This window comes from Puma concolor, chromosome A2 (assembly GCF_028749965.1).
Source record: "Puma concolor isolate L17-30 chromosome A2, mPumCon1.1.hap2, whole genome shotgun sequence".
Lineage (NCBI taxonomy): Eukaryota > Metazoa > Chordata > Mammalia > Carnivora > Felidae > Puma > Puma concolor.
In genome coordinates this window covers 113,465,122-113,582,905 of record NC_141668.1, presented here as the reverse complement: position 1 = coordinate 113,582,905, position 117,784 = coordinate 113,465,122, and the positions used below count along the sequence as shown (strand labels likewise).

The following is a 117,784-nucleotide window of genomic DNA, read 5'->3' as shown; positions in this document are numbered from 1 at the left end:
GGGCTCCCGCTGCCCACACCCCATTGTGACCCAGCCCCCGGGCTCCCGCTGCCCACACCCCATTGTGACCCAGCCCCCGGACTCCCACTGCCCATACCCCATTGTGACCCACCCCCCGGACTCCCGCTGCCCACACGCCATTATGACAAATAATGACAAATCTACTTCATCTCAACCCCGGCAACATGTATGCTGGCAATCATCCTCCACGCTTGCCTGCCCAGATCCATCTAAAGGGTCTCATGGCGAGGTTTCATTAAACGGCAAGAAATGGCGTTTTCCTGGCAACAGCTAGCCCCTCAAGGTCCTGGAACCTTGAGTCCTAGAGTAAGTCTCCAAGGATTCTGGCTCTCTCCCTAACCCCCTCCCAACCTGAGGGTATCTAATGAGCTACCCGTCACGACGCCAGTGCAGCTCTCCCTGTCCATGGGACCTGTCCCCGTGCTTTAATAAAATCACCTTTTTGCACCAAAGACTTCTTCATGAATTCTTGCTTGGCCATCGGCTCCAGACCCACGAACCCCCCATCACTCCAAAACTTCACCACCTCCACCTTGTGCTTCCTACAACTCCAAATCCAGCAGGTCACTATCCCACCGACACTCCTCCAGCCTGTGAAGCTGTTCTGGATCTGGTCCCACCCGTCGCCCTGGCCAATCTCCTGTGCCATGTCCCCGGGCTTCCTGGAGCTCAGCATCGTTCCCTGCACTTAAAATGCAGGGACGGGGCTCCTGGGTGGACCTCAGTGGCTCAAGCGTCCCACTCTTGGTCTTGCTCAGGTCACCATCTGTTTTGTGAGCTGATAGCACAGAGTAGACTTGGGACTCTCTCTCTGTCCCTCCCCCACTCGCACTGTCCCTTCTGTTTCAAAACAAACATTTAAGTCCCTTTAAAGTTAAACAACAAAATAAAATAAAGGCACGGACACGTGGCTCTCTTATGGCTCTCATTTATTTGCATTTTTTTTGGGTTCTATTTTATTGTTCTTTCTGAATAAATTTTTGAATTTATCAAGAAGTTTGAGAACCTGATTTTTTGGCTCTAGGGACATCCTCCCTGGCTGCGTGTATTCACTGCTGGTGTTGGAGTTTGTGGCTGGTGAGTTGTATCTGGGCCGGCTAATCGTGGTCCCTTCGGAGGTCAGACTACTCCGTTCTGAAGACAGTCCTGTGGTGGGACGGGTTGGGATGGAGCCCCACCAACAGAATCTTTTTCGTGTCCCGATCGTGGGGTGGTTAGTTGTCAACGTGTACCACATGTTTTCATTCTCCAGGGACATGAAAATCAAAGCACTGTGTTCCCTGTTTTCGATATTTCGTTCTGATTCCCAGAACACTTCCCCCTCAAACGGCTCAAACCCGGTGGCCAAGCAGTACCAAACCACCCCCAGGTCCCAAGGGTCTGCGGGAGGGGTGTCCTCCCTTTGCTTCAGGAAGAGTCGCGGGGCAGAATAAGGGGGGCTGTCCCAGAAAGTGTGGAGTTTGTAGCCAGCAAACTGGATGCTCAGTCCACCTCCCGTGTGTTTTACCTTCAGCTTCTTGTCAAAAAGCAGTGTCTCCAGCTTCTGATACTCGCCGATCATACCTTGTTGGTGGCAGTACTCCACAATCGATAACAGCTGGCAGAATTTGTCTGGAACCTCCGTCACTTGGCCACGGTGCGTAAAATGGTCACACAGGTTGTCTCTGCTTACACATTTTGAAAGGAGGACTAACGTTTCCTTGGTGTTGATCACCTCGAGTGACTTGACAATACTTGGGTGACTTGAGGTCTTCATATTCTGGGCTTCACGACAAAGTCCCTGGAGGCCAGCGGGGTCCTTCTGGGTTTTCCTGATGAACTTCGCATCAGTCCGCTTCCCGATTAGGATGTGCGGGACCAGCTTCATCGTGGGGACGCTGCCCTCACTGGTGGTCTCGGGGATCTCGAAAATACAGATGTCCTCCTCACCAGCGGTAATGGCCTTACGCCCCTGAAGGGTGGTGACCTACTAACTATACTAACGCTAAATAATGCTAATTACACGGACTATGCTAACCAACAATACCAACCTACAAAATTTGCCAATACTAACAATACTATGCTTATGAACTATACTAACAATATGAACTGTACTAACAATATGAACTATACTAACTGTACTAAAACGCTAACACAAAAAAAAAAACAAATGAAAAACACACACGCGCACACACACTCACACACACACACACACACACACACACACAAAGAAAATGAAGGGAGGAAACGAAGAAAAATTGAGAAAAAGAAAAACTAAAAAGGAGAAAAAAAGAAAAAAGTAAAAACAGAAAAAGGCAAAAAAAATTGGGAGAGAAAAGGAGTAGAGAAAAAAGAAAAATGAAAATAAAAAAATAAAGAAACAAAATGAAAAAAAGAGAAGTCGAAATCAAACTAGCTAGGGTCAAAGGCCGACAGGTCACCAAAGCTTCCTGGGCTGTAAAGACCAAACACCCAGCCGAGCCAGGGTCTTATATAGACAGGTCTTGCCATGACTTCACAATGGGGCTTTGTGAGGGCACAGCAAGAAATGGGCCAATGCAATCATGGCTGGGGATGTCTGAGACCACAGTGGTTTTCCTCACTTTTTATTCCCAAAACCCCTTTACTCAATAAAAAAAAAAGACCCCCAATGGGCTTTTTGTTTGTTTGTGTGGGCTTTTCAAGATTGATATTTACTTTGTTAGAAATCAAAATCTATAAGATGGTTCAGTGGCCTTTCACTTCAAGTTTAGAAAACTGTAATTTTGGCTTGTATAGACCTCGTAATGTCTACACTTAAAATACCCAGTTCCTGGTCTCAAAATGGTGCTACAACATATAAGGAAATGTTGTGTTGTGTAAAACACGATAAGGCTCATTACTAACATCTATAAAGCTCAGAGGAAGATTGCTTTTCATCATATTTTCACTGATAAGGTTGTGAGGAGATTTCTCATCAGAAACCTTGGAGGCTAGAAGGCATGGGTTCATGTGTTTAAAGCATTGAAGGAAAAAAGCTGTCAAGCAAGAATCCTACATTTGGGAAAACTGTCCTTCAAAAATGAGGAAGAAATGAAGACATTCCCAGATCAACCAAAGCTGAAAGCCTTGCCCTGATGACTGGACCGGCCCTGCAGTGAAGGGGGTCCTTCAGGTTGAAATGAAAGGGCACTGAACAAGTAACTCGAAGCCTTCTGAAGAGATAATCTCCGGTAAAAGTAAACAGACAGACAATTTTGAACGCTAGTACTGTTATGACTTTGGTCTGTAGCTCTACTTTTTGTTCTCTAGGTTAAGAGACTGATATATTTAAAAACCTAATTATTCATCTATGCTTTTGGACACAAGATGCATAAAGATGTAATTTTGTGACATTAACAACTGACAGAAGGTGGGGTCAGGGCTGTAAAGTAGCTGAGTTTTCATGTGTTATTGAGGTTAAGCTGGAATAAATTGACACTACAATGTTGTAACTTTAGGATGTTAAAAGCAATCCCATGGTAACCACACACAACCACACACACACACACACACACACACACACACGTCACAGAACATACACAAAAGGAAATGAGAAGGGAATTAAAATGTTTCACTACAAAACAAAATCAACTAAATGCAAAAGAAGATAGTCATGCAGAAAATTTGAGACAGAAAGCAATTAAGGCATATAGGAAACAAAGAGCAAACCACAGAAGGAATTCCTTCCTTATCAGTAATGACTTTAAATGTAAGCAGATTAAACAGATTAGTGAAATGGATAAAAACATAGGATCCAACGATCTGTTACCTACAAGGGACTCAGATCCAAAGACACAAAAAAGTTGAACATGAAAGGAAGGAAAAAGGGGCGCCTGGGTGGCGCAGTCGGTTGGGCGTCCGACTTCAGCCAGGTCACGATCTCGCGGTCCGTGAGTTCGAGCCCCGCGTCCGGCTCTGGGCTGATGGCTCGGAGCCTGGGGCCTGTTTCCGATTCTGTGTCTCCCTCTCTCTCTGCCCTTTGCCCGTTCATGCTCTGTCTCTCTCTGTCCCAAAAATAAATAAACGTTGGAAAAAAAAAATTAAAAAAAAAAAAAAAAGAAAGGAAGGAAAAAGATAATCCATGCAAATAGTAGCCAAAAGAAGGGGTGGAGTGGCTGTAATAATACCAGACAAAACAGACGTTAAATCAGAAAATGTTACAAGAGACAAATAAGGACATTTTATATGAATTAAGAGGTTCAGTACAGCAAGAAGAAAAAATGAGAAACATTTACACACGTAATGAGAGGCCATTATCGACAGAACTGAAGGGAAAAATAGTTCTTTTTTTTTTTTTTTACAGATTTTTTTTTTATTTATATATGAAATTTATTGTCAAATTGGTTTCCATACAACACCCAGTGCTCATCCCAAAAGGTGCCCTCCTCAATACCCATCACCCACCCTCTCCTCCCTCCCACCCCCCATCAACCCTTAGTTTGTTCTCAGTTCTCAACAGTCTCTTATGCTTTGGCTCTCTCCCACTCTAACCTCTTTTTTTTTTTTTTTCCTTCCCCTCCCCCATGGGTTCCTGTTAAGTTTCTCAGGATCCACATAAGAGTGAAACCATATGGTATCTGTCTTTCTCTGTATGGCTTATTTCACTTAGCATCACACTCTCCAGTTCCATCCACGTTGCTACAAAAGGCCATATTTCATTTTTTCTCATTGCCACGTAGTATTCCATTGTGTATATAAACCACAATTTCTTTATCCATTCATCAGTTGATGGACATTTAGGCTCTTTCCATAATTTGGCTATTGTTGAGAGTGCTGCTATGAACATTGGGGTACAAGTGCCCCTATGCATCAGTACTCCTGTGTCCCTTGGATAAATTCCTAGCAGTGCTATTGCTGGGTCATAGGGTAGGTCTATTTTTAAATTTCTGAGGAAACTCCACACTGCTTTCCAGAGCGGCTGCACCAATTTGCATTCCCACCAACAGTGCAAGAGGGTTCCCGTTTCTCCACATCCTCTCCAGCATCTATAGTCTCCTGATTTGTTCATTTTGGCCACTCTGACTGGCGTGAGGTGATACCTGAGTGTGGTTTTGATTTGTATTTCCCTGATAAGGAGCGACGCTGAACATCTTTTCATGTGCCTGTTGGCCATCCGGATGTCTTCTTTAGAGAAGTGTCTATTCATGTTTTCTGCCCATTTCTTCACTGGGTTATTTGCTTTTCGGGTGTGGAGTTTGGTGAGCTCTTTATAGATTTTGGATACTAGCCCTTTGTCCGAAATGTCATTTGCAAATATCTTTTCCCATTCCGTTGGTTGCCTTTTAGTTTTGTTGGTTGTTTCCTTTGCTGTGCAGAAGCTTTTTATCTTCATAAGGTCCCAGTAATTCACTTTTGCTTTTAATTCCCTTGCCTTTGGGGATGTGTCGAGTAAGAGATTGCTACGGCTGAGGTCAGAGAGGTCTTTTCCTGCTTTCTCCTCTAAGGTTTTGATGGTTTCCTGTCTCACATTCAGGTCCTTTATCCATTTTGAGTTTATTTTTGTGAATGGTGTGAGAAAGTGGTCTAGTTTCAACCTTCTGCATGTTGCTGTCCAGTTCTCCCAGCACCATTTGTTAAAGAGACTGTCTTTTTTCCATTGGATGTTCTTTCCTGCTTTGTCAAAGATTAGTTGGCCATACGTTTGTGGGTCTAGTTCTGGGGTTTCTATTCTATTCCCTTGGTCTATGTGTCTGTTTTTGTGCCAGGAAAAATAGTTCTATAACAATCGTTGGAGCCTTCCATATCCCACTGTCAATAATGGACAGGACAACCAGACAGAAGGTAAGTAAGGACACAGAGGATTTGAAGAACACCATAGCCCAGCCAGATCTAACAGACGGGCACGGGACCCCACCCAACAATAACGGCACGCGGGACCTTCTCTGAGACAGTCTTTGCATTAGGTCACGAGTTAAGTCTCAGCAGATTTTACAAGATAGATATCATACAAAGTATCTTTTCCAACCACAAGAAGATGAAGTCAGAAATCGGTAACAGAAGGAAGAGTGGAAAATTTAAAAAGCTGTGAAAACTGAAAACACACTCTCAAAGAACCAATGTGTCGAAGAAGAAATCACAGTGGAATGCGAAAATACGTAGAGGTGAAGGGAAATGAAACACGGCGCGTCAAAACTCCTGGAAAACAACAAAGCAGTGGCGAGGGGGAAATTTATAGCTGTAAACGCTCGCAGTAAACATCAAGACAGATCTTAAATCAACACCATAGACGCGCAACTTAAGAAACTAGAAAAAGCCAAAGGTAGCAAAGGGAAGGAAATAATAAAGATTAGAGCGGAGATAAATGAAACAGAGGCTAGAAAAACGAAAGAGAAAATCAATGGACCCAAGAGCTGGTCCTTTGAAAACACCAAACTGCCAGCAGGATTGCCGATGGAGGCAGAGAAGACTCAATGACTGCATTGCCACTGACTCCTTACAGACGTAGAAAGGGTTAGAGTGCTATCGGCAAGTGTATTCCAGCTAATTGGAGAATCCAGATACAATGGACCAATTTCTAGACCTAGAAAACCTACCAAGACTAAATCACAAAGAAAGAGAAAATCGGAAGAGATGCGTACATAACTAGGGAGGAGACTGAGGCTGTAATCGAAGATCACTTGACCAAAAAGCCCCGGATCTGACAGCCTCACCCGTGAATTCTACCAAACATTGGAAGAATTGACACCAATCTTCTCAAACTCTTCCAAAAAATTCAGGAGAAAGAACACTTCCTAACTAATTCTATCAGGCCGGCATTGCTTTGATGCACCCTAAATATCTCTGGGCCACCTTCCAGAGAGTCACCAGAGGAGTTTTCTAAAATATCCAGCCAGATGAGTTATTTTCTCAGTGACAAAAGAGACCTTTCTCTTGTCTGTGGAAAGAGAGGACCGGTAGTGTCTCCAGAATCAGGCTGAACATCTATGGACCTCTTCTGAGAGCCTCCGTCCACAACGGATGGGCCACACCGCAGACTGGACACAGCTGAAGCGGGGCAGGGGGTGGGGTGGGGGAGGGGAAAATCCACGGAGGTAACCTGGGCTTCAGTTGGTCTGTCAGCTGCTTTGACTGCTTTGGGCATCTTTGAATACAACAAGCCATGTCCTCGTTGGACCCTGGGAAAGGACAATCTCTCTGCACATCCAGCCCTATGGGCTGGAGTCTCCCAAACGAGGCCATCGTTTGTTTTTGGCAACTCTGCTCCACCACAATATTCATCAGACTCCTGAGAAAGACGACCGATGAAGGGATCCATAAATGGTAAGACCATCTCGCACTTAGCTGTGTTTTGTAAAAGGGAGATATTAGGAAACTGGGCCTTTAAGGTTTTGCTTGCACCCTGTTTGTGGAATGGTACGTGTGTCCATGTATGTTGTAAATGTGAGACAGTTTCTCTACCTCCGGGTGGTGGTTGTGAAAATTAATTTGTAAAAGTGCTCTACTTAGCTGGTTTGAAGGCAAGTGCTCGTAAGAACTGGGTGTTCTAGGGGCGCCTGGGTGGCTCGGTCGGTTAAGCGTCTGACTTCAGCTCAGGTCATGATCTTGTGGTCTGTGGGTTCGAGCCCCACGTAGGGCTCTGTGCTGAGGGCTCAGAGCCTGGAGCCTGCTTGAGATTCTGTGTCTCCCTCTCTCTCTAATCCTCCCCCATTCACGCTCTGTCTCTGTCTGTCTCTCTCTCTCTCTCTCTCTCAAAAGTAAATAAACATTAAAAAAATTAAAAGAAAAAAAAGAACTGGGCGTTCTAAAACTCAGAAAGATAGAAACTAACCCCAGGTGTCTTTCAAGTTCAAGTGATCTTGGAAAATATTTGGTACGAAAGCTAATGTAACATTGTTTGTCTAGTTAAAATGGACATAAGTCTTTAGAATTGCCAACGTTAAATATGATAGTTTCACTCTGCTTGTGTTTACTGTAAGTCAAACCAGCTGTTGGCGTTGTGACTGTCACAAAATGTGATGGAAAAGAAAGACGTTAGAGCCCTGTCCAATGGCTTCTGAAGCTTTACAGGCAAGCGAAGGACAGACAGACAGATGTAAATAATTTTAACAAATGTAATTAAGGCTACTTGAAAAAATAAGGGAAAAAATTCTGTATTTAGTGAAAGTGAGACTGGTTATTCAAAGAGGGAAAACTTGGGGTACCTGGGTGGCTCAGTCTGTTGAGCATCCCGCTCCTGACCTCTGCGCAAGTCATAATCCCAGAGTTGTGGGATTGAGCCCCGTGTCAGGCTCCAAGTGGAGCCTGCTTGAGATTCTCTCTCTGTGTGTCTCTCTGTGTCTCTCTCTCCCCCCCTCCCCCGCTTGTGCTCTCTCTCTCTCTCTCTCAAACAAAATTTAAAAAAAAACAAAGAGGGGAAAACGTAGGACAAAATCTGAAGGAATGCGAAAGGGAAAATTGCAGAAGGTTTGCGAGAAGGGAATCTTTCGAAAGAAATGCTATGCATGGTCGGGGCCGAGATTCTGGAGTTTCGCATGTAAGAAACAAGTTTATGAGGGCAGCGATCGACCCCCGGGGAAGAGAAGGGGGAGGCAGAGAACGATGTCAGGCAGAAGTTGAGCAGTGACACTTCAACGGAAGCCTTAGCCGACTCTCTGAGCAGTCCCGACAGTTGGACTGCCCTTCGGAAGCATCCAAACTTAGGTGAAAGGGGCTGGCTCTTCGTAAGCGTCTTTGGATGTGACCAGCTGGGCAGCGGGCAATGCCCTTGGCAAGGCCGCTGCCTACAGTCACGGCGATCCCTGATGACATCTGAGCGTCGAAGGCTGTAGGCAGCATTGCTATGGCTGGGAGACCTGGGTTCCTGCCGGAGATTCTGGTCAGCACGTCCCAACACCCGTCACAAGAACTCAGACCCATGCAGTGCCCTGGATGTCCTTGTCCAAATAAGTATGTATCAACGTGGGAGGTGAGACGGAGGAAGAAAGAAGGGACTGCATATCTTTTTAAAAATTCATCTTGTTGCAACGAATGAGTTTTAATATCAAAGTACAGTGGTATAAGACTGGAATTTGGGTTTTCTCGCTGTTCATGTGACAGAGGCTTCTTAGATGATGGGTCTAAATTATCAACAGAGGTTTTTCCTTATCTTTAATCTGCCTAGAAAAACAAAGTTTCTATGTCTTGTCTTCGTTAGGTCTTTGCTTACTTAAGAAAGTTGAACCTGCTCAGTGTTAAAGGAGCTAAGGTTTGCTCACAGCTCCATTTACCTTGCTGTCTGCATTTACCTTGAGAATCTCTTCTTGCCATCCTGGCTAAATAAGTATCCTGTTTTGTAATGATCTGTAATCCTATTTAGGCACGTGTTTTGAAAGCTTCTGGTATTTCACCAACTTCCAAAAACCCAGCTTGTGAATGGAAGTCTTTTTGACGAATTAGGCTTATTCCCTGGTGTGTCAAATGACATGGGAGGCATCATCAGATAAGCGATGAGGAACCTTCTTAGGCTTTGTTGTATGGGTGATTGCTCTAAGTGTCCTAGAGATTTTATAAGATTCCTATGGTTTTGATATGTCCTGGTATAGCGTCATCGCTTGTAATACTAACTACTGAAGTATCGTGTGTCACAGAATCTCCTTGCCAGCTGCACTGCATTGACAAATACAGCTCTCTGATCCCTTCAGGATCATAAAGCTAAGCTTAGTAAGAATTCCCAGAACTAATGGGGAGACTGCTTTCAAACAGACACTTGTGTAAACATTGCTGGTCCTCTAATGTTTGCTCTTCTAAATTTAAGTCTGCCTATGACATTTGGTAGACGTTTGGTAAATAGTTTCTTCATAAACAGATAGGAAACATTTATCCCTTTCTCCCTACCTGGTACCACCAGAATTCAAAACTCTCAGGGAGTATTCTCGTATTTTCACGGCAGTGTATTTATTTGCAGAAGTTCGATACGAGTCCGTTCTCCTTGCAACAGGACACCACTGGAAACATTGGTCGTGTTGCCAAGGCTTTGACTGGAATGTCATAGTTGAGGGAGCTATGCCTAGACTCCGCTACAATCAGAGAGCTTTAAGGAGCTAATTAAGGTTGACTTTGCCCAGCCAATGAAGCCCCTTGGAAAACTTGCCTCGTACCTTGCTTACAAAGATTCCAGCAGCCCTACCAGGTGAATGAGGAAGGTCGTCACTTCCTGGCAGGTGCAGGAACCTCAGGGTATTTGGGGGATCTCGAGAAGAGAGGGAGCCACCCACACCTATAGGTATGGCAGGCAAAGGATGATGGCCAGTATTTGGCTTGGCTTCTTCAGCCTGACAAGGCTGTTAAAAGTTCAATCTGACATTCCTTACGAAAAGTTCCAGCGAAGCAGATTGAAAAAACCAAACACCTATATGACCAATCACCGTTGTGATGGCGCTTGTGTACACAGGCCCAGCTTCAACTGGACAATTTCACAAACAAATGTGTCCTAATCTGGCTATCTTTGGTGGAGATGAGGGTGGTTTCAGAGAGAGAGATTGTTCCAGTAACACACCTGTGAAAATGTAAGATCATAGTTCCGATGAACCGTCTTGGAGGGTTCGTTGGTTGTCTATACACCTGGGCTGGGTCCTGAATTCTTCTGGTTTCCTTGAATATCTGACCCTGACTCTCCAAACGAAGGTTTCCAGTTTTCTCCCACTGTGTTGACTGGAAGCACTGAGAACGAACACTGCTTTTCCCTGAAGCCCCGCAAACCGAAGCCAGACCACCCGAGGTACACGTGAGAGAAAAGTGGCCCGGTGATCTAAGGGCCACTCAGAAAGATCACCAGAGACACACGGATAGCTGAACAAGCTGATCGCAGCCATCCCGACTGGACAAGCTGCCATCGGAGCATCCAGACGTGGACGTGTTCACGGATGGGGACAGTGTCACGGGTCAAAGACAAGGAAGAGCTGGGTGCAGTGGTGACCCATCAGCTGTCGTCCGCTGCGGAAGACGTCACAAAGTGGACCGACTGCCCAAGGGAACCATGCTGGCAGCCCGTCAAAGACTCCAAGACCCTCTGGAAGAGCTTCCGTGCCAAAGATAGACTTAACTACATATCAACCCCAACGTCCCTTGGAGGACCAAAGAGGAGTTAAGTAAGGAGTGGGGGTTTGGACACCGTGCTGGCATTGACACCGGCTGGAAATAGAATGAATCCTTACCCTAGAGCATCTGATGAAAGAAATAATTAGCCACATTCCTCGAAGCACCCGTTATGGGAAAGATGCCACTCTCCAGTGGATCCAGAAGTATAGTGCGGGCTCCGATTTCAGCGAAATGCTACAAAAGGCAACGCTTGTGCTAAAAACACTCCTAAGACTGGGTGCCCACAAGTTCTCAAGGGTGTACAACGGAGACGCCCCAAACCTGGGGAAGACCGGCACGCAGCCTTTCCCAGAATGCAAAGAACAATGGGAAATTCTCGGGGTTTGCTTGTATCTGCAGACACCTCTATCAACGGGGTTGAGGTTCCTCCCTGCTGTTCAGAGAAGGCCTCGGGAGTGGTCAAAATGCTTTGAAGCGAGATCATTTCTAGGTTTGGAGTGCCGCTAATAATTCAGAGTGACAATGGAGTGACAACCACAGCGTCCAAGGCCTTGGGCATTCGGTGGAAATCACACGCTTCCTGGAGACACCGAGAGAGTGGAAAAAGGGAAAAAAATGAACTTTGGCAAAGCTCTGCCAAGAAACCCACTTCACTTGGGAACAACCCGTGCCATCTGCCCTGCTTTGGGAAAGAGTGGTCCCTAGAAGAGGGCTTGGTTTAAGCCCCTGTGGAATGTTACATGGAAGACTTTCTATGTTCTTTTCGTGACCTAGGAGTTGCTGGCGGGGCTCCCGCCAGCGATTTGGATACTATCAGGTACATCCAGGGCCTGAGTTTGCTTCCGGCAGGCTGATGTACCTCACAGATGTGTCTTCACGCTGCCTGAATCCCTTGGTGACATCCAAAGGTGTCACTAAAGACCTGAAGAGCGGGAGCCCAGAGGACCGGCTCCAGCCTCACTGGACAGGTCAGACCCTGCGAGGTGCCGTTGACCCCCCACTCCCCCGAGACTACAGGGAATTGAGCCGTGGATTCACACTTGAATGACAAGAATCCACAGGTTCCCTACACCTGTCAGCAGGGAGGAGGTCGAAAGGGACCCGGCTCAGACCAGTGAGCCTCTGCCGGACCTGAACCTCCGACGCGGGGGAACTGGTCCAAGGGAATCAAGCCATGAGGACAACATGCTGCCTGTTGTTCTCCAGTACCCCTAAAACCCCAGACACCACATGGTACAGGAACCATCGACCAAAGTACAAAAATCCCGGAAATGCAGGACATTCCTCTCCACCCCAGAGTTTCCACTTGTCTAACCCCAGTCTTCACCCCACCTCGGCAGGAAGTAACGGCCGCGGCCGGGTCGAGGTCCCAGTACCCACAAGAATGAGGACGGATCAAAAGACCCTGGGGACTGAAAAGGGTAACCAAAGGGTTAGCAGCCGCAACTTTGTACCCTGACCTTTTTCCTTCGCCACTAAGTACCCCTGACTCTCCTCCTCTAGGGAGGTGGATGTGAGGCTCGCCCTCCTGCCTCTGGAATAAACTCTTGCTTTGCTTTATACCCCGTGTCTCAGTGACGGTCTTTATGCGCATCAGGCAGATGAACTTGGGTCCACTACATACGGCAGGCACTCAGTAAAGACCGCTGAACCCACGTGGACTCTGACGCTTGGAGACTTCAGTGTCTGGTCTGTGGTGACACAGGTAGGACGAGGAGAAGGGGTTGATTTCAGAGCTGCAGTACCTCTACCCCCATCCACAGTGCTAACAAGTTTCTGCTCTCCTCCCAAGGCCACCTGCTCAGCCCTCGACACAGCACCTCCGTGGCCCCAGCCCCCGTCCCTGCTTTGCAGCCAGCTCCCCATTCCGACCTGGAGGTGACAGACAGCTCAGCCCTGTTTACCCAGCTCCACCAACATCCCAGCCTCACCTGCCAACTTAGGCAATTTTCATCCCACCTCGCACACAAAATAAATCGCACGCTCCCACTTTGGGTTTGGGGGGAGAAAAGGCCCAGTCGGTTAATTACAAAGGCTGCCTCGCCTTGGCACGGGGTGGTGGGAGAGGTTCACAGGAAAACGGATTAATTTGGGCTCATTGCTTTCCCTTCCACGTCCTCGTTCCAATTAAGACAACACTTGTAACCAAGCCCACCTTCTCCAGAAGCAGCCCCCACACTCCCCAAACAAGCAGTCCTCAGGTTTCACTGGCTGGCTGCTCAGGGTCCCGAGAAGCTTGCTGGGACCTTTGGAAAATGCCAGTCAGGGTTTTAGGATTCTTGTGCCAGGGGTGGGGGGTGGGGGGTGGGGGGTAGGGGGGATCTACGGGAACTGCTTGGTTCGGTGTTTCTGAGCTCACACTGGTGAGCTGGGCACAGCCGAATACTGGACGCTGGCCTGCTTGGACAGAGGCTGGGTGTCCAGGCTGCCTGCTGGAATCACGCGGGAAGGCGGCAACATTCAGAGTCTCGGGCCCCGCCCCCCGACCCTACCGAGTCAGACACGTCAAGGACAGGGCCTGGAAATCTGTACCTTCCACAGGCACCAAGGACAGGACCTGGAAAGGCTTTGGGTGGGAAGTCTCAGATCTGCATTTGAAAGCCGTGTTGTCTAGGGAAGCTGGTCAGCATTTCTCTACCCCAGTCTCCCAGAGCTCAAACACTGGGGCGCACCATAACCCTCGTGAACGGGTGGGGTTGGTTGTACAGGTGCGGTGAGGCCCCGACCCACGGCGGACACTCATTACGTGGTACTGATTCCTATCAGTCAACATGACTGAGTTCGTTTCAAGGGGTTGATGAGAAGCAAATGGTGATGCTTTGGTGCTGCGGAAAGTCCTTGTGCCTTAACTACAGCATCAGCACTGGCCCCGGGCCCTCCACGCAGCTAATCATTCCTTCAGACTCCAAACTCTGCATCACTCTTCTTGTCCCACCTCCCCCCGCCACCCCCACCCCGAACCCCCTGAAACCAGTAAATCATTATCATTAGAAGGTCCAAAGTTGGGAGCCTCCACAGGCTCCTTCGGAATGGAGTGAAAACCAGACGCACACCCCCCGGGAACAAGGGAGCCAAGTCCTAGGTCTGCAACATGGTCAAAACCGAGTCGTTTCGTTTGTGGAAAATGAATACATCTGAGTTTGCACCTGTCTCGCCCGGGGGAAAAGCAGCGCGCGCGCCATCGCAAACGGGCGTCTCCCGGCAAAACCCGTTCCCTGCTGCTCGGGGAGGCTCAGACTGCCAGAAAGGCTGCGGCCTTCAAAACCTGTTTCATGCGGTTTGTCCATTTTTGGGGTGTTTCAGCTGTCCCATTCTGTTGGAAGCCTGGTTTTGAACATCAAATGGGTTGTGTTTCTCCAGCAAATTTCAAGGAACGCCAGGGGATCCTGGAACTGGATCCCACATTACAAGCAGATGCTCCCTTCACACCTGAATCTCCTCCCCATGACCCCAGAAAGTGTGGGTCGCCCCTCTGCTTTCTGAATACAAAAACGGGGAGGGGGTTGGAGCTCGTTCTAGAGATGAGAAAATGACACGTGTTTCTCTTGATGTCAACATTGCCGTGGCCAATGAATTGCAGTGCAGGGGTAACACTCGGAATGTCTAACCAGATGGGCCCTTTAGCACCTGTTGTGACCAGAGGGCTGTGGCAATGGAGGAAAGGCTGGGAGAGCCGTCCTAGCTGGCCAGCAGCCTTGCAACGGCCTCCCACTCTGTCCCGGCTGTTGCAAGCACGGATTCAGAACACGTACCCAGATGATGGAGCTGGAATTTGCGGGAAGCTAACTTCCTGTCAGTGTGCAATGTCTCAGGCAGCGATGAGCCCCCATCCCTGGGAAGGTGCAAGCAGGGGCTGATCCTCTAGCAGGGACGTAACAGGAATGCTGAACTACACGGTGCGCTCTGCCTCTTCCACGTGGTACAGCTCTCACGACCACGTGCTGGGAGTGAGAATCCCACTTCATGGACTCACAGACCCTTCTCCCTTCTGGAGTGCATTTCCACACAAATGCCGTGCACAGACCTGCGGCACCTCCCTGCATCGTCCCCGTGGTCCTGGGTGGCTACCATCCACCATCCACGCCAGGCCTGGCACACGCTGCCTCACTGCGGGGACTGGGCCACGCCTCACTCAGTCCGTGACATAACTGGCCGCTTCTGAGAAGGCGCTGTACCTGTACCGAGTCACGAGGGTTAGCAAACTAGTTCAAGGTAATTTATGACTCCGGGATGCTCGGGTTTCTAAATACAACAGACCACTACACACTGCAAAAGCTCCAAGCTCTCTCCCCAAGGGAGACTGCCCGGCCCAGCCCGGGGCAATGGTGCTGACGCCAGGTGGGCAGGACGAGCTGGCACACTCGCAGGCCTGGCTGGCTTAACTCACTATGAGCCCCAGGGAGGCACTCCTGGAGGCCTCGTGAAGACCGCTCCCCCCCCACCCCCCCCAACCCCCCGCCGCCATTCTTCCCTCCCTTGTCTCTGGTATGCATGAGAAGGTGATGAAGATTTTTCTCCTGCGCTGTGATGGCACCGAAACCACAGTGCATTCGGGGGTGCTACATCCTAGTTGGCTTCTTTCTCTTTTTTAATGCTAATAATATTGGTTTTGGGTACAGTGGATCTCAGGCAAGGGAAACTCCAGTAAACGAAAGCTGACTATAGCCAAACATGGCTGATGTCTCTTTTTTCCTCAGGGTTGGCAGGCCCTGCCTGCCTTTCCATCTGCCCAGTGCTGGCCTTGAACACCCGGAGTGGCTTCTCTGCACGCTCTCCTGTGGGCTGCCTTCCTGCCTTGGTGCTGGCGCCCAGAGCTTGAGACCCATTTCTGTCTGCAAGAGGACTGTGGTCTCTGCCCTTGCTCCGCTGAGCTCTGGCTGCCGCCTGCATCCAGCATCCGTTCCCAGCACCCCCCGTCCCGGCTCCAGGCCGAGCTCATCTGGGGCCTGCTACCAGGTACAGTGACCCTCCCCTTCCCTTGCAGACATCAACTGTGAGTCAGCACTGAATGCAGGTCCCCAGTATACGCATACCTTGCCAGCCTCACCCTCAGTGGACACTCCCAGCTAGGAGTTGGGATTCGGGGTGAGTGAGACACAGCCCCGTCCTCAGGCCTTGGCCTTTCTGACTCAGGAGGCTGACACACACATGCACCAATGAGGGACACAAGTACACTGTCTTCGGTGATGGGGGGAGGGGGGTGAGCCTGGGAGAGCCCAGAAGAAGCCTGGAGGGCTTCCTGGAAGAGGTGGTGCCAAAGGTGTGCGATGTTCCATATGATCTCCGCAGTCCTTGGGTCTAAGCATCCCAGAGAAAGACACCTCCATGGGGACTGTTGAGTCTATCGCTACCGGCTAGGTGGCATTTGGTGACAAAGTAACAAATGGTCTGAGCTTCCTCTGCTTAGTCCTGGATTGTTGGGGGTCTGGTTTCTTCAGGGTGACAGAGACACAGCCATGGCTGACTGTTCTGGGGCCCTGGCTCCTGCCTTGCTCCTCTCTCCAGAACACGGGACACTGCGGTTGACCCCTAAACAGCTCTGTTCCTCCACCCCCCTGTCTCCGTACCCTTTGCACTATGATGGGGCAGCTCTTCCCGTCAGGGGTGGGGTCTAGATCCCCCCGCTTTGAATCTGCGCTGGCTCCGTGACTTGCTCTGGCCGACAGAATGTGGTGGAAATGATGCCGTGCCAGTTTCAGGCGTAGGCCTCAAAGAGCCTCGTGGCCTTGCGTGCCCACCCTCTCGGGACCCTGGCACCACCATGTGCAGAAGCCCAGACGGCCTCCTGGAAGCATGGGACACGTGTAGCCTACTCACCACCGCCCCTAGTCGCCCCGGCCAACAGCCAGCCGGCAATGAGCCGACCCCTGCCATTGACCACACATGCTTGAGGGAGCCCGGAAGACCTGCCCGACCAGCTAGCTGCTCAGCTAAGTCAACAGTTGGTGCAAGCCGCTACGTTTCGGGGTGGTTATTCCGCAGCAGAAACTAACTGATCCCGGCATCCCAGCATTCCGGGCAGGATGCACAGGCTGCAGGATCTATAGGCAGAGGCCTGGCTGCAGACAGACGGACTGGCTGGCCTCGGGACCGTCACCTGGCCCTCATGTTTGCTGTCACCTGGGTTGCGCTCTACAGCTAGGATCTACAGTCAGCACAGTTACGACCAAGGTATAGTTGGCCCGGGAGTGGCTGCGCCTAAGCCATCTGGCCTCCTCTACGGTTTCCTGGACCTACCCAGGGCCTTCCAGCCGCTTTCCATGACACTCCAGGTGAAACCCAAATGCCTCACCATCCCACACGATGCTCCCTACTCCCACCCTGCTCCCAGCTTTGCGCCTCTCACTGCACTCCAGACACACCTGCCTCCAGCCCATAAGACCCAAGCTGACCTCCGGGCCTTTGCATGTGCAGCTCTCCTGACTAGCCTGCTCTTCCCGGATACCCACACGGCTCCCCCCATTTCCTTCAGGCTCCGACCCAGTAGGTTTGTTAAACAAACCGGAGATCACAGATCATTCTTACAGATGGCCTGTGTCACTCCCTGCACACTCCTCCCGCTTTATTTCTTTTCAGAGCAATTAGCATGACTGGGTGCAAAAGTGTCCACATTGTGAGACATCCAGTGGGAGCCAGCGAAGGTTAGGAAGGGAGGGTGGGATGCTGAGAAAGACGTCGGCGTTGGGACCTTCATCGCATACAGCCACTGGCTGGGAACCGATGTGTCCTGAAGCAGCCTGGCACCCCCCACTGCCAGACAAACCAGCAGAGACACTGTTGGCAGTGCTTCAGCCACATGTAGGAGCCGGTATCGCACTCGGCAGCACAAGCCCAGATTTATGGCCATGGCATAACTGCTTACAAGTGTCATGCAGGTGACACATGTTTGTCAAAAACACCTCGTCTTGAGGTGGCCACAGAGAGCAGTTCCCTGGAACACAAGAGGCTTCGCAAAGCAAGGCGTCCCTGGGGCTCCTGCCTTCTGAAACCCCTTAATCGAGGGCCCACCGTTTAGGGCCCTTCTCAGAGTTTCTAGAGCCTACAAAAGACAGAAGTCTCTAACTGGAGCTGGGACTCCCCGGCCGCAAACAGGAGCAACACCGGCTGGCCTGGCTCAGCCTCGGAAGCCGGGGAGGGCACCCTCCAGGGCCAAGGAGGCCCAGACCCACCATGGATCCAGGGTTCAGGGACAAAGCTCTTCTGCACTCCGTGAGGGGCCCCATGGCAGACCCATCCCCGGGTCCTGGATCAGTCACCAGGAGGGAGTGCTAGGGCCTGGTCGGGGTCCAAAGGGACCATGCAGTCTCGTGATACAAACTCAACCCTCCTCTGTGCTCCTGTTTCCTCATCCTCACAAAACATCCATGGATGGGGCTCCTGGGTGACTACGTCGGTTAAGCGTCTGACTCTTGCTGTCAGCCCAGGTCACATTCTCACAGTCAGGGGACCGAGCCTCACATCGGGCTCTGCACCGACAGCATGGAGCCTGCTGAGGATTTTCTCTGTCTCTGCCCCTTCCCCACGCTCTCTCTCTCTCCTTCTCAAAAAATGATAAAGAAAGAAACATAGAAAAAAAATCCATACACGGCTACACAGGGCCTCCTGGGGCACCTGCACGTACCAGGGATCGCAATGGTAGAAAGAGGGAGAGGGGAGAACACGCGGACAGCAGGCATGAATGACTGCAGGTGTGCTACAAATGATCAGAGATCTGAAGAGCTCAATACTTAGGAGTTTTAAAAAGGCTTCTTGACATGTGACTGGAGAAAGGCGGCCCAGTTAGTAAACGGTGCTGGGACATCGGAACCCATTCCAGACACATTAAAAATCTATATTTGAAAGAGAGAAGTTGAAGAGGGGGATATTCTGGGGGAATATCTTTCCAAACTTGTGGTTGGGAACAATTTCTTTACCAAGGTGTTAAAAGCTCAGTAAGCATAAAAAAAAAATCGATAGGTTTGACTGCAGTAAAATGTAAATTTCCTTTCACCAAATGACGGGTGAAAAGACAAATCACTAAAAGCAGAAGGCCTCTGGCATATGTACAACTAGCAAAGGATCAGTATCCAGAATACATAAAGAAGTCCTACAAATCCACAGGAAGAAGAGAGGCAACGAGCAAAAAGACCACAGCAGGCATGTCGTAGAGGAGGAAATGGAGCGCACAGATGAACACGGGAAAAGCTGCCCGATGTCACGAGGATGCAGGGAAGTGCAAGGTAAGGTCCCCGTGAGACATTTCACATCCATCAGGCTCACGGTGAGGAAGACATGTGACATCTGACAGCACCGAGCGTCTGAGAGGATGTAGATCAGCTGGCACCCACGGTGGATGAGTGTGAAACCTGGTCTGGCCACACTGAAAACCACTTTGGCCTTTTCTTGTTAGTCCCATACCTTAGAACCCTGCAAATCCACTCCCAGGAGCCACACGAGGCACACCCAAGAAGAGTTCGTCGCAGCACTGTTAGCAAGAGGAGGGGGAGAGAGGAAATGACCCAGACACTCACTGACAGAGCAAAGCAAAAAGAAATTGTAGCACAGTCACACAATTTCTTTCCACACCGGTGACAGCAAACTCCAGCTACACAGCAGCACAGCTCAAGCTCAGAGAGAGGGAAATGTTGAGTACAAAAATGCAAATTTTAGAGATCCACATACAGAGAGCAAGTTTTTAGAGCTTGAGAACGAAGAAGCAATCTAATGTTTAGGCTTATTCAGTCGGCCTGTGAGCAAGAGAATGGCAAACAAACAAACAAACACCAAATTGCAGAGAGGGGTGACCTCCAGGCAAGGAGAAGATGGAAGTGACCGGGAATGTTCTAGTTCTGGAGTTGAGCTGCGGGCCCACGGATGTTCATTGTCCCACCATCCTTCATAATGCACGAAACACACGAAGTATTAAAACAGAACAGAGGCAAAGGGGAAAAACAAGAAGAGAAACGTGGTGTGGGTCCAGACACACCCACTATGATTTCCTTGTCACACACATAGTTGACTGTTTTCACGTGGTGTCACGGGGGGTACCAAGAGTTCCGTCGAGAGGCCAGAGCGGGAAGTGAAAGGACAGGCAATTGGACGAGGGCATTCTTCCCTCTGGGCCTCAGTTTCTCCATATGCAAAATGAGGGGGTGTACCAGGAGTGGCAAATGGCTGGTGTGCATAACCCAGGTCTCCCCTTCCTCACTCGCTGCGGACACTAGTCATGGATTGCAGCACTGTTTCACATGGAGCACAGACACGCAGCGTTGGGCTCCGCAGCTGGGCCCTGCAGGCTGCCGGGGATGCCAGTCCGAGAGGGCACACCAAGTGATACCTATGTGCTGATCTGGAGAGATCCAGATCCCTCCCGCTGTGGCCTGGAAGGTTCTGAAGCCTCACCAGCAGGCACTAGCTAGTCTGAGAGGCAGGGGCCCTAGGGAGGAGCCGACTGGCTTTGGAACTGACCCTAGCCGGACCCTGGCAGCGTGCAGCCTCAGCTTCTACACTGCCCACGCCTGTGGCCTCCGGTCCGCCGCGGGGGGGCCCCTGCCCCCCCCATCATCTGACCAGAGCCCGTGTTCCCATCCGTCGGGTGGGCAGGCTCATGTCTACGCTCTGTGGGTGAGCTCTGCTGGACCTGAAAACGGCAAGACGGGCGGAGGGCCAGGCAGGAGCTCAGCATCACCCTCTAGCCCAGAGAGCCGTGGAAGCGGCCCCGTTGTGCCAGATTCAACCAGCTCTCTGAGGCAGGAGGATGGCATTCCTTTCACCACCGCCTAGGCCTGCCTGGGCCCGCAGGCCTTTGCTCCTCTGTTCCCTTCCATACCTGCCCCCCCTGCCCCCGCCTGTCTCCTCTTCCTCCGCTTCTGGTCCCAGCTCACAAGACTTCTCCTTGGTTGTGCTATTCCATCTACCTCCCACCCCCCCCTCCCCCCAGTGAGGGCTGACGTCCCTTCCTCTAGACAACCACCACACAGAGGTCAGCTTTTCTGAGGAGAGCTTGTGTGCTGGGTCTGGTCCAGTTTCTGTGGGTGTCTGTCCCCTCCAGTATGGGGAGCCCAGCAGGGTCCACCTCACAACCCGCATGAAAATAATACCATCAAACAGCCACAATTCCTTGGAACCAATGGGCTTCTCCGAGAACTGTCCACCTACTGCCTAAGCCGCACAGCCAGTGAGGTTGGCAGTCGGGGAATGGTACCTCCCTCCCTATTCCAACAGCGAGAAACTCAAGGGCCACAGAGGGGGGTGACTTTTCCAGCATCACTGCCCACCCTCCAACCTTTGGGAGGCTGAGAAGCTTTTCTGTCATGTCCCATCAGGGCCCTCAAACCCCAGGAAACACCTCACTTCCCCAGAGCAGGGGCCTGCTGAGTGACCACTGCCCCTAATCATGGAGCATCTGGTTTCATCTTGGTCCCTGCGGATTCTTTTAACAACAAGATCACGCGGAGAGACATCATACCCAGGGACGTGATGCTTCGGCGATTCGTCTCTCTTTCATTTTGTTCACCTGATACACGTTTTAAATGACTACTGGGCTGTGTACACAGGAAGCCTTGATTCACTAGAAAGAACCGTGGCGGGTTTTCTTAGAAGACAAAGTCAGGAATTTAAGGCATCCAGACGTGTCCAATGAGCAGAGTGGAGACAAAGATGTCTCTCCCGCTGCTGTGTCCGGGAACACAGCTGCCCACACACGCCCACCACACCCTCGGATCAGAGCCTGCCACTGATATCCACGGTGTGAAAGGGCTTGGAACCCACTGTCATCGTTATCACCATCCCTCGACCCCAAGAAGCCAACACCATGAGCTTGCAAAGGCACTCCAACAGGAACGCTCACTTGTGTTCCCAGGAATACACACAGACGCCAGATATTTACTTCTGGTTCCAACTTCTCCTGGGTTCATCCTCTTTCAAGTCCTGGAAACTCTGGGCACCACTTCTTGCCCTACAATCCCTCCATCAGATGCCCCCATCGCCCACTCTCCCAGGAAGCTCCCCCCACCTGGACACCTCCAAATCCTCCTCAAAGCCATCTCTGACTCCCCCTCTTCCTTGCCTCTCGCTGGCCTCTTTACACTAATTTCTGCTAGAACGATCATAATGGGTTCAAATGCTGCTGCTTGCACACCTATCTCCCCCATCACGGGGCAGGTTGTGGGGGCAGGGCGCAGGGCTGATGTACCCCCTTACCTCCAGCCCCTCAGCATGGGCCCGGGCACATTGGTGGGGGTGGAGTAGGGCCTCAAAGAAGCATGATCTAAATCCCTGGGCTCTGTTTTCCTCCAACTGAGAGTGTAGTGAAAGAGCTCTAATGACAAAGAAGGTAAATTCTAGGTATTCTGAACAGGGACCAGGCAATCCTTTCCTGAGTACTTCACAGCGAAGCCAAGACCTCATTGGTGAGTAACTGTCAACTGCCCAACAGTGGGAGTGAAGAACTTTCCCAGGAGAGAGAGAGTCACAGACAAATGTTGTAAGGAGGGAGGGAGCAACTTGTGTAAGGACCGAAAGGCCAGTGGTGCCTCAGCAAAGCAATGGGGCGATGGGCAAGAGTTCATGGATTATGCGTATCGGGTAGGTTAGGATGGGTTACGCTGCATAACACACAATTCTCTAAATCTCAGTGGCCTACAATAACGTTTCTTTATGTCTCAGACTACATGCACATGTGGCTCTCCTTCGTCTCCTCTCCCCTCTTGCACTCAGGTTGACGGAGCAGTCTGTCTCTATCTGGAATATTGCCATTGTCGTGGAAAAAGGAAAAGAAAAGTGGTAAATTACTCACTGGTTCTTAACGCGTGTGCTCACATCTGTTTCCACTGTTCAGCAGCCCCTCGGCCATGCCTGAGGACAACACGGGCCGTGCTGTATAATCCTCCAACTGAGCAGGGCACTTCGATACAGGGCACCGAATGGGGGGGAGTGGTAATCCAGTTCCACACCGTGCTTACGATTTTGACGTCTTTCCTAGGATCAGTGAAATCTGTTGAATAAACTGTTCATTTCTAAAAATCCCTCTGGCTGTAGTGAGAGACACAGACTGGAAATGGGCAAGGGTGGGATTCGGGAGAAAATTCAGGAGGCTGCCTCAGTTTCCCAGGCAAAAAGAAGAATAGTGCTTTACACTAGGGTCATGGCAGTGGAAACGGAGAGAAGCCAAGAGATTTAAAAGACGGAAGGGTCTAGTGATGTACAAAGAGGAGCAGAGGTGAGTGAATGTGTGACCCCAGAATGGCCAAAAGATACAGCAGGCTTGGCTTCTCATGTCTTAAACAGTTGCTGGCTCCCATCTTTGGGGAGGACCAGCTACTCTATTCTCTGCTTGTCCTTGGGCTGTCTATGTTCTCCTAAGAAATCTCCCTTCTTGCTTGAAAAAAAAGGCTGAGCTAAATAAAGGTGGGAACACATGGATGTGGTGAGCAGCCGAGTGAGCCGACAAATGAGTGACACAGTGACCAGGGGAATTAATTCATGTCTCCAAGTGTTCAAAGAGTGAAGAGAAACTAGACTCAACCGGAAGAAAAAGGAAGTCCTCCCACTGGGCATGCCTCAAAAGGATCCCTCGCCTCCCTAGTGACACATCAGGCCTCTTTCTTCTTCCACGGGGCTATGACCAATTTCGGCTATAACAGAGAAAGGGGAGTGGGTGAGAGAAGAAGAAGGGAGGGACAGGGAGGCAGAGGAAGGATGGGCTCCATGGACATATAGCAACCTGTATAGAACCCTTCCTCTCCTCCATGTGGCCTCCCTCCCTATGCTTCCTTTTCAGAGTTCCAGACTTGACTGTCAGTGGTGGGAGGGCTTGGGATTCACAAACACCTCAAAAGAGAATTTCTGTAGCAGCAGCATTAGGCCACCTTACAGGAATTTAGAGCCTTGGGGTCCACACAGGCACAGAAAGCCGCGGGGTCTCCTCTGCCCTGGGTGTTCTCATTAGCCAAGAAGTGGAAGGTTCAGACCCAGACCTGTATGGTTGTGGACTCAGTTCAGCGCACCCACGTGGACAGCAACCAAGATGCTCCCAGTGGCAGCAGAGGGAGTGTTGTGGTCACTGTCCATGGTGCTTACAGGCTGACTCAGCTGGAGAGGCTTGTTCTAAGACCCAGCCACACAGGATGTCAGAGCTGAGAGGGCTCCAGGATTTCAACTTTCCCAGTGCCTCACTTTGCAGATAAGAAAGCACAGGTCCAGAGAGGGGAAAGACTTCCCTCAGGGCCACACAGTGGGTGGCACCGAGGGACTGGAAGCTAGCCTCTAGATGCTTGCTCAGACAAAACTCATTTCCTTGGAAGGCTCCTGGGATTTGCCCCCAGAAACCCAGAATAATTAGACCCTGAAAACTCACGGGAGCCACATAGTAGGTACTCAGTGGACACTGGTTGACTGAATAAACGATTATACCGGGACGCAAAAAAACAAATCTTGAAGCTGGGCATGGGCCCCGGATCCTGAAGTCAAACAGGAAGTCGTGGTCCTTTTTGGTATGGGTGAAATGGTACGGAAGTAAGCAGTGGGGGAAGGGAAGAAGTGCTGCCACGAAGACAGTGGGGTGGCGGGAAGAGGATAAGAGCAGGTGCAACCCAGGATATTAAGCACAGAGGAGGGCAGCAACTGGACACTAACCTCTGTTCTCTCATGTTCACTCCCACACAGGAAAACAGGTTGAACAGCTCAAGAGTTTCCTTAGGGAGGGTGGTCACCCGACCTCAATCTGGCCATCCTCCCTGGCCACAGTGATTGGCTCAGCACTGGGTATGTGCCAGTTAGGTCCCAGTGGTTCCTGACCTTAGGGCTGGAATCATAGGGAATGACGGGTTCTTTTTCTGTTGGGAGGCTGAAGGTGACTGTTGGGGGCCATCTTGCTTTCCTAACAGAAAAGCCCAGCTGAGAATGACACCAGAACAGAGGAAAGTAAGCAAGGCCAAGAGGTCCGGAAAGATGATTGCTACTGATGTCATCAAGCACCCAGGTACGGCCTTGCCTAAAACTGTCTGCCCTTAGCCTTCTTAGGACGTAAATCATTCTTTCCTGCCTCGTTTGATTGCTTGCTTAGGCCGCTTTGGTTTTTCTGTCACTCAGTGGCTATCAAAAAACAACAACAACAACAACAACAACAATAACTCCAATTGCTCCTTGAAGTTGTCTAAATGGAGCATCCTGGAATTGTGACAGTGACAGTATGGATTTAAGCTAGGTTCAAGGGGGACTTTGAGATAACAGTGCAAAACTCCACAGTCTAACCTGGAGATCCAAATGGATTCAAACCGTATCTGTTGGCGGCCTGCCATAGGCTGGGCCAGTCACATTACCCAAATTAATCCTCATAGGACCGACCCTGTTAAGGTAGCAACTGATGACCCCATTTTAGAGGACGTGGCGGAGGCTCAGAGAAAGGAGGTGACAGGGCTATAGCTTGGAAGTGTGGAGCCCAGATTGCACACCTGGATTCTGCTGTGTGCAGCCTGAGAAGCCTCATGGTACGGCCTGTCCGTGTGTCAGGGCACCCGGCCCCACACCTGGCATTCTGTGGGTGCCTGAGACTTGGTAACTGTCATGTGCCTGTTACAAGACTCAGAAAAGCAATGTGCACTGAAGGCAGGCAGGGACCTTCTTTCCCCAGCACTAACACACCTTCCCAGTTCCCCAAGGACTAGAATCCCTCTCTATCCCTTGCTTTCCTTGGCAGAGTCCTGCTCATGTGACCACAGGGCAGTCCCCAATTCACAGCCGGCATTGGGAGCTGCTACAAGGGAGGCCAAGAGCCTTCACCCCTCCACCATGCCTGGGACATCTCTTTCCTTGGAGCCTTGGGGAACCTGACGCCCGACTTGCACACCCGAGGTCTTTTCCAGAACATGCCAAGAGTCTCACTCGGTTTGGAATGGGATGTATCCATCACTGCACTTTCCCTGTCTCACTCGTGCACTCCTTTCTGTGCACTGTGGCCTCCCGTGCCTGCCACAGGAGAGGCCGAGCTGACAAGAAATCAACAGCTTAGCACTTGAAGGGACACACGAGGCAAGAGCTGACAGCTGGAAAGCTCTATTTAGAAAAGACCTCACGCTTTACCCTCAAGAGGCTGTCGAAGCCCTCGGGGTCCGGAAGCAGTGCTTGGGCCAAAGTGAACTGGAAGGCTTCATGATGGCTGGAGGCTCTGGCCATCATGGGGGAGGAGAGGGTGTGGTGAGGTCCCTGGGGTGACCCGAAGGCCCACTGCGTGCAGGCTCAGGTTGGCCAGAGAGGAAAAGGCTTGTCCCAGAGGTGTTCACAGACCAAACACGAATGGGCCAACCAGACAGACAGAGCACTGTAGTTCATGGGTGTAGAGTACAGGGACAGGGGCTGAGATCCAAGTCTGCTGGGGAACTAGTTAAGAACAGAGAAATTTTAACCGACACTAGAAGGCTGTATCAGTTGCATGTGTTTGGCTGAAGTGACAGAAAACCCTACCAAGAGTGGCTTAAACTATGAAGGCATCTAACATTGAATGTTTAATGACGATGTGAGAGATGGGAGGTCCAGAGGTGGTCTGGTGGCTCACAATGTCATCAGTGACCCAGGTGCCGCCTGCTTCTCCGTTCTACCGTTAACAGAATATTGGTGTCACTGGTTCACGGTTGCCGTGTGGCTGCCTCCACTCCGACCGTCACATCTGCACAGTTAGCACTCAAGTCGGAAGCAAGGGGGCACCTTCATGAACCCTGCCCACCTCTTCTCAGGAAGGAGAATCTCTCACAGAAGCCCCCAAAGACTTCCTCTAATACCTCATTGGCCAGAACTGGGTCCCGAGCCCCTTTCCCAGCCAGTCACCAGCTGCAGGAAAAGTGGTTGCTGTGACCTGGCTTGGACCAACCCTGATTCCTCCAAGTGGAGCATCCACAGGAAGAAGGCAGGGCTGGACAAAGGCTACTATGTGAGCATCTGACACCATCCAGCTCTAAGGGACAAGTGGATAAGGGAGCTGAGGGCTCAAAGCACAGGGGATGGAGAGCAGAAGGAATGGCACAGAGGTGCAGAAGTGTGGGGACAGCTTGGGTGCTCGGGATTACTGCTGGTTCATTACCGTGGGAACACAGCACAGGTGGGAAAGGTGGGCAGGCCCTCATTTTCCAGTTTAGGCCTGGAGTGGGGCAGGCCTTAGGCTATGGGGAGCTCCTAGGAGACGCTGAGCATGAGAGTGAGTGTGGGAGAAGAGGGGAAATTGCAGTTTTGTATGGGCACTTTAGGAACAGAGTAGAGCCATTCTGTGACAGCCAATAATGTCGCTAATAAAACTCTGGTGGCCTCTATTCAAACGGATGATTATAACTGACAAGAGAGAGCAAACATGACCTTAACTCGTGCATTTGATAGTGGCAGCTACCTGTTTCTGGATATTAGAATGCACACCCTCAGCCTGGTCCTTTAGACAGCTACTGTGTCACATCCGCGACCCTGTGGCCCTCACCGGTCCCACCCGCCCTCAGCCTGGCTTCCAGCCGGAGGCCCCAGGGGGCCTGAAATGACTCGGTGCCCGGTGTTGTCATGTACACGGGATGCCCCCAGCTCGAGGGTGGGGCTGACTGTGTCCCACTCTCCAGAAAAGACAGCAGAGGCTGGAAGTGAGTGGGGGCTTGCTGTGAGGTGTGGGGTAGGGTGTGACCCCAGAGCCTCTGCCTTTCCCCATCCACCGTACTATGTATGCCTTCAGGACTTCAGGAAGTTTGCTTATTGGCTAAACAAACCCAAGGGGGGCTCAGAACTCCTGCTCACTCCAGCGCTCCACCAGGGGGGTACAGAGGATGGGAAGGGAAAGGACATGGGGAGGGGAGGGAGGAGGGCTCTGCTCTGTGCCATGCTCACCCATGCAGAGGGGCACACATGTGACCCCATAAACGTGTCATCCATCCGTTATGCCCTGGGGCCCACCGAGCTGAGTGTGAAGAATGCCCTGCTCTTGCAGGGACCACACGGTCCGGGGGTGCCCAGGTGGGCAGGTGCACCGTGGGAGAGGCCCTCACGGTCCAGCCCGTGTCTGAGAGGGCAGCAGCCCTAATGAAGGCCCTCTGTTCCAGGAAATCACATCCTGGGATGGACAGGGGCCCGGGTTGCCAGGTCAGCCAATTCTGGCCTTAAAGGGAAAGCTGGTATCATCCAGGGGGCTGATTTTTTAAAATTAAATGGCACATTGAGAACCCACTAGTCAAGCCCCAATCCTGCTCTCTTGTAGCCCTCAGCCTCAGCTTTGATTTCTTCTGGGGCCACAGCTTCTGAGCTTCAAGTTGAGTCCCATTATGCACATCAATTCTGTTCCCTTCCTGCGTTGACTTTAGTGTTAAGAGGCCACCCAATAAACTCCCCCTCGCGCACAGGCCAGCAGGCCTCTTTTCATGCAGTTCTGTAAAACGTTGAGCTGAGGGCTTAGAATCACAAGGCTGGGAGGGGCCTGTCTGACCAAGCAGGGCGGGTGGGCGGGCACCGAGGATTCACCCAGAAAACCTCAGCCAGCAAAGTGTCAGGCCGCCAGGAGAGCTGCCGCCAGGGATTGAGTGGGTTTAGAGGAAATCGATGAAGTGGACTCATCCAGCTGCCTCCGGGACGGCAGGCCCCGGAGGGGGGCTGTATGTGTGAAAGATGGAGTGTCCCAGCCGCCTGGACCCGCCCCTTCTCCAAACCAGGTGGCGAGACATGGCTGTGAAATAGGAACACTGGCATTCAAAGCTGGCTCCATCACTTAGTCATCAAAAGGAAAACGAGCCTCAGTTTTCTTATCTGTAAACTGGGACTCTTGAAAGCCCTCCCTCTTAGGGTGGGGTGGGGGGGATTAAGCGAGGTAACACCGGGTTAGCTCAGAAGCTGGTTGGGGCTGAGTGTGCTCCCAGACACGCTATCATTGCTGTCGTGATCCCTGTCTTCCAGGGCAGGGTCGGAATGCTTTCTCCATAAAGCATTTTACTCCGCCTTTGTGTCTGCCACAACTCCTCGGCTCTGCTGTTCTGGTGCAAAACAAACCTTAGCCATAGGTAGTCCACACTCTCCAGCTCTGCTTTCTGGGTGACGGGGGTTCAGGCACCTGGGACCCGCCATGTGTCACAGTCACATTTTCAGCGGTGGGCAGGGCTGTTTTCCCAACAAGTTGCACTTGGCCTTGGATCGCTAACCCTGTTCTAGGAGGCTGGCTGGGCATGAGTCCCCTGGAGTCCCCTAAAGTCCCCGGGGAAGAGGCTCATGTGCCCTGGAATCCATACCTCCCGGCCCCCAAGCAGTGGGGCAATTAGTAAATCGTGCCTCTGGGGGCCTTGCAGCTAAGACCCGAGTGAGTGGCGCTCTGTCCCTTATTCAAACGACCAGGAAACCCAGTCGTGGGAGACGGGGGATTCGCCCAGGTCACAAACTCAGTTCAGACTTCCTGGGGCACTGTGACCTGCTCTTCATCACTGTCAGTGACAAGGGAAAGGCCTCAGGTGGGAGGGGTGTGTGGGCAGGAGGACCTGTTGGGTCACGCTAGCCTCACCTGTCAAGGAGCAGCTCTGGGTGACACATGGCCCACGTGTGTCACCTTTCAGCTCGTAAGAGAAGGTCCCTTTGGAAGCACTGGCTTCTGTCCTTCGGTGGAGAGCCGACTGCGTGCCAAGCACAGCAGCCCTACGAGTCAGGTTGGGAAAGCTAGGCACAGAGAGGCCAGGGCAGTTTCCAGGTCACACAGCAGGTAGGGGCAGAGCTGGGGTCTGATGCAGACCTGATGCCCAGGCCCACACTCTCTACTTCCCCAGGAGCCATCATGACACATGCCAGTGTCCCTCGGAGAGGTACCAGCTATCAGCCCCGGGAGCCATCCCTGCCCAACAACCAGGCAGTCATAAAAGGGAGGAAGGACAGGGATGTCTCCTGGGTCCAGGCTGGGTTTGAATCCTGGCTCTGTCTCCAGGTGAGTCGCCAAGTCCTCCTGTCCCCATGGTGCTGAAATCAGCAACTACTTTTTAAAAAAATTTTTCTAATTAACGTATTTTATTTAGTTTTGAGAGAGAGAGACACAGAGCGTGAGCGAGGGAAGGGCCAGAGAGAGAGGGAGACACGGAATCCGAAGCCAGCTCCAGGCAGTGAGGCGGCTCTGCCAGTGAAGCAGAGACCTAGCAGCCTGCAGGCCACCGCACCCTGCCCAGGAGGCTGATTTTGGGGTGGTGGTGGTGGTGAAGGGGTGCCCCTGCATGTCCACAAGGAGGCCACCAGGTGGGGGCACAGGGGCTGCGCATATCCCGAATCTGGACCCTGTCTTGGGGCTCCTGGCCCTCAGCCCATCTCTAGTCAAGCGACTTCAACCAAGGGCCAGGAACTAGGCCTCAGGGGCCAAATCCAGACTTTGAAAGAATTAATTTTCACATTCAACATTGGGAGAGTTCAGATGGAAACCCAGGTGTGGCGATTTTAGCAGTGGCTGTGTGATCTGACATGAGAAGATCTAGCTGGGGAGGAGCCAACATGGAGGGAGAGCGTGCAAGTTGTTTTTGCATCTTGCATCCATGAAATACAGCCAGATCAACTCCAAACCATCCTGCACACCTAGAAAACGGATTTGAGGATTAACACAACAACATGCACAACCTGAACCACAGAACTCAGCAGGTACACGACACGGAGAGGCAAACTAGGGGAGAGAGAAGCCACGGAGGGCAGGGAGCTGTTTTTGCAGGTAGAGAGAGGATGGAGATGCGGGCGGGGGGGTGAGGTATGGGAAAAGCACTCCCCCCCAAAAGCATTTGGAGAGAAAGTGAAAAAGTGGAAACAGCCACAGTGACTGAACTAAAAAGGGAGAAAGGAGAAAGGAGAGGGCTTAAATTCCATTAAGATGCTATAAACAGGTGGAACGCAGAGCCTGGAAGTCCGCAGCTCAATACCTGGCAGTGCTCTGGTGGGAAGGGCAAATCCCCAGGAGCAGAGTGAAGTCCAGAGGGTCTTTGAGCCACAGGGGAGAGGCGGTTCCCCCGCTGGGAGGACATCTGGTAGAGGCGGTGCGGCCCCCACAGAGGCAAAGGTACCAGCAGACCCCAGAGAACAACCATATTCGCTGGTGCTGGAACAAGGTTGTCAAGGGAGAAGCCTGGCGCCAGAATTGTGTTGTGATTTTGCATAGTCCCTGAAATGCTGCCGCTATACAATTGCGTGAACTTTTTCTGGGGCGGGCTGGCACCCAGTTGCAGTCTCTGCACATCAGCAGCAGCATGGTCCCGTGAACGTTCCTGGGTGCGGTTGGCACCTGGCCATTGCTCAGTGAGACTCTCCCATGGAAAGTCTCAGCGGGTCAAAGCCACAGTCCCTCAGAAGTGAGGGGTCGGGAAACACCGCTGCATCTGAGATAAAACTCAGGAGGGAGGTGCCGCCTGGCAACCTGACGGCTTGGTCACGGACAGTGTAAAAGCAGGCAGTGAATGGAAGTCGGAGACAAAGGACAGGTGTGCGACTGCTGGTTGGGGAGAGCAGAGTTCCCATACTAGAGACTGGGTAGCCGGGAGTCGCCATTTTCACCCCTCCCGCGCATGAGCATACATACCTACAAGCACCACAACAATCCACCCCAGTAAGCTAAGCAGCGCCATCTAGGAGCCGTTACACTAAGCCCCGCCCAACTGGGCCAACCTCGCTCTTCAGGAACACCACAAGTCTCTCTGCTTGCTTAGTTTATGGACTATAAAGCGCTTCATAGTTTGACTTCTAGGGAAAAAGGATGTAATTTCAACCATATTTCAGGCTGTTTGCTGGTCCATCTATTCCATTTTCTTTTTCTTTTTTTGTTTCTTTTCTTTTTCTTGACTACAGGAAGAGAAAAAATTTATTTTTACTTTCAATTTTTATTAAAAATATTTTTCTTTAATTTTTCTTTCTACTATACTTTTTACTTTTTTGTAAGTTTTCAAATTCTATTTTACTTCCATCATTTCATTTTATTCTATATTCATTTTTCATTCTATATTCATTTTTTCAAATTTTCAAATGTTTTCCTCCCCCCCCCCTTTTTTTCCCCTCCAATCTATCAATCTCCTTTCAAGAACCGGAACAAAACACACCTAGGATCTAGCATCATTTCTTTGATTTTTGTGTGTGTGTGTTTAATTTTTAATTTTATATTTTTTACGTGATTAATTCCTCTTCTTCCTTGAAAATTACAAAACGAAGTTATTCACCCCAAAAGAAAGAGCAGGAAGAAACGACAGCCAGGGACTTTAACCAACACAGGCCCAATCAAGATGTCTGAATCAGAATTTAGAATCATGATAATAAGAATACTACCTGGAGTCGAAAATAGATTAGAACCCCTTTCTGCACAGATAACAGAAGTTAAATCTAGTCAGGATGAAATAAAAAAATGGTATACTGAGCTGCAATCTTGAAAGGATGCCATGGTGGCAAGGATGGATGAGGCAGAGAAGTGATTCAGGGATATAGAGGACAAACTTATGGAGAATAATGAAGCAGAAAAATAGAGGGAGACCAAGGCAAAAGAGCACGATTTAAGAATTAGAGAAATCAGTGACTCATTAAAAAGGAACAACATCAGAATCATAGGGGTCTCAGGAGATGAAGAGTGAGAGAAAGGGGTAGAAGGTTTAAGTGAGCAAATCACAGAAGAAAAGTGTCCTAATCTGGAGAAAGACACAGACATCAAAATCCAGGAGGTACAGAGGACTCCCATTAGATTCAACAAAAACTGACCATCAACAAGGCATCTCACAGTCAAATTCACAAAATACTCAGGCGAGGAAAGAATCATGAAAGCAGCAAGGGAAACAAGTCCTTAACCTACAAGGGAAGACAGGTCAGGTTTTCAGCAGACCTATCACCAGAAACTTGGCAGGTCAGAAAGGAGTGGCAGAATATATTCAATGTGCTGAATTGGAAAAATATGCAGCCAAAAATTCTTTGTCCAGCAAGGCTGTCATTCAAAATAGAAGGAGAGATTAAAAGTTTCTTAGACAAACAAAAATTAAAGGAGTTTGTGACCACTAAATCAGTCCTGCAAGGAAGTTTAAGGGGGACTCTCTGAGGGGAGAAAGGATGAAAGAGAGAGAGAGAGAGCGAGCAAAAGCAACAAAGACTAGAAAGGACAAGAGAACACCACCAGAAACTCCAACTCTACAAGAAACATAATGGCAATAAATTTATATCTTTCAGTACTCACTCTAAATGTCAATGGACTAAACGCTCCAACCAAAAGACATAGGGTAACAGAATGGATGAGAAGACAAGATCCATGTATATGCTGTTTACAAGAGATCCACTTTAGAACTAAAGATATCTTCAGATTGAAAGTAAGGGGATGGAGTACCATCTACCATGCTAATGGCTGACAAAAGAAAGCCAGAGTAGCCATACTTATATCAGACCATCTAGACTTTAAAATAAAGACTGTAACAAGAGATGAAGAAGAGCATTATATCATAATGAAGGGTCTATCCACCAAGAAGACCTAACAATTGTAAAGATTTATGCTCCAAATGTAGGAGGACCCAAATATATAAGCCAATTAATCACAAACAGAAAGAAACTCATTGATAATAATACCATCATAGTAGGGGACTTCAACACCCCACTTATCATCTAAACAGAAAGTCAAGAAGTAAACAATGGCTTTGAATGACACACTGGACCAGATGGACTTAACAGATATATTCAGAAAATTAAATCCTAAAGCAACACGGGGTGCCTGGGTGGCTCAGTCAGTTATGCGTCCGACTTCAGCTCAGGTCATGATCTCATGGTCCGTGAGTTTGAGCCCCACATTGGGCTCTGTGCTGACAGCTCAGAGCCTGGAGCCTGCTTCAGATTCTGTGTCTCCCTCTCTTTCTAATCCTCCCCCATTCATGCTCTGTCTCTCTCTGTCTCAAAAATAAAGAAACGTTAAAAAAACTTAAATCCTAAAATAACGGAATATACATTCTTCTCCAGTGTGCTCAGAATTTGCTCCAGAATAGATCATGTACTGGGACACAAATAAATCCTCAACAAACACAAAAAGATCGAGATCATAACATGGATAGTTTCAGACCACAATGCTGGGAAACTCAAAATCAACCACAAGAAAAAAATGTGGAAAGATAACAAATACTTGGAGACTAAAGAACATCCTACTAAAGAATGATAGGGCTAACCAAGAAGTTGAAGAGGAAATTTAAAAGTACATGGAAGCCAATGAAAATAACACCACAGCCCAAAACCTCTGGGACACTGCAAAGGCGGTCATAAGAGGGAAGGATATAGCAATCCAGGCCTTCTGACAGAAGGAGGAAAGGTCTCAGATACACAACCTAACCTTACACCTTGAAGAGCTGGAAAAAGGACAGCAAGGAAAACCCAACACCAGCAGAAGGCAGGAAATAATAAAGATTAGAGCAGAAATCAATGCTATCAAAACAAAACAAAACAAAACAAAAACCCAGTAGAACAGATCATATGAAACCAGAAGCTGGTTCTTTGAAAGCATTAACACAATTGATAAACCACTAGCCAGTTTGACCAAAAAGAAAAAGGAAAGGACCCAAATAAATAAAATCAGGAATGAAACAGGAGAGATCACAACCAACACAGCAGAAATAAAAACAGTAAGAGATTATTATGAACAACTATATGCCAATAAAATGGGCACTCTCGAAGAAACGGACAAATTCCCAGAAACATATAAATACCAAATCTGAAACAGGAAGAAATGGAAAATTTGAACAGACCCATAACCAGTAAAGAAATCTAATTAGTAATAAAAAATCTCCCCCAAAACAAGAGTCCAGGGCCAGATGGCTTTCCAGAGGAATTCTACCAAACATTTAAGGAAGAGTTAACACTTATTCTCTTGAAGCTGTTCCAATAAAATAGAGGAGTGGAAGGAAACTTCCAAACCCTTTCTATGAGGCCAGCATTACCTGGATTCCCAAACCAGACAGAGACCCCACTAAAAAGGAGAACTATAGACCAATTTCCCTGCTGAACATGGATGCAAAAGTCCTCAACAAGGTATTAGCCAACAGGACCCAACAATACATTAAAAAAATTATTCGCCACGACCAAGTGGGATTTATACCTGGGATGCAGGGCTGGTTCAATATCTGCAAACAATAGATAGGATTCATCACCTCAATAAAAGAAAGGACAAGAACCACATAATCCTCTCAATAGATGCAGAGAAAGCATTTGACAGCATCCTTTCTTGATAAAAACCGTCAAGAGAGTAGGGATAGAAGGATCACACCTTGAGGTCATAAAAGCCATATATGAAAGACCCAATGCTAATATCATCCTCAATGGGGAAACACTGAGAGCTTTCCCCCTAAGGTCACGAACACGGCAGGGATGTGCACTCTCACCATTGTTATTCAACATAGTATTGAGAGTCTTAGCCTCAGCAATCAGACCACACAAAGAAATAAAAGGTATCCAAATCAGCCAGGAGGAGGTCAAACTTTCACTCTTTGCAGATGACATGATACAGTATATGGAAAACCCAAAAGATTCCACCAAAAAACTGCTAGAACTGACCCATGAGTTCAGCAAAGTCACAGGATATAAAATGAATGCACAGAAATCAGTTGCATTCCTATACACCAACAATGAAGCAACAGAAAGAGAAATCAAGGAATCGATCCCATTTACAACTGCACCAAAAACCATGAAACACCTAAGGATAATTCTAACCAAAGAGGTGAAAAATCTATACACTGAAAACTATAGAAAGCTTATGAAAGAATTTGAAGAAGACACAAAGAAATGGAAAAATATTCCATGGTCCTGGATAGGAAGAACAAATATTGCTAAAATGTCAATGCTATCCAAAGCAATCTACATAGTTAATGCAATCCCTATCAAAATAACACCAGCATTCTTCCTAGAGCTAGAACAAAGAATCTTAAAATTTGTATGGAACCACAAAAGACCCCGAAGAACCAAAGCACTCTGGAAAAAGAAAACCAAAGCGGGAGGCATCACAATCCCAGACTTCAAACTGTATTACAAAGCTGTAATCATCAAGACAGTATGGTACTGGCACAAAAACAGACACTCAGATCAATGGAACACAATAGAGAACCCAGAAATGGAGCCACAAATGTATGGCCAACTAATCTTTGACAAAGCAGGAAAGAATACCCAAGGGAATAAAGATGGTCCCTTCAGCAATTGGTGCTGGGAAAACTGGACAGCAACATGCAGAAGAATGAACCTGGCCCACTTTCTTACACCATACACAAAACTAAACTCAAAATGGATGAAAGACCTAAACATAAGAAAGGAAGCCATCAAAATCTAGAGGAGCAAGCAGGCAAAATCTCTTTGATCTTGGCCACAGCAACTTCTTACTCAGCACGTCTCCAGAGGCAAGGAAACAAAAAGCAAAAATGAACTACTGGGGCCTCATCAAAAGGAAAATTCTGCACACCCAAAGAAACAATCGGCAAGACTTAAGGGCAACCAACAGAATGGGAGAAGATATTTGCAAATGACATATCAGATAAAGGGTTAGTATCCAAAACCTATAAAGAACTTATCCAACTCAACACCCAAAAATCAAACAATCCAGTGAAGAAATGGGCAAAAGACATGAATAGACACTTCTCCAAAGAAGACATCCAGATGGCCAACCGACACATGAAAAAATGCTCAACGTCACTTATCATCAGGGGAATACAAATCAAAACCACAATGAGAGAACACCTCATACCTGTCAGAATGGCTAACCTTAACAACTCAGGCAATGACATGTTGGCGAGGATGCGGAGAAAGAGGATCTCTTTTGCATTGTTGGTGGCAATGCAAGTTGGTGCAGCCACTCTGGAAAACAGTATGGAGGTTCCTCAAAAAATTAAAAATAGAACTACCCTATGACCCAGCCATTGCACTACTAGATATTTATCCAAGGGATACAGGTATGCTGTTCTGAAGGGACACATGCACGTCGATGTTTACAGCAGCACTATCGACAATAGCCAATGTACGGAAAGAGCCCAAATGTCCATCTCTGGATGAATGGATAAAGATGTGGTATATAGATACAATGGAGTATTACTCGGCAATCAAAAAGAATGAAATCTTGCCATTTGCAACTACGTGGATGGAACTAGAGGGTATTATGCTAAGTGAAGTTAGTCAGTCAGAGAAAGACAAATTCCTATAACTTCACTCCTATGAGGACTTTCAGATACAAAACAGAGGGAAGGGAAGCAAAAATAATATAAATACAGGGAGAGAGACAAAACATAAGAGACTCTTACACCTGGAGAACAAACAGAGGGTTACTAGAGGGATTGTGGGAGGGGGGATGGGCTAAATGTGTAAGGGGCATTAAGGAATCTATATTGTTGCACTATATGCTAACTTGCATATAAAGTCAAGAAAATAAATATAAACAAAAAAAGAAGATCCAGACGCTTGGGGGACATTCCCTCCGGGCCGCTCTCTTTTGGGGCTGAGCTGGAGCCATCCTGTGGACAGAGATTGTGTCCCCAGACCTCCACAGTCCCCACTGCTCCCTAAGCTCCCCCTGCCTCTCCAGACTCGGCCCCTGGAGTCATCTGAGTTTGCTGTCCTCCCTGGTGCCTCATGGAGGGAGCTTCACCTCCTCATCTGGGCATGAGCCACAGCCATGTCAGCCTGCCCCAGTCCCTGGCCAGGGGTCTCAATGGGCTGAGAAGGTAGCCCTCAAGGCCGGCCCTGCAGAGGCAGCTGAGAAGGGGAGGAGGTGGGCCAGGCGTTGGGAACAAGGGCTCTGGGAAGTGTCCCCAAGGTATGCCACGGCTTCTGACTTCCCAAGATCCACCCTAACAGTCCCTCATACGGCCCTCCATCAGGCATTTGCAGACCCCAGCCAGCGGGTGTCTGTGGTTCCAAGGTCAACACTCAGGGCACACAGCAGCAGACACCCGGCCCAATGCTCCAGTTCTGGCATGTATAGCTCATGTATGGCACATGTGCTCATGTATAGCACAGCATCCTGTGAGGTGGCTGTGGCCAGGCCCACTTGCAGGGGACAAGGGTCTTGCCCGAGGTCATGCACACTAATAGGCGTTAGAACCTCAGTCTGCCAGTCTATAAAGCTGCCCCTCAAAAAGCAGACCATGTCCCCAGGAGACTGGTCATCAGGCAGTTACAATCAGGTGATTTGAGTATAGGTGGGGTGAGTGTGTCAGGGTGGGGGGTGGGCAGTGGGCAGGCAGGGTCAGAAGAGCAGAGTCCTGAAGGGGGAGGGGCTTTGCTAGGTGCTGAGGACCCAGCTTGTGCAAAGGCCCAGGGGTGGGATGCAATGGGGGCGACAGGGCTCGCATGCTAAGGCAGGAGCAGCGGGGTGGGACAGAAGGTGACGCTGGGTGCACTCGCCCCCATGTGTGGAAGCCCCCAGATTCCCCCCTCCTCCCGGCTCCACCCACGTCCTGGCAGCCCTGTCTCCACGTCTCCATCTGTCTCCCGCCCCGAGGCCCGGCCCCCTAGCCGTCTCCTCAGCGTCCTGAGCTTCCACACTGTCCTGTCTTGGCTCAGACACAACAGATGGATTCCCGCCCTTGAAGTGATAATTAGTTTCTCATTACCGAGAGGTACCATCCTGACATGTCCTCAAAGTTTAAAATAAATTAAAATTGGAAAAAAAAATCCAGACTGTTAATGGTGTAAATGAGCACGGAAGTAAGAGAAGGTCCCTCGGCTCCTATTAATGATGGAGCCCTTCTGGTCCTAGAGAGAGGGAGGAGGTGGGCTTGACCCACAGGTGGCCTGTGTCTATTCAGTATTCTATCTATCGTCACATTTTTCTCAGCCCGTTTCTGCATCTGGCCCAGAGCCCTTAGAGAGCTCACGGACTGGAGAGGAACCAGGGTGATCACAGCCCTGTGCCGGAGGGGGTCTCGGTGAGGCCAGAGGGGGCTGTGGAAGGCGGTGGGAATCAAGAAGGGCTTCGAGGAGGAGGGTCTCCCAGGATGAGCCATCATCTGGCCACAGGGAAGCAATGGGAATACATGATGATGAGTAAGTGAATGAACGAATGAACGAATGAACAAATGGGTGCCCATCCAACAGAGAGCAAGGAGGAGCAGCCAGCCCAGGCCCGGGTGGAAACGCGAGGCACCCTGAGTGGGAGGGCTGTAGTGTGATAACTGCCACACACCTGTCCTTATGGCCCTCTCGCTGCCACACCTAGCCTGAGCCAGCTGCATGGGAGCCCTGCTCTGTCCTCTGCTCCGGGACACTGCTCATCATTCCTAGCAACATCCCCCAGGGTGGCCTCAGTATCCCCATGTGTACTTGTACCTGTCCCCTGGGGGTTGGCTGAGTTCAACAGATTGATAACGCAGACTCGGGCTAATTAGCTAGAAAGGTGAAACCAAGGAGTACCAAATGCACAAAATACAGACTCGAGACAAAGCTAAGATTCCACACTAATAATTAAGACACGGGCATCCCGCTGCGGCCTCAGGGCCTTTGCACTTGCTCTTCTCGCAACCTGGAACTCTGCCCAGTGCATCACTTGCTCCCGAAACACCTTTAGGAACTGCGTCCAACATCCTTCCTGATTTTATTTTTCTCCACTCTATATGCCGCCACCTGACTTGGTGTACACGTCACTTCTTTTTTTTTCGTCTCTCCCACTAGACCGTTGGCTACATGAGAGTGGAGACCCCTGCTGGCTTGAGCCACCGCTGTGCCCTGGTGTCTGGAACCAGCCCGGCATGCAAGGGCCTCAGTGAATGTGCCCCGGGTGAGTGAATGTTGTAGACCACAAACCAGAATGTCCTGGGTAGTGCTGAGGGCTGTTTATTCACCCTTTATTGACCCCCTACGTGTGCCTGGCACCGACCTAGGCGTAGACACAGCAGTGAATGAGACAAAACAAACAAACAAACAACAACCCCCAGATACCTCTGTGCCCTGCTCCTGAGGCAAAGACACCGTGGAGGGCAGACAGTGAGCACACTGTGTTAGAAGGGGCATGCGCGGCAGAGGAAAGGCAGGAGTCAGGAGGCTCAGAAGTGCCAGGGTGGGGCTGGAGGAGGCTGGGGGCCAGCCACGGCTGGGGCGTGGGGGAACAATCATGGGAGAAGAGATTGCACAGGACCTGGTGTCCTTGTGCATGAGGACTCTTCCTCCGGATGGGGGAGCCGTGCCTGGGTGCTTGAGCAGGGGTGGAGCCCTGAATGCCCCGAAGGGATGAAGTTGGTAATGGCAAGGGAGACTAGGGGTGGGGGACGCTGTGACTGGGGGTTGGGTAGGCGGGGATGGTTCCTCTGAGAAGGTGACATGTAAGATGAGGCCGGTGTGCGTGCGTCTGTCTGCCTGACAGGTCGCGTGCCGAGTCACTTTGACTTGACCTCTCTGGCTTGTCACCACCCCCTCCCGCCCCCAGGAAGAATCCTCCTTCTAGGGGCCCACTCGCCAAATAGAAACGACCAACGCAGAGCCCACACCCCCCCACCTCCTTTCAGGCTGTCAGACTCTCCGACTCCGGGCCACTGTCTACCTGGCATAATCACCCCCGGGCCAGGTACCAGATCATTCGGGACAACCCCCACCCAGGCCCCAGGGTCCTGAAATTATCCACACTAGCCAATCCTAAGCGTGTCACCTGCCTTGCTTGTTCCCTCCTGCAGAAACCACAAGTAAGGCGCCTGTCACAATTGTCCCTCCTCCTGGGGTTTCTTCACGTGGCCCTGCACGGTGTGGCGTGCCCCTTCCTCCTGGGAACCGTGAGTAACAAACTCTTCTCAAAGGCATCGTCTCCTGATCTGTAGGCCTTACTGAACCTCAGATTTTCTCTAGATACACTTTATTTTTTTTTTTTAATTTTTTTTTCAACGTTTTATTTATTTTTGGGACAGAGAGAGACAGAGCATGAACGGGGGAGGGGCAGAGAGAGAGGGAGACACAGAATCGGAAACAGGCTCCAGGCTCTGAGCCATCAGCCCAGAGCCCGACGCGGGGCTCGAACTCACGGACCGCGAGATCGTGACCTGGCTGAAGTCAGACGCCTAACCGACTGCGCCACCCAGGCGCCCCTAGATACACTTTATTTTAAAGTAGCACTACCAGACCCTTTGCAGACAATTAAGAGTAACAAACAAATGGACTGTATACGTTGTCATGACATCTTCAGCAAAGTTAATGTTATTAGAAGTCCTTCCCCCCATAAAATGGCAGGTTCCGTAAGAGCGGAGGGCGTATAGGAAATGACCCTGAGCAGACCAGGCACCTGCGAAGTCCTCGGTATCTGTCTCCCCAGACTGAGAGCTCAGGCCCAGTCGTCCCCAAGTCCCTGGCTCCACCTTCCTACCGTGCTTGCTGTTTGGTCGGTTTGTCAAATTCAGCTTTTAAGCTTGTCAGCTTCGCAGGGAACTTGTCAGCTCCAAACTCATCTTTCGAGCAATAATCAAGTTACACCGTGCGCGAGACGGCCTGTTCCCGGAGTTATTTAATTAGAATCCGCAGCTATTAGCGGGACGAGAGTCAGCACAGCCTATTTCAAAGCCAGCTACCTCTCTGGTGGAGGGTGGGAATGCACGGTGTGGGAGGGAAGAGGATGAAGTCCCTGAAGATACGAGGTGGACTCCTTACGTTGGGAGCGTGGAGCCTCTTGCATTTCCAGGGAAGCCCCTGGAGAGGGGAGGGCTAGAGCCGAGCTTGGCTGTTCACCCCACAGAAGGAAGGGCTGAGAATTTCGGAGGGCTGTGGTTCTGGGAGCAGCCTGGCCCAAAGGAAGCACACGGAAAAGTCTGCCCCAAGACTGCTGTCCTGGTTACGACAAGGTTCAGCTGCTGTCACGGAGGTGCTCCGCATGAGTTTGCATCTCTCTCCGGCTCGGTCTACAGGCAGACGGTCCAGGGCTGGCCTGGCAGGGCTGCCCCAGGAAGCTCCTCTCCCCAAAGCCCTGTCATCCCAGAGGAGCTGCCCTGGGGCCAGGGTGGGAGTTTGCGTCCCCAGCAGCAGGACAGGGAGAGAAGCACAAAGGGCCTGGTTCTCTGCTAGGAGACATCCCAGAAGGACAAATCGCTTCCCGTCCCATCCAGGGGGGAGAGTGTGGTCACTCAACCGGCCCTGCCGCAGAGGATGCCGGGAACCCTAGGGTCTTGGGCGGCCACACGCGCAGTTCAGAGTCCGGTGTCTGGTTACTCCGAGTAGTGGATAATGCCACCGGGAGCCACATGGACACGTCTGCCACATCCCCTTTAATGTCCTCTCTCGGCACTGACCGCTCTCTACCCTGAGTTCATGTTTTACGAGAGACTGTTCATCACACAAGCTGCATGAAGTAATTTCATAATTCAGGAAGCAGGTGAGAACCCACCAGGGGTGTCAAATCGCTGAGGGACGCGATGACTGTCTCTGAAGCTCCCCACCCAGAGCCCACTGTGCACCTGCAGCCAAAGGTGTCTTGTGTCGCGGAAGTTGTCACGTTGGTCCCCACTCTTTAGAACATGAAGACTGTCCCCGAGAACCCGTTTGGACTAAGGAGACCAGAGGCAGCCAGGGGCCCTGAGCTCACAGGAGAAAGTCTCATTGGTGGAGCATCCCATGCTCCCAGCAGACTGCTTCGCAGGCCTTGAGCTAGGGGACATTCAAGTTTGGGGATGCAGAGCAAAATGCACTAGTGGGCATGGTCCTGGAAATAAGGGGTGCTGCTCCAAACGCCCACCCCTGCCTGCCTCCCCCCACCTCTGTCCTGTATGTGCACAGCTTCCTTTGGTGTGAAAACCCTCCAGGTTCCTGTGGGGGTGGGGGGGATCCCTCCCCATGCGGGACATGGAAAAGCTAGACTCCTGCATTACAGTGGAGACTCAGCTGCAACGTTTGGGACCCCTAAGCTACTTTGGGGGCCCACTCCCACGCCATTTCCACTCCCACACAGGCTGGTTCTCAGGACTCTGTTACCCTGTTGTGAAGTCTTGGTCATAAGCAACATAGGCCACAGGACCTAAATGTTCCCCTTGGCCCTTCTGAAAATGTGGGGCAATGTTAGTGTAGGAAGGTAGGATACAATCTCTACATTGCTTTCTTTTTTTTTTTAAATTTTTTTAATGTTTATTTATTTTTGAGAGACAGAGAGAGACAGAGCATGAGCATGGGAGGGGCAGAGAGAGGGGGAGAGACAGAATCCGAAGCAGGCTCCAGGGTCCGAGCTGTCAGCACTGAGCCCGACGCGGGGCTCGAACCCACAAACTGCAAGGTCACGACCTGAGCTAAATTGGGACACTTAAACAACTGAGCCACCCAGGCGCCCCACAATCTCTACATTTCTGTAAAAAAAAATTTGTTTTAACATTTCTTTATTTTTGAGAGAGACAGAGACAGAGTGAGAGCTGGGGAGGGGCAGAGAGAGAGGGAGACACAGGATCTGAAGCAGGCTCCGGGCTCCGAGCCGTCAGCGCAGGGCCCGACGAGGAACTTGGACCCAGGAACTGCAAGATCGTGACCTGAGCCGAAGTCGGCCACTCACCGACTGAGCCACCCAGGCGCCTCCACAGTCTGCATTTCTGCCCTGCAATACTCCCACAACAAGTCCCTTAGGTGATTTTTCCATTTAGTTGTTCTGGTGAATTCCCTAGGACTACATCACTCCACACTCCTCCGACGGGGACATGCGCGGCCCCAATTCTGTTTGGCGAGGATGCAAACAGAGTATCTGTGATACAACTTTCTGCGGCATCGACTTCATTACAAGATCTGGAATAACGGCCTCCCTCCTCCCCATACAAAAAACACAAGAGCAGGGGAGGAGAGAGATGCCTCAGGAAAAGCAGCCCAGTCTCTAAAGCTTCACCCAGCTGGGGACAGAAGGACAGACCCGCAGCTCGGGTGGCCTCTCCTCTTGTAGGCCGCGGACACGAGATATCCTCTTGATGGGAATCCACTGCAGAGAACTCTGAGGGGTGTGCACACTCCCGTTGTCCACGGGACCGTATCTGCTTGCCCGGGCCACCGTGTCCACACGGTGCACCCACGTTGCATCACACACACCCGCGTGGGTTTGGGTCCGACTCCTGGCCAGTGTCCTGCACCTGTCCCGGGGCTTCCTGGAGCTCAGCATCTTTCGCTGCACTTAAAATGCAGGGACGGGGAACCTGGGTGGGCCTCCGTCCCTCGGCATCCCACACGTGGTTTTGCTCAGGTCGTGATCTCACGGTTTTGTGAGTTGGAGCCCCACATCGGGCTCTGAACTGATAGCACAGAGGCTGCTTGGGTTCTCTCTCTGCCCCTCCAGCACTTGCACTGTCCCTCTCTTTCAAACAAGTATTTATTGAAGTTGCTTTAAACTTCGAAAATGAAACAAAACAAAACAAAATAAAATGGAGGCACGGAGCCTTGGCTCTCTCATTTGGGTTTTATTTTATTGTTTGGAAAACTCTTTTTTTTCAATCTGTATGCAGTTTCTACACAGCGGTTTTCTGGCTCTAGGGACGTGCTCCCTGGCTCCCAGCGTTCGCCATGCGTGTCTGCGTCTGTGGTGAATGGGTCACACCTGGCCAGGCTAATGGTTCTCATGATGCTGGTTCCTACAGAAGTCAAAAGGCTCCACTTTGAGAATATGCTGGAGCTGCAGAAGGCTGGAATGAGGCTCCAGGAGAGGGCTGGGCTCTAGGCTGGTGGGAGACTGCCTGGACGTTTTGCCTTCTGCTCTGTCATTACCTGAGGCAGCCGGGGGGTCCTCGGTGTCATGGCCTGGCTCCACATAAGGACTGAGTCCTTCCTCCTGCCCTATATTTTCCCATCGGTCCTTCATAACGGCTTTGAACTCTGCTCTCTTGCTTGGGTGGACGCTCATCAATTTCCTCCAAAGGTTTTCTCATTTGAGGGTCACAAATACTAGAACATAGTTGCATTCCCCGCTCGGTATTTGTCCTGGCGCCTCCCAGAAGACCCTCCCCCCCCCCCGCCCCAGATGGCTGGAACTTGGATTGGGGAAGGGCTGTGGCTCCTGGAGTCAGCAAAAAGGAAGGGCCTCACCATGATGGTGTGGCCCTCCACCTTGTGCTTCCTACAACTCCAAATCCAGCAGGTCACTATCCCACCGACACTCCTCCAGCCTGTGAAGCTGTTCTGGATCTGGTCCCACCCATCGCCCTGGCCAATCTCCTGTGCCATGTCCCCGGGCTTCCTGGAGCTCAGCATCATTCCCTGCACTTAAAACGCAGGGACGGGGCTCCTGGGTGGGCCTCAGTGGCTCAAGCGTCCCACTCTTGGTCTTGCTCAGGTCGCCATCTCACAGTTTTGTGAGCTGGAGCCCCGCGTCGGGCTCCGAGCTGATAGCACAGAGTAGACTTGGGATTCTCCCTCTGTCCCTCCCCCACTCGCACTGTCCCTCTCTAAGTAAATATTTATTTAAGTTTTTGAAACGGTATCCCTTCCCACGTGCTATGTGTTCAGGGGTGTATATTTCTTCTCTTGACGTGGGCACTCGCCCAATGGGACAGGATCCCGTCCTTGGTGTTATCTCTGGGGCTCTTTTTTAGGAGTTGGGGGGAGAGGGGAGACCCAGGAAATGGGAATTGACCTAAGCAGGGGCTGGCATGGCTGGCTGCCCAGCCTTCTACCCAGATCCATTCCTGGCATTAGAACTTCTGTTCCCAGGGAAAGTGGTCTCCTCTGCCCCGCCCCTGGGCCCCACTGTGCGACGCTGTGTCTGTATATTGTATACAAAGGTACTTGTCTTTTCACTTTGTAAACTACAATGGGCATGGATTAAACCAATATAAACAGATAAAAAGAATAATCAAATACAATGAAACCCAGGTAAAGTGAAAGAACAAAATAAAGACATGGACTGTGGCTCAGCTGCTTCCTTCGGTGCAGCTTCCTGTCTTCCTTCAGTGTAGGTTTCAAATGGCGTTATTTGATGATATTTATTAAGGTCAAAGGGGTATGATTTTATTCCCTTTTTTAGGTGTCACATAGCAAAACGCTGTTACTAAGAATCTGAATAACCTTCGTACCGGTCCCTCGTGTTGCCAAATCGGGATCCTGGGGTCATTGTCCATGGCTCCCAGTATTCACTACTGGCGGTGGACCTTGTTCCCCATGACAGAGGCTGGGCCCCGTCGGTTCCCTCTGGGGCTCAGCTTAGTGCTGGGGGTGTTGCTGCCGGATGATGTGCCCGAGCTACAGTGGGGGTGGGGGGGTGGGGCGGGGCTGAACTGGAGCTGGAGGAGAAGGCTCCAGGGCTCCGCTAGGGGGCTGGGCTCCCTTTGGGGATCCTGGACCTTAGGCTGGCTGGGAGACCGTCTGGCATTTTTTCCTTGTGCTCTGTCTCCTGGTGCCCTTCGGGCCTCGGCTTCTCTTTGAAGAGTTCGGCAGGTATAGCGGGCTCGCCGGCAGTCTTTTGTCCTGCCACTGACCTGTTGTACCTCCTGGTTTGGGGAAGGACTGTGGCTGTGGGGGTCGGCAAAACGGGAGGGCCTTACCATGATGGTGTGCCCTGTGATGAGGGAGCATACGGTAGGCTGAGGGCAAAATACAGGCCGGTACTGCACCCCTCCCGCCCCCCTGGTTGGAATATGTTTGATAACCCCAGACAGTCCTGGCTACCCAAGAAGAAAGGAAAGGGGTTTAAGTGCTTGCCATGGTGATGTGTGGAAAGTAAGGCCAGTGGAAAATAAATCCCCTTACTGCCTACAGCCCGTTGACAAGTCCTTGAAACAGGCAGAGTGGCCTCCCTGTGGGAGCTCAGCTGCCCCGAGGATGACATTTTGGTGGGGGACAAAAGAGAACCTTAGCTTCACATGATCCCAACCTCGAGGATCCTCGAGGATCCTTCCTTCGAGGAAGTCTGCTTCCTTTCTCTCAAGTCCCCCAAGATAGAAGCTGGCAATCACCCTGCAAGCTTCTACTTTTCTCTTTTCCTCCTTTACTCTCATTTCAGGGGCTTTTCGGGGAGTGTGGTCTTACTGGAACACTCTCCTGTCAACTGAGCAGGCTGCCACCCTCTAGCCCCGGACACTCTGTGGGGAGGAGAGCGCCTGCCCTTTGGCTGCAAGTTGGTACCCTGGCCGGGATGGTAATGAGATCCAGAAACTTGATGTCCCGTCTTCACTCCTGTCCTTAGACAACGTTGTCTGCGTAGGGCACGGGACAGCCACCTAAGCCACGAAGCCTAAGACTCCCAAGTGAGGTTTCCTCCTCAGGGGTCTAAGGCGATCCCCTCCACAACTCTGGACTAGCCACCTCTAGCCGCAACAGCTCCACTGGGAGACGGCGGGAACCAGTACCTGAGTGAATTAAAACCCAACTGGGGACCGTTCCCTAGGGGAGTTGCTTGTGAAGACTCTATGGGTGGGACTGTCACTTGGACCATGATGGATTTCCACCTGTGCTGCTTTCTGTCAATGTCCTCTACTAACTACTACTGAAATTACAAAACTGGGCAATTGATTCCCCCTTGTGAAACTTTTCTAGTGTTTTCCGTGGGTTACAAACGGCAGGTTCTTCAAGAACCTGGAGCCTGGCCTCCGTGGCATGCTCTTCAAAGACCAGGGAATCAGGACATGACCATCAGGGCCCTTTTCAGGCACGGCCTTCGGGGTAAGGTATTTCGGTCCATTCGCCAAGCACCCGTCTGCAGTCTAGAATGCAACGGGGAAGTGGGGGGACGCTAGCATCCCTCCTTCAGGAGCCCTCAGTCGGCCAGTTGGCGGTCATGGAGATTTTATTCGAGGGACGCCTCGGGGAGCGTTGACACCAGGAAGCTCTGACATGCCGTGTGCATGGGGTGCCACCCAGGAGTCGGGTCAGGTCAGCGGCAACGGAGCCTCTCTCTCTTTCCTTTCGACTTTTCTCTCTGGGAGGAGCATGGGGGTTTCTCCTCAGTCTCCAAAGATTCTCCCTTGGGATGCCTTTGTAACCCACTGGCAACAACTGGGCTTGCAAAATGCAGAAAGGACTGATCCTGTAACACTGTGTGGCCTTAGTAAACGGACAGAGGTACCCACCTCCAGGCCTTCATGGCTACCCGGACCCTGGGGCCCCTTGGGGAACGTGCTCAGGAACCAGGTCAGGAAACTCCCTCCTGATATACCGGATGATAATTGTCTCAACAGGCCTCCTTCCTCCTAAGAGAACCCAGGTTAGGGGAGGAAACACAGGCCATCCCTGACAAAGGGGACGCGGACTCTTTCTCTCTGTTCCTCCTCCTACTAGATGTGAGGGCTTCTCCCTCATTTATTTCCCGGCTTCACAGCTATGATTAGAGCCACGTGTGCTTAGTCTTCCTTGGGACGGGGACTTGAAGGAATATTCCCGAGCAGCTGCTAAAACTCCATTTGTTTTCCCCTCTTCTCTGGCCTGACCCAGATCGCCCATTTCCACTTTGGGGGAACAGAAAACATGGCATCTGTGCCTCTGACAGAGCTGATGAGGTTGGAACCAGGAAATTGTCCTTGTCTGCCTTCTGCTGGCACCTCACCTCTTCTGCCTTCCCCTCCCCCTCCTCCTGTTTCTGCACCACCTTGGGTGTGGCCTGAGTACCTGGTTCCTATCCCATCCTCAGTGCCTCGGGCACCGCCGGCTCCTTCTCCTACGCTCCAGGTCAAGGAGCCCAGAGCACCCCTGGGACCACCCGCCCCAGATCCCCCCCCACTGGCATCCCGGGAGAACAAACGGATTTTCTTTTTTTAAGTGGACGCAGGTGAAACAATCCAGTGTTGAAACTCACCTAAGTTTGGCGGACCTGTCTTTAGACTTATCAGCATTAAATAGAAAACGTTTTTTCTACCAAGGTTTACCAAAGGTCAGAGAAGCTCATTTTATCTCGGTTGCAATTTGTTAGCACAAAGATGACTTAAAATAATGGTTAGTTGTGCCTGGTTCAAAGTTGTCACAGGTTAGGATAGCTTTCAAAGTCTTTGGTAACAAGAAACTTTAAGGTTTCATCGTTGCTGTTTTTTTTTTTTTTAACATTTATGCATTTTTGAAAGAGAGCAAACGGGGGAGGGCTAGAGAGAGAGGGAGACACAGAGTCCGAAGCAGGCTCCGGGCTCTGAGCTGTCAGCACAGAGCGTGACGTGAGGCTCGAACTCACAGACCGGGAGGTCATGCCCTGAGCCGAAGTCCGACGCTCAACCCACTGAGCCACCCAGGCGCCCCAGTAACCTGAAACTTTAAAGTTTTCTTTCAAGTCTGCATGACAAAGGAGATGCAGTTCATTGGACATCTAGGTTTTTTTTTTTCCAAATAGGACCCAGTGCTCAAGCATTGATTCCTAAACATAAGGTTTGTCTGCTTTGGAAACAAGGTTCTTTTTCTCGGTTGTCTGCCAGGAGAACCAAAGCTTTCTAAAGCTTTCTAAAGATCAGGTCTTTGATGACCTCAAGAGAAAACGTGTCCTTGGTAAAGGAGCTAGGCTTTGCTAACAGCTCTATGATGCTACACGTTTGCCTGTAGGATCTCTCATTGCCACCTTCAACCTTGGTTGAATAAATAAAGTTGTAAGGTTTGTGATGACCTGCAATCCTATTTGGGACAGGCTTCATAACCTTCTAAGGTTTTAGCAGACTTTCCCAAGATTTCAATTGTAAATGAAGTCTTTCTGACCAGGTAGGCCTTTTCATTTGGTATGTTAAGTTACTCGGAAAAGCTCTATCAAATGATGGTAAACCTTGGGCTGTACTGCGCGGGGAAATGTTGCAACTACCCCCACTCTACACTCGATTCCTAAAGTTTTCAGTGTTTTGGCATAAGGTCGTCACTTGGTAGTCTGATTATTGAAGTGTTATGTGTCGCAGAAATAACTGAGTTTCCTTTTCAGCTGCATCCTTAAGGGCCTCTCGATTCGGAAAAAGGGCTCTGTGGACAAACACGGGTATTTGATGTCTTTAAGATGAACATGAAAACGGGTAAGAATGTCCAGAATTCAGAATTAAAAAGCCGCAATCAAACTGAACAAGAGTTGGGAACGTGGGACTGAACGAACTGAGGAAGATCAGAGTTTTGGGACTCTTGTCAGAGACACTGCTGGTTCTCCGATGTTTGCTCTTTCTGGTGAAGGAAACTTCCTCTCAAGATAGCTATGATCTACGGAAATGTCATCAAGCATTCCTTTGTGAGCGGAAGCGTTTATCTTTTCTCTCTACCTAAACCCTCTGACATTCACACCCTCCCAGTGAGTATCCTTTCTCTCGTGACAATCGTACTCATTTGCGTAAGTCCTTGGAACAGGACACCATTGGAAATACTGGTTATTTTTACCAAGGCTTTGACTGGGAGCCAAAGCACAGACTCAGAGGTGTGAGCGTGTAGCTCCAAGGGACCAAGGTTGACTTTGGGAAACATGGAGCCATACAGCCCCTTGAAATGTTGACCCGATACCTTGCTTCCAGAGTTCCCAGTAGCCTCCCCAGGTGAGTCAAGAATGTCACTTCCTGGCAGGTGCAGGAACCTCAGGATATCTCGGGGACCTCGTGAAGAGGAATTCGCCCAATTCCACAGATATTGCAGGCCTGTCTGACAGAAGTAACTGGCTTGGCTTCTGGCCCGGAGAGGCTACAAAAAGTTCAGTCTGGAGATTCCTGATAAAAGGTTCCGGCAGAGCAGACTTGAAAAGATCCTTATGATCCATCGCTATTCTTGCTGAACTTATGGAAACAATTGGGCCAAGGTTGTTAAAGCTGGACTTGTCCTACGAGTGAATTAGTCTCGATTTGGCCATCCCTGGAAATGAGGGTTTTTACAGAGACAAACTATGTTTCAAGAACGCATCGTTAGGGATGGTAAATCCTAGTTATGATTGTCTTTAAAAGTTTGTTGTTTGCCTAAGCTAGACAACTCGAGGTAAACTTTGTCACAGTAGCACAGGTATGGACAATCTTCTTGCTTGTTATTCTGCGGGAATAATAACCCCATGGGTATATGATTTAAACGACTGGAAGATGGGATGGATTCACCTATCAATAGACAGAGAGGCTAGTGGTTTATTCATCCTTCACTTGAGGCTGGGTTAATTCATAAATCTCTAAGCATGCAAACATGTCCCTCCTAAACCTGATCTGACAGTTACTAGAAACCTACCCCATAGAAACCCAAAAGACCTGGTTTATTCAAAGGATGGAAAGTCGAATACAACAGGGGATTTGACTCCAAAATAAAAGGGCTGCAGTCAAGTTACAGGGGCATTTTTCACGGGCTCCCGTATCTAAATGAAACCTGTACCCCCTTTCGCAGGAAATCCATGAGCACACGAATGTGCCTGCTTCTTCCTGTGAACCTGTGGAACACTTGTTCACACCTCTTGTGATGATGGCAACTTTCTTTTTCATTCTCTTTCCCCAAGTTCTACTAACAAGTCCTTCTTTCAATGGGCCATTCAAAAGGACCACCACAGACATTTGAGGTACAAATCAGAAAGACCAACCTCATTCCTGCTGCCTCTTCCCACTCTGCTCTGAGGATGCTTCCCGCCCGACATCTAACATCTCACTGGCAGCACCGGGAAACACTAAGTTTGTGATTTGCTCTAACCGGTCACCCCTGTTTTTCTCGGTTCCAGAAGAGTACCTCTGATTAATTAGCTGATTGCTTACTGAGCCAAACAGAGTCTACAGGATGGCTGTACATACATCACTTGTTACACAGTTGAGGACTTAAATGACTCTCAACATACCATTATAGTGTTAAATACGAACATAACTCGATTGCAGAAAACAGTTCTACAAAATAGAACGGCATATGTGCTAACTGCTGCACAAGGTGTAACTTATACTCTCATCAAAACAAAATGCTGTGTGTACATTCCAGATGACCACAGAAACATTTCTGGATTTCTCACTGACATGAGTACTCCAACTTGGAGCTTTAAACAATCCCTTTCCTGTAATGATTGGTTAAACTCCTGGACTGGAGGAGGTGCGTCAGCTACCAAAGGACTTCCATTTGGGCTGATCTTTCTAGTGGTTCTCATTCTGTTCTGCTTTTTCTCCCATGTCTCTCTGCCTGGCACCAAGACTCCATCACTGCAATCACTTCAAGCCAACACACGATCCTTTTTACTCAAGGAGGTTCATACACATTGCCCACGGTGGATTCAGCTGCCTCTGCCTTTTATAACTCCCCTCTATGCTCCCTGACTGACCCATATTGACCGAGATAGGTAGGGACAACTCTACGCCCTTGCTCAGCAGGAAGAAGCTACAGAAGATGAGACCTTCCGCCTGCAGCGACCCTAAAGATTCCAGGGTCAAAACTGCTCAGGGGGCAGGGGGGATATGATGAGGGAGCATAAGGCAGGCTCAGGGCAAAATCCAGGCTGGCACCGTCCCTCCCAGGTGGAATGTGTGTGTTAGTCCTTGGACACTCCTGGCTCCCCAAGAACAAAGGAAAGGGGTTTAAATGCTTGCCGTGGTCATGTGGGAAACTAAGGCAAATGAAAACTTAAATTCCCTTACTGCCTGCAGCCCATTGACAAGTCCATGAAACGGGCAGAGTGACCTCCCTCTAGGAGCTCAGCTGTCTGACAGGATGACATTTTGGTGGGGGCAAAAGAGAACCTTAGCTTCACATGATCCCAACCTCGAGGACCCTGCAAATCTACTTCATCTCAACCCCCGCAACATATATGCTGGCAATCATCCTCCACGCTTATGGCCTGCCCAGATCCATCTAAAGGGTCTCATGGCTGAGGTTTCATTAAACGGCAAGAAACGGCATATTTGTGGCAACAGCTAGCCCCTCAAGGTCCTGGAACCTTGAGTCCTAGAGTAAGTCTCCAAGGAATTCTGGCTCTCTCCCTAACCCCCTCCCAACCTGAGGGTATCTAATGAGCTACCCGTCACGACGCCAGTGCAGCTCTCCCTGTCCATGGGACCTGTCCCCGTGCTTTAATAAAATCACCTTTTTGCACCAAAGACTTCTTCACGAATTCTTGCTTGGCCATCGGCTCCAGACCCACGAACCCCCCATCACTCCAAAACTTCACCACCTCCACCTTGTGCTTCCTACAACTCCAAATCCAGCAGGTCACTATCCCACCGACACTCCTCCAGCCTGTGAAGCTGTTCTGGATCTGGTCCCACCCGTCGCCCTGGCCAATCTCCTGTGCCATGTCCCCGGGCTTCCTGGAGCTCAGCATCGTTCCCTGCACTTAAAACGCAGGGACGGGGCTCCTGGGTGGGCCTCAGTGGCTCAAGCGTCCCACTCTTGGTCTTGCTCAGGTCATCATCTGTTTTGTGAGCTGGAGCCCCGCGTCGGGCTCCGAGCTGATAGCACAGAGTAGACTTGGGATTCTCTCTCTGTCCCTCCCCCACTCGCACTGTCCCTTCTGTTTCAAAACAAACATTTAAGTCCCTTTAAAGTTAAAAAACAAAATAAAATAAAGGCACGGACACGTGGCTCTCTTATGGCTCTCATTTATTTGCATTTTTTTGGGGTTCTATTTTATTATTCTTTTTGAATAAATTTTTGAATTTATCAAGAGGTTTGAGAACCTGATTTTTTGGCTCTAGGGACATCCTCCCTGGCTGCCTGTATTCACTGTTGGTGTTGGAGTTTGTGGCTGGTGAGTTGCATCTGGGCCCGCTAATCGTGGTCCCTATGCTGGTCCCTTCGGAGGTCAGACTACTCCGCTCTGAGGACAGGCCTGTGCTGGAACAGGTTGTGATGGAGCTCCAGCAGCGGACTCTGTTTGGTGTCCTGATCGTGGGCTGGAGAGTTGTCAACGTGTACCACATGTTTTCACTCTCCAGGGACATGAAAATCAAAGCACCGTGTTCCCTGTTTTCGATATTTCGTTCCGCTTCCCAGAAGACTTCCCCCTCAAACGGCTCAAACCCGGTGGCCAAGCAGTACCAAACCACCCCCAGGTTCCAAGGGTCTGCGGGAGGGGTGTCCTCCCTTTGCTGCAGGAAGAGTCGCGGGGCAGAATAAGGGGGGCTGTCCCAGAAAGTGTGGAGTTTGTAGCCAGCAAACTGGATGCTCAGTCCACCTCCCGTGTGTTTTACCTTCAGCTTCTTGTCAAAAAGCAGTGTCTCCAGCTTCTGATACTCGCCGATCATACCTTGTTGGTGGCAGTACTCCACAATCGATAACAGCTGGCAGAATTTGTCTGGAACCTCCTCCGTCACTTGGCCACGGTGCGTAAAATGGTCACACAGGTTGTCTCTGCTTACACATTTTGAAAGGAGGACTAACGTTTCCTTGGTGTTGATCACCTCGAGTGACTTGACAATACTTGGGTGACTTGAGGTCTTCATATTCTGGGCTTCACGACAAAGTCCCTGGAGGCCAGCGGGGTCCTTCTGGGTTTTCCTGATGAACTTCGCATCAGTCCGCTTCCCGATTAGGATGTGCGGGACCAGCTTCATCGTGGGGACGTGCCCTCACTGGTGGTCTCGGGGATCTCGAAAATACAGATGTCCTCCTCACCAGCGGTAATGGCCTTACGCCCCTGAAGGATGGTGACCTACTAACTATACTAACGCTAAATAATGCTAATTACACGGACTATGCTAACCAACAATACCAACCTACAAAATTTGCCAATACTAACAATACTATGCTTATGAACTATACTAACAATATGAACTGTACTAACAATATGAACTATACTAACTGTACTAAAATGCTAACACAAAAAAAAAACAAATGAAAAACACACACGCGCACACACACTCACACACACACACACACACACACACACACAAAGAAAATGAAGGGAGGAAACGAAGAAAAATTGAGAAAAAGAAAAACTAAAAAGGAGAAAAAAAGAAAAAAGTAAAAACAGAAAAAGGCAAAAAAAATTGGGAGAGAAAAGGAGTAGAGAAAAAAGAAAAATGAAAATAAAAAAATAAAGAAACAAAATGAAAAAAAGAGAAGTCGAAATCAAACTAGCTAGGGTCAAAGGCCGACAGGTCACCAAAGCTTCCTGGGCTGTAAAGACCAAACACCCAGCCGAGCCAGGGTCTTATATAGACAGGTCTTGCCATGACTTCACAATGGGGCTTTGTGAGGGCACAGCAAGAAATGGGCCAATGCAATCATGGCTGGGGATGTCTGAGACCACAGTGGTTTTCCTCACTTTTTATTCCCAAAACCCCTTTACTCAATAAAAAAAAAAGACCCCCAATGGGCTTTTTGTTTGTTTGTGTGGGCTTTTCAAGATTGATATTTACTTTGTTAGAAATCAAAATCTATAAGATGGTTCAGTGGCCTTTCACTTCAAGTTTAGAAAACTGTAATTTTGGCTTGTATAGACCTCGTAATGTCTACACTTAAAATACCCAGTTCCTGGTCTCAAAATGGTGCTACAACATATAAGGAAATGTTGTGTTGTGTACAACACGATAAGGCTCATTACTAACATCTATAAAGCTCAGAGGAAGATTGCTTTTCATCATATTTTCACTGATAAGGTTGTGAGGAGATTTCTCATCAGAAACCTTGGAGGCTAGAAGGCATGGGTTCATGTGTTTAAAGCATTGAAGGAAAAAAGCTGTCAGGCAAGAATCCTACATTTGGGAAAACTGTCCTTCAAAAATGAGGAAGAAATGAAGACATTCCCAGATCAACCAAAGCTGAAAGCCTTGCCCTGATGACTAGACCGGCCCTGCAGTGAAGGGGGTCCTTCAGGTTGAAATGAAAGGGCACTGAACAAGTAACTCGAAGCCTTCTGAAGAGATAATCTCCGGTAAAAGTAAACAGACAGACAATTATGAACGCTAGTACTGTTATGACTTTGGTCTGTAGCTCTACCTTTTGTTCTCTATGTTAAGAGACTGATATATTTAAAAACCTAATTATTCATCTATGCTTTTGGACACAAGATGCATAAAGATGTAATTTTGTGACATTAACAACTGACAGAAGGTGGGGTCAGGGCTGTAAAGTAGCTGAATTTTCATGTGTTATTGAGGTTAAGCTGGTATAAATTGACATTACAATGTTGTAACTTTAGGATGTTAAAAGCAATCCCATGGTAACCACACACAGCTTCTCTCCTTAAACCTCATGAACCAATCTCTGCTAGCTTCAGACATTTCTTCTGTGGCTTCCTCACCTCTCTCAGCCTTCACAGAATTGAAGAGAGTCAGGGCCTTGCTCTGGATTAGGCTTTGGCTTAAGAAAATGTTGTGGCTGATTTGATCTCTTATCCAGACCACTAAAACCTTCTCCATATCAAAATAAGGATGTTTTGCTTTCTTATCATTCACACATTTACTGGAGTAGCACTTTTAATTTCCTTCAAGAACCTGTCTTTTGCATTCACAACTTGGCTAACTTTAGCATAAGAAGCCTAGCTTCCAGCCTCTAGTGTGGCTTTCAACATGCCTTAATTGTTAAGCTTAATCATTGCTGGCTTTTGATCGATTTAAAATGAGAGACATATGACTCTTTTTCACTTGAACACTTAGGGACCAGTATAGGCTTATTAATTGACCTAATTTCAGTTTTGTTGTGCCTCAGGGAATGAGGAGATCAGAGGAGGAGACATGGGGGGGAATGGCTGGTTAGCGGGACAGTTAGAACACACATAACACTTTGTGGTGTCCCCAAACAATTACAATAGTAACATCATAGATTACTGATCACAGATCACCAAAACAAATATAATGAGACAGTTTGATGTATTTTAAGAATTACCAAAATGTAATACAGAGACGTGAAGTGGGCAAATGGAGCCGACAGACTTTCTCAATGCACAATTGCCATGGAACTTTAATTTGTAAAAACTGTGGTATCTGCAAAGCATAATAAAGTGAAGCACAATAAAACAAGGCATGCCTGTATTTTAAAGGAGGAATTTTTTTTTTAGGCCTTTCCTAAACTAGAATAAAATTATGCACCCAGAGCGGGGAAAAAACATTCTAGGGGTGTCTGGGTGGCTCAGTTAGGCATTTGACTCTTGAATTAAAAAAAAAAATTAATGTTTACTTATTTTTGAGAGACAGAGACAGAGAACAAGGGGGGAAGGGGAAGAGAGAGAGGGAGACATAGAATCTGAAGCAGGTTCCAGGCTCTGAGCTGTCAGCACAGAGCCAGCACGGCTTGAACCCATGAACCAGAAGATCATGGCCTGAGCCGAAAACGGATGCTTAACCAATTGAATCACCCAGGTACCCCAGCATCTGATTCTTGATCTTGGCTCAGATCATGATCTCACGGTTCGTGAGATCAATCCCCACATCAGGTTCTGCACGTACAGTGCACAGCCTGCTTGGGGTTCTCTCTCTCTCTCTCTCTCTCTCTCTTTCTCTCTCTGCCCCTCCCTTGCTTGTGCATGTGCACTCTCTCTCTCTTTCTCAAAATAAATAAATAGGGGCGCCTGGGTGGCTCAGTCGGTTAAGCGGCCGACTTCGACTCGGGTCATGATCTCACGGTCCGTGGGTTCGAGCCCCGCGTCGGGCTCTGTGCTGACAGCTCAGAGCCTGGAGCCTGTTTCAGATTCTGTGTCTCCCTCTCTCTGACCCTCCCCCGTTCATGCTCTGTCTCTCTCTGTCTCAAAAATAAATAAATGTTAAAAAATAAAAAAAAATTAAAAAAATAAATAAACATCAAAAAAAAATAAAAACATTATAATATAGATGTATAGTCCTTCATTATCCAGGCTATAAACCAATTCTTTGAGGAATTGAGGATGACTGTCCTTATCTTACAAATCTTTGCAAAACGAGAAATATAGCTCTAAAAGCATTTCAAACTCCATCTATTCCTTTTTACCAATCCTGAAACCCAAGTACAGCAAAAATTCTGACCTTAGAAAGCCAAAGTTCTTGAGAGAACTTGCATTAAGATTACTTGTCAAGAACACGGGGAGCCTGGGTGGCTCAGTCGACTGAGCGTCCAACTTCAGCTCAGGTCATAATCTCACAGTTTGTGAGTTCGAGTCCCACGTCGGGCTCTGTGCTGACAATTCAGAGCCTGGAGCCTGCTTCAGCTTCTTTGTCTCCCTCTCTCTCTGCTCCTTCCCCGCTCATGCTCTGTCTCAAAAATAAATAAACATTAAAAAAATTTTTAAAGAAAAAAAGAAGATTACTTGTCAAGAACAAATACAAATCTTGGGGCACCTGGGTGGCCCAGACTGTTAAGCATCCTACTTCAGCTCAGGTCATGATCTCACAGTTTGTGGGTTTGAGCCCCACGTTGGGCCCTGTGCTGACAGCTCAGAGTCTGGAGCCTGCTTCAGATTCTGTGTCTTCCTCTCTCTCTCTGCTCCTCCCCTGCTCATGCTCTGTCTCTCTCTCTCAAATATAGACAAAAAAAAAAAAAAAAAAAAAAAAAAATTAAAAAAAAGAACAAATACAAATCTTAAGTGACCTCTAAAAGGTTTTAGCCATCTGCACAGACACACCTAGAACTTATTCCAATTGTTATTTTATAACTAGTGAATTTTACATTATCATACCTATTTCATGGCTAAAGTTTTAAAGTGAAACTGTAAGTTCTCTGTGTCTGTAATTTAATTTAATTTAAGAGAGAGAGGGAGAGAGAGCATGAGCAAGGGAGAAGGGCAGAGGGAGAGAGAGAGAATCTAAGCAGGCTCTGTGCTGAGCAGAGGGGCTCTGTGCCTACGTGGGGCTCAATCCCATGACCCTGGGATCATGACCTGAGCTGAAATGAAGAGTCTGTTACTCAACTTACTGAGCCACCCAGGCAACCCGGTCTGTATTTTTAGATGTGTCTATATATGTATATTGTAGATTTGTAGCATTTTATCCCTGTGAATGGTATTACCAAAATTAATTTGTAAAAGAACTTTATTTAGTCGGCTTGCAGAAAACGAAATGCTTATAGTTCTTAGAAATATAACAGAGAGTAATCCAAATGCTTGCTTGCTTTCTTGATAAAGTTTATTTATTTTGAGAGAGAGAGCACATGTGCAAGCAGGGGAGAGGCAGGGAGAGAGGGAGAATTCCAAGCAGGCTCTGTACTGTCACTGTGGAGCCTGACACAGGGCTTGACCCCACAAACTGTGAGATCATGACCTGAGTCCAAATCCAGAGTCGGTCACTTAAACAACTGAGCCACCCAGGCACCCCTGGAAAAATATTTGGTATTAAAGCTAGTTTAAGTTTGTTGGTTTAATCAAAATAGGCATATCTTCATAGCTATCAGCATAAAATATAAGACTTTTATTCTACCTAGGTTTACCAAAAGTCAAATGAGCTCAAGTAACCTCTAGTACAGAATTTGTCAGCAAAAAAGATAACTTACGATGATGGCTAGCTGTTTAATGTCTCAGGAAATTTTCCCAAGTAGTCTAAACATAATTGTTAAGAACAAGTGAATTACATAGATATAAGATAAACATTTATAAATGAACTTTTCAACAATATTTATGTTTTATTGTTTGTCTATTTAAAGAGTTCCTCCAAATCTTGTTGGTAACTTAAAACTTTAGAGGTTTTGCTAAGTTCAATTAAATGATGTATAGTCATTAAATATCTAGGTCATTTCCAAATAAGACAAAATATCAAATATTAATTGTCTCTTCTGTCTATAAAAGCCTTCCATTTTATATACCTTGTTGGATGCTGCTCTACTCATGAATCTTGCCAATTAGATGTTCAAATCTTATTCAGCTGAGTTTTTAATAGTATTATGGAGGAACTAAAGATATTTGGGTCTTTTGATAAACATGTGTTGTGTAATGTTGAGATTATACTGTGAAGAAGCATATGTTTTTCTAGGGGCACGTGGGTGGCTCAGTTGGTTGAGCGTGCGACTTGGGTTTTTCAGGTCATGATCCTGCGGTTTGTGGTTCCCAGCCCTGTGTTGGGCTCTGCGCTGACAGTACAGAGCCTGCTTGGGATTCTCCGTCTCCCTCTCTCCCTGTCTCTCCCCTGCCCGTTCTTTCTCTCTCCAAAATAAATAAATAAACATTAAAAGAAAAGAAGCATATGTTTCTATAGATTATAAAACATATTCATAAATTTGCCAATCTAAACAATGCTGGTATAATACAATTCACTAGTGCTTACTCTTAGTTCTCACAAGAAATGAAGATTTCTAAGTGTTAAAAATTCTAAATTTCTTTTAATGTGTATTTATTCTTGAGGGAGAGAGAGACAGAGTGTGAGTGGGGGAGGGGCAGAGACAGAGGGAGGCACAGAATCCGAAGCAGGCTCCAGGCTCTGAGCTGTCAGCACAGAGCCTGACTCGGGGCTCGAACTCACTGACTGCGAGACCATGACCTGAGCCGAACTCAGATGCTTAACCGACTGAGCCACCCAGCTGCCCCAAGTTAAGTGAGTTTTAATATCAAAAGTAAGCTGGTGCAAAATTAGAATTGGGTTTCTCGCTTTTAAAAGGGCAAAGTTTTCCTGGACTTTTGATTTGTTTTTGATAACAGACTGCAAAAGAAGTTTCTTTACCTTTTATAATAATCTGCCTAGAAAGCAGAGATTCTGTGTTTTATCAAAATAATTTTCTGTGCTTTATCAGATCTTTCATTGGTTTTGCTCATAACTGCATACCATTTTTGTATTTGTCCTTAAAATCTTTTGTCACTTCAGTTGAATAAATAATTAAGTATTATTTCATAGTGATCTGTGATCCTATTTGGTCAAGTATTCAAACCATTCGATATTTTTGACAAAGTTTCCAAAATAAAATTCTCAATAAAATCTTTTTTGACCTCAAACTAAGTTTTGAAAATTTCTAGAGGGTCCCTGGAATATCTCAAAAGATTCGTTCTCTCCTTATACAAAGAGAGCTGGTACACTAATTGGGCTTATTTGATATGTTAACTTACAAGGGAAGGATTGTCAAATAAGTAATGATAAACGTTCTTAGATTATATTGTATGTTATTGATATTATTAACAAAGTATTTTAGAAATTGTATGAAATTAGTAAAATTCTGATATGTACTGATATACCATGTTTTTTTTTTTTTAAACAGAGCCTGGCGTGGGGCTCAAACCCACAAACCGTGAGATCATGACCTAAGCTAAAACCAAGAGTCAGACACTTAACCATCTAAGCCACCCAGGTGCCAACCTCAAGATTTGAAAAACTCAACATGAGATTCCTTTGTTTTTATTTTTATTTCTTTAAGTTTGTTTATTTATTTTGAGAGAGAGAGAGTGCACATATGAGCAGGGGAGGGGCAGAGAGACAGGGAGAGAGAGAATCCCAAGCAGGCTCCATGCCGTCAGCATGGAGCCTGACATAGGGCTCCATACCACGGAGCTGTGATATCATGAGGTGAGCCAAAATCAAAAGTCAGATGCTTAACTGACTGAGCCACCCAGGTGCCCCCAATCTGAGATTCCTTATGAAAAGTTCCAGCAAAGTAGATTTTAAAAAGCCTATATGATCAATCACTATTCTTGATGCACTTATGTAAATAATGAGGCCAAGTTGATTGAAACTAGACTTGATTTGCAGATGAATTAGCCTTGTTGTGACTGCCTTTGATAAAAATAGGGGTGATTGTACAGAGAAAAACTATGTTTCAGTAACACACGTTTGTGGATATCAAATTCTACTGCTGTTAATTCTCTTTGAGATTTTGTTTTCTATCTGTAAACTGGACTAGATCCTAATTTTTCTAGTTTCCTCCAATATTTGACTACAAATCTCCAGACTAATGTTTCCAGCTTTTCTCCCACCCTTTTGACATGGAATCCTTGAGAACTAAAACTGCCATTTTTCTAAAGCCATGCAAGCTAAAGTTGGACAACTTGATATAAATTTCAGAGAAGTCACCACAATTGCTCACGTATGGACAATCTTCATGCTTGTTGCAGTGTGGCCCCTCAGAAAGACCACCAGTGACAAACTACAAACCAGAAAAATCTATCAAAGTGCCTCTAACTGAAGATATTTTGAGCAAGGCATCTAGAAATCTTCCTGACTCACTGCCTTCAGAACTCAGAAACTGGGATAACAGTCTGCTCCAATCATTGGTCATTGTTTTTCTTTTGTTTCCATAGAAATGCCGCCTGTTAAATACCTGACTGTTTGCACCATAGCCCTAACTTTGGGATCCCACCTGAATCAACACCTCCTGAAATGAAGTACAACTGTTTAACTGAACAGACTTATTCTCAGGACTAAGAGACTGGTTCAGTGAGATGGAGCCATCTACCAACTCAACTTCAGGACTGTGAAACTTCTTGGGGAAGTTTCCAAGGTGGAACTGAGGGGAAGAGCAAATTACGTGACCCCAAAATATGTCATTTTGTCTTGTGGGTTATTTTGAGCTGAAGGCAGACTCAAGAAAAACTTTCAGTTCTCCCTAATCACCTAAAAGAATTTAGGTAGGGGACCTGGCCCAGAAAGAGAGCTATTATTAGAGATAAATTTTTACTTGAAAGACCTATCTGGATGGCAGGGCAAACATTCATTCTTCTTATTGTCCTGTCACCCACTTTCCCTTTGAAGCCCCAGGTCCCTATCCCATTTCTTCATTCAGTATGGCACGTAAGCCTCATCTGATGGTCTTGTCTTTGGGTCTCATATTCTGATGGGACTTCTATGTGTATGTCATTAAATGTTTTCCTCCTGTTAACCTGTTTTATATCAACTTACCAGCCAAAGAACCTAGAAGGGTAAAGGAGGAATTCTTCCTCCCAATGTAAAAAATATTTGTTCTTTCATCTTTTTGGCTCATTTTGCTTTGTGTACTTCCCTCATGGTTCATCGGTGTTCTAGCATATGTCAGAATTTCCTTCCTTTTTAAGGATGAGTAATATTCTACAATATTGTAGGCATATGCTAAATTTTGTTCATCCATTCATTCACTGATGGACAATTCAGTTATTTCCATCTTTTGGCTCTTGTGAATAATACTGTTATGAACAGTGGTGTACAAGTATTTGTGTGAATACCTGCTTTCAGTTCTTTGGGTATATACCCATAAGTGGGGTTGCTGAACCATATGGCAATTCTATGTTTAAATTTGGATGAAGTCTAATTTGTCTATTTTTTCTTTTGTTGCTTGTGCCTTTTGTTTCATATCCATAAAACCATCATCAAATCCACTGTCATGAAGCTCTTGTCCTGTATTTTCTACTAAGAGTTTTATAGTTTTACTTCTTACATTTCAGTCTTTGATCCACAGTGTGTAGATTTTATTACGTGCTAAATTAGTGATCTTTTAAAATATATAAACCCGGAGTGCCTGGGTGGCTCAGTCAGTTGAGCATCGGACTCTTCATTTCGGCTCAGGTGGTGGTCTCATGGTTCGTGGGTTCAATCCCCGAGTCGGGCTCTGTGCTGACAGTACAGACCCTGTTTTGGATTTTTCTCTCCTTCTTCCTCTCTCTCTTCTCCTCCCCTGCTCACGTGGGCTCTCTCTCAAAATAAATAAACTTAAAAAAAAAATATATATATATATAAACCCAATCACGTCACACAGAAATTTGCTGAGCTCTTTTATCTCATTCAAATTAAAAATCATTCTTACCCTAGTCTGCAGGGCTCTACCTGATCTGGTTTACACTTGTCTGACTTGAACAAATTCTAGGAACACTGCCCACACCATGCTATTTCTCCAACATGCCAAGCACATTCCCACTTCAAAGAATTTATACTAGCTATTCCTTTTTCCAGGAACACACTTCCCTTCAGATCTCTGATTATATGCCCCCCTCTCAATGAGGTCTTTCTGGAGAACTTGAAGAAGGATTACTCTGCTTTTGTTTTCTTATTAGCATTTGTCACTGCTTGACATCTTACTTGTTTTTCCCTTGTGTCGCCCAAAGAGAATATAAACTCTAGGAAGGCAAATATCTTGGCGTCTCTTTTGTTGTAATAGTATTCCCAAATTTTTATCTGAATGCTCAGAATAAAGCCACTTAGGGGTGGCCAATGGGTGAAAAACTTCTAAGCCATATCTTAAAAATAAGGAGTGTACCTCCTTTTCTCTCTTTCTACTGGCTAGAATTGGATGTGTTGGCAATCAGTTTTAAACTATTTAGATGATGACAACTCCTTAAAGATGACAAAGCAACAAGACTGATGAAACCTGGGTAACTGTTGATTTCTTAAAACTGTTGTAAAGACTTGGTCTTCCCTCCCTTAAATTTTTTTTTTTTAATATTCATTTTTGAGAGAGAGACAGAGCGTGAGCAGGGGAGGGGCAGAGAGAGAGGGAGACACAGAATCCGAAGCGGGCTCCAGGCTCCGAGCCATCAGCACGGAGCCCAATGTGGGGCTTGAACCCATGAGCCGTGAGATTATGACCTGAGCTGAAGTTGGACGTTTGACCGACTAAGCCATCCAGGTGCCCCAGGCTTCTCTTTTTTTGAGAAAGGGCACACTTTATTTGAAAGAGAACATTGCACACGACCAAAAGATGAAGGCAGCCCAAAGAGCATCCTATACATCATGCTCAAATAGATACACAGGATGACAGGTGAAGAATACTAAGAGTACACTTGATGTGATGAGCACTGAGAAATGTATAGAATTTTTTTAATGTTTACTTTTGAGAGAAAGAGTGAGTGGGGGAAGGGCAAAGAGAGAGGGGAACAGAGGATCCAAAGCAGGCTCTGCGCTGACAGCAGCAAGCCCGATGCAGGGCTCAAACTCACGAACCATGAGATCGTGACCTGAGCCAAAGTCAGACGTGCAACTGACTGAGCCACCCAGGCACCCTATAATGTACAGGAATTTTGACTCACTATATCATACTCCTGAAATTAATATAATACTGTCCATTAATTATACTTGAATAAAAAACATTTTTAAAGGTACATAGGATGTTCTGCTAATAAGAAAGATAAACTGGAATATGTATCCTTTGGGACCTGTCCCTAGTCATATCTCTCTGAGGGGCTGGAAAACTCCTTTTTTTTTTTTTCCAGAAGGTTTTTAATGTTTATTTATTTTTGAGAGACAGGAATAAAGCATGAGTTGGGGGAGGGGCAGAGAGAGGAAACAGAATCCGAAGCAGGCTCCAGGCTCTGAGCTGTCAGCACTGAGCCCAACATGGGGCCCAAACCCAAGAGCCATGAGATCATGACCTGACCTGAAGTCAGATGCTTAACCGACTGAGCCACCCAGGTGCCCCTGGAATACTCTTAATCATTTATTTGAAGGCAACTGTGGTTCATTAAACATAGAGCCATTCAAGGGTGCCTTCTTGTTTTTCATAAAAACATTCTTAGATTTTTTTTTTTTTTTTTTTTAGTCTTCATTTGTTACTTTCATTCTATGTTCTCTCAAGGTCATCAGATTACTTCCTGTACTGATTGCCTTAATGTTAACACCAAGGAGGTCATTAGCTATGATCAAGTCGTCTAGGGGTTATGGGAGCAGCAGCCAGCATCATTCTGCTTGTATGAATCGTACTTCTTGGTCCTTCCATTGGTCAGAGGGAATTGGCTCTCCCTGTCAATGTGGCCCTGTCTGATAACTACTGGATCCAAATTTCCTACTAGGTTTGTGGCCATGGTAATTTGCATGTCTCCCCTTGAATCATATCCATCCAACTGGTTTCACAGTTCCAATAATGTTTCCTGAATTTCTCTCTCACCACCAGAATTTGAGTAATATTTTCTTTGTCGTAATGACATCAGTTTCATCAATAAGAATGATGGATGGTGCATGTTCCTCAGCAACTTGAAACAATTCTTGTATGAGTTTGGGCGCATCACCTAGGTACTTCTGAGTAATTCAGAGCCAGCTGCTCTCAAGAAAGTGGCTAAGGTTTGGTTTGCTACTGCTTTGGCTAGTAAGGTTTTACCTGTGCCAGGTGAAGCATAAAGAACAGGGCACCTGGGTAACTCAGTCGGTTAAGCATCCAACTTTGGGTCAGGTCATGATCTTGTGGTTAGTGAGTTCGAGCCCCACATCAGGCTCTGTGCTGATAGCTCAGAACCTAGAGCCCGCTTCGGATTCTTTGTCACCCTCTCTCTCTGTTCCTCTCCCACTCGCACCCTGCGTGTGTCTCTCTCTCAACCTTAAATACAGATTAAAAAAAAATTAAAAAAAAAAAAAAAGGATGACTCTCTCAGGGTCCTCATACCTATTTTTAAAAATAATATTCAGGATGAGCAAAAGTAAACTCACAGATTCCATAATTTTCTGGCTTTGGTTGTCCAACCCGCCAATAACAGCATAGGTCTCCTGGAAGAGCTTTTCTACCTTCATTGCGGTGACCAGGGGATCCATGTCATCCATGCACTTTATGGTTGAACAGGACCAAGCAGTTGGGTTCCAGCAGACTGTTGTCTACAAATGAAAGAATGCTGGTATAGTATTCTGAGTCCAGAGATGTAGACACAATGGCACATCTTTGATCATCAATGACCTCTTCCAAGGTTCCTACCAACATAGGGGGTCCCCCTCAGATCATCCACCATTGATCATTCTTCCCCCTGCCTTTCTCCTAAAGGCTTCATTTATTCCTGATTCTGTCTTTTTTTTAAAAAAAAATTATTTATGGGGGCACCTGGTGGCTCAGTCAGTTAAGCATCCAACTTTGGCTCAGATCATCATCTCAGAGTTTGTGAGTTTGAGCCCTGCATTGGACTCTCTGCTGTCAGCACAGAGCCTGCTTTGGATCCTCTGTCCCCCTCTCTCCCTGCCCCTCCCCTACTCACTCTCTCTCTCTCTCTCTCTCTCAAAAATAAACATTGAAAAAAAGAAAAAACAGTGTGGAATTTCTCATCTTGTCTCATCACTGGAAGGAATGCAGCTAGATCAGCTCCAAACCATTTTGCACAACTAGGAAATTGATCTGAGGATTAACACAATAATCTGCATAACCTGAGCCACAGAACTTGGTAGGTATGCAGTGTGAAGACATGAACTGAGGGAGAGAAAAGCTGTGGAGGGTAGGGAGATGTATTTTCAGAGAGGGTACAGAGAAGGGCAGGGGGGAGAGTGGGGTGCACCTGGAGAGTACAGGGAAAGCACTCCCCTGAAAATAGCTGGAGAGAAAGAGAAAGAGTGAAAACACTCACAAGAGACTGGACAAGAAATCTGTTCCCTAAAACCACTGATGGGGAGAAAGAAGAGGGTTTCAATACCATCAGGATTCTAAAAACAGAAGAGCACAGAGTCGGAAATTCCCGAGCTCAGTACCTGGTGGTGCTCTGGTGAGGAAGAAGGGTGAATCTCCAGGAGTGGCCTGCGAGGTCTGAGGGGCCCGTGTGCCACATGGGGAGAAGTATTTCCCCTATTTGGAGAGCATTTGGTAGAGGCCATATGGTCTACCCACAGGCAAAGGTCCCAACAGACCTCAGAGAGCAGTCATGTTTGCTGATATTGGAACAAAGACACCAGATTACGGTGAAATCTGGCACTGGCTGTATGTTGTATTTGCCATAATCTCCGAACCTCTGCTGCTGCTTGATTGCCCATAAGTTTTCTGGGGGCAAGAGGGAACCGGTTATTGCTCAGTGAGACCCTCCCCCACAGAATCAGCACTGGTACGAGCCGTGGAGGTCTCTGAACTGAGGGGTTTTGAAACAGAGCCCCGTCTGAGATAAAACGCTAGAGGGAGTGCCGCCTGGCAGGCTCATGGCTTGGAAACAGACAGGGTAGAGGCAGGTAGTAGACGGAAACCTGAGACAAAGGAGGGGTGCTTGATTGCCGGTCAGTGAGAGCACAAGGTTTCTGGGCCAGAGACTAGGAAGCGGGGTGAAGCCATTTTCACCTCTCCCACACATGTGCCTACATGCGCAAGCACATGCGCACCACGCTGATCCACCCCAGGAAGTTGAGTAATGTCACCTAGTGGAAAATGGGAGCCACTATACCAAGCCTGGCCCAACTGCTCCCTCCAAGCATATCCCCTAGAAGACCAGCACAAGTCTCTCCACCTACTTAGTGTATGGGCTACAGAGTGCTTCATAGTTTGAGTTCTCTGGGAAACTGGATGTAACTTCATTCCTGTTTCACTCTGTTTGCTGGTTCATCTATTCGTTTTTGGTGGTTTTTTTTGTTTTTGTTTTTGTTTTGCTTCTGTTTTTAGGTTTTCTCCTCTCTTTTTAAAAAAAATTTTTTTAGTTTTTTTTTTTTTTTTTTTTTTTTTTGAGAGAGAGAGACAGACAGAGACAGAGCACGAATGGAGGAGAGGCAGAGAGAGAGAGGAAGACACACAGTTGTCAGCACAGAGCCCGATGTGGGGCTCGAACTCATGAACTGCAAGACCATGACGCAAGCTGAAGTTGGATGCTTAACCTACTGAGCCACCCAGGTGCCCCTCCCCATTCTTTCTTTTCTTTTTCTTGGATACAGAAACAGAAAATTTTATTTCTCTCTCTCTTTTTTTAAATGCTTCTTTTTGAGAGAGAGACAGAGAGAGAGAGAGAGAGAAAGCGCAAGCAGGGGAGGGGGTTGGATACCCAACCAACTAAGCCAACCAGGCACCCAATCTTCTTCTTTTCTTTTTAATTAAAAAATTTTATTACTATATTTTTAATTTGTTTGTATTTTTAATTCTATTTCACTTTATTTCATTTTAATCTATTTTATTCTATACATTCTTTTAACTTTTAAAATTTTTAGTCCTTTTTTTGTTTTCTTTCCATTTTTCCTCTATTTGTTTTTTTTCAATGTTTATTTTTGAGAAAGAGAGAACCAGAGTGCAAGCCGGGCAGGGGCAGAGAGAGAGGGAGACACAGAATCCAAAGCAGGCTCCAGGCTCTGAGCTGTCAGCACAGAGCCCGACGTGGGGCTCGAACTCACGGACTGTGAGATCATGACCTGAGCCGAAGTCGGACGCTTAACCGACCGAGCCACCCAGGCACCCCTAAAAAACATATTTTTTAAGGTTTATTTATTTTTGAGGGAGAGAGACAGAGCACAAGTGGGGGAGGGCAGAGAGAGACGGATACACAAAATCTGAAACAGACTCCAATCTCCAAGCCACCAGCACAGAGCCTGATGAAGGGCTCAAACCCACAAATCTTCAGATCATGACCTAAGCCAAAGTCAGATGCTTAACTGACTGAGCCACCCGGAAGTCCCTATTCTACTGAACATTTAGAGAAGAGTTAACACCTATTCTTCTGAAGTTGTTCCAAAAAAATAGAAATGGAAGGAAAACTTCTAAACTCATTTTACGAGGTCAGCATTACCTTGATTCCAAACCAGACAAAGACCCCACGAAAATGGAGAATTACAGACCAATTTCCATGATGAACATAGATGTAAAATTCTCAAGAAGATACTATCCAACCAGATCCACCAATACAGTAAAAGAATTATTTACCACAATCAAGTGGAATTTATTCCTGGGATGCAGGGCTGGTTTAATATCCACGAATCAATCAATGTGATACATCACAGTAACAAAAGAAAGGATAAGAACCACATGATCCTCTCAGTAGATGCAGAGAAAGCATCTGACAAAATACAGCATACTTTCTTATTAAAACCCTCAAAAAAGCAGGGATAGAAAGATCATACCTCAAGATCATAAAAGTCATATACAAAAGACCCAATGCTAATATCATCCTCAATGGGGAAAAACTGAGAACTTTCCCTCCAAAGGTCAGGAACACAACAAAGATGTCCACTCTCACAACTGTTATTCAACATAGTGTTGGAAGTCTTAGCCTCAGCAGACAACACAAAGAAATAAAAGTCATCCAAATCGGCAAGGCAGAAGTCAAAGTTTCACTCTTCACACACGACATGATACTCTACGTGGAAAACCCAAAAGATCCCACCAAAAAAAAAACCCTGTTAGAACTGATCCATGAATTCAGCAAAGTCCCAGGATATATAAAATCAATATACAGAAATCAGTTGCATTTCTATACACCAATAATGAAGCAACAGAAAGAGAAATCAAGGAATCGATCCCATTTACACCAAAACCCATAAAATACCTAACAATAAACCTAACCCAAGAAGTGAAAAATCTATACACTAAAAACTATAGAAAGCTTAGGAAAGAAATTGAAGAAGACACAAGAAATTGAAAAGCATTCCATGCTCATGAATTGGAAGAAGAAATATTATTATCGATGGTACCCAAAGCAATCTACATATTCAATGCAATCCCTCTCAAAATAACACCAGCATTCACAGAGCTAGAACAAACAATCTTAAAATATGTATTAGAACCATAAAAGATCCCGAGTAGCCAAAGCAATCCTGAAAAAGAAAACCAAAGCTGGAGGCATCCCAATTCTGGAATTCAAGCTAGGTTACAGCTGTAATCATCAAGACAGTATGGTACTGGCATAAAAACAGACACACAGATCAATGTAACAGAATAGAGAACCCAGAAATGGACCCACAAATGCATGGCCAACTAATCTTTGACAAAGCAGAAAAGAATATCCAATGGAAAAAAGACAGTCTCTTCAGCAAATAGTGTTGGGAAAACTGTACAGCGACATGCAGAAGAATGAACCTGGACCACTTTCTTACACCATACACAAAAATAAAATCAAAATGGATGAAAGACCTAAATGTAAGACAGGAAGCCATCAAAATCTTTGAGGAGAAAGCAGGCAAACACCTCTTTGACCTTGGCCGCAGCAACTTCTTACTCAACATGTCTCCGGAGGCAAGGGAAACCAAAGCGAAAATGAACTATTGGGACCTCATCAAAATAAAAAGCTTCTGCACAGCGAAGGAAACAATCAGCAAAACTAAAAGGCAACCTACAGAATAGGGAAGATATTTACAAACGACATATCAGATAAAGGGTTAGTATCCAAAATCTATAAAGAACTTATCAAACTCAACACCCAAAACCCAAACAATCCAATGAAGAAATGGGCAAAAGACAGGAATAGACATTTCTCCAAAGAAGACATCCAGATGGCCAACCAAAACATGAAAAAATGCTCAACATCACTCATCATCAGGGGAATACAAATCAAAACCACAATGAGAGACCATCTCACCCCTGTCAGAATGGCTAACATTAACAACTCAGGCAACAACAGATGTTGGTGAGGATGCAGAGAAAGAGGATCTCTCTCGCACTGCTGGTGGGAAAGCAAACTGGTGCAGCCACTCTGGAAAACAGTATGGAGTTTCCTCAAAAAAGAAAAAATAGAGAAATCAAGGAATCGATCTGTATCACCCAGCAATTGCACTACTAGGTATTTACCCAAGAGATACAGGTATGCTGTTTTGAAGGGGCACATGGACCCCAATGTTTATAGCAGCACTATCAACAACAGCCAAAGTATGGAAAGAGCCCAAAAGTCCATCGACGGATGAATGGATAAAGAAGATGTGATATATATATATATACAATGGAGTATTACTCGGCAACCAAAAAGAAAGAAATCTTGCCCTTTGCAACTACATGGATGGAACTAGAGGGTATTATGCTAAGTGAAATTAGCCAGAGAAAAGACAAATATATGACCTCACTCATACATGGAATTTAAGATACAAAACAGATGAACATAAAGGAAGGGAAGTGAAAGTAAAAAAACAACAACAAAAAAAAAAAAAAACGGGAAGAGGGACAAACCATGAGAGACTTTTAAATACAGAGAACAAACTGAGGGGTTTGCGGTGGGGGGATGGGCAAAGGGCATTAAGGACACTTGTTGGGATGAGCACTGGGTGTTATATGTAAACAATGAATTGCTAAATTCTATTCCTGAAATCATTATTGCACTATATGTTAATTAACTTGGATGTAAATTAAGAAAAAAAAAGTAGTGTGAGTATGCCCTCCTAGTATTTGTAATTATTTTTTATTAAAAAATTTATTTAATGTTTATTTATTTTTTTTGGTTTTTAAATTTTTATTTATTTATTTTTTTAACATTTATTTATTTTTGAGACAGAGAGAGACAGAGCATGAGCAGGGGAGGGTCAGAGAGAGAGGGAGACACAGAATCCAAAACAGGCTCCAGGCTCTGAGCTGTCAGCCCAGAGCCCGATGCGGGCTCAAACTCACGGACCGCGAGGTCATGACCTGAGCCGAAGTCGGACGCCCAACCGACTGAGCCACCCAGGCGCCCCAATGTTTATTTTTTTTTTTGAGAGACAGAGAGAGAGAGAGACAGAGCACAGCAGGAGGGGAAAAGGGGCAGAGAGAGAGGGAGACACAGAATCTAAAGCAGGCTCCAGGCTCTGAGCTGTCAGCACAGAGGCTGATGCGGGGCTCGAACTCATAAACCATGAGATTATGCCCTGAGCCCAAGTCAGATGCTTAATGGACTGAACCACCCAGGTGCCCCCAGGGTGGATACTTTAAAATCCCTCAGTGCTGGTTGTAAACTGGGCACAAACACATTGTGTGCATCTGAGGAATAGAGCAAGGGATCAGATTTGCCTCCAAATGAATGAATACCCTGCCATAGCCAGAGCTCTCTGAAAATGGAACAGGCCCTCTGAGTTAGAGACCATCCTGCTCCTTGAGCAATGCAGGCAAAAACGGGGTACTCATGTGGTGGCTAAGATGTCCAGAGCACTGGGAAGTTGGACTCGATGACTGATATCTTTCAAACCCTGAGTAGCTAGTACCCTAAGCATTAATAGGGTACTGGAGTGTGATGTTGTCAACCTTGTGAAAAGGATCCAGCCAACTGTGAGACCACCATCCTTCACTGCTGTTGTACTCATTCTTGCTCTGAACTGTACCCTTACAAAACAGTTAAGATGGTAAATTTTATGTATAGTTTTCCACAATTAAAAACTCGAAAAAAAAAAAATTAAAACATATGCAGTAGTCAGTTCATATGAAATACCAACATATGAGGAATGAGCCTCAGAAACAGTGGCTAATGACTCTTAGAGGCCTTGTAAATGCTCCAAAGATGTGACTGTGAGCTGGGATAGTGCAGCTGTCTGTTGGCAAGGAGGCATCTTTGCAAACGGCCTGGGGACCATAATCTGCCTGGTGTGGAGACCTTGTAATTTTCCCAATGGAGGCGGGAAGCTTATGGACAGTGGACCTGTCCTCCCTCTAACTGCTCCTTGTAGCTCCCTGTGGCACCTGCTCCTGTCCCTTGACCAGAGAAGTTCTCCTGCCTCTGAGTGCAATATTAGTTCTTTAACTGTGAGGTTGAAATATAGAATTACAGATCACTTATTGAGTGCTACTGTATGCCCTGCACAAAGTCCCTTACATGTTGTTCCTATTATTTTCACAGTGACTCTCTGCAAGTGTTTTTGTGATTCTTGTCTTATTTGTGAGGAGACTGAAGTCCCAGAGTTAAGTAATAATAATAATAATATCCCTAGAGCAACTAGGATATTTTTAAAGCCCATAAGGTCTCAGAAGCAAAAATGTACTGTAATCATCTCACGGTTGCCACAAAATAGTAATTGCTAATATTTATTAAACATTTAGCAAAGGTTAGGAATTTGGTGAAACTGATTGCATTACCATATTTAATACATTCAGTAAAAGTATTATGTGTAAGAGTGCCCACTTGTCCAGTGCCTGGCACACTGCTCAGTAATGGTCAATTATCATCAGGACAGAGGATTGACACTTCTTTCACACTGAAATATGTAATGCCCAAGATCAATGCCAATTCTGAAACTGTTACTACTTTATTTTTTTGAGCACTGGAAACAAGTTATCGGATAATTTTAAGGCGGAACTCTTGGTTGTAGCTAGTTCAATGCTGCCAGTGTTTTCCATGATACTAACCCTAAAAACAGGAAGATACCAGAAGATGCCACTGAGAATACGTGTGTTTATAGTAGAAAGGCATTCATTCATTCATTCATTCATTCAACAAATAGGTCTTCCATTTGCCAGACCAAACTTCCTGTTTCTCTTCCTCCCTTCAAAAATCAAACAGACAAGGGGCACCTAGGTGGCTTAGCCGGTTAGGCATCTTACTTTGGCTCAGGTCGTGATCTCAAGGCTCGTGAGTTCGAGCCCTGCGTCAGGCTCTGTGCTGACAGCTCAGAGCCTGGAGCCCGCTTTGGATTCTGCGTCTCCCTCTCTCTCTGCCCCTCCCCGACTCATGCTGTCTCCCTCTGTCTCTCAAAAATAAATAAACATTAAAAAAAAAAAATCAGACAATACGGAAAACCTCCAAACAACCCACCCCAAACAAAGCAACAACACCACCCCCACAAATATATCTAGTTTTCAAAAGGGCTCAGGTTGTCACTTGCACATAGAATAGATCCTTCGCAGCAAGTACTGTAGTACTGACTTTGAAAATTTTATACTTACACACTGAATCTCATGGATCTTTATTAAATTCACGGTTAAAGGGGCGCCTGGGTGGCTCAGTCAGTTAAACCTCCACTCTTGACTTGGGCTCAGGTCATGATCTCACCATTAGTGAATTCAAGCCCCCCACCCCCAAGTCTGTCAGTGCAGAGCCTGAGTCTCTCCCCCTCCCCCGCTCACTCATGCTCGTGTGTGTGTGTGTGTGTGTGTGTGTGTGTGTGTGTGTGTGTGTGTGTGTGCGCGCGCGCGCGCGCTCTCTTTCTCTCAAAATAAACTTAAAAAAAAAAATTCATGGTTAAAGCTGAAAAGTGGTGCTTTTGGTGTGTGGCTATTCTCCTTTAACGATATGATGACCTTAAAAGGATCTTTGTGTGGATTAAAACATATATTTAAATACTTACAAAAGTTATTTTTCCTTCTACTCCTGATCCTCACCTTTTCATTTCTGCTCCTTTTGTTAGACCAGGCAATTATTGTTACCAGTTTCTCTGTGGAGATATTTTATGCCCATGCAAGTGTCAGAGCAGAAAAATTTTCCTTCTACCCTTCTACGTTCTTTGTGTAATAATTTAATTGACGTAAAACACATTAACAGGGGAAAAAAGTTAATTTTGTACCCACAGAAACCCCATGAAAAGGTGCATCCCGAAGGTACTCAGGCAATTGAGGTTTATATGCCATTCTGAGCCAAAGAATGGGATACGGGCTTGAAACTTCAAAGGGAAGGAGGGCTATTCAAAAGATGTTTGCCCTGCCATGCAGGTAAGTCCTTCAGATAAAAGCTAACCCTCGTAAAAGCTCCCTTTCTGGGCCAGGTCCCTCTATTTAAGAGCTTTCAGGCAGTTAAGTGAGAAATGTTTCTCTTGAGTCTGCTGGGCCTGGATTGACTTCAGCCCAAACTAGTTCACATGCCAAAGAGGCAGACACATTTTGGGGTGGCATATTCTGCTCCCCCTCACAAACTCCTCTGTATCTTTATCCATGTGAGTCTTTTAATTTTTTATTTTAAATGTTTACACCCAACGTGGGACACCACCTCACAACCCAGAGATCAAGATAGTCAGGCTCCGCTATTGGAGCCTGCCAGGTGCCCCAGGACTACCCAAATGGGTCTTAAAAAAACGAGACGCAATGGTCTGACCATATACATTTTTCTATGCTTCGCTTTTTTTCACTTAATGATTCTTGGAGTTCCTTCCATGTTAGTATGTAAACTGCTCCTTTGCTCTTTTTAGCGATGGTAAGTTATTCCTCCGAGAAAATTTAATTCCACCTGGTTTTCTTGGCTCAAGAGAAGAAAAAGCAAGTCTCTTTGTCCACATGAGTCAGTTGCAGGTTATTAGGAATCCCCGTCCCGCCCACCTCCCTTAGTTGTGGGGAGGGAAAATACCTTAACGTGCTACAACAGGGTATCATTAAGGTGGAAATCAGTCCCTGGTGGAGGCTGGGCGCGGAAGCCCCGGAAGCGACGCCCACCCTCCCACCTCACACAAAGACAAGGCACACAAAGACTCCGCGTGCACGCCGGGCTCCACCGGCGGCGGGGGCGGAGCCGGCGCTCACCCCGCCCCACGCACGCACGCTCCCATTTTTCCGGCTGTTTCCGCGCCCGCAGCGGGAGCCGCCATCTTGGACTTTGGGCCACCTACCCGTCAAAACAGACTCCTTGAAAACTCCGCCGCAGCCGTCTTTCACGAGAAGCCTGTGAGCCTGTGCCGCAATCACTGCGCTAAGGTCACCGCGTTTCTCACAGATGGGTCATAACTCTCAGCGTTCCGTACAACCACAAAGGAAGCAGCCATCTTGTACGGCAATCCCCCTCCATTTCCGGACGGGTCCTCCAACGTGACAGGGGAGACACGAGCCAACATTAGGCGACTCTCGCGCCCTCTAGCGCCGGTGCCCTAGCAGCGACTCCTGCTTTGACCTGTTAGGGATTCTGCTTCCGGGTTTGTCGGGCGGGGCCTTTACGTCACTAGGACTCGCTGTAAACACCGAGCCGGGGCGAGACTGGGCTGGAATCTGAGCTTGCGCGCTGAGCTATCGAGGCGTGACGTGATTGGCGAGGCGTGACGTGACGTGGCGTGGCGTAGCGTGACGTAGCGTGGCGGGGGAAGTCCGGGGAGGACATCCCCTCTATTTAGAGTTCTTGCGTGTTGTGTTAATCCACCACGACCCTGTGAGGCGCGTGTTGGTACCATCTCCAGGGGAGGAAACACACTTCACCCTTGGCCACTCTGCCAAGCCCCGATAAAGACGGGATTAGGCATTTCCCTCACCCATTTCTTTAAATGGCATAAGAAATCTGTGGGGTTGTTGCAAAGATTGAGTGTCCGGATTTAGTGCCTGGTTTCTAATTAATACTAGTTTCTCATTGACAGTAGTAATGACATAACGTCAGCAACCCCGTTGCCAGGCACACTGGTATCTTAATTTACGCTACAGCTCTATGAGGTAGGTATTTGTCAGCATTACCAAGTTTGCGAAATAGCCAGTAGCAATGGCCAGATTGTGGTGGGAGACTGATCTTAACTGTTATACCTACTCTTTGGCAACAGGACCTTGTTGGAGTTATGTGCTAAAAAGGCAGTAAAGAAACGGGCTAATCACCATAGTTCTTGTAGCTTTGTTTTGACAGAGGATTCAAAGGACAGGCTTATGGAAGAGGGAAGAGAAGAGGGTGGGAGGACTGAACCAGAGGGAATGGATGAGAGAGAATAGAACATTTTTTGTCTTGTCTGCACCAGAGGTGAAGAAATGGCTTCCAGCTTGCAGAATGAGCAGTCACGATGATAGTTGCTATGACACGTTTAGTAGTTACTCTTAGGTGTTAATCCAGCCCCAGAAATGGAGGTTGATGTTGGAAAAATAGGTCCTTTATACTATTCTGGCAATGTTTACTTACCTGTAAAACTGGGGTAATAAGAATCCCTGTCCTAGCCACCTAGCCAGATTGTTTTGAGAGAGAGTTTTGGTGTCCAACCCTACCACTTGATGTGATTTTCAAGGCGACCCCTGTGTTGGCAACGCTACCTACTGGTGGAGGGAATGTGCATCTTTACAGCCTCAATAGAAGCCAAACTGGCAATGTCTGTTAATATAGAATTAATTCTTTCCACGAATCTTTCGATCAGCGACATAAAGGCCTAGGAAATTATTTTACAGGCGTATGCCCTATGTGCACAGACATGTGTACAAAGAGATAACAATCCAGCGTTGTTTGAAGAGCAAAAGCTTGGAAACAACCTAATTGTTCATCACTAGGGGATTGGTTAGATTTAAAAAATATGACCTACCTATGTGACAATGTGACCTATCTATATGACCTATCTACGTGCAGCTCTTAAAAAGAACAAAGCGGTGCTGTTATGGAATGAGCTCCAAGATTATATTTACCACATATAATTATGATGGCATTTGGCTGCAAATAATAGAACATTCTTCTACTGCCGCTTAAACAGACAAGTGTCCATCTGTTGCAAGTAGTAAATAATCCAAGCATAGTTAGAGCTGGGGCTTGTATGGGTATGGTGTGCCTTTAGGGATGTAGACCCTTTTTTTTTAATGCAAAAAAGTTTTCTGACTGCGAGCCACATATAAAAAAGTACATAAATCATTAACGTGCAATGTAGTAAATTATTGTAATGTGAATGCCTATGTAACCACTACCTCAGCTGAGAAAGAGAATGCTGCCTGCATTCCCAGAAACTCCCCGTTTTGCTCCTTTACCCCCTGTGCTGGAAGATCCCCAGTAGGTGTGCTTCATTCTAATCACAGTGCACACAGCAAAATCCACGGCAGGAACGCCATTCAGGCCAGCACTGAGCTCCAGCACGGCCATGGATTTGTGGCCCAACCAGTCAGAGACGTTGATGATAGTCAAGAAATAGGACACAGGAATAAAGTAATTTCCTCAAGTTCTGGTGCCCTCAACACTGGGCCTAACCGTGGTGGACCCAGTGGGGACACGTCTTCTGTGCCAGGGGAGACAAAGCAGATGTATGGGCCAGGCCTGTGATGTTTGTGAGAACCAGCTGAGGGTCGTTGGAGGAAGGCCGTGGGCTGAGGGCTGAGTATCTCATCCTGTGTGTGGTCCGCCTTGCTGCATTGGTCCACATGCTTGTGGTCGTGGCAGAACTCTAGCCTGGACAGGGCCAGAAAAACAGGGTGGGCAGCAGTATGACCAGGAAGATGTAGCCGAAGGCACTGTCTGATGCTGCCGTGCCGTGGAGTTGGCACTGGTCATGGGCAGGGAGATGATCATCAGGCACTGGCGGCTTATGATAAGAAACATGTAGTTGCCAACCAAGGAGAATGGGCTGTCCTGCAAAGTGGCACTGAAAGAGTCAAAGTGCACGACCTTGATCATGGCGGTAGTGGAGAATGGCATGCTTTCCAGGTGCCCCTCCACCAGTATGGCAATGAGTATTTAAACAGCAGGATGGCTGCTGGGCTGCCCGGGACTAGCACAGACTGAAAGATCTTCCTGAGCAGGGAGAAATTGAAGTAGTGAAGGACGGTAGGAGCATTGTGGCAAATAGGGTCAGGACATTGCTGATGAGAGTTGAGGAAGCTTCTGTCCAGAGGGGCCAACTGGGAACTAGATGACGAATGAACATACCTGCTAAGCTAAACGAGGCCAGCAGCATGTTGAAGGTTATATGCCCAGATGGTTTATGAAGCACCCAGGGGTGGTTATGGAGACATTCCAGGGAAGCATGGTCCCTAGGCCCCATGTGAAGAAGCCAACCCACATAGCCTTGTTCCTTGCCTGTGGCTGGTGATGGTTTGCCATGGTGAGGGTGTTCTTGTACCACCCGGCTATCAGATCTGTCATTCAGGAAGTTGACTGAGGTTGGGCAGGACCTGGGAGACAGTCCTGGCTTTGTCTCAGGAGTCTGGCAGCCTGACTCTCTTGGAGGGTTCCTACTTGTCAGTCTCTTCATAAGAAGGAGGAGAGCTGGAACTCTTTGGTATTCACACTTCCAAGATCCACAGCACCTACTTCCCAAGTAAGATGTTACAAATAAACAGTGATTTTAGGGATTTTTAGATATCATTACCTGCTCTGCCTCAAATCGTCACTTAGACCACGTCCACTTCCAATAGGGTAGCTTTCTGTTTCCGGAAATTGGATGCATTCCAGGTCTTCAGGACTCTTTGAAGTGCAAAAATAACTTCACATCTGTTACCAGCTCCTACATTGGTTTATTAGTTAGCGCCTCAACAGGGATGTATTTAATAATTAAAGAGCAAGTATGAGTCACATTTTTCTTCTTTATCATCATATCATCATCGTTGTCATTGTCATCATCATCATCACGATATCCTGCGTGAGAATCCAGTACCTAGAGAAGGTGCTGTTTCTGTCCATGAGAAATACACAAGGTTTGTTTGTGCAGGTGTGCAAATGCACATATGTTATTGTCTTGTTGCAGGAGAAATAGGGAAGCCTTTTCCTATTTTTCTACGACTAAGGGATTGAAATTCCACAATGTCCCTCTTAAACTTATGAGTAACATTCATGCAGGACAACACAAACCAAAACAAACAGGAACGTCAGACCTTTGCACTTTTGTCCACATAACATGCACAATTATTGCTTTGTGCAGTTGTCTTTTAAGTCAGAGGAAAAAGGGGTACCTGGGTGGCTCACGTGGTTAAGTGTGTGACTCTTGATTTTGGCTCAGGTCAAGATCCCAGGGTCGTGGGATCAAGCCCCATGTCGGGCTCTGTGCAGGGTGTGGAGCCTGCTTGGGATTCTCTCTGCCTCCCTCTCTCTCTCTCTCTCTCTCTCTCTCTCTCTCTCTCAAATAATAAAAAAAAGTACATCAGAGGAAGGAAAGAGCAGAGCTACAAATAAAAAGGTTCTTTATTTTTTCATTTGGAATTGAATTACTGACTAGTGTCATTTCATTTTAGCCTGAGAAATTCCCTTTAACGTTTCTTGTAGTGCATGTCTGCTAGTAACAAATTTTCTTAAAAAAAAAATTATTGGAGCACCTGGGTGGCTCAGTCGGTTGAGCATCCGACTTCGGCTCAGGTCATGATCTCACAGTTTGTGGGTTCGAGCCCCACATCAGGCTCTGTGCTGACCGCTTGCTCAGAGCCTGGAGCCAGCTTCAGATTCTGTGTCTCCTTCTCTCTCTGCCCCTCCCCCGCTGACGCTTTGTCTCACTCTGTTTCTCAAAAATAAATAAATGTAAAAAAAAAAATAAAAAATTTGTTTATTTTTTTGGGGGGGAGGCGCAGACAGAGAGGGAGACAGAGAACCCCAAGCAGACTCAGTGCCATTAGCTCAGAGCCTGACATAGGGCTTAATCTCATGACCAAGAGACAATGACCTGAGCCTAGATAAAGAGCCAGATGCTTAACCAACTGAGCCACCCAGGCACTCCTGTTAGTGACAGATTTTCTTAGTTTTGGTTCATCTAGAAAACTCTTAGTTTCTCTTTCATTTTTATTCTATTACAGTATTTCATTCATTGATTTTTTGGATATTAAACCAAAGAATGAAAATTCTTGGGGAGAAGTCCATTTCATCATGATGTATAATTCGTTTCATACATTACTTGATTTTGTTTGCTAATGTGTTGTTGAGAACACTTGCATACATATTTATAAAATATATTGGTTTATAGACTCTTGTGATGTCTTTGGTTTTGTTGTTAGGGTTACACTGGCCTTATAAAATGAGTTGAGAAGTGTTCCAGAGGCTGTAAGTGTTTGTGTTTTTATAGCTTTCACCAGTTTTACCCCAAAGTCAGATGACCTCCTCATGTCATGCTGGAAGTCAGCCCTTCACCCATGTTCTTCATTTAAAAACCTTTTTTTAATGTTTATTTTTGAGAGAGAGAGAGAGAGAGAGAGACAGAGAGACGAGTGGGGGAGGGGCTGAGAGAGAGGGAGACACAGAATCTGAAGCCTGCTCGAGGCCCCGAGCTGAGCTAACTCACAAGCTGCAAGATCATGACCTGAGCTGAAGTCGGACACTCAACTGACTGAGCCACCCAGGCGCCCCCATGTTCTTCATTTTTTGAAGGATATTTTGTTCCTAAAAATTCCTGGTTTACAGCATTTTTTCTTTTTAGCCTTTTGAGGGCATCCCAATGCTTTCTGGCCTCCATGATTTCTGATGGGAAATCTGCTGTTAAGCTTATGAAAGATTCCTTGTGCGTGGTGAATCATCTCTGCCTTGCTACTTTCAAGATTCTCTTTTTGTGTTTGCCTTTTGTTCGCTTGGTTATGATGTGTCTAGGTATGGATTGCTTTGAATTTATCCTGCTTGGACAATTGTTCTCATACTTTGCTTTAGTTCTTTGAAGATATTTAAATTAAAAAAATGTTTTTAGGGTTGCCTGGGTGGCTCAGTCGGTTGAGCGTTCGACTTTGGCTCAGGTCATAATCTCTAGTTGTTGTTGCAACAGTTTGTTTAGTGACTTTCATGAAGGAGATCTGTGTTTTTTGTCATGTGTGGCCAGTGAAGTCTCTGATCAGTTAGCTTAGTGGTCAGCTAATGCTTAAACAGAGATTTCATTAAGTGCCCGGAACCATTAAATCTCCCAGGCTTTGCCAAGAGGTTATGTATGTCGGCCACACCTTCAATGCTCATGAAGGCAGTTTACAACCCCACCTTATCCTTCACTTACTGTTTCCGCACAGCCTCACCTAGCCAGACGTGAGAGCTTAGAGTCTTCTGAGGTATTTTTTGGGCATTTGTGCAGCCCTACACGTCCTTCTAGATTCTGAGAAGATGGGACATCTCATTCCTCTGTTCAAAATATTGATTTTGACCATTTCCCCCCAGTTCTCATTGTATTTACGAGGTGTTTTGGAGGTCCTCACTTTGCCATTCCTGCTAATGTTGTCTTATCCATGTAGTATTTACAAAAGTCTTTCTTTTCACCTCTTGACAGATGACCACGTAAGATGTTTTTAATTTTTGGTCACTGCAAACAAAGCTCTATGAACATTTTTGTCTGTCTCTCTGGGCACATGTGCTCACATTTCTCTAGCATATATATCTGGAAGTACAATTGCTAGACCTTGGGTGTGCACATCTTTGGTAGGTGATGCCAAACTGTTTTCTTAAGTGGTTATACCAAATGAGAGCAGGGTATCCAAGAGTTCCCCTTGATCCACATACCCACCAGCAGCTGGTATTCTGAGACTAAAAGTTTTGCCAGTTGGTGAGTATATAGTGGCATCTTCTTGTGGTTTTAATATACATTTCCCTAATTATTAATGATACTGTATGCCTTTCATCCCTTGTTTTTTTAGTTTATTTTTAAATTTATTTTGAGAGAGAGGGCACGTGCACATGCCATGCAAGTGGGGGGAGGGGCAGAGAGTGAGAATGAGAGAGAGAGAGAGAATCCCCAGTGCTGCCAGTGCAGAGCCTGATGCAGAGCTCAAACTCATGAATCGAGAGATCATGACCTGAGCCAAAGTCAGACATTTAACTGACTGAGCCACCCAAGCGCCCCTGCCTTTCATCCTTATTGTCCATTTGAGTAATTCTTCTTTTGGAAGTGCCTGGTCAAATAAGCAATTCTTCTGCTTATTTTTCTACTGTCTTGTCTTTTTCTTATTAATTTGTATTTTTGTATATGTTTTCGATATGAATCCTCTGTCTGTTAGATGTGTTCCAGTGACCATCTCCCACTCTATGGGTTGTGTTTCACTTAATGGCATCTTTTGAAAAATCTTTTTTTTTTTTTTTTTTTTTTTAATTTGAGTTCTGGATTTGTAGAAGAGTTGGAAAGAGTAGTAGAGAGTGTTCTGGTCTGATCTCAGACTGTCTGCACAGCTGTTAGTGTGCCCCTCTCATCCTTCACCCAGCTTTCCCTTGTGTGATCCTCTTGTGTAATAATAGAATGGGAGTGGGCATCATTTTTTGTAAAGATCTCTGAGAGTAAGTGGTGTAGGCTTTGTGGGCCACACAGTCTCTGTTGCAACTGCACAAGTCTGTTTTGTAGTGTGAAAGTGGTCATAAATCATATGTAAATGAATGGATGTGACTATGTTCCAATAAAACTTCATTTACAGAAACAGGTGGTTGGCCTACAGGCCATAGTTTTTAGACTCTTGCTCTGCAGGGAAGGAGCATGCTCTCTTCTTCCACCTTCTCTCTTCCCATTAGGCAGAATATAAACATGATGAGGAAGCAGAGGCAGCCATCTTGGTTCATGACATGGAAGCCATGTGTTAAGGATGGGTGAGTAATCTTATTGAAGGAAGCTGGGTTCCTGGGCTCCATAGGATTATTACATGAGAGATAAACATTCTTCTTGTTTAATCCATTGTTGTTTGGGAATTTTCTAAGAGCAGTTTGCACTGCATACTACTATGCCCATTTTGAGTGGGGTTTCTATCTCGTGCCACCAAAAGAGTTTTGACTAATACACATGACAATAGGAATTTGGGATCTAAATAAAATAACTGTCCTGAACATTCTTCTATGGGTAATTGATAGGCTCAGTGTTTGACCTTGTTTTCTGTAATATCTGGGTAGTTCTGTCTTTCGAAAATAAGGGAATAGTAAGGAAGGTTTCCTGATCTTGCTAATGTGCAGAGTGTTATTTCTTAAACTCACTTGACTGAATGGAAACACTTCTCTGTACCTTTTTAGTGAGCATCTGCAATACCACATGCACATCATGGGAAAGGATGAATTACAGTTTGGTGTTCCCCTTGCCTGTAAAGAAAGACAGGTATATAGACTACCTAGTAGGGGACACAGAGGTAAGAGGGATTAATTTGTGTGTGTGTGTGTGTGTGTGTGTGTAAAATTCATGAATTGTTCTCAGATGATTTTAATTTTTTTAAATTTATTTTTGAGAGAGAGACAGAGTGCAAGTGGGCGAGGGACAGAAAGAGAGGGAGACACAGAGTCTGAAGCAGGCTCCAGCTCTGCGCTGTCAGCCCAGAGCCCAATACGGAGCTTGAACCCACGGACCGTGAGATCACAACCTGTACTGGTCATGTGACTATCTTTGTGACTATCTTTGCAAGGAAACCAAAGAAATGGGAGCAGCAGTTGCCTCCTAGGAGTAGGACTAGAAGAACAGAAGATGAAGACTGACCTGGTACCCTTTGTGGTTGCCTCCCTCCAAAATGGTCCCCAACTATCTCTGTCTGCCTCCTGGTACCATGGCCTTGCACAATCCCTTCCTACGCTGCACTATGGTTTGGTCTATCACCAATAGAATATGGCAGAAATGATGGTATGTCATTTCTGAGGTTACATTTGATAAGAGAGAAAACTGAAAGGGAAGCCATTTTAGATTTCTTTCTGTGTCAGCCTGACATAAACTTTGTTTAAACCAAGGCCCAGTTGATGGCCCGCCATACATACATGGCATTGTCCACCTACTTTGTAAATGAGTAGCTTGAGGGAAAACCATCTTGTCCTCAAGATAGCTTTCAGTGTTCCTACTCCCTGCATTTCTTGATGTTAAAACTTGTGATTTTTGTCTGTATGCGAATCTATAATCTTCTGATCTTTTACAAGGTGTAAAAAAATATATAACCCTGTGAAAGCTGTTCATTCTCTGGAACATCGTCTTCCCTGCGAAGAGTGTGTTTCCTGGGCAGCTGCCCTAACTTGGGATCTAAGAAAACCCTCTGTCTTAATTTTAGAGATTCTAAAAGGTTGGCTCATTTGGCATCAACACATTGCAGAAGACACTCTGGCTTCTGTCTTGGTCGCTGTCTCTGACACCTCCTGCCAATAACCACATGAGTGAGCCATTAGCTGGGCTACAGCCTCTGAAGACTAGAGTGGGGCAGGAGTTGCCCCAAGTGCTCTAAGCTCATTTAACTGGTGTTGGCAAGAGAAATGAGAGTGAGTGAGGGAGAAGTAGACTGTGACCAAGATAGAAGATACCCAGGGACAATGGAACATCTGAAACTCCAGGATAATTCAGGGATCTTTGCCCTGTCACTTGGTGGAAAAAATCAAATTGGTTTTTTTCATTTGGGACCTGGTGGATGGCCCTAGATTTGCAATAGACTCGGCCAAAGCAACTTCCCTGTATTGTATTTTAATAATGACTGTGTTAACACGGTTAATGCTATCCATTCTGGCATTTTTGATGGAGAGTTAGGAGATTGGCTTCCTAGTCTGAGGTCTGCTCTTCGATAGCTGTGTGACTTTGGATAAGCTACCCTCTCTGGAACTGTATTTCAATCTGTGAAATAAGAATTAGATTGGGATCCCTAATGTTTCTTTTTGTCAATGAAGATCTGGGATTTTATTCAAGGGTGTGGGGGTAGTGGAAAGAGCTCCAGTTCAGAAACAGTCCTGGTTTCCAAACAAGTTGGCATTTATTGGCTTTGATACTTGAGTTTAATAATCTACAAAACAGGGATAGTACTTACTAAAAAATGTTTAAGTTTATTTATTTTGAGAGAGTGAGAGAGCGAGCAGGGGAGGGGCAGAGAGAGTGGGAGAGAGAGAGAGAATCCCAAGCAGGCTCTGCACCATCAGCACAGAGCCCAACATGGGGTTCAAACTTATCATGACCTGAGCAGAAATCAAGAGTAGAACACTTAACCAACTGAGCCACCCAGGTGCCCCGTGGGGTAATAATATTTATAATGAAGTGTATGTATTCATTCAATATTTATTGACACCCTGGGATCCTGGGATTAACAATCTAGATAACTTTCTGCCTTCAGAGAGATTGCCTTTTGTAATAGTTTCTTACTGCTGCTAATAGATTACCACAAACTTAGTGGCTTAAAACAATACAAATTTATTATTTCTATAGTTCCGGAGGACAGAAATCTGAAATAGGTCTCACTAGGGTAAAGTCAAAGAATTTTTGGTTTGAGGTTTCTTATGGTTGCGTTGAGGTTATAACGTACATTTTCAGCAATTCTTTGACAATACCACAGAAGAGAGGTGTCCTTCTGGGTGTATCAAAGGAGTGAGTACATGCTGTCACTAAGTCTTATAATTGGTGATCTTAATCTTGATCACTTGGTTAAGGTGGTGGTTTCTAAGATTCTCCACCATAAACTTATTATTGTTTCCCTTTTTCTAATTACTAAATATTTTATGGGAGATACTTTGGGACCGTGCAGTTAGCCAGTTTCTGCTTAAGCTTTCGCCTAGGGTTTAGTTTCTCCGTTTGCAGAAGACACTGTGGCTTCTGTCTTGGTTGCTGTCGCTCTCTGGAGCAGAAAGCCATTGTTATCCCAGGAGAGGAGATTGGCAAAGGTGAAGGCGTGTGCAGTCGGGCGCCCAGCAGGCCTCCCGTTGCCCTGGAGACGGGGTCCTTCCTCCGTGGGCGCCGCCATCTTGTGGCGCCAGCCCGGGCCCAATGAGCTGCTGCACGGTGGCCGGAGGCGGGGCGGCGGCGGCGCTCCGCGCGGCCTGCGGCTCAGCTCGTCCCGGTCATGGAGGCGCCCGCCGCCCGCCTGCTACTGCTTCTGCTGCTCGGGGCCTGGGCCCCGGCGCCGGGCAGCGCCTCCCCGGAGGCACCGCTGCTGGTCAACGAGGACGTGAAGCGCACGGTGGACCTCAGCAGCCATCTGGCCAAGGTGACGGCCGAGGTGGTCCTGCTGCACCCGGGCGGCGGCTCCTCGTCCCGTGCCGCCTCCTTCCTCCTGGCCCTGGAGCCCGAGCTCGAGGCCCGGCTGGCGCACCTCGGGGTACAGGTGAGTGCGAGCGGGCCTCGGGTGCCGCGCCCCTCTCGGCCTCGGAGGAAGCGCGGAGCCGTGGGTGTCTGCGCGCGCTCGTTCCGCCGCCTCGGACACGTCAGCGTAAGGCTGCTGGAGAGCGGCCGCCGCCCACGTGGGCAACCGCCCCGACCGCGGTCCACCAGTCCTCACCGCGGGCCCCTCCTGGGCCGCCGGGCGGACCCCGCGGCTGGCCTCGGGCCGTGCGAGCCCCCCAGTCCGGGGAAGCCAGGGGAGGGGCCGCCTCTGGAAGGGCCTGGCGGGGCGCGGGAGTGCAGCAAACTTGTCGTGTCCCACGACTTGACGCGGGAGCCCAACTGGAGGACCAAGACCTGAGCCCAGATGGGTATCATTCCCTTAATTCGGTGTCTGGCCCATTGTAGGTGCTTCGTTCTAGCCATCATCCCGTACAATCAGAAATGTAACATTGCGTGTTTTCCCGTTTGTAATTTGAAACCGTTGTTGTAATGTACTTAAGGTTGCAAAGAATGCTTTTTAAATGTTGTCCCTCTCCTTAAAGTTATTTTAAAAAGTCACATAGGTAATGAAACCTCTTTTGAACTGTACAGAAAGGTAAAGTCCCAATTCACTCCCTTCCCCCTACCGGTTCTCCTTCTTGCACTTACCAGTATAGGGCTTGGAAGTTTGCTATTGTTCTTGTTCATGGCGTTTCAGTGAACACTTTTACAACTCGAGGAAAGGAAACGTTGGCTTACGTATTCATAGGTTTGGCTTTTTATTACTTTTTTCATTAAACAACATCCGTTAAGTGATTACCCAATTATTTGTTGCGAGGAGAATAGTCATTACAGTGTCATATTGTAAGTACACCTTCCTCTCCGACCGAATCTGGAGCTATAAAGCTGGGTTTATAGAGATCATACTTCTGAAACCACTCCTGTTCCCTTTTGTGCCTTGTCCATGATGGAACGCACGGTTTTACTCAAAGGTGTGTGTAAAGATGGATCAAAACTTCATTTAAGTTGGTGCTGCCACCTTTGAATGTTTTGAATGTTAAATCCCATTCTTTTATTAAAACTAGTCCTGATTTTGGGGCGCCTGGGTGGCGCAGTCGGTTAAGCGTCCGACTTCAGCCAGGTCACGATCTCGCGGTCCGTGGGTTCGAGCCCCGCGTCAGGCTCTGGGCTGATGGCTCAGAGCCTGGAGCCTGTTTCCCATTCTGTGTCTCCCTCTCTCTCTGCCCCTCCCCCGTTCATGCTCTGTCTCTCTCTATCCCAAAAATAAATAAATGTTGAAAAAAAAAATTAAAAAAAAAAAAATAAAACTAGTCCTGATTTATTGAAGTTGCCACAAGACGGTAGCAGAAGCCGTCTGCCATCATGCTGGAGAATGCTTTTGAGCAAGCTAGATTACCGTACCACACGTCTTACTGGCAGTCTGCTTTGTGTTGGTTAGGTCGTTTAAGTACATTCTCTTTAATCCTCACAACGACCCTTTGAGGTGTGTGTAGGCCTACTGCAGGTGAGGAGTGCGGTCTAGGAGTTATTTAAACCTCCCTGTGTCAGGTTTTAGAGCAATGAGTGAACCTGGGCTTAGGTTAGTTTCAAACGTTGTGTGCTCTTCGCTTTACCACGTTGCCTCATTTGGTCCAGATGTCTCTGGTAGGGTTGTGTTGGGATGTAAGAGCGGCAGTCACATTACCAGATTTATTCAAAATCATTTGTTAATTTCTTAGTTTCATGAGAGGCACAAGTTAAATGGATGTATGTGTTCCCTTATACTCCTGTCCCAATGGGAAGTGTAACACTTAGCAAAGAGGGTGTGTACTCTTCAACGGTTGACTTGGAGGCTTTGGTGAGATTGCCAGAAGTTTTTTCAGTAGGTTATCTTCAGCCCTCCATGTAGAATATTAGGAACTGGTTTGAAGGGACAATGGTGATTACTGATGAGGAGCTAGTGGTTCCTCATCTTATTACCAGGACCCATCTTAGTATTTGTCCTGTCGTATGACCCTATATTTGAGATCTTTTGTCTCTCTGATCTTTTATTAATTAATATCTTTTATTAAGACAAATCAACATATAATTGAATAGTGATAAGCATGAGTGTACTAGAATGTTACCATGGTGATAAAATTCCAAAGTGATGAAATTTGTTTTTATTAGCCTGTACAGCTTTATTGAGGATGGCTGTATAATTACTTTTAGGCATTTTATTTATTTTTATCTTATTTTTTTTAAAGGATTTTATTTTTAATCCCTATACCCGAAGTGGGGCTGGGACTTACAATGCTGTGATCAGGAGTTGCATGCTCTACCCACTGAGGCAGCCAGGCACCCCTTTTTATTTATTTATTTATAAAATGTTTACTTATTTTGAGAGAGAGAGCGCGTGCGCAGTAGGGGCAGAAAGAGAGGGAGAGAGAATCCCAAGCTGCGCAGAGCCTGACTTGGGCTCCAGTCTCGCTAACCATCATCACATGAACCATGAGATCATGACCTGAGCCAAAATCAAGGGTCAGAGGCTTAACTGACTGAGCCAGCCCGATGCCCTAGGCATTTAAAAATATTGAAAAAAGGGGCTCCTGGGTGACTCAGTTGGTTAAGCATCTGACTTTGGCTCAGGTCATGATCTCACGGTTTGTGAGTTCAAGCCCCACGGGCGCTGTGCTGACAGCTCAGAGCCTGGAGCCTGTTTTGGATTCTGTGTCTCCCTCTTCCTCTGCCCTCCCCGACTTGTACTCTGTCACTTTTTCTCTCAAAAATAAACATTAAAAAATTTTTTAAAAATGTTAAAAATGGCTGCTTCTTTGTTATAGTTCTGTGTACCCTACTGGGAAAAAGTTCTTCAGCCCAAAAAGTAGCCTTAATTTTTTTTTTTTAGTAGAGGTTGGGTTGGCAGAGAGATCAGTGTGCATAAGTGTTTTCCTTATAATCTGTTCTACAGTCTCACGATTCAGGGTGTCTACTCTGAGATAGACCCTGCAGCCTGCTGGAGTTAATATTTTCTTCCTGGTTATACATCTGGTGCAGTGAAGGATAAGAATAAGGGAGTGTGATAAGCAGTGGCTGTTGGCTCCTTTTCCCCAAGGGCTTAGGTCACTGTTAACTTCTTTTATGCAAGTATAACCAGTTTTGGCCCCATGGGAGACTTTTCTACCACAACAGTAAATGATCCTATTTATTTTCTGTGCAAATGTGTATTTGAATGTAAATGAAGAAGAAAACGTCGCCTTTATATTTGGAAATGTAAAGCGTGAGTATAAATTGTTTTTTAAAGTTTATTTGAGAGAGAGTACCCGCCACAAGCCTAATTTTTATTTATATGTGTGTATTTGATCATTCAGGAGAGAATGTTAGGTACTTATAGAGCTCATTATACAGCTTATTCAGTGCAAAAGTAAGTCTTTGGCAATGTTCTTATGTTTCAGACGAAAAAAAAAACATTACAGAAACCAGAATTCAGTCTTTAAAAAGTTCTGGTAGTTTGAATACTTCACTGTGGACATTCTGAGGCAGTTAGTTAATTGTTGACTCAAACTTAGAGGCAAAAGACATAAAAAAAAAAAAAAAAAAGAATAACCTCTTCTGTCCTGTTACAGGTGAAGGGAGAAGATGAGGAAGAGAACAATCTAGAAGTACGAGAAACCAAAATTAAGGGTAAAAGGTAAGCTACCAAACAGTCAGAATATCTACATATCTTCTTCTTGTTACAGGTTATCAGATCGCGGTGGGAATCATAAGGTAGGATAGTTGCTTTGGAAATGAATACAGTGTTCGGTGTTTTAGAGGCTGTTTCAATTAATATAGTGTGTGGTAGTGAGCAAGATGCTGTGACATGTTCTGGGCCCATTTATGTCTTTTCTGACTACTCCTGCTAAAATTGCCCCTAAAAGTGGCAGTTTGTTTTACAAGAAGGTAGCTACTTTCCATACCAGATCGGGTCTGCTAATCCCTGTGGGGATAGGGATCCCCAGCCAATGGGTGGAGAGAGCTGGTATGTGAGAACTCCAGGCCGTTGGCCTCAATAAATAGCCACCCATTTGTTGTTGCTACCGTTCTCTTTCCAAAGGGCAGACAGCTCTTACCCCTTTACCTCTTCTTGAGCCTTCCGGGCACTGAAAGCGATGTTTCTTTGCATGAGGTAGACTGAGCTCTGTGAAGGCTGGGGTTGGGCTTACCTTGTTCTCTGCTTTAACCTCAGCACCCAGCAAGGGGCCTGGCACTTCTTAGTTACTGTAAAACACTTTGTTAAGGATATTTTCCAAAATACATATAAAGCAGGAAGAATTGAATACAGAACCCTCGTATATCTTATCACACAGCTTCAGCAGTTATCAGTATGTTGCATGGTGTCAACTGGGCACTGAAATATTTGTTGAATGAATGATGTAGGAAGAAAACATTTTTTATTTTTATTTTACTTATTTAAATTTATTTTTTTTTAATATACATCCAAATTAGTTAGCATATAGTGCAACAATGATTTCAGGAGTAGATTCCTTAGTGCCCCTTACCCATTTAGCCCATCCCCCTTCCTACAACCCCTCTAGTAACCCTCTGTTCTCCGTATTTAAGCGTCTCTTATGTTTTGTTCCCCTCCCTGTTTTTATATTATTTTTGTTTCCCTTCATGTTCATCTGTTTTGTTTCTTAAAGTCCTCATATGAATGAGGTCATATGATTTTTGTCTTTCTCTGACTAATTTTGCTTAGCATAATACTCTCCAGTTCCATCCACATAGTTGCAAATGGCAATATTTCATTCTTTTTGATTGCCGAGTAATACTCCGTCGTATATGTATACCACATCTTCTTTATCCATTCATCTGTCGATGGACATTTGGGCTCTTTCCATACTTTGGCTGTTGTCGATAGTGCTACTATAAACATGGAGGTGCATATGCCCCTTTGAAATAGCATCCCTGTATCCCTTGGATAAATACCTAGTAGTGCAATTACTGGGTTGTAGGGTAGTTCTATCTTTAATTTTTTGAGGAAACCCCCATATACTGTTATCCAGAGTGGCTGCACCAGCTTGCCTTCCCATATTTTAATTTTTTTAATGTTTGTTTATTTTTGAGAGGGAGTGATAGAGTGCAAGCCGGGGAGGGGCAGAGAGAGAGAGAGAGGGAGACACCAAATCCGAAGCAGGCTCCAGGCTCTGAGCTGTTAGCACAGAGCTCAACATGGGGCTTGAACTCACGAACCATGAGATCATGACCTGAGCCGAAGTCAGATGCTTAACTAATTGAGCCACCCAGGAGCTCCAAAAGAAATTTTTTAGGTTAGTGATTCTTTTTTTTTTAATGTTTATTATTTTGTTTTTGAGAGTGAGAGAGAGCGAGTGAGCGAGCAGGGGAAGGACAGGGAGAGAGGGAGACACGGATCAGAGGCAGGCTCCAGGCTCTGAGCTGTTAGCACAGAGCCTGACGTGGGGCGTGAACTCATGAGCTGTGAGATCATGACTTGAGCCGAAGTCAGACGTTTTAACTGACTGAACCACCCAGGTGCCCCTAGATTAGTGATTCTTAACTGGGGGAGGGAATGGTCATGTCCTGTTCCAACCCTGCCCAGGACATTTGGCAATCTTTGGAGACATTTTTAGTTACAGCTGAGGGGTGCTACTGGCATCTAGTGGGTAGAGCCAGGGATGCTGCTAAACATCTATAATACCCAGGATGAGTCCCTCTTCCCAGCAGAGAATTCTCCACTCACAAATGTCAGTAGTGCTAAGAAATCCTGTTTGCTCAGGCAAATAGCTTTAGCTTATGCTGCAGTTTATCATAGAAAGAAGAAAAATAATTTGATTCTTAACTAGCAAACCATTGAGCCTTACAGCTATTGGTCCCCATGCAATTTAGAAAGTGTTAAGTTCGGTCTCCCTGCTTGGCAGAGGTTTTGTTTGTTTGTTTCTGCTTTTTTTGTTTGTGTGTGTGTGTGTGGTTTTTTGTTTTTTTTTTTTTGCTTGGCAGAGTTTTAAAAACTTTTCTCATTAGTTTTGAATTTTTTAAAAAATGAGAATATGACTTAATTATTGTTTTCTTTCTTTCTTTCTTTTTTTATGTTTGTTTTTGAGACAGAGACAGAGTAGAAGCAGGGGAGGGGCAGATAGAGGGAGATAATAGAATCTGAAGCAGGCTCCAGACTCTGAGCTGTCAGCACAGAGCCCAACATGGGGCTTGAAGTCATGGACCATGAGATAATGACCTGAGCTGAAGTCGGACACTTAACTGGCTGAGCCACCCAGGTGCCCCAATAACAATTTTTTTCTTAGGCATTTGCTCATTCATACAAAATTTTATGTAATGGTATATCAGTGGGATCATTTTAAGTTTATTAATCTGTCTATATAAAGCTTAATGGCAACATTAAACAAGTCATTTATCCTGCTGCCCTAATGCGACCACTGAAATATCTTTGTTCTGATCTGTGAAAAAAATCTACTCCTTATACACCAGTATAGTCAGCTCTGTGCTGTCTGCCCAGCCTTTTACCAACCAGAAACCTTCATTAGCTGGTGCTTCTGAGTTGCAGTAAGAATTGTTGTTTCTAATGATGACCCTGGAGCACTGAAAGGTTGTTAAAGTGAGATTCAGTTTCACTGGGACATGTCATGTGAAAAGGTGGGGTTGTGTCGCATTGTGTCGATGGGCTGGAGGGAGAAAGAGTTTGGGGGTTAATTAGGGAGAGATTCAATGATCTAGGCAAGGGAGAGTTGCTTGAACTGAGGTGGGCAGCAGTGGAAAGCCAGGAAGGGATGAATTTGAGCGACATTCTAAGGCAGAATTAACCAGATATTGAGGATGGAGTAGAGTGAGGCATCAGAACATGCCAGAGGGTTTGGTTTAGAAATGGTTAGATGGTGGTAATATTAACAGAGTAAGGAATCAGGATCATGAATGATACAGGTGTGTTCAGTGGTCAGTAGAGCTGTCTAGTGAACATTTGAAAATAGGAGTTTAGTGCTCAGGGCAGAGTGTGGGACGAGAAGCAACTTGAAGCCAAGAATTGGTTAAGACTACCCTGGGAAAAGGTGTAGGGCTTATTATATTTTGAGTGGGTACTTCAGAGTAGGGATAGGATGTGTGATGGTGTAACTGATGAAGACATGTCAGTTCTTCAAGGCGTGTCAGCAAAAGTGATCCATGTTCTGACCTTGGAGGACAAATTGCATGGAAGCATGTTAAATGCCTTTAATTTTCCACTGACGGTTTCTGAGTCTACCAAAAATTATCTCCTGGCTTAGAAAACTCAGGTTCATTTTTGAGTTAATATCTTCTGGATTTTAGTAGTTCCCAGGGCATCTCTTTTTGTTTAAAATGCTAGTAGCTTAATTTTTATTTTAGTTATTAGAGTGATAACAAGCTCATAAAACAGATTGGAAAAAAGTAACAAAATGAAGCTTAACCTCCATGAGACGATTACCATTAACATTTAGGAACATTCATTGTAATGCTTTTGTTCACATATATTTATATGTTTATACTTTAGGAAGGATCATACTGTGCTGTTTGTAAACTGATTTCTGTTATTTGCATCGGATGTGGAAATGCTTAATATCTCTATAGATCCAAACATCTTTTTTAGTGGCTGCCAGAATTCCTCTGCTGTAATGCTTTTAGCTATTATCCTGTTGTTGGACTTTTATGTTTTGTACTCCATTATTATTATAAACAACTTTGAAATAATACCCATACATTTGTCTTAAAAGGCTTAAATTAGTAGGTTAAAGGTGATCTCTTGAAGATAACTGCTTTCGTCTTTGGTACAAAATGTTGCTGTGACCTTGAGTTGCTAGCCCTGTTTTCAAAAACCCTTCATCTCTTAATTCTCTTGCCTTGTTCTTCCTCCAGTGGGAGATTCTTCACAGTCAAGCTCCCGGTTGCTCTCGATCCTGGGGCCAAGGTTTCAGTCATCGTGGAGACAGTCTATACCCATGTGCTTCAGCCGTATCCGACCCAGATCACCCAGTCAGAGAAACAGTTTGTAGTGTTCGAGGGGAACCATTATTTCTACTCTCCCTATCCGACTAAGACACAGACGATGCGTGTGAAGCTTGCCTCCCGAAATGTGGAGAGCTACACCAAGTTGGGGAATCCCACGCGCTCTGAGGACGTCCTGGATTATGGACCTTTCAGAGACATCCCTGCTTATAGTCAGGTAGGCTTGTGTGGAGTCCATTCTGTCTCTCTTTCCTTCAGAGAGTCTCTTCTGGAGTGACTACTAGTTGACCGGCTGTGAAACTACTAGTTTCACCTGCTGTGAAATGACTCCATGGGGGTCACCTTTCTCTTTTTGGGAGTACAGATAGAGGTTCGGAGGTTTAGGAGGACTTTTTAAAAAGGCTCTAATAAGGAAGAACATGGCAAATGAACCTTATAAATTTTGCAACTTGGAGTTTTTCAGGCAGTGACACATGAGCTGAGCCGAATTACTGCATAAGAATTTAGGACCTGACAAAGGCTAATATTAGCCAGTGACAATGATTACTAGAGATTGCTGAGGTTGAAGGAGACAGAGTTTATCTGCAGGTACTGCAGGAGGTTTCCTAATACCGAACCCCAAATGTAGACAGTAGTGTCTGTACAAATAAGATGGGCCAAGGCAGGCCTCTCCCCTTGGAAGTCTTGCCAACAGATGAAGTGAGATCTCAAACTGCCTGTGGGCAAGTATGCCAGATGGAGAAGAGGAGCTGGACAGAGCATGCCTTGTCCATTCCTCTCAAATATACAATTACTTAGGGTGTATGGGTCCTCTGGACAAAAAGGCCCAGAGTCTCATACTAACAGAACTCCCATCACATGAAATTAAATGTGAGCCCAGAGGCATTAACTTCCTAAATGCATGCAGGCAGTGGAGGAGAAGGGGATTTGGGAAGGGAGAACAACTTGCTGACTGTCTTTTTTCCTGGGCTCTGTAGTTAGTGTATTCAGTATGATCATTCATTTCATTGAGTCATAGTTAAAAAGCACAGTTAAAATATTTGTTTTTATGCTCTAGCTATAGAGGAGGAAACAGACTCGGTGAAGCTAAACGACTCCTCCAAGACTAGAGTAACAAATAAAGTAGCTTCCAGGGACGGTGGGCAGTTGTGTGTAGCACAGTTTTAGCAAATATACTCACATGAAAAAATAATAATACAAAATAAGGAGGTAGCATTTGGAGAGCTGAAGTGGGGGTTAGGGGAGAAGGACAAGGCATTGTGGGTAGAGGTCTGGAGATGGGAGACTGGGCGCTGTGCTGGCTGGGGTGGCTGCTGGGGTCATAAAGCAGTCTGCCTTACTGAGCCTAGGCGTTGGGCCTTAAATACAGAGGGAGCATTCAAGGCTTAAAAAAGACTTTGTTGTTACAGGAAAGTTCAAACATATCCAGGAGTATAGAAAATAGTATAAGCTCCCATACACCGATCACTTAGATTCAGTGGTTTTCACAATATTACTGCACTTCAGCGCTCTTTTCTTCCTCTGCTGTAATATTTTAAACCAAATCTTAGGAGGAATCCTGTCATTTCAACCCATGTACTTGTTTATCATCTCTAAAATACATGGAGGAAAAAAAATGAATAAAATAAAATACATGGAGGTGTGTCCGGGTGGCTCAGTTGGTCAAGTATCCTGACTTTGGCTCAGGTAAAGATCTCATGGTTCATGGGTTCAAGCCCCACATCGGGCTGTCTGCTGTCAGCACAGAGCCTGCTTCGGATCTTCTGCTCCCCTCCCCTTCACTTGCTCTCTCAAAAAGAAACATTAAAAAAAAAATAACATGGATATTTAAGACTTCTTTTCATCTCTGTGTTTAGAACATATGTTAATGAGGATGTACAGTCAAAATAGTTCTAATGTCACTTGAAATAATTATTTCTTTCTCAGATGTCAGTTTGACATAGTTAGGGCTATTCATTTTGGGTCATTTTCAACTGTTAAGAATTTTTTTTAATTTAATTTTATAAAATGATGGTATATTGGGAGAACTTTAGCTTCCACTTTTACCTTCTGTCTGTTCTTGGTGACCATGTATACTAGTTTTGGGTTTATTTTTCTAAATTTTTTTTTTTTAAGTTTATAAATTTATTTTCGAGAGAGAGAGTGTGAGCAGGGGAGGGAGAGAGAGAGGGAGAGCGAGAATACCAGGTAGGCTCCATGCTCAGTGCAGAGCCTGATGTGGGATTTAATCTTACAATGGTGAGATCATGACCTGAGCAGAAATCAAGTCGGATACCTAACCGACTGGGCTACCCAGACACCCCTCTAATTTTTCTTTCTATGAATATATGTAGACTGTAGTAAATGTATTTATGTTCCCCCATTTCTCTAAAATTAGCACCCTGTGTTTACTGTGGCCCCATGGGTTTTGGGGGGAGTGAGAGTGACGCTCTGTGATTCCTGGTGTAGTTACCATGTGGATAGAGAGTCCTGGGGGCTCGTACTTCTGGAGCTGAGGGACTGGCCACTCTCTGGGTTGTGTTTCCTCTAACTGCATATTTATTTCTTTTTCTTAAAACTGAGTGACCATTCATTTCATGTTAAGGACAGAGGTTTGTTTATTCTCCTACATAGGCTTTTAAATTTTGAATATTTTGGATTTTTGACTTCATTTTATTTATTTACTTAACAATTTTTATATTTTTTGAAAAGTTTATTCATTTAATACTTCTGAGAGAGAACGCGTGTATGTGTGTGCACAAGTGGGGTAGGGGCAGGGGGGGGGGGGGAGACACAGAATCTGAAGCAGGCTCCAGGCTCTTGAACTGTCAGCACAGAGCCTGATGTGGGGCTCAAACTCACAAACTTAGAGATCATGACCGGCGCCGAAGTCGGACACTTTACCGACCGGGCCACCCAAGCACCCCTCTTACTTCATTTTAAAATAATAAAATGTTCATGAGATACTTACTTGGCAAATATAGAGGAAAATGTGATGCCAGTTGACATCCACTTTTGACATTGTCGTAACTGAGTCCTTTCTAAGCATAGGGACTTTTTAATGTGGGAATCATATTGTGTATAAAGTATTGCGTGATACTTTTGCCTCCTAGGATATTCTGTAAACATTTTACATTACCTTTGTAAACCGTTTTTAATAGCCACTTAAGATCCTATGATTTTAGTGTATCTTATAGTATATTTGCCAAGTTTCCTATATGGTGGACAGTTAGGTTTTAAAAAGTTTAATACTATGGCACAAAAACAGACATTCGGATCAGTGGAACAGAATAGAGAACCCAGAAATGGACCCCAAACGTATGGCCAACTAATCTTTGACAAAGCAGGAAAGAATATCCAATGAAATAAAGACAGTCTCTTCAAGTGGTGCTGGGAAAACTGGACAGTGACATGCAGAAAAATGAATCTGGACCACTTTCTTAAACCATACACAAAACCAAACTCAAAATGAATGAAAGACCTAAACGTCAGACAGGAAGCCATCAAAATCCTCAAGGAGAAAACAGGTAAAAACCTCTTTGACCTTGGCCGCAGCAACTTCTTACTCAACATGTCTCTGGAGGCAAGGGAAACCAAAGCGAAAATGAACTGTTGGGACCTCATCAAAATAAAAAGCTTCTGCACAGTGAAGGAAACAAATCAGCAAAACTAAAAGGCAACCAACGGAATGGGAGAAGATATTTGCAAATGACATATCTGATAAAGGGTTAGAATCCAAAATCTGTAAAGAACTTCAACTCAACACCCAAAAGTCAAACAATCCAGTGAAGAAATGGGCAAAAGACAGGAATAGACACTTCTCCAAAGAAGACATCCAGATGGTCAACCGACACATGAAAAAATGCTCAACATCTCTCATCATCAGGGAAATACAAATCAAAACCACAATGAGAGACCACCTCACTCCTGTCAGAATGGCTAACATTAACAACTCAGGCAACAACAGATGTTGGCGAGGATGCGGAGAAAGAGGATCCCTTTTGCACTGCTGGTGGGAATGCAAACTGGTGCAGCCACTCTGGAAAACAGTATGGAGGTTCCTCAAAAAACTAAAAATAGAGTGACCCTACGACCCAGCAGTTGCACTACTAGGCATTTATCCATGGGTTACGGGTGTGTTGTTTCTTTCTTTTTTTTTTTTTTTTTAATTTTTTTTTTCAACGTTTATTTATTTTTGGGACAGAGAGAGACAGAGCATGAACGGGGGAGGGGCAGAGAGAGAGGGAGACACAGAATCGGAAACAGGCTCCAGGCTCTGAGCCATCAGCCCAGAGCCTGACGCGGGGCTTGAACTCATGGACCGCGAGATCGTGACCTGGCTGAAGTCGGACGCTTAACCGACTGCGCCACCCAGGCGCCCCACGGGTGTGTTGTTTCGAAGGGGCACATGCACCCCAATGTTTGTAGCAGCACTGTCAAAAATAGCCAAAGAATGGAAAGAGCCCAGATGTCCATCGACGGATGGATAAAGATGTGGTATATAGATACAATGGAGTATTACTCGGCAATCAAAAAGAATGAAATCTTGCCATTTGCAACTACGTGGATGGAACTAGGGGGTATTATGCTAAGTGAAATTAGTCAGAGAAAGACAAATGTCATATGACTTCACTCGTATGAGGACTTTAAGAAACAAAACAGATGAACATAAGGGAAGGGAAGAAAAAATAATATAAAAACAGGGAGGGGGACAAAACAGAAGAGACTCATAAATATGGAGAACAAACAGGGTTACTGGAGAGGTTGTGGGAGGGGGGATGGGCTAAATGGATAAGGGGCATTAAGGAATCTACTCCTGAAATCATTGTTGCACCATATGCTAACTAACTTGGATGTAAATTAAAAAAAATAAATTATTAAAAAAAATAGAACTCAATAGCCAAATTATGAAAGAGCCCAAATAAAGAAGATGTGGTATATATACTCAATGGAATATTACTTGGCAATCAAAAAGAATGCAGTCTTGCCATTTGCAACAGCATGGATGGAACTAGAGTGTATTATGCTAAATGAAATACGCCAGTCAGAAAAAGATCAGTCTCATGATTTCACTCATATGTGGAATTTATGCAGCACAACAGATGAACATAGGGGAAGAGAAGGAAAAATAATATAAAAATAGAGAGGGAGGCAAACTGTAAGAGGTCTTAAACACAGAGAACAAATTAAGGGTTTCTGGAGGGGAGGTGGATAGGGAAAGGCTAAATGGGTGATGGGCATTAAGGAGGGCACTTGTTGGGACGAGCACTGGGTGTTACATGTAAGTGATGAATCACTGGGTTCTACTCCTGAAACCACTACTACACTGTATGTTAACTAACTTGAATTAAAAAAAAAAAGTTTAATACTATAACGTTAATATCTTTGCATATAACTTTTTATATATTGTCAGGATAGATTTTCTTTTAAATGTTTATTTTTGAGAGAGAGCAGGGGACAGGCAGAGAGAGAGGGGGAGAGAATCTGAAGCAGTCTCCACGCTGCTAGAGAGCGTGATGCGGGGCTCGAACTGACGAACCGTGAGATTGTGATCTGAGCCGAAGTGGGACACTAAACTGACTGAGCCACCTAGGCGCCCCTCTTTTAAAGTTTTTACTTTAATCCCAGTTAGATAACATATGGTGTAGTATTAGTTTCAGGAGTACAATGCAGTGATTCAACCATGCAACACCTAGTGCTCATTGCATCCAGTGCACTCCTTAATCACCTTCACCTATTTAACCCATCTCCCCACCCTCCTCCACTCTGATAGCCACCAGTTCTTTATAGTTAAGAACCTGTTTCTTGGGGCATCTGGGTGGCTCAGTTGGTTAAGCATCCAACTTCGGCTTGGGTCATGATCTCATGGTTTGTGTGTTCAAGCCCCGCATGGGTCTCTGTGCTGGCAGTGCCCTTCTTCTCAAAAGGAGAGAGAGAGATTGTTTTGTGTTTTGCTCTCGCTGACTTATTTTGCTAAGCACTATGTTATGTTGTGTATGTGTATACCACATCTCATCCATTCATTGGTTGACAGACACTTGGGCTGATTCCATATCTTGGCTATTATAAATAATGCTGCTATAAACATAGAGGTGCATGTATCCCTTGGAATTGGTGTTTTTGTATTTTTGGGGTGAGTACCCCATAGTTTCAGTAGTGCTGGATCATAATGTAGTTCTGTTTTTAGCTTTTTGAGGAACCTCCACACTGTTTTCCAGAGTGGATGCACCAGTTTGTGTTCCCACCAACAGTGCACGCACAAGGGTTCCCTTTTCTCGCATTCTCACCAACACCTGTTTCTTGTGTTGTTGAGTTTAGCCTTTCTCAAGAGTTGTGAGGTGATACCTGATTATAGTTATTTGCATTTCCCTCATGTTGGGTGATGAGCATCTTTTCATGTGTTTGTCAGCCATAGGATAGATTTTCTGAAGTAAAAGTTTTCAAATTAAGGCATATGAACATTTAAAAATGTTTTTTTTGAATGTTTATTTTTGAAAAAGGGCATCCACACGCACGAGTGGGGGAGGAGCGGGGGGCGGGGGGAGGCTGACACACAGGATCTGAAGCTGGCTCTATGCTGACAGCAGAGAGCCTGATGTGGGGCACAAACTCACAAACCGCCGGATCATGATCTGAGCTGAAGTCAGATGCTTAACTGACTGAGCCACCCAGGTGCCCCTAAAAATCTTTTGATGTATATTGCCAAGTGGTTTTTCAAAAGGTTAAGCCAATTTATCATGGCATCAGCAGTCAGAAACTGCTGGTTTCCTTGCACCCTTGTCACTATTGACATTAAAGAATACGATATGGATGAAATTGAACTTTTAAAAATCCAGTCCTAGAATGAGTGAATAAAGTAGTAGGATATATGAGAATGAATACAGTGTCCTTTTCATGGTCTTTTGGGGAAGAAGGGTATTTTTCTGATCCTTCTGTCCTTTTAGATACCATTTTTTAAGGTTCCAGGTGTGTATTCATAGAGGGGCATTTATGTTACTTAGTGATTGGGAGGAATTAATACTAATTTCAGTGGTGAAATTGGCAAAGTGGAGGAGGAATTGCCAAAAGTATTTCCTTTAATTCTCTGAGATGTCATTGGGAGGCAGTATTTACTGTGGAGGAGTGCGGAGCCAGAACTACAGAGTTGAAGACCCGAAGACTTAGTATTGCCACTTAGATTCATTTACGACCTTGAATATGTTAAAACTGCTGGGCCTCCACGTCAGGCTCTGTGCTGACGGCTCAGAGCCTGCGGCCTGTTTCAGATTCTGTGTCTCCCTGTCTCTCTGCCCCTCCCCCGCTCACACTCTGTCTCTCAGTCTCTGAAAAATGAATAAACCTAAAATTTAAAAAAACAAACAAACAAACAAACAAAAAACTGCTGGGCCTCGGTTTTTTTAATTTGTAAAATGAGATGGGTAGTACCTCACTGTTGTTTTGAGCATTAATGATTATACATTTGTTTAGAGCTCATAAAAGTGACTACCAGATAACATGTTAGCTCCATACGTGTTAGCTGAAAAAGTCTTCCATGAACTTTTCTGTATAAGTCTTCTTATGTGCTAGAAAAATTCAGTAATGTTATGAATCATCCTCAGTTTTGAGGTTATTTGCTAGCTCGTTGGGTAGAGATCATGTCTTTATTAGATCATGAATATTACCTAGTCACACTTTTTCTTTATTATAGTTTAAGGTTTCATTTTATGTTAAAACGAAAAATTATTTAAAAGGCAACTTAAAAAGCACATTGTAGAAGTTTTGCAAATAGAACGTACAAGGAGAAAGAAATAATCTATAACTGTTACTTGGGATTCTCATGTATTTCATTCCAGTTTTTTTTTTTTTTTTTTTGTCCTTTTACTCATATGGTGGCTATAAGATGAGTGGAGCATAGAAGTTTTTGTTTTTAAAATACAAATGATGGGGAGGGTGGGTGATGGGTATTGAGGGCACCTGTTGGGATGAGCACTGGGTGTTGTATGGAAACCAATTTGACAATAAATTTCATATTAAAAACAAAACAAAATAAAAAAGACCACAAATGATACTTATGTTGGAACCTAAAGCAATTTTGTGTATCCTGTTTTTCTATTTAATAATATACCCTGAATGTTTATTTCCCTATGCCAGTAAAAAGTCCTAGTAAGCATCATTTTAGAATGTGGCCCACAGTAGATATACCATAATTTAACCATTCTGTTGCTGATACATGGATTGTCTCCAGTTTATTTGAAACTAGTATTGATTCATTTGTCACGTGTTTCCTTCCTTTATAGGATACTTTTAAAGTACATTATGAGAACAACAGCCCTTTCCTGACCATCACCAGCATGACCCGAGTCATCGAGGTCTCTCACTGGGGTAACATTGCTGTGGAAGAAAATGTGGACTTGAAGCATACAGGGGCTGTGCTGAAGGGGCCCTTTTCACGCTATGATTACCAGAGACAGCCAGATAGTGGAATAGCCTCCATCCGCTCATTTAAGGTATGGGGTCTTCAACCAGACAGTGGGAGAAAGTATCATTTTATCATATCTGCCCTTTCTTTTGCTTTTTTAAAGTATCTGAATATTGACCGTTGTTTGGGATTGTTTGGTGTTCAGGTAGTTGAGCTCACAGTGTTAGAACCAGCAGAAAGAATCTTTAAAAAAAAGTGCCCCCATTTGTATATGTAGGCCACGTGTTTGTTTGTTTTTTTAATGATTTTGTTTATTTATTTTTTGTTGTTTTTGGGGGTTTTTTTGATTTTATTTTTAAATAATATCTACACCCACCATGGGTCTTACACTCATAACCCTGCAGTCAAGAGTCGCATACTCCAATGACTGAGCCAGCCAGGTGCCCTAAAGTAGGCCATGTTTTTAAAAGAAAACTTGAATAATAGAAAAAGGAAGACCAAACCACCACCCAGACATTACTATTGCTCATATTTTAATATTTCTTTTTTCTTTTATAATGCTCTTTTAAAAAGATATGTGATTATATTTCATATGAAGTTGTATGTATTTTTTGTCTTGTAAATAAGAGCATGTACAGTGGAAAGCTGAAAACATGCACAGTTGAAAACCCCCTTGAGGGGCGCCTGGATGGCTCAGTCAGTTGAGTGTCCGATTTCGGCTCAGGTCATGATCTCACATCCGTGAGTTCGAGCCCCGCGTCGGGCTCTGTGCTGACAGCTCAGAGCCTGGAGCCTGTTTCAGATTCTGTGTCTCCCTCTCTCTGACCCTCTCCCATTCATGCTCTGTCTCTCTCTGTCTCAAAAAATAAATAAACGTTAAAAAAAAAAAAAAAAAAAGAAAACCCCCTTGAGAAACACAGACGTTAGGGGTGCTAGCCCCCCACACAGTTGAAAGTCTGTGCATAACTTTTGACTCTCTGAAAATTTAACTACTTATAGCCTCCTGTTTTTTGGAAGCCTTCCTGATAACATAAACAGTCCATTATGACATTGTTTGGTATGTTGTATGTATTAGTTATATACTACATTCTTATGACAAAGTAAGCTAGAGAAAAAAATATTAAGAAAATCATAAGGAAGAGAACATGGCATTTAAGTACTGTATTTACTGAAAAAAAATCCACATATAGGTGGACTCATGCAGTTTATGAATTACTCATGTTGTTCAAGGGTCAGCTGTTCTTCTGTTTTATAGAAGGGCTCATTATGTGAATGGAAATGTTAGCATTATTTCTTCCTGATTACGAAAAGATACTTACGGATTTGGAAGCCACAGTAAAGAGGTGGAGAAACCCTCCATAACCCTGCCACCTAGCGATTTGATGTAATTTCTTCCATTTTTATGTTTCTCTCCCTGCAGAGTAGTTTAAAGATTATTTTTATCTTTGTATTAATCGTTTAGTATTCGTAAAGGTATTTACAATTCTCTTCATTATTTATTGTTCAGGAGAATTTGGCTATTTACCATGATTGAGAAATAGTTACAATATCTAGAAATTTTGAAGCCTTGGGTGTGGGGATGGTAGTTAGACTTCTTTTTAGGTTGTTTCCAGTTTGGGGACTGTTTTAATTAAATATTGCTACAAGGAGGCTCTTGGTGTAGAAAATCTTTTTTGTCATTAGGATCATCTCCTGTGAGTAAGTTTCTGGAGGCTTTCAGGCATGTCCCTTCTCTTGCAGACCATCCTCCCTGCTGCTGCCCAGGATGTTTACTACCGGGATGAGATTGGCAACGTTTCCACCAGCCACCTCCTTATTTTGGACGACTCTGTAGAGATGGAAATCCGGCCTCGCTTCCCTCTGTTTGGCGGGTGGAAGACTCATTACATTGTTGGCTACAACCTCCCAAGCTATGAGTACCTCTATAATTTGGGTCAGTCTTTAGTACTTAGTGCTTAGGGGAGAGACTATCATTATCTTCCATTTCCTGCATTTTTGTTCCTACTGGTGTTCATTTGTTTTGAGAATTACCAGTCGTTTTTGATGGGAAGAGAGAATTATCATTTTTTGGAAGGCTGGGATAGCAGAAACAACTTTTCATGGGTGGAGATAAATTACTGTTGTAAAAGTAATGCCTGCATATAATAGTTCACACAGCCTAGTCAAAATCCTCTTCTAACCCCCGGTTCCATCATAAGACAGAGCTGCGTAAGTTTTTTTTAATTTGAGGTATTTAAAAAATTAAGGAAAACTCAGAATAATAAGCACTTTTATGCGAGCACCCAGAACTAATCATTATAATGATTTGGCCATATTTTCTTCAAGTCTTTCTTTTTAAAACTTTTTAAACACAAAATTGAATGTAGAAAACCATACAAAACAGATGTATAGCTCAGTAAATGACTAGAACACCTTGTAAACACCACTCAGGTCAAGAAGTTGAACTTTGCCAGCCAGCCAGAAGGCTCTCCATGTACCTCTTCCTTCCCCACAACCATAGTTACCATCCTGACTCTTGGTAACCACTTTCTTGACTTTCTTCATAGCTTTATCACCCAAGTGTACTTCTCTAGATAATCTACTTTAGTCTTGCCCTTTCAAAAAATTCGATGTCTTATTAGTCTCTAATAATCCACAGTCCCTCCTCTGTGTGTGTGTGTGTGTGTGTGTGTGTTGAATACAGTTTATCTGTTGAAGAACTTGAGCCACTTGTAGTGTAGTCTCCAGTCTGGATTTTGCTGACTGCTTACTCAAAATGTTGTTCCTGTATTATTCCTATATTATTCAGTGTATTCCTGTATCTTCTGTATTTCTTGCAAATTGATAGCTGTTAACCTTCCTTGCTGTCTTAAGAAAAGACATTCTTGGTTCAACTTGTATATTTTCATTTCTTGTTTTTTTTTTTTTTTAAGTTTTATTTATTTGGGTAATCTCTACACCCAGAGTGGGGCTCAAACTCACAACTTTGAGATTAAGAGTTGCATGCTCTTCTGACTGAGCCAGTCAGGCACTCCTCAACTAGTTTATTTTCTGTCCCAGACCTGGAATCAGCTCTTTCTCTTTAAAGCTCTGGTTTCTTCTTGTGGAAAAGGGTGTTTTAAACCACAACCTGAGAACTAGGAATGTTCATTGTGCTTAGTTTGGTCAATTTCTAGGCCTTTTCGGGGCGCCTGGGTGTATCAGTCAATTAAGCATCTGACTCTTGATTTCGGCTCAGGTCATGATCTCACAGTTCATGAGTTCAAGCCCTACGTTGGGCTCCATGCTGACAGTGTGCAGCCTGCTTGGGATTCTCTCTTTCCCCCATCTCTCTGCTCCTCCCCCACTTACGTGCATGCTCGCTTGCTCTCTCTCTCAAAAATAAATAAACTTAAAAAAAATTTTTCTAGGCCTTTTCAGTTAATGGAGTTAAGTATATATTATGTCTTTGTATAAACAAAATTATGAAGTTTTATAGTTACTTAATAGTATGAGCTATAGGGATTTTTGTTCCTGTTATATCTGTACTTAGTTCCATACTGAGAATTCTTGTTCTGAAGGACAGAGAAGGTGACAGAATTAGAGCATTCCACAATTGTTTTATCCCACACCTGCTACACAACAGTCTCAGAATAAAAACGATCACACTGCCACTTCCAATATGGTTACTGAAAAGAGTTAGTTTATTTATTTATTTATTTTTGGAATATCCTCTCCCCATTCTGCCCCATTTTTTTTTTTAAGTTTTTAAATGTTTATTATTTTTGAGAGAGAAAGAGAGGGAGAAAGCAGATGGGAGAGGGGCAGAGAGAGAAGGGGACAGAGGATCCAAAGTGGGCTCTGTGCTAACTAACCGCAGCCAGCCCAATATGGGGCTCGAACTCCCAAACCATAAGGTCATGACCTGAGCCAAAGTTGGATGCTCAACTGACTGAGCCACTCTGGTGCCCCTCTACCCCATTTTTTGGTGTGCTGCATATATACTATGTATATATCATCAGAACAAATAGCTGTTACACAGCATACCTCCCCACTTTTAACTCTGGTCTTAGCTCTGCAGTAAGTGTAGTTAATGCTCACCATGTCAGTTTTTACATCGACTGATAGGTCTCTATTCATTTTGATGATATGAAGCTCATTCTCTAGTAGATTCCTTAGGAAGGGCTTGTAGGAATGAGTTCTTACATGTTAACAGGTTGTGCCTTTTGTGCATATGAGTCACTTTGATGAATATAAAATCCTTGGCTTACACATCTTTCCTGGAGTATCTTACATGTGTTACACACTTTTATTGGTATAAAGTGTTGCTGTCAAAATCTGATGATTTAATTTTTCCCCTCTGTGAGTCACTTCCCTTCTAAGTCTTAAATATTGAAAGGGATTCTTTCTTTAGAATCTAATACTTTTGGGGTGTCTGGGTGGCTCCATCAGTTAAGCGTCTTGACTTTGGCTCAGGTCATGATTTCATGGTTTGTGGGTTGAAGCCTCATGTTGGGCTCTGTGCTGATAGCTCGGAGCCTGGAGCCTACTTCAGATTCAATGTCGCCCTCTCTCTCTGCCCCACCCTGCTCACGCTTTGTCTCTCGAAAGTAAACATTAAAAAAAAAATCCTAATACTTCTACTAGAACACACCTTGGCAGTGGTTGCTCTGGGTTGCTATTCTTGGGTCTGCATTATGGTTTTTCAACTTACAGTTTTAAACCTTTTTGTAAGTTTTTTTCCTTTGGCGCTCCCGATTATTTTTATGTTGAGTCTTTGCCTGTTTTTTTTATTTAAAAAAAAATTTTTTTTTTTTAACATTTATTTATTTTTGAGACAGAGAGCATGAACGGGGGAGGGTCAGAGAGAGAGGGAGACACAGAATCTGAAACAGACTCCAGGCTCTGAGCGGTCAGCACAGAGCCCGATGTGGGGCTTGAACTCACGGACCGTGAGATTGTGACCTGAGCCGAAGTCGGCCACTTAACCGACTGAGCCACCCAGGCGCCCCAGAGTCTTTGCCTGTTTTTAATATTTGGCAATTTCTCTTGAATCGTTCCTTCATTGAAAACTTTGCTTCCTTTTACTTTTGATTTATTAGAAGACATTACCTGTTGTATTTATTCACTCCTGTTCTTTCTAGCTTAGCCTTCATTTCTAAGACAGTTTTTTTAATTTCTAAAAGTTATTTCCTAAATTTTTTTCTGAGTTGTCATTTCTGAATTTCTAGAATTCTTCTTTATATTACTTTTTCACGACTTGTGTCATTTTTAGAATACCTTTAACATTAGCCTGTTTTTAAAAAGCAGGAACAGTTTTGATTAGTTTTGTGGCATGAATTTCTGGCATGTTTTCATTTTCTGTAGGGATGTTGTCTTTTTTCGTAATTTTTAAAAACATAACTTACTCTAAGACTGAGGGACACCCTTATCCTTTTTTGTTGCTCATTTTTTCCCCTAAAGTTTTTCTTTTATTTATTTATTTATTCAGTTAAGTAATCTCTGTACCCAGTGTGGGGCTCGAACTCACAACCCCGAGATCAGGAGTGGCATGCTCTTCTGACTGAGCCAGCCCGGCGCCCCCTGTTGCTCATTTTTAATGTGAGCAATTAAGACGAAGTATCATAACTGCACATTTGATTTAATGTAGTATGAAAAATGGTGGCTTGCTTTCGGAGCCTGCCCTGGCTCGGTGTCCTGTAGCTCTGTTTTTCCTGTTAGGCTTGATTTTGTTTTCCTCCGTGTATGGTGCTGTCCTTGGAGGGGAGCTCTGATGGCTTTTCCAAGTTCTCAGGGGCTAGATGCCTCTAGACTGGCAGGTCTGTGGGCCCATTTTGCTCTCTGCTATGTGGGACCGGGGGAGGAGGACTCAGAGCTCTGACCGCTCTTCTCCAGCTGTCCTGCTTCGCTCTCGAGTGAATATGGCTTGTTTGGGGCTCTTCTCTTCTCAGGTCTGTCACTTGCCCTGTTGGTTCCTTCTTCCTCCTCTACAGACACTGGTGGCCTTACTAATAATGTGCAGGTTGTGTGACTGTTGGTGTTTTGTGACTCCTCTGTGTTTTGGGGTTTGTGGAGATCCCTAGTTTATCCAGTTTTGTTGTAAGTGTGTTCCGTGGGGTTTTGGTTTTGCCATCTTGTTGCTCTTTCTGTAGAAATCGGTGAAGACCCAAAACCATGCTGCCACCACACCTCTGTCTCCCAGAGTCTCCTCGTCCGTTAACTTCAGATGGCATCTGTTCATTCCTCTCTGGAAGATGAGAGCGTCCATACCCTCTGCATCCCTCTAGCTCCTGTGCCATTTTCTCTGTTTTTCACATCACTGCGTGTATTTGCTCTTTCTTCAGGTGACCAGTATGCACTGAAGATGAGGTTTGTGGACCATGTGTTTGATGAGCAAGTGATAGATTCTCTGACAGTGAAGATCATCTTGCCTGAGGGGGCCAAGTGAGTGGAACTGTTCCTTTCCTCGGCTTCCCATTTCTCTGGTGGTGGCCTTGTGGTACTTCAAGGGGAAACTGTGTCCTAGGGGTGTAGAATAGGTGCTCGGTACATACCTTTGACTGAGAGGCCTGTAGGGACTTTCTTTCTTTTTTTTAAAGATGTATTTATTTTTGAGAGTGCAAGTGAGGAAGAGGCGGGGGGGAGGTGGGGGGGGTACAGAAAATCCGAAGTGGGCTCTGCATTGATAGCATTGAGCCCGATGCGGGGTTCAAGCTCATGAACTGTGAGATCATGACCTGAGCTGAAGTCAGAGTTGGACGATTAAACCGACTGAGCCACCCAGGTGCCCCTGTTTACGAAACCTATTCCCCAAACAGAGTCCCTGTGTGTGACAGGTGCAGCCTCCAGAGGGGATGGGATGATCTGTAAGAGGACAAAATGCAGAGTCAGGACAGCCAGGTAGCGCTTGTGCTGTGTTACTGTAAAAAAGAAGAGCAGTGGGGGCGCCTGGGTGGCTCAGTCGGTTAAGCATGTGACTTCGGCTCGGGTCATGATCTCACATTTCGTGGGTTCACGCCCCATGTTGTGCTCTGTGCTGTCAGCTCAGAGCCTGGAGCCTGCTTCGGATTCTGTGTCTCCCTCTCTCTCTGCCCCTCCCCTGCTTGCACTCTTTCTATCTCTCTCAAAAATAAATAATAAACATTAAAAAAATTAAAAAAAAAAAAAAAAGCAATGGAGTAATGGCTCTGTTTTATCCCGGGCCCATCAGACCAGGTTCAGAAAGGGCGGTCCTGGTGGTGTATTAGGGTTCTGTGCTTAAAACGGTAGGCAGTCGTTGGCCAATTGAAGCAGAAAGGACTGCATTTGAAGGGTAAGGCATCTCTAATAAAATGGCAGCGTAAGTTGCAGATCCAGAGAGTCTCTGGGAATCCAGTTGGTGGAAACCGGGTGGATGGATCCATCCATGGATGATGGATGTTCACAGGGGACCCGCCCTTGGCATGAGTGACAAACACCTATGTGCATATTTGTGTCACTTTGCTCTGGGTTCATTTCAAAGGGGAGCATCTGCTTGGCCTCTCAGGTCATGTGTCCACTCTGATCACCAGAGAGAGTCACCTTGATTGTTCCTGCTGTGGAAGACATTCCATGGGGGATGGGGAGTTTTAGCAAAACTAGAGTGTGAGAGCCTGGAGGAGGGAGAATGGATCCAGGCAGACAAAAACAGGGCCTGTCCCACTATACCTTATAAGAAGTCCTCAGTCATGTGAAGAGAAGGTACTTCGAAGTAACTTCTCAGGGGTCTCTTCAAGTCCCGGCGAGGCTCTTGTTGGGTGGAATGAGCAGGAGGGCTGTGTGGGCTATGTGACTCCGAGGGGTTGGCCAGCACTGGCGAGGACTAGCGAGTACAAGGTGCAGGGGGATGGTTGTTGCCTTGGCAGGAAAGTGGTCTGATACTCAGGGTTTTCTGGCAGCGGGTTAGCTGTCTCGGGAGGTCTGGTGGTCCCTGGTGCCGGGAGAGGAGCAGAGTGGAGTGTGAACTTCATGACCCTGAAAGTCCTCTTGAGCCTTAGAATTCTCCAACCCTAAATAAACCTCGTACGTAGATCAGTGCAGTTTGTCTAAGGCTGTATTTCATTCCTACCTGTGTCCAGGAACATCCAAGTTGACAGTCCCTATGAAATCAGCCGCGCCCCAGATGAGCTGCACTACACCTACCTGGACACATTTGGCCGCCCTGTGATTGTTGCCTATAAGAAAAATCTGGTGGAACAGCACATTCAGGACATCGTGGTAAGTGGCTCCACAGTTCTGCCTTCTGGGCCTTCCTCCTCAGAGTGTGAGGTCCTGGGGGCCAGGGACTTGCTGTCTTTATCTTTCCTTCCTTGGGCTGTAGGAGTTTGAGCACAGTCCCCTCTGTGGGTAGGTGGGGCAGCCTGGATGATCGTTGGCCTGCTGAGGCCCCTGTGTTGTCCCCAGCGTCCATGCAGACTGTCAGAGCCCGTCTTCCTCGTTCTCTCTTCTAGGTCCACTACACGTTCAACAAGGTGCTAATGCTGCAGGAGCCGCTGCTGGTGGTGGCTGCGTTCTACATCTTGTTCTTCACCGTCATCATCTATGTCAGGCTGGACTTCTCCATCACAAAGGTACCCTTTGGCTTTCCCCCTACATTTGCTAGTCATCTTGCACCCTTGGTCATGTGTTTCGTTAGCTTTTCTGAGCACCAGTCCTTTGAACAAGTTCAAGCAGAACCCTGTCCCCCAGAAGCCTTGTCCCTGCCTGTGGCCTCTGCTAACCCTTACCATGAAAAGAGACACCTTGTTCTTACTGCGATCACAGAGCACGCTGTGTTAAATGAGGCAGGTGCTACTGACAGGTGAGTACTGTGGAAACAGGGCAGCTGGAGGTGTGTGTTTCGGTGGTGGGACTACCCTGAGGCGGTGACAGGCAGAGAAGGCGGAGAAGGGCATTCAGCTGGAAGGAACAGTTTGTGCGACAACAGGAAGGGCTTGAGTGGAACCCATGAGGGGCAGCAAAGATGTTGATCTGGCTGGTCCATAGACTGGTGAGGCTGCCCAGTGAGGCAGCTACTAACAAATCTTGTCAGATGGAAGGGCTGAGTCTAGGTTTTATTACAAAATGGCCCTGTTTTTTTAAGTTTAAAAGCTGATTTTTTTTTTATATATATATTTATTAAATTTTATTTTCATTAGGCTCCACCCAACATGGGGTTTCAAGTCACAACCCTGAGATTAAGAGTCACATGTTCCACTGACTAAGCCAGCCAGGTGCCCCTGCTTTTGTTGTTTTTAAACTTTGCTTTAAAATAATTCCACTGTTAGGGAAATTTTGCAAGTGTAGTAAAAATAACTTGTATACTCTTTACGTAGACCTAGCAATTAACGTTGGCCTGTCTCTTTATATATAATTATTTTTCCTGGGCCATTCGAGAGTAAGTTGCAGACGTTTTTATCCTTCCTCTCCTTGAGTACTTAAGTGTGCGTGTAGCTTAGGGACAAGGGTATTCTCTTAATAGAACCACAGTATGATGATCAAATTGAGGAAATGTTACATTGCCATAACACTGTTAACCAGCATGCAAGCTCTGTTCAGATTTGGCTGATGGTCCCAGTGACGGTGACATTTTTAGCAATTGTTTTTCTTCCTCCAGAATCCAGCTGAGGATCATACGTTGCATTTAGTTGTCACATTTCCTTAGACTCCTTTAACCTGGAACAGCTCCACCGCCTCTCTTTGTCTTTAATGACCATGACGTATTTGGTGTGTAGAGACCAGTTTGGTAGGACGTCCCTTAGGTGTATCGTATGTTTCTCCCTGATTAAATTCAGACCCTGCATTTTTGGTAGGAATGCACTTAAGTGCTGCTCTGTCTGCGGCGCATCACATCAGGGGTACCTGATGTCAGCTGGTCCCAGTGCTGGGGATGTTAACTCTCCTTATTGGGCTAAGTTGATGTCTGCCTGATTTCTTCATGTTAAAGTTACTGTTTTTCTCTTTGCAATTAATATATGATTTGTTTGAGGCTATGTAAATACCCTCATATACATTCACCCATTAGAGCATTTACCATTGATTCTTGTCTGAGTCTGTTATGTGGTGGTTGAAAAACTGATTCCTTTTGCGGGCACTGTGCTGTAGGGAAGGCTTTTCTTCCTGGTTGGCTAGTTGCTTGTGTTGACTTGCGCCTTACCTTATTCTATGGGCTGCTGTCCACTGGCACTACTTCCTTTGATGCTCTAATTGTTCCTGATTGGACTTTTTTTCATGTCTCATCATTTTTTTTGAGCACTTCCTTATTGTCAGGCACAACAGCATGTTCCAGGCATATCCTGCACTTTCTCCAGGCAGCCCTGGTTCCTTTTAGTGTGGAATGGTACCTGGGGACTATGATCTGTGAGCTAGGTGTGATCATTGCTTTTGGAGTATCACTGGGTCTGGGCCTTTCAGCAGACAGAGCCAGGGGAGAAACGTATTTAAAATAGCAGTTAACACCGATGTTCACTCCATTCTGAAGCCACAGGGTTCTTGCCGTACTCCCTCATTCCACCATGTTTCCTTCTCTCCTGGATCCCAACATTAATATATTTATTCATTTGTTGAATTGTGTAAACACACAAAATAGTTTCAGAATTGCTGCAGTCCTGCTGCCACAAACACCAGATCTACCAAGTAGAGTCCCAGGATTCGTTAGTAGTTCTTTTTGTCTTTAGACTGAGAACGTCTTATCAAAGTACTGTGTTCCCAAGGTAATTGGCTTAGTTTTCCTGTGTCAACTCATTTGAAATATAACTAAGTTCATTTATTTGTTTGAATTTTGCTGTAGTTTCCCTCTCTGTCACTGTTAAGTATTTAATTTTGGTTATGAATTTGTAAAACCCTGCCTTGTGGATAACCAATTTTATCAGTCTCTGGGTATCCTCCCTGATTTATCTGGCAAAAATAAGCAGATGTTTTAATTCTCATTTCTTCCTTCTTGCACAAAGCATAGCACTAGTACATATTTTCTGTACCTCTTTTTTTCACTAAACACATTCTGAGAATTACCCATACCAGTTCATAGAGCGCTTCCTCCTTTTTTAAAAAAAATTTTTTATTTTTTGTATAGCTGCAGAGTACTTCGTTGAGTGAATGGGTCAGTTTATTCGATCAGTTTCTTATGTATACATTTCCCTGTCTTAAAGCTTTGATAATTCATTGAGAAAAAAATAATCGTGGGCCAGATGAACCATTTGTAGACCAGATTCAGCCTTTGAGCTACCAAGTTAGGACTTTTTTTTTTTTTTTTCAACGTTTATTTATTTTTGGGACAGAGAGAGACAGAGCATGAACGGGGGAGGGGCAGAGAGAGAGGGAGACACAGAATCGGAAACAGGCTCCAGGCTCTGAGCCATCAGCCCAGAGCCTGACGCGGGGCTCGAACTCACGGACCGCGAGATCGTGACCTGGCTGAAGTCGGACGCTTAACCGACTGCGCCACCCAGGCGCCCCCCAAGTTAGGACTTTTGAAGTAGACTCATGGTGAGAGAGAATGCTGGAAAGTATGTAGGGCCGCATCTAAAGGGTCATGAATAGCAGGATAAAGAGCTTGGGCTTTATTCTTTGGGCCCTGGGAAACTCTTGGAGGTTTTAAGGAGAGAGACATAATAAATGTCCTGAAAGCCTTCCCTGACTTGCATTGAGATTTCTCTTTCTTCACTTGGGACCACACCTGTCCCTTTCATGGTGTATTCTGGCATTAGTATCTTTTTTCACATCCCTCTGTATGCCCTGCCGGACTTTGAAGTGAATGTCTCCTTCGTTCTCATGTCCCCAGTCCTGCCCTTTGCGGAACTGGAGTGGATTTAATGTCAGCAAAGGTTTGATTCAGATGGCTTTTCTCGTTTGCACAGCTGGTGGTGGGTGCTTTTCGGAAGGTTAAGGTTGGGGCAGACTCAGGCCTGGATGTTGTCATGCACAATGTCTCCCCCACAGGATCCGGCCGCAGAGGCCAGGATGAAGGTGGCTTGCATCACAGAGCAAGTCTTGACCCTGGTCAACAAGAGAATAGGTCTCTACCGTCACTTTGATGAGACCATCAATAGGTACAAGCAGTCCCGGGACGTGTCCACCCTCAACAGCGGCAAGAAGAGCCTGGAGACAGAGCACAAGGCCCTGACCAGTGAGATTGCATTGCTGCAGTCCAGGCTGAAGACAGAGGGCTCTGACCTGTGCGACAAAGTAAGTGTCTGCCATGCCGGAGTCACTTGGCTCTCTGCCCGCCTGGTCACACTTCCAGGGATTGTCCCCCACCTGCTAGAGCACTGTGGGGCTGCTCTGTGTAGAGCACACACCAGGCAGCTCCCGCTCACCGCTGGCTGGTCCTGTGGTGCCAACCCTCACAGTGGAACAAGAAGTTTGGGGGTGTCGGTTGTGGGCCGGGATCGGAAAGCTCTTCTAGCCTCCACGTCACTGTCTGTCCACATGGCCTGCATGGAGAGCGGCTGCTTCCTCTGCTGGAGACCAGCCTGGGCAAGGCTCCAGGCTGCTCGCGTGTGCTGAGAAGAACCTAGACTTAGAATCACGCATTCGAATTCGGGCTCTGATTCAGGCTTTGTAAACCTGGGCAAGTTACCTAATTTCTGTGCCTCCGTTCTTCATGTCTTAGTACTTACCTCTCAGTGTTGTGAGTGTGAAATGAGTTAGTGCACGTCAAGTGCTGAGAACCGTGCCTGGGACAAGCTTTGTGAGTGAGTTCTTGTTGGCTGTAAATGAAGACAAGTCTCCCTCCTTGCCAGAGGTGCCCCTCCTAGTCTCCCACAATCCCCCTCTCCACATGCCGCTCCCCAGCACACCATCTCCTTGCTGTGTTCTTCATGGCTCCTCCCTCTTTCTGAAGCTTTTCTTTATGTGCTCAAGGAGTACCTGGCAGCTTCGCAAAGGCGAGATGCCCAGTCTATCTTTGCTGCTCTTTTTCCAGAGCCTCGAAGTGTGCCTGGGACTGTGGCTCACTAAATAACTGTCGTGTTGAATGATTGTGACCGTGAGATCCTCAGTCCCACACCCAGCTGGTGACAGCGGGGGAGACGTTCAGTCTCTCTGCCATATCGCTGCCATTGGTCTTGTCTGACTGAATCCCTGGACCTGATTTGGCCAGCCAGAGGGAAGAGGAGGAGTGTACCTTGAGTACCTGCTGTGTCCCTGGCACCGTGCCAGGGGGTGACCCATCTGTTCCCACTTGATCCTCACAACTCTCCTCTACAGCTGACGTTCAGGGTCGGATCTTGAAGGAGTAGAGAGTGGAGCTGGCATTTGAAGCCAGGCCTGTCTCCTTCCATAGCCAGCCCATCTGCCCTGGGCCTCCAGGGTCTGTAGGCATGGGAGGTGGTGGCCCTGCTGAGGGAGGGTGGGAGGACCCTTCTCAAGCTCTGCCTTGCTCTTGCCTCGGCCAGGTAAGCGAGATGCAGAAGCTGGATGCACAGGTCAAGGAGCTCGTGTTGAAGTCTGCGGTGGAAGCTGAGCGGCTGGTGGCCGGCAAGCTCAAGAAAGACACATACATTGAGAATGAGAAGCTCATCTCTGGAAAGCGGCAGGAGCTGGTCACCAAGATCGACCACATCCTAGATGCTCTGTAGCCCCATCGTCATCAGGGTGGGCCTGGGGCGCTGCACTTTCAGATGACAGGTTGGGGGCGAAGAGGGGGAGGTGATCATCAAGACCACTGAATGCTGGCATCTGTGTTTTACAAAAGGCCTTCAAGGAAGTGAAGCCAGGCCCTGCTGCAGGCAATACAAGAAACTTAGTTTTTGTCCTTAAAGGGTTCCTTTTTTCAAAAACAAAACGAAACAAAAACACTTTAAATCCCATTAAAAACAAAATATTTTTGTGTTTTGAACAAAGAAATTTTCAGTAGTGATTGATTTTGTTTTGTTCTGAAGCCTAGGGTATTGTTTCAGCCCAAAGCCCCTTGTTTTTTGCTCTAATTCCTGATGTTTGGGTATTTTGTAAGTGTATGTTTGTTTTTTTTAAAAGCGTGTGTGGCTAAATGAAAATAAAGCAGGGACTGTGAACATTTTGTTTGTTCTGGTGACAGTTTCGTAACTTATTTCTTAACTCTGAGGATAGTCCTTTATCAAGTGCTTTTTATTCATTGAAAAATAGTGGATTTGCTTCTTAGACCAAGTTTGCATGGCAAGTGTTGGCTGCATTTTACATGTTAGAACACTTAAGGCCACAGAGGTAAAGTGGACTATGTAATCATCGAACAGAGTGGTGGAGTGAATGCTCTTTTAAACTTCTTTTTTTAAATCTATTTTGCATCACATGCTATATTAGGCACTAAGGACACAATGATGGACGAGGTAGAGGTGGTTCTTATGGAGGACAGATGATCAAATACAAATTCATAATCACAAACTGTGACAAAACCCCATGAAGAAAAGGGACAGGGTTCTCTGAGTAGTTACAGGAGAGTACCCAGTGCAATCTGGGTCGAGAGGGGAATTGGGCAATTTCCCTAAGGCAGTGACTTTGGAGTTGGGCTTTGTAGGAGTTACATAGATGGCAGGGGGCATAGCATGTGCAAAGGCCTTGGGACAGGCTAGGGCTTGAGGACCTGAAAGGAATCTGAAAGCGTAGGGCATAGGCTGCAGAGGTGGGAGAGCCCAGATGAGATCAGGCTTTGTAGGTCTGGCGAGGCTTTTGGTTTTACGCTAAAACCAAGGGAAGACCAACCACTGTATGAGACATGCTTAGATTTGCATTTTGGCCGAGAACAAACTGCTGAAGCCCATAAATGGGTGTGGGAGAGAACCTTGGGCAAGGGTGGCCATGTGCCCACATGGGTGTAGCTGAGAGATCTAGGTGGGGTAATGGACAGTGTGAGATGAATGCCATGCTT

At 46.1% G+C, this 117,784-nt stretch overlaps 1 protein-coding gene, 1 long non-coding RNA gene and 1 pseudogene across 2 annotated transcripts; 2 read left to right on the top strand and 1 right to left on the bottom strand.

Moving 5' to 3' along the window:
- Positions 1–24,894: 24,894 nt before the first annotated feature.
- On the top strand, positions 24,895–47,388 carry LOC147583446 (uncharacterized). The gene is made up of 4 exons (XR_015248210.1): positions 24,895–24,997; positions 39,625–39,730; positions 40,620–40,715; positions 46,880–47,388. It is a non-coding gene; the product is annotated as an uncharacterized LOC147583446 (long non-coding RNA).
- A 16,639-nt stretch (positions 47,389–64,027) lies between these two features.
- Positions 64,028–78,388, bottom strand: LOC147583445 (26S proteasome regulatory subunit 4-like; annotated as a pseudogene).
- A 7,981-nt stretch (positions 78,389–86,369) lies between these two features.
- RPN1 (ribophorin I) lies at positions 86,370–116,959 on the top strand. The gene is made up of 10 exons (XM_025920873.2): positions 86,370–86,685; positions 90,269–90,333; positions 94,521–94,827; positions 102,866–103,075; positions 104,728–104,920; positions 109,290–109,389; positions 111,042–111,180; positions 111,414–111,533; positions 114,880–115,125; positions 116,337–116,959. The coding sequence occupies exons 1-10, from the start codon at positions 86,425–86,427 to the stop codon at positions 116,517–116,519; spliced, it is 1,824 nt and encodes a 607-aa protein (XP_025776658.1). The 5' UTR covers positions 86,370–86,424; the 3' UTR covers positions 116,520–116,959.
- The last annotated feature ends 825 nt before the right edge of the window (positions 116,960–117,784 follow it).

Coding starts and splice junctions, on each gene's coding strand:
- RPN1 (XM_025920873.2), top strand. CDS start 86,425: ATGGAGGCGCCCGCCGCCCGCCTGCTACTGCTTCTGCTGCTCGGGGCC. Junction 103,076..104,727: donor CCTCCATCCGCTCATTTAAG/GTATGGGGTCTT, acceptor CTTCTCTTGCAG/ACCATCCTCCCTGCTGCTGC. Junction 115,126..116,336: donor GCTCTGACCTGTGCGACAAA/GTAAGTGTCTGC, acceptor TGCCTCGGCCAG/GTAAGCGAGATGCAGAAGCT.